At 49.9% G+C, this 141546-nt stretch overlaps 3 long non-coding RNA genes across 4 annotated transcripts; all 3 read left to right on the top strand.

The window, feature by feature from the left end:
• Positions 1 to 64456: 64456 nt before the first annotated feature.
• LOC134517405 (uncharacterized) lies at positions 64457 to 82586 on the top strand. Its single transcript, XR_010071620.1, has 3 exons — positions 64457 to 64666; positions 65763 to 65994; positions 82423 to 82586. It is a non-coding gene; the product is annotated as an uncharacterized LOC134517405 (long non-coding RNA).
• Positions 82587 to 95217: 12631 nt separating this feature from the next.
• Positions 95218 to 114956, top strand: LOC134517406 (uncharacterized). The gene is made up of 3 exons (XR_010071621.1): positions 95218 to 95338; positions 97174 to 97380; positions 114833 to 114956. It is a non-coding gene; the product is annotated as an uncharacterized LOC134517406 (long non-coding RNA).
• Positions 114957 to 116112: 1156 nt separating this feature from the next.
• Positions 116113 to 137613, top strand: LOC134517403 (uncharacterized). Of its 2 annotated transcripts, XR_010071619.1 has the most exons (5): positions 116113 to 116631; positions 117375 to 117428; positions 125444 to 125576; positions 132273 to 132475; positions 136775 to 137613. It is a non-coding gene; the product is annotated as an uncharacterized LOC134517403 (long non-coding RNA). The 2 variants fall into 2 exon arrangements; XR_010071618.1 differs by lacking the exon at positions 136775 to 137613 and having other exon boundaries at positions 132273 to 133142.
• Positions 137614 to 141546: the final 3933 nt, after the last annotated feature.

Below are 141546 nucleotides of genomic sequence, written 5' to 3'. Positions count from 1 at the left end.
ATGAATAATGAATTGTGATTTCTTTTTATTTGCCTTCTGGTTCTGGTTGAACTCTTAAGGCTCTTCAGTTTTTTCTTTGTAAGCATGGGGCCTAGAAACGGATTTTTTTCTGGGTCTGAAACGATGCGTTTCTGTAGCTGAGTTTGCTGAAATGCAGATGTTGGTCCCTCAGCATTTCTTCAAATGTTGGTTTTGGTCCAGTTTGGACCAAAAATGGATTTTTATTTTTTGTTTTTTCCAAACTTTGCTATGAACAGGCAATTCTAGAAACAAACTTTAGCCAAGGTATGATGTTATATTCCTCAAACTCTGCTGCCGCTCTGTGTAACCATCATTTTTGTCAGCCTCATCTGCACTGGTAAAGGGTTTCGTAAGGTTATGGACTGGAGCAGTTTAGGTAGGAAGGGAATCAGGAAGGCTTTAGTCCAACACCTTGCTCAAAGCAGGGTTAGTTTTGAGATCAGAGCAGGGTTTGAAATCCTCCGAGGATGGAGACTGCACAGCCTCTCCGGGCAGCCTGTACCTCCGTTTGACTGTCCTTGTGGGGACTGTCGCTATATAGAATAGTTTTGGTTGGAAGAGACCTTTAAGATCATCAAGTCCATTCTTCACCTGGCACTGCCAGGTTCACCACTAAACCATGTCCCTCAGCTTCATGTCTACCCATCTTTCAAATACCCCCAGGGATGGTGACTCCACCGCTTCACTGGGAAGCCTGTTCCAAAGTTTGACAACCCTATATATCCAGTTGTTTACATCTGGTTGTTTCAGTTGATGCCTGTTGCCTCCCATCTCCATCTTCCTGCTATAATCCTGGCTGCGTCTTCTTGGTAACCCTCAGGCAGGCACTGGAAAGCTGCTGTTAGGACCCCTAAGCCCAGCTCCCTTGGCCTCCACGTGGGGCAAAAATCCATTATTCTGGACCCCTGACCCATGCCTTCTCATAGGAATTCCCCAGCTCAAAGAAGGTCAACCAGGCCAAAATTTCCCAGCTTTCGGCTGCCGATGTGGAGCTGGCAAGTGACTGACACAAACGCAGGGCCACAGCCTGGGAAAACAACCAGTGGGGATTTCTGGGAGCTGAATTTGCACAGGCATCCTTGCTTCAGCTGCTGCAAGTCATTTGACTGTGGGGTGTTTCTGATGAAATGTGTCTGCTTCGATGGGTTATTGCTTTCCAGCAAAATTTGATTTCATCGGAAGACAACTGACCAGCTCCTTTCCTAATAAGCACCACCAAATCATCTGGTGTTATCAGCAAAAGAATGAGAACTGGCAAAAATTTAATTTGAAATGCAGAAATAACTAATATTGGGGGGAAAAAACGAACTTTTCCACCCCACTAGGGACTAGCGCGATGCCAGGGGATTCGCTAAACAGCCCTGTTCATATTTTAAATATTTGCTAAGTGAACGTAGAGGCAATTGTTTGGGGAAGTATTTGTCAAATAAACTCAAACAACAAATGCATTTGAGGAAATTGGATTTGTCCACCTGATATTGCAGAAACAGGAGAAGAGGCTAAATTCATCAGATAAACTGTTCATCTGAACTGTTTGTTCTCCTCTATCCACCCTCCAATCATTATTTTAGAGAGAATACAAGTGTCGTAGGCACTGTGCAGAAAATTTATAGGAAACAGATCTCTCTAGCTGCTGAAGCCCACAGTCTGTGTGATGGACGTGGCAGATAGGGGAAGATTTAGCACTCGGCAGTTCGGGGAAGGAAGAGAGCCTGTCTCGGTCTGGAGTTATGAATTTTAGCCCTGCATCCGTATTAGCCATTCTCCAGGTTCATTTCATTTTAGCCAGCTGTAACATGGTGGTGGCAGCCACCACCTTGGTCACCCTGGTGTGGGTTGAAGCCTGAGCTGAAAGGAGAAACCACTACAGCCAGGAGGGAAGCGTTGGTTTTACGGGAAAATGGCATGCCAGGTCCTTTGGGATGCACAGGGCACTGCTTCCCAGTGGTTTATACAAGCTCCATCTCCTGGCTTCCCCACAGCACCTGCAACAAGGAGGCAATTGCTCCAGGGTCTCCCAGCTGTGGTGATTTAAGTCTGAAGGGCTGGGTCATGGGCAGGTGCTGCCCATCTCCATCGGTTATATATAGGGGGCCTTTGGCCAGGTGCTTAAAGCAAGATGGGTAAACGTGGCTCACTTTGTTTTGTAGGCAGGTGCTACAGAAATCAATTTTATAGGTGCCCTGGCTTCACAGGGTGCCAAGACTCAGATCGCAGAGAGGGTATCCACGGGGTTGACTGCTGGGATTTGAGGATGTTGTGACGGGAGGAGGGGTGGACTCAGCCCCTAAAGCAGCCTGGAATAGTTTTGAGAGAAAGAGGAGAAGACGGAATTTGGTTCCCAGAAGAGCAAAACCAGGGAAATAGCTCAAAGAGAGATTCGGGAAAGCAAATGATGCAAGATTGCTCTTGTCAGAGCACAGACTAGTTCCCAAATGGCTTGGGAAGCTGAGATGGAGACAGGAGGTGACTGTAGTTTGGAGATGCAAGATGCAGGGTCAGGAGCCAAGTCTTTGAGCTGCAGAAGGCAGAAAACTGAATCTGTAGCTTTGGCTTGAAAAGGGGAAATGGAGATGTGATGGAAGAGCATGTGACAGCAAGAGAGGATGGACCTCAGTTGTGGTGGCCGCAGCAGAGCAGGTAGGGCAAGAGATTTGGTGTGCAACATTTGTCCTGTTTACTCTGTAGGGGTCTCAGCTGACATCCTGAGGCCTGTCTGGGTACCAATCTTTTTTTCTCGGAGACCTGAATCTTTACAGTGGGGCTAAAATAATGTGTGTTGGGCTGGCAGTGGACTCCCTTTGCTCTTCCTGCGCACAGAGAATTTCTCTCTAGGGCTGTCGAACTATTGTCTTCCAGTGCAAGAAAAACTCATGCCTAGGGCCTCTCAGGAGAAGCCCTTCATAGCAGAAATGAGTGAGGTATAGAAATTCCTAGTCTGGTTAGATAAAATCCAAAGTGAAAACCTGCGGGTTAGAAAATGCAGGTCTTCCCGCTGTGTTTGTTCCTTGCGTCTTTTGGTAGTTGGCTTTCACCTGGTTGTACCTTGAGGAATTGGGGTACATTCACCTTACATGGTAGTGAACACCATGGGATGGGCTCCCATGGGAGTCCGTGGGATAACACGGGATGGTATCTCCATGACCTACCTGCTAGGCTTGATCTGTGGCCCATGCTTTCAGCTTGGTTTTCAGGCTTGTTGCAGCTTTGCCAAGCTAAACCCGGGTACCATTCAAAACCCTGAGCTCCTGGTGTACATGGAGTGCTAAGGACCATCTCTTCTGTCTGCATGCTCTCCTGCAAGGTCCAGGTGGGTACTAAGACCTCATGTACTTACTCAGGTTAAACCAGACCTGAAATGTCTTGGTTTTGCTTGGCTGACCTCGCTGGGTGTCCCCTTCCGGGTTCATACTAAACTCCCTGGCAGTCCTCTACCCCAGAGTGATGGTGGCTGCATCGCCCGAGGAAACAATAGCTTCTTTGATTGTGGGGGATGTCTGCACTCTAGTTTCAACCCCTCGGCTTCCCTGAGCTCTCTGACCTGCCTTCCTGAGTGGCAGAGCAATTCAGCTGTACCTGTAATAGAGCTTTCATTGGCATCTCCAAAAAAATAACGGCTTTGTGCAATCACGGGCTGGGCATTCGCACTAGAGAGCGGCTTGCATCAGCTTTGTCAGCTAGTGAAGAGATGCACAGAAGGATCGCTTCGGAGCGGGAAGTGCTGGAATGCAGCAGGGTGCCTACGTGACTCTCTCTCCTTGGTTCCTTGAGGCTTGACTGTGGCAGGGGATGGGGATGGTGGGGGATAACTTTCCTCTGTACAGCTAGTCAGACTGGCTCCTTGGTGGTGGTGGCCAAAGCGGGGCAGGCTGTGCTCACCAGTTCTGCAGGATCAGGATATGGCCCAATTAGGGGTGTGGGAAGGATTTGTTTCCCCTGCTCTGAAAATTCAGGTGGGAGGGTTTGGATACTTTTCATAGAATCATAGGGTTGGAAGGGACCTCTGGTGATCATCTAGTCCACCCCCCCTGCCAGAGCAGGGTCACCCAGAGCAGGTTGCACAGGAACACGTCCAGGCGGGTTTGGAATGTCTCCAGAGATAGACTCCACCACCTCTCTGGGCAGCCTGTGCCAGGGCTCTGCCACCCTCAAAGGAAAGAAGTTCCTCCTCATGTTTAGGTTTTCCTCTGTTTCAACCTAGGGATTAAATTTCCAAGGACCTGAACTCTCAGCATTAGCAGCTGAGCTTTGGATTTGGCTAAAAAAAAAAAAAAAATCTTGACCAGAAACCTTGAGCGTGGGCTTCTTGTCCTCCATGCTTATACTCTGTTGTTCCATGAGCAGTACCCCAAGAGGGGCACCCACCCCAGCTCCATCAGCTCTGTGGCCTTAGCTTTCCATGGGAGGGAGGAGGGGGCTCCTTAAGGGGAAATCCCCCCCCCCCAGGCAGTCACTGAGACCCAAACCAAACCCACCTGCAGGGGCTCTGTGCTGCTCTGAATGCAGACCAGATGTATGTTTGGGCAGGTGTGGTGTGGGACGGCTGCCAGCCTCGGCCGCACGCGTTTCCAGGGCAGACAGACCCTCCAAAGATAAGTCTGCAGTTCCAATGAGGGGGTATTAAGTTTTTTTTGCTGCAGGGCAAATGCCGTCCACTTTGTAACGCAGCTGCTGATGAAGTCATGTCCTTGTTCCAGGGAACTCTGGAAAGAGGCGGATCTGGACTTTTTCTGCCCAGTTAAGTACTGGCTTACCTGTTTTCATTCTGGGCTTTGCAGCCTGCATAAGAAACTTGTCTGGGCGATACGTCAGCTGATGGCAAATATCATCTGTGCTGGGAAGTTTTGCTATTTCTCTGTGTTGCAGTCGGTGGAGGTGTGCTCTGTGGCTCTGCAGCAGTTCCCATGAATGGGCTCAGTTGTGTTTCTTGCCTTGTGTGTTTTACCGTCTTCCTAGCTTTCTAGGCTTATCTGAAGTGTGTGTGAACCCCAAACCACTCTAACTAGGGCCATTCTGTGCGTCTAGAGGAACAGATCTGGTGCTTGGGAAGACTCAGTGGGTCCCAAGGAGGCAGGTGCAAGGTGCGACTTACCCTAACAGATGCCACGTGGTCAGGTTGGCAGTGCTGCACCTTCTGTTGTGTAGTCACCCTGTACAAGGGCGACAGGGTCTCATCTGCTCTGTAGGGGCTGTTCAAATTTCTGGCTGTATAATTGCCCTCGTGCAAAAAAAGCCTTAGCAGGACTCTGTGGCGAGCATGGGAGGAGGCCAGGAGCTCCTCTGCAGGATTCTCTGGTCTACACACTGCCCCTGGGTCTGCTGATGGCTTGGGGTCACATCCAAGAGCAGAGGGAGGAGGATGGAGCTTTGCCTCTGCGTTAGAAGCATCTCCTTTGACACCTGCACTTAAATTCTTGGCCAGATGTCTCGTGCCACTTCAGTCCCTGGCCTAGCTATATTAGAAGCAACACTAATCAGCCTTTAAATGCTGGAGACATTAGGAGAATTATCTCCATATTTTATGGCTCTCTCACGAATGTTTTGCTGCGCCACAGATGCTGGGCTGTGGGTATGACTCATGGAGTGGGGACTCTGCTTTACTGCAGGTCGTATCCCGAGGTCTTCCCCGTATTGCTGCATGACGCTGCCCTGGTTCCAGGGTAGGGATGTTGAGTATTCTCCAAGCCCAGATTACTGTGTATAGCCCTTGTTGTATGATACCGCAAACGAGCGCTGGGGCTGCCTGTTGCAATAAAAGGGCAGAGAAATTAACTTGATGGAGCAGGCTGGCGGAGCAGCTTGTTTGCCATCTCCCCGAGGAGGCGCAGCCATTCAGCGCCTTTGTGGAACAGGGTCTGTTACTTGATTCATACGCATCCTGTACATCGCTGATTTATTTAGAACTCATTTTACACTAAACAAAGCGAGAACCAAAAAAAAGGCTTCTCCGACACACCAAAGCCAACCCTCTCTGGACTTAACGGTGGTACATCGAAGCTTCTGGAAACACGTGCTTGGTGATAATCCTTCCACTTGCGCTGTCAGGTTCTTCCTGTGTGTGTTTTCCCCCCATTTCACCCAGTGAATGAAGTCAGGATTTGCTTTCTTGGATCAGCCCCCTCGCAGCAGTGGCTGTGACCTGATCAACAGCCTCCACCGCACCGAGGAGTCTCTACCAGAGCAGGCAACAGCCTGGGGGTTGTAACTTCCCCCCAACTTGCCCCTGGGGACAGTACCTTTATTAAGGAAAATGGTATCTCCCCGAATTGACTCCGCTTTGGTTGACGCCTTGAGGACGGAAGCCAAACCATGGTGTTGCCTAACTCTGTCCCTCAGCCCTGGGAGGAACATGAGGAGCTCTGACCTCCCCATCTTGTCTCCTCCCGAAATGCCACGAGCCTGTTCAGCCTGAGCGCGTCTCCTCCTTGCTCCCATCCGAAGGGCAAGCGCTCAGCGGGATGCTTAGGCAGGGGAGAGGTTTCCATATGTCGCTTGTCTCATTGACTGCGGCGGGGTCTGCTGTGCGCTTGCAGCTTGGAGAGCATTTCAACAACTTCTCCCCCTGCCCCAGCCTCCCCTGCCTGCAGGAGAGAGTGGATTTACCCTTAATGACCTCAGCTGTGGAGGTGGGTGAAAAGAAATTGTGCAGGGCTGTCTTTGTGCTTTCTGCTGGATGTGCCGAGTGATCAGACTGAGAGATTCGGGACACGGGGAAGATGGTGCTGGGTAGAAACCTGCCATCCACCCCCCTCTCCAGCAGCTTCAGCTTTCTCTGTTTTCCATCACATCCTTCTGAAGAATGTTCTACTTGGGAAGGAGGAGGTTAGCCTTTTTCTCATAGTTGAAAAGGAAAACTTTTTTTTTCTTTTGAAACAAAAAGCAAGGAACAGAGAATTGGAATAACTTTCATAACATTTAGGCTTTGTCAAAACCACATTTTCCTTTGAGAAGGGGGAGAGAGGAAGCAAGGCAACACGGAGACAAGGGAAAACATCTAACTCATGCCAGGTGCTTGCATAATTTGTGCAGAATTTCGCTTTGCTTCCTTCTCCTCTTCCTCCTGCCACGCGCCCTCTGGCAGGGCCCCTCTCCTTCTTGTGTTCTTCAAATTGATTTCTCCATAGGACTGGCTGTTTGTTTGTCGTACTCCAGGCTCTGTCTCGCCTGCAGTTGGCCTCTGAACTTCTAGATGGACTCTTGCCACTGCATTTTCTTTTAATACCCTTCTTACCATAATCACTTCTGTTCCTATCCCATGTTCTCTCTAACCAAGTCAGCAGATCCCTCTGCGTTGGCACCTCTTCTTCACCCACCCTGCGTTAAAGCCTCGGGAGCAGTTGCTGTGCCAGGGACTGCTCGTACGGCCAAACCAGGGCGAGCAGACATTGCTCCCGCTCCTCCCCGCCATGCCTCCACCGGCAGAAGTCGTCTTTTGCACGGGGATTTTTTTGGCTTCTCTCTCACGGTTCCTGGCTCCTCCGTTCAAATCCGAAGCGGTGATTTAGCAGAATTTGTTTTGACAGAAGCAGAGGATATTCCCAGCCAATTAAAAATATGGTAATGGAAAGATGGGAAAGAAATGCGGCGCTTCCTCTGCTTGAGGGGTTTGTTGTTAGCTGTCACTGTGCTTAGAGGGATTAAAAGTGCATGCTGGAGGTCCGTGTCAGCTTGAATGTTAAGCTCCCAAGCTACAACCGTGCTCTCGGGAGCAGGGAAACAATAATTCATTACTGATGGGGATGGAAGGATTACTGCAGTAATTTGCTTATTGACTTGTATTCTTTCTCATGCAGGCACATACATGCATGAACGCAAGCACACGCGGTTGCAAAGCTCATTTTACTGGCATCTCATGCTGCAAATTATTGAAATCTAGCATCGTTTAGATATTTTGCCCTTGGGTACAGTGTCCAAGATGCTTTGCAGTGACAAGGACAGGCCAAGAGAGGAAGGCTAGAGGTCTTGGAAGACCTGGACTCCCATCCCTCCTCCCACCTGAGTTTTTGTGCACGTTCCTCTCCAGAGTATGCCTGGCAGCCATGGGGAATAGGTGGCCTGAATTGCTCATCACCCTTTTCCTCTTAGGTACTGCAATGGGTACTCAGTGTTGTGTGAGGATCCCAAGCAGGCAGTCAGAGCTTCTGTGCCTCCGATTGCTGTCTGTGGAAGAGCTCTATGTGCAAATCCTCCCAGGGTCTTGGGTCAATTGGTGACTGAGGTGGCCGAAGCCATGGAATACATGAGAAAGTAAGGATAGGCTTGTTAAAAGTACCTTGTGAAGGTTACTTTCAGCTGTGTACACAGCATCTGTGCCCTGCTTTTCTTGAGTGGGTCAATAGGCACAGCTGACAAGCCATGGACAGTCTTGAGGTGGCACCTCAGGCTGTTTTCAGAGATGCAACTCTGAGCAGAAATCAAGAATATGGAATAGAAGAGGTGGCAAGAAACTGGAGAAACATCCTTCCTCTTACTCCAGGAGAGTGGTGTGCTGGAGAGACAGAGGTCCTTGCCTTCACAGACAGGATCTCTGATCTCTTCCTTTCTCTCTTGGCCTCCTTTGTGCTCCTCATCCACTGCTATTTGGTCATCCTCTTTGGTTTCTCTCTCAGGGGTTAGAAGTCCCTGGATTGGGCTGGAGCTGCCAATTGCGTGGAAACTGTCATGCCCCGCTCACTGGAAATGCGCGTGGTGAAAGGAGTTTGGAGGTGTTGGGCAGTCTTTGTGGTCCCGCTCTCAGCTTTTTTGTGGCTTCAGAGAAGCCCCCAAGCTCCTGTTCCACTCCTACTTGTTCTTTGTGATGGTATGGTAAAGGCATAAGGTGCGGATTTGCCTTAATCCCCGTTTGTGAGATGAGGTCCTGGCACCTCCTCTAGGACAACCTACCTCCCTACCACCTGTCCCCAGGGCACCCTAGCAAAATCTGTGAAGGCTGATGTGCAGAGCGATAGAGGGTTGAGCTCCTTTCTTGCTGGCAGCCGGAGAAACGTGTAAAGGGTTACATCAGGCGGCAAGAAAAGACAGACTCTACAGCACTGCTGGTTTTTAACAGGCAGCCCAGACCTGTAGTATCAGCACTTACTGAATTAATTTGCTACGTAATACCAGTAAAGCTCAAAGTTATTTTGGTGAATTCTAGTTTTGAGAAAAATCAAGAAAGTAATTACTTGGTTCGGTCATTAATTACTCAGTACTGGACATTTTCAAAGGTGTAGTATGAAAAGCCTGAGGCAGCTATTAAGAGTAGCTCTAATGCTATTGATCTATTTATGTTTATCGTGAAATTTCTCTGCTTTTTATGACATTTTATTGAACTGGGGGATACAGGTGTGTGGAGCCAGGGAGCGTGAGCTGCTTTCTCCCATGCTTGGCTGCTGGCGTTGCCCTCTTGGTGGGGCAGTGGTGACTGGCAGGATGTTGGGCAGTGGGGACTCTGACTGTTGCCCATCTGCACAACCCAGGCTGTGCTTGGGCACGATGAGAGATCCCCCATGTTGGACCATGCTGCTGATAAGACAAACCCACCACAGGAGGGGGAGGGAGAAGTGGAGCCAAGCGAAGTGACTCGCCCACAGACGTGCAGAAGGTCAGTGGCAAAAGAGGGAGGGAGCATCATCCAGATCTCCTGGCATCTGGATCTGCACCACTCGTAAATGGGGCAACTGGCTCTTGAATCCATTTCACTGGCACTTTTTTGACTCACTCTGGTTCAGTCCCACTGTGGCCGTTCACTCACGTGAAGCTTTCTTTGGAGCTGGACATTGCCTGGAAAAAAGTTATCTACCAAGGAACTGGGGACCAGGAGGGGCAGGCGGAGCATGCCTAGGCAGTGGCACATGCTGCTTTGCTTCGTTCCTCTACATCCCCTGGGATAATCCTTTCTGATTCCCTCATATGGGAACAGCCTAGCTGCCATCCCTGAACTCTGTGACACGGAGATGAGGTTAATCCTGACGGCCAGTGAGAAAGGTGTAAGGCAACAGCAGCAGGACCGTTTTCTGGTGAGCTGGCATTGCAGCAGGGAATGGCGACAGCTTCTGGAAAAGGGCAGGATTGTCATTTGGTTTCCAGGGGGTTTCTCAAGGTGGACCCAGGGTCTCACAAGGTTGGTGTTGGTTGAGTCAGGATTTGTTCTGGCTTTGTTCCCAGAAGTGAAAGGTACGGTCTTTCCATGTACGAGCTTAGACAGAAAATGCCACCACACCATTATTATTATTTTTTTTCTTTCCCCCCATGCCTCGAAGAACTGGAAAAAGCAACGCATTTGACAGTGCCAAAGGGATGTGGCTGTTCAGCTTGTGCCTCCTGGCCTTTCTCCTTCTCCCATCGTATTTGGTATGCAAAATTGAATCACGCCCTTCTCACCCGCTTCCCACTGGGGGAAAGGTGGCCTTTAAATCATAATATGATTGCAGACGATGTTGCAGAAGGGGAAAATGAGATGAACTTTAAACTCCCCTTTGCTTTACAAATTTGTTCATGTCTTCCCTCGTAGCTGCTTAGTCATGCCTATTAGATTTACCATTTTCTGGGAAGGAAAAGTGGAAGCGAATTTTATTATCTATTCAGTATCTGACTTGGTGCCTTCCTCTCCTCCTTTGTCTGGTTTAATCAGAAGTTTGCAGAGGTTTTTCATTGGACACTTTTGATCAGAGTGCAGAATCCCCCAGGTACGGGCTCGTTAGTTCTCATTAGCAGAAGAAACGTTTTTCCGTGATGGTGCACATCCTTGTACAGCTAATTGAAGAATCATCGCGGTGACTTTATTGCCTTGTTACTTCTCATGGATACCTCAGATGCCTCCAACAACTGACCAGGTTGAAAGGGAGTAGGACAGAAAACAAAGAATGGAGGGGACTGGTTGTTGAATTAATTAGCAACTGCTAAAGGAAACACTTCGCATCTTTCTGTGCAACGCAGTGCTACTGGGTGAAATTAAGAAAATGAAATCAGGAACTTGGCAAGTTTTATAAGGAGGCTGGGTCGGTATTTGCATATCAAAAGTAGCCAGAATTTTTGGAACAGTAGCGCACGTTTTGAAAGGGATTTTGCTCTTTGTGTTTGAAGAGTTAAATCAGTTTTGGGCTATTAAAGACTGCAGAAGGAGACCTGATTTGCATACGTGCTGTCGGTAGGAATCTTATACTTCAGCCTGGCATGTCCCCAAATTGGACACTGGACAAGATGGCCATGGGCCTGCTCCCGCCTGTCAGTCCCCCTGGTCTTGGATTTGTGGTGATGGGGTGGAGGAAATGGAAAGGAACGGGCAGGAGGGGGAATATTTAATAGCAAAGAGGAACATCTCTGCAGCGGGCTGGGAGCCAGCAGGTCTGCATCAGCCGCGCAGGAGCCTGTGCTCGGAGCAGGTCGCAGAGCTGGATCTCAGCCCTGGCACCTCTGCAGCCATTTCAATTAATGTCATCGTTCAAGGCAGAGCTCGGGGATGGAAAATCTGCACTACCGTGAAATGTGATAGTGTTGTGCCCTGGGGTGGTTCTTTGGAAAGTGCTGAAATACACGGGGCTGTTTCCTGAAGTGCAGAAGGTGTGTGAGAAGAACCTGATACCTGAGGGCTCCTTCCCAGGTGGTGCCAGAAGGGGACCCACCCATTCCAGTTGAAGATAAGAGACCTGTGTGGGAGCAAGACACGTTGTTGTCTTATGTATTTCCTCTTTACAGAAAAAGTATCTAGATGCTGGAACTGATAACAAGTAGACGCAATCAGTTCTCCCCTGCTGAAAATCATTCAGGCAGTGTTAGATACCTACATAAAAGAAGTCACTGGTTTCCACGGAGGATGGGACAAATGCCATAATTGCCAGGGATGGGTTAAATGGGCCAGACTGCAACATTAGACCCTCCTGGCCTTAAAATCTAGAGCTGACCTCAGCAGTGCGACCTCCACCACAGGTTTTGTCCCAGATCCTGTTCCAGTCAACACTTCTGACTGGATTTTCAAGTCCCCTATGCGTAGCTGCGTCAGTGGACAGGTCTTGTGGCTGTGCTATGCCAAGTCCTCCAGCATTCTCCTGGAGAAGCTGGCGAATCATGGCATAGACAAGTGTACTCTTCGCTGCGTTAAAAACTGGCTGGATGGCCGTGCCCAGAGAGTTGTGATTAATGGGGTGAAATCCTCTTGGCGGCCGGTCACCAGTGGTGTCCCTCAGGGCTCAGTTTTGGGGCCAGTTTTGTTTAATATCTTTATCAATGATCTGGATGAGGGGATTGAGTGCACCCTCAGTAAGTTTGCAGGCGACACCAAACTAGGTGGGAGTGTTGACCTGCTTGAGGGTAGGAAGGCTCTACAGAGGGACCTGGACAGGCCAGATCGATGGGCCAAGGCCAACTGTATGAGGTTTAATAAGGCCAAGTGCTGGGTCCTGCATTTCGGTCACAACAACCCCAAGCAATGCTACAGGCTTGGGGAAGAGTGGCTGGAAAGCTGCCCAGCAGAAAAGGACCTGGGGGATGCTGGTGGATGGCCAGCTTAACATGAGCCAGCAGTGTGGCCAAGAAGGCCAACAGCATTCTGGCTTGTATCAGGAATAGCGTGGCCAGCAGGAGCAGGGAAATGATCGTGCCTCTGTACTCGGCACTGGTGAGGCCTCACCTCGAGTGCTGTGTTCAGTTCTGGGCCCCTCTGTACAAGAGGGACACTGAAGTGTTGGAGCGTGTCCAGAGCAGAGCTACCAGGCTGGTGAGGGGTCTGGAGACCAGGTCACATGAGGAGAGGCTGAGGGAGCTAGGCATGTTTAGCTTGGAGAAGAGGAAACTGAGGGGAGACCTCATTGCCCTCTACAACTACCTGAAAGGAGGTTGTAGAGAGGTGGGTGTTGGCCCCTTCTCCCAAGTGAATAATGACAGGACCAGAGGAAACGGTCTGAAGCTGTGGCAAGGGAGGTTTAGATTAGATATTAGGAAGAATTACTTTACTGAAAGAGTGGTCCGGCACTGGAACAGCCTGCCCAGGGAGGTGGTTGAGTCACTATCCCTAGAGGCGTTTAAGAAACGTCTAGATGTGGCACTTCAGGGCATGCTCTAGTGGCAGAGATTGTAGGTTGTTTGGTTGGACTTGATCTTAAGGGTCCTTTCCAACCATGAAGATTCTGTGATTCTGTAAAATGTCGGTTGTGACAACTTTGTCCCAACCAGCTTTTCAGTCAAAGGTTCATAACACAGGAGCTGTTCTTCTGGACTGGAGAATAAAATGCTGAAAGACAATGTTTTGTGAAGCTGTTCAATGAAGGAAGGCTTTTCTAGCAGGGCACTAACCCGTCACATCCTCCTACACCTTCCAAACAGATGCCTGAGTACTTTGCCTGATGGATGGGGGGACCAGAATGGCGATACAGCCTTGAAGGACAGCGGTCGTTCCTTTCCATTTCCTCCACCCCATCACCACAAATGAGCTTTGGGGACTTCTGCAAAGACTTTGAAACAGGTTAGAATAAAAACTGTGGCACTGGTTGGCACGACCTATGTTGGTCCTGCCAACCGCAGCTGGCCAAACATGAGCAGCGGGGATGAGTTGTGGTTGTGGGTGAAGCTGTTGCCGTTTCATGCCTTTCCAGGAGGGAAAAATTCTCTATTGGGTCCGCTCCCTTGGAGCTGGTTTGAGGGCTGTGCAGAGAGCCGTGGGATGCACCATACTGTGTCAGACTGGAATCAGTCTTTACTGGTCTGAGAGTCTGCAGAGAGCCTCCGAAGACCCTGTGTCAGCACTGGCCGGTACTGGTGGCTCTGCCATATTAGAAGGGGGCAGTGCAGGATACCCTCCTGGGACAAGGGTCTCAAAAATCCTCTTCCTTCCCTGTAGCCCCGAGCTAGCTGTGGTGGACACCGTCCCTCCTGGGGTTCCTCACTCTCTTGGTGTAGCACTGCATGGTCACTGAAACAGAACTGGGGCCTGAATACCAGGTGTTGGGATCAGAGAGGGATTAGAGTAGCTCATGGAAGGTAGTCAAACACGAGGAGGTGCATGATGCTCTTTCTGTCCTTGCAAATCCCTAAAACACAGCCTGATGGAGGCCATGGGAGACGCTTGCCTAATTTAGTGTTTTTTCTCTGTTCATTTAGGAGGTGAATGGGGCACAGGGTATCCCAGCCTGCAGCCCGGTGTGGTCTGGCCGTTCCTGTCATACTGCTCAGTCTCTGGCCTGGGGATGTGTGATCTGTCTGCAGTGTCAATCACAGGTGGCTTTTGGGAGCAGAAAGGTGCTGAGTAAGCACTCCCTCCTATTTATCATCCCATTTTCTGCGTCTGATGGGGGGCAGTGGCAGAAAAGGGTGTGAAGAAGGAGTGAAAGGTGTTTCTGAGCTGTAGCCGTTTATCACCCTTGCAGAGATACTCCAGCACGGCAGCCAGACAGACACGCACACTCCCCCAGCCTCCTGATCACATTATTATATTACACCTGACATTCCTTTCTTCCACTAATATGTTATTTTTGGTCTGACAGCTTTATGAAGGAGAAAAGAGAAATAGAGAGAGAGACATGCACCCGGACAGACACAGGCAGTATTCATTCCTTATCAGCAAGGAATGGGTCTGACTCAGACACAAGAGATCTGCTGATTGAAACATCTTGCTGTCTCCAGCAGCTCACGCTGACATGGAAGGGAGATTCCCAGAGCCTCCAGAGAGGCGGGGAAGGGGCAGGATCAGGTCTGGAGGATCGGTCCTCCAGGCATCTCTCCTTCCTGGCCTAAGATGCTCCCTGAACTCGACTGGGATGCCTAGTTAGTGGGAGAAATCAAGGTGCTCTCTTGGGATGTTGCTGACATGGCAGCAGGGTGTTTGTCTGGTTGACCACATCCATCACCTTCAGCACCTGGTTCTTGTGTTGGGTAGAGAAGGCTCCACAGGCGGTTATGGCTCGTGGAGAGATGTCCTGCCCAGAGTAAGGGCTGGTGGAAGAGCAATGACCCCGGTGTGTCAGGAGTCCTCCTGAAGCTGGTTTTATTTTGTAGAGAGGAAGAGGGGAAATGAAAAAACATGTGCATGGGGAAATGCCATGTCAGACATGGCCACTGGCCATTGTGTTTCATTCAAAGGCCAGCGGGCAGAAGGAAGTGTATGTGGGAAGTGGGAGAGGCAGGAATGAAACCTAAAAAGTTAACGCTGTGATTGTGAAAGTGGAAAAAGGGAGTGTGAAATGAGCAGGAGTTCATTTGAGCTGGGTGTTTGCTGGCAAAATGTAAAACGGAAAAGAAAAAAAAAAACCAAAAAAAAAAAAACAACCAAAAAGCCAGGAATGAAAATGAGGGTGAAAATGTCCCAACATGACAAAAATGCTGACCTTGTGTCTGCTCTGCATCCCGTGATTCACCAGGTGAGCTGGAAAAAACCCAAGCTGTTCGTCCTCATCGCTGGAGGAGGAGGTCACAGGCCACCCCAGGCTGCTGGCTGGAGAGGGGGTGAGCCTTGGCAGCTAACCCTCTCTGGGGCACACCGATCCCAGGAAGGCAGGTATCATCTGGGAAAAGAAAGGAAAGACCAACCAATATCCTATTCGTCCATATGTTCCTCTGCCTTTGGCCCGTACACTTTCCCCCAGGGTGCCTAGCCTCACTGAACACACACCTCTGTGACAACATTTGCACTGGGCAACTCACGTGCTGGCCCCGAAGCAGCCCCTCTTGCTAACTGCCTACAGGGCTGTGTTCCTCTGCCAGGGAGAAACAGCTTCAACCCTTTCCATTCCCACATTGCAGCGAAAACCGCCTCGTTCTCAAGCATTATGGGAGAAAGGCCGATCAAACAGAGCAATTAATTCAACAAACAATACAATTAAGCCATGATCCCAGTGTAGTTCCACCCAGAAACAGAATAAACAGCCTTCCCAGCATGGATAAATAAACTCACAGATGGAGGCTTTTGTGACTGGTGAAGTTTTCCCTCTGCAGTCTTCTTGTGAGCACATAAAAACTGCGGAGTACATAAATCTCTGGCTCTCCATCCCGGTGGCTCAGGGAGGAAGGAACGGGGCGCCTGCTGTGGGGCAGATGTGCCTTGGCTGGAGAGGGAGGGAAGGGACCTGGGGACAGCGCGGGGGCGTGCGTGGTGAGGCTGCTGGCAAACAAAAGCCACGGCAGCTGCCTCCTCCGCATGTCCCCTGAGGCCAGCTCTCATCACGGCCTTGACACAAAACACATGGTGCGAAAAGCTGTGAAGGAGGAGAGTGACCTGCTTCACACTTGGCTGGACTTGCTTGTTACTTCAGGAACTGATGGAAATCCCCCATTTTTTATTTTATTTTTTTTCTTTTTTTTTTGAACTGGGTTTCAAAACAGTCTGAGCTGGTGGTGGAAAAAGAGGCATCTGCAGGGTCCTTGAGCAGAACCAAGTGAGTCATTTATCCAAGGAACAGGGTGATAAATATTCCCAGGGATGATGCTGGCTGCATGGAGGTGGTGGGATCCAAGCTGGCTGCTCTCAACCTTTCTAAAATCAGCTGGAGACTGTTCTGGGAAAGGCTTTTCCATTACCAGTCAGCGCTGGCCTCCCTCCTGAGCTGTTGGAGTCAGGGAAGTGACTCCAACAAATGACCTCCCTGCAGGGCTGGTTGACAGCAGGGCAGTGTGGGGAAGGAGGGTATGAGTTTGAGCTGGACACGTATGGGAAGAGCAGCTGGAGTGGAGGTGCTCTGCTGGCATGGGGGGTAGAAAGGATGGAAAGGGCAGGCTCAGGGTTATATTGCAGCTTGCGTGATATTTGGGGTCCTTTCTCTTAGAAGGAGCCAAGTTGGAAGCAGGAGGGAACTATGCTGTTTCAAAGAGGTGTGAAAAGCCTGTGTGCTGTGACCCGGTGCCTGCGGTGAGCGGTTCCAGGGCGCAGATGGTCTGGACGGAGAAAGGAAAGGCTTTTGTTTCCCCCAAGGAGAGCCTATATGGTGCTTGCTGTATCACCACCATCCTGCCGGGGAAGGTTGGCTGGAGACCAGAGAAGAGATGGATACTGCCGGTGAGCGTAACCTGGTCCAGTGGGATGTGTCCCTGCCCAGGGCAGGAATTTGGAACTAGATGATCTTTGAGGTCTCTTCCAACCTAAACCGTTCTCTGATTCAGCTCTGCAGAAGATCCTCTGCTCAGCAGCGTGAGCAGGCATGGTAGGCGGGCTGTGGGATGAAGGTGGAAGTCACTCACCCAGCTAAAGTCTCCCCCAAAAGAGATGAAGCTGGGTGTTCTCCTTTCTTCCTGCTAAAGGGTGTTTCTGCTGTTCTTCTTTTTGCTGGATGCATTGCTCAGGACCTTGTTGAACACCCAAATGGCTCGACTTAGCGTTCAGGGTCCCCAAGTAGGGATTTGACGCAGCGAACCTGGCACCAGCTACTGCTGTTTGAGCCTTGAGGCTGCTCTGCTAATGGTGAACTTAGCTGGGAAAACTACTTTCAGCCTGAAATTGGGTAAATCTGAGGAGTGGGAAGAGCTGTGCCCAAGTGGTTCAAGTTTAGGGAATGTCCTGTATGTGACACACAGAGCTCAGTGCCTGCAGGTTAGTGCAAAAGGACGCTGGAGTCAGCGGGCAGCTCCCTAATCCCTGGAAAGTTGTACACTTTTTGTGCATCAGCTCCTATGTTTGCAGCGAGGTCCTTTTGCACCAAAGACCACAGTCTGTTTCTGTGGAACTGCCCTTCCAGTACCAATGATGGACTCTCAAAATAAAAGCCTTCAGACACATCCATTAAACCCAAGTCCTGTGATGAGGGTATTCGTGCTGTTACCTAGCCAGGGGTTTCTCACAGAGATGGTTGCTCGAACTGATCTTGTATTTTCAGGGTCCTACCCTGCTGTGGCTTCACATTTGCTGCTGCCTTTGTGGTGGTGTTGCCTGTTCACCAGTGGTTTTGGTGCTAGCAGAGGAAGCTTTCTGAGCCTGCATGTACCCTGGGTTGGGTTTTGCCTTGGAAGACAAACAGGGAGAACGTTCCTTTCGTCCTGACTGGTGGCTTGTATGGGCTGAGGTCAGAGCCCTTTCACTTCCAAATAGGAAACAGCTGCCATTGCGTTCATTCTCCAAGAGCTCCTAGAACTGGCCATCCTCCAGCTTCCTGCAGAAACACCCTTCTGTGAGCTGGGAGGCTACAGGTGGCCCAGCTGCTGCGACCCTGCCCTGTCCCTGAGCCTGGCTGCCAGTGCCGACACAGCCAGATCCTGGGACGGGGGACAAGATGCTCTGGGTTATCAAGCAAGGGCGTAAACCACAGCTGGCTTGAGAGATGCAGCAAGGGAAAGGCCACGTAAGGTTCTGAAGGCAGATGCGTGCCTGTCCTCTGAGCTGTCTGGAAAAAAAGTCATTGCGGCTGCAGTTCTGTGGTGCTGAGCTAATGAGTTTCACCGAGAGGCAAAATACTTGGCTTGGGCTTGGCCCTGCTCTAGTTTGACTGTGTGACTTTTGGCCATCTCAAAGTGAGCTCACATCTGCTGGTAGAATGTTACATGGCTGTGCTGCGTCCCATGGGAAAGGCCAAGAGGCTCGCTCTTCCTCACCATCAGGCTGCTCATCTTCATCCAACTCAGCACTTCTCATCAGAAATCTCCCTAAACGAGAGCTCATACCTACTTTTCAGGACAAGGGTCTTGCTCAGTAGGGAGGCTCTCATTTTTTTCTTGCCAACTTGCCAGTTTAATAAAATAGAATAGACTATTTCAGCTGGAAGGGACCTACAATGATCATCTCGTCCAACTGACAACCATCATCTAGTCCAGCTCTCCACGCGGAGTGGCTCTCACCGAGTGCCTGCAAAGAGGCACAAACCCCTTTTTCTCACAGAACGTGGTTTACTTCTTGCACTGTGGCAGGAAGCTTGGGATGTGACTGGTGTTGCTGATGCGTGTCTGTCCTACTGGCACTGGAACTAAGGTGGGAACCCATCTTCCAGAAGCTGGCAAAGGCTCTGGCTGAGAAAGGAGCTACTCCAACTGCTCCATGGACTTCAGTTTCACTGGTACTTTTGCAGGCTCTGCCTGGCTCTCTAAGTAAAGAGCAGCAGGCTCTCTAATGTTTTATATATATATTAAAAAATAATATAATATCTATATTTAAATATATAGTATATAACAATAAGATAGCAGCAGGCTCTCTAATATGTCTTAAAAGTTGTACTTGTCCTCAGCAAGGCATTAAGTTGTTGCTAAGTGCTCAGCACTGGTATCCCGGATGGTACCTAGTCAGATGTCCTGCTGGACGATGGAGTGTGGTCTACACTGGTGTGTTGCCTCCTCACCCTAAGGAGGCTTCATCTGTGCAGACATGCTGTATTTCTCCGCAAGGAGCACTTTGCGTTCCCCCGCAGGCTGGAGGCAGAGGAGGGATGTGATGGGAAGATGCTAGTACAGTCTGCAGCAGGGATCTCGGAGCAGAAGCCTGAGCGGTGGTGGTTTGCCCCCGTCTGACAGGTAAGCCGTGGGGGAGCTGCATCTCCCTGACCCTCTGTCCTTGCCGTTACCTTTCTGTTGTCGCTTACAAATTCTGGGGCCCCTTCCAGCAAATGCTGCCACTCCTGGGTGACAAAGTGCGCTTCCCTCATTGGCATCCCTTCTCAGCTATCTGTTGGACAGACGGTTTGTACTCGTTGACGTGAACAAGCACGGCTGGAATGAAATCATTTATAAAAGTCACGGGAGGATTTGGATATTAGCAGTTCATTTCCTGCCACATTCACCGAGCTGCAATTAACGTGGACCTGAAAGATCGCACGGTGCTACTTGTCCTGCCTGTCCTCTTTCATCCCCTCGCTTCCTTTTTTCTTCCTCATTTCCTTCCCTTCTGAGCTGGCCATGTCGTATGTCTCCATTTTCACATTTATTTATTTTTCTCTCTCTTTCTCTGCTCATTTCATTCTCCGTTTCACTTTCTTTCCTTCTCTTTGCGCTTTCTTTTTTGCCTCTTTGCTTCCCTTGTCTCTTGTATTCTTTTATTCCTCGCGCTTTATTCTCCCTCTATATTTAAACCCAGGCAAAAACAAATTATTTATGAAGGGCTGTAATTTATGATGCGTCCTTAATGTCTTGGAAGACACAGATAATTTATTTAATGAGTAAAGACATGATAATTCACAGATGATGATTCCAGTCAGAAAATTAGTTTCATTAATTTGCTGTAAATTCTCTGCTTTGATTTAGTGCAGGAGGAGTTCCTGAAGCCCAATGCAAATCTTCGCCACGGTACTTTTTTGTCACCACCAAACCAGTGTTCACGCCTGCTGGCTTCCCCACCCCTCGCTATCTCTGTTGCGCTCCTGCTTTCTGCTTATGTCCTACCAACAGTAAGACACAGATAGCAGGAAAATTTATTTTTTGCAGTCCGCATGGTTGGGAGGCTGGGGGAAAGCAGGGATGGAGGCGGTATTCCCATTCCAGGAGACGATAGAACAGGCAGCACGGTCCCAAAATGTTTGTTTTGCAAAACCGCATGCCGTTCCCCGAGCTTTTTCATGGGTAAGTTCAGCTCAGAGTGAATAAAAAAGTCAGTTTGCTTTTTTTAATAGAGTATAAAAGGTACTTTTTCAAATAAATTTCAAGGTAGACGATTTTACAGTAGAGTCTTGCTGATAACCGCAGTATATATAAATATTATGGGAAACCTATAGAAGTGATTCACGGTGTACTATTGATCTAATCAGACTTAACTAAGTGTTTGCATCATGCCTTATTAATCACAGATAATAGGGCTCCAAGGACACCTTGCAGAATCAGGGCTTTGTGCTTCACATGGCCGTGTCTTGCTGGGACCACTGCAGTCCACGGAGCTTCCCCAGGGATGAGTGTCCCGTCTGTATTTCACATTTTTTCTACAACGGGTCTATTCGTGGTGCTCTAAGCAGCCTTGTTAGGGACAGTGTTCTGCTCTCTACTTGATGTCAGCGTAGGAAAGTTTTTTTAGTAAAAAAAATTGCAAAATGGATCAGCGTTTCTTCTGTACATCGCGACGCTGGATGGGGGGGCTGTGTGCTGCCACTGGGACTGACCAGTAAAAACCGCAGTAACTCCATGTGCTGCGAGCCCATCCCCTTTTCCCTGTGTGCACAGGCAGATGAGCTGCTCTGCCTCGGAGCACGGAGGACCATCCAAGAGTCTGAGGAGGAGATGCACCTGTGTTCTGCTGTCTCTGGAACGCACAAGCCAACCGAGCATGGCCACTGCTGAGGTCGGTCTGGTACGTGTCTTGTGCCGGGATGAAGGCAGTGTTATGAGGGGTAGGGAGAGGTGGAAGCAGGTTACTGCATGCAGCTGTAAGAGGAACCCCTCCTTGCCCTCTCAGCTGCCTTTATAGAACAGGTATGATGCTCTGGGAACGGTAGGCAAAGGACACAATGAGATAGAAGAGGAGGAATCTATGCAAGTACTCTCACCAAGGTCAGATCGGCCAATCCCCAGCATCAAGAGCTACATTAAGACCAACACCGACAAGAAACAACAGCAAGTTATGGTCAGTTGAATGTCCGTAAGTCCACGTGGATGGATGGGATTCATGCCACAGTACTGAAGGAGACAGTGGATCTTACAGCAGGACCCTTCTCGATCATCTGCCAAAGGTACTGGGAGTCTGGGGAGGTCTCTGCTGGCTGGAAGCTAGCCAACGTTACTCCAGTTTACAAGAAGGGCGTGAGGGAAGACCCAGGAAACTGCAGACCTGTCAGTCTAACCTCAGTGCCTGGGAAAATCGTGGAAGAGATCATACTGGGCACTACTGAAGGGCATTCAAAGTACAGTGCAATCACCAGGCACAATCAACATGGGTTGACATAGGGAAAGTCCTGTCCAGTTATGTTCAGTATTTTATCAGTGATCTGGATGCAGGAGCTGAATGTACCATTAGTAAGTTTGCTGGCGATGCTAATCGGGGAGGTGCTGTTGGCTGTCTTGAGGGAGAAGAGGACTTGCAGTTCGAAGTGTAAATTGGGAGAGGAGTGGCTGGAGAGCAGTCCTGCAGAAAGGCGCCTGTGGCGCGGGTCGGCAGCAGGGTCTGAAGTAGCCAGCAGTGAGCCCTGGCCAGCCAAGAGGGGCCAACTGCATCCTGGGGGGCATCAGACACAGCACGACCTCAAGAGAGGGAATTATCCCGCTGTATTTAGAGTTGGTGCGGCCTCACCTTGAGTTGCATACCTTGAGTATGCCATTCTGGGCCCCATTGTTTAAAAAAGGATGTCCAGGTACTTGAATGTGGGTGGTCGGACACTGGAACAGGCTTCCTAGAGAGGTGGTCGATGTCCCTAAGCCTGTCAGTGTTCAAAAGGCATTTGGACATTGCCCTTAATAACACGTTTTAACTTTTGGTCAGCCCTGAAGTGGTCAGGCAGTTGGACTAGATGATGGTTGTAGGTCCCTTCCAGCTGAAATGTTCAATGGTCGCTTACAGAGGAGTCTGACAAGGACCAGTGTTAGGCTGGAGGATAACGCTACTAACAGATACTATCAGCACTGGTGGTACTGCGTGTAACAGAAAACTGAGCACAGGGTGAGACCCTATTTGCTCCTTACAGGCTGGGAATAGGCTGGTTCTGGGATTCATGTTTTGAGTATCTAATCTCTGTGGACTATAATATGTGATCCCCCAGATAAGTCGCCTCACGCAAGCCTGTTGTTAGCACTCCCTGGCTGCCTAGCTGATTAAAGCTAGTTGCATTTCTCCTTGGTGTTGCCCTGTGCTTTGTGTATTTTGATAACCACAGTTGAGTTGATATAAGCAGGTCTTGGAAAGATGTTTTATGAAGTTACGAATGTGCATCAGCCTGGGAGATTTCCACACACCCCCCCACTTGCTACCTATGAAATCCCATATGGAGGAGGATTGCTCAGGGCTGTGCTGGGCTTGTGGAAGGTGAAAATTTACCCTTCTGCTGGGGTAGTTAGCGTGAAGTGAAAGCCTCCAGGAATTTGGGAAAATGCTTGAAAAGCGGGGAATCAAAAATTTGATTAAATGTCCAAGCCCTTTTGAAAAATAAGTGATGTTGGTGAGATTTGATTGTGGCGACTCTTACAGGGCCCTCTGATCAGCTCAATCAGCAGGGACAGTCAGCAGGAGCTGATGAAGGATTGCAAAGGATGGTTCCTTTCAGTAGAAGGTCCTGGAGGTCTGTCGCCTATTTGGCGCCTGTTCTTGTGCTTCTTGAGCTTGGGATCGCTTTTTTTCTTGCTTATACCATGTGAGCCAGACCCTTGTTCACCATGAGGGTCGTTTCTCATGGGTACTTGCACAATGATAGCAGTCATAACGCTGTCTAGCAGAGGCCCTCCTGGAGCGAGGGGTGTGCAGGTCAAGGACCTGGCTGCCTAGGGCATGTCTGATGGTTGAGCCTTTTTTTGGTGGGAGTCTGAGCCACGATGGTTCCATTTTGGCCTAGGAGAGCCTTGTATAACTTCCAGTTGCTCCTCGGGAGGGCGTGCACCTGTGGCTGACCCCATCTTGCTTCTTGAGATGCTCTGAGAGCAGCCTGGTGTTAGCACAGCGCTGGACATTCAAATAGAACATGGTGTGTCCTTGTCTGTTACCTTTGGAACAGGAGTCTACTTCCTGAAATAAGCTCATACCACCACCTCACAGCTCGAGGTTGTTTTCTAGTGTGCGAGCAGTCTTCATGTCCTCTCCAAAACTGCTTTCTTTGGAAAGAAAGGGGCGCTTCCCTGTGCCAGAGAACCCTTGTGTGGGTGGGTTGTGTGTCCTGGGACCTGCAGGCTGAGCTGCAGAGAGGTATGGGACACAGGACACTAGTCTGCATTCCCATTGCGTGACTCTTGACCCTAAACTCTTCCTGCCCTCTGTGTAAGGGACCTGCACACTGGGTTTGAGATTTGCTTGTGTGAAATTCAGGCCTTACAAGGGCTGGCATGTGGGGGGCTGAAGTGGTGGGAACTTTTTGGGTGCAGCTCAGCATTGCCTAGTGAAGGTTGTGGGTTCAAAGCCTACCCACAGCCTGGGAGAGCATAATTTTACTGTGCTTGGCTCTATTGTTGGCCACGGCTCACTCATCCTTCTTTACTAGCAGTCATCACAATGTGACTTGATTGCATTGTTCTTTACGACGAGGAGAAAGCACTAGATCTTGGCAGCATTTGTCTTCCCTCCCCCACGCGCGGGATGAGGCCTCCCCAGGTGCTGTCTCAAGTGTACACTTGTGTGTTTGAAACCTCTGCTTGGAGCTCGACGGATGAGGAATGAATATCCCCTGCAAAAATGTCCCGCCTCCCCCCACAGCAGTGGTTTAAGCAGCACGTTGGGACCAGCTGTACAAACACGGGAGCACGGCACGGTCATTAACACGTTCCTCGGCAGTCTGCGTCCCCTCCATCTCTGCCTCTGAGTCTCTGGGGTGGTGCCAAGTGTGACCCCAGGTCTTCAGATTGGTGATACGGACTGTGCCCCTGGCCAGGCGTGGGCAGCTGGTGGGACTGTCCCCCCCAGAAGCAGTTGCTGCCCCATCCTGCCACAGAAGCAGCCAGAGGGGCATTATTGACTTCTGTTCAGCCCTCATCCTTCCACATAGCTTTAGAGGACTTGATGTACGACTTGGATATTTTGGGCTTGGTAATAGGCCAGCTACTGTTCTCCAGAGTGGTCAACGGGGGCACCGTATTTGAGTTTTCTGCAGAAAACAGGATTAAATACTTTCCTCGCTGCACCTGCCCGTAACACGGCCTGTTTGCCACATCCGAAAGCAGCGGGCTTTGTCTAATGTCTGCTTAATGGCATGCATCGCTGCTCTTCCCTAGACAAGGTCTCTGTCCTGTTGCTCCCGAGCTGGCCATACGGAGCTGCTTCAGCCTCGCAGGAGAGAGGAGTGCTTGTCCTTCAGCTTGTTTTAGGATGCTCTTTGTCTCCTTCAAGCCCTCAAACAAATGATTGTCTTCCCACCAGCAGCACAGAGCCCAGGCCTGCCGCTTCCCTGATCACCCCTGGGGAGCCTTCCCTTCAGGCTCCCTTTGTCCCCCACCCCTGTGGGCCATGGGGGTGTCTCGGGAGTCCTTCTCTCTGGGCTGTCTGAGGGGCACGGGCTGCCATGGGCTGTCCCTGCAGGGCAACAGCGCTCACTCCTTGTTCTCCTTTCCTTTGCTTTTCCTAGCTGTTTTGAAATCTCTCTTCTCAAGGTGGCACGACGTCGGCTTCGGTGGTGTGCCAGTGTCCTCAGCGGTGTCCTGGGGTTCTTCCAGTTGGAGGAGGCTCCTCTCTTCCCCACGGATCCTGCTCCACCAGCCTCCCTGCAGAGACGTCCCACCCCACCAGTCGGGTACAGTGGCCTTCTTTCTTTTGGGTGGCTATTGCTTTTCTGACTGGCATAGCAGAAACTGCTGAGAAGGCATGGAAATTGCTTTTCCTTCCTTGTAGCTGCCAATAAATAACTCCCAGGAGCTCCTGCCTCGCTGGAGCGTCTCGGCTGGAAGTGGGGTAGGTGGCTTGCAGAGGGTCCCACCACCTCCTGAAGGCGCTGGGCTGCGCTGGGGGTTTGACAGACGAAGCCCTGAGGTTATCGTGGTCCCAAATGGAGCAGACGATCAGACGGGCTCCCTGGGAAAGGTGGTGGCTTGCCTGGATCCCAGGTGGAGAGGAAACAGGGGCCTCGTGGAGTGGCTCGGGCTGCCTGCTAAATGCAAGTTCATGTCCCGAGACCTTTGTTAATGTGTGCAGAGGAATATCTGCCCAGGGACGTCAGTAAGTAGTGAGTCCACAAAGCAATCTGTTTGTGTTAATCTCGTATGGCACAGAATAATAGTGCTCAGCACTAGCTAAGTGCTGGGCAAATATTAGTGACTTTTTTTTCTTTTTTTTTTTTTTTAACTTGTTACAGAAGCTGTATCCGATCACACTCAGTAAGCTACAGTGTCAGCTCCTGTGGGAGAGCTGGCAGGAGCCCTGCTTTCCTCCTGCAGCACCTCTACGGGTCTTGGGACAGGATGCTTCGGAGGGGTAAGTGGAAAAGCCTGCTCTTATTTGCATTTTGTGCTTCTTCCCCATTCCACCTTACTTGACTCCAGTACTAAAGGCTGTCCCGGTTTGATGACCCCCACACCTTCTACCCATAAAGCTCAACACAAGCTGGTAACGTGCGCTGGCAGCCCAGAAACCCCCCCGCAGCCTGGGCTGCATCCCTAGCAGCGTGGGCAGCAGGGCGAGGGGGGGGATTCTGCCCCTCTGCTCCGCTCGGGGGAGACCCCCCTGCAGTGCTGCCTCCAGCTCTGGGGCACCAACAGCAGAAGGACACGGAGCTGTTGGAGTGGGGCCAGAGGAGGCTCCGGAGATGCTGGGAGGGCTGGAGCCCCTCTGCTGGGAGGCCAGGCTGAGAGAGCTGGGGGGGTTCAGCCTGGAGAAGAGAAGGCTCCGGGGAGACCTTCCAGCCCCTTCCAGTCCCTAAAGGGGCTCCAGGAGAGCTGGGGAGGGACTCTGGATCAGGGAGGGGAGCCATGGGATGAGGGGGAATGGTTTTATACTGAAAGAGGGTAGATTTAGATGAGATGTGAGGAAGCAATTCTTGGCTGTGAGGGTGGTGGGACGCTGGCCCAGGTTGCCCAGAGCAGCTGTGGCTGCCCCATCCCTGGAGGGGTTCAAGGCCAGGTTGGACGGGGCTGGGAGCAGCCTGGTCTGGTGGGAGGTGTCCCTGCCCACAGCAGGGGGTGGCACTGGATGATCTTCAAGGTCCATTCCAACTTTCCATGATAAAAATCCCCCTGCAGAGACTCATGGGGGGGTAGCCTCATGCCAGGAGCTACACCAGGGTGCCATGTGCTGTATTTGCATCTGCTCGGGTGTCGGCCGCCCTCTTCCTGCAAGCAGTGGGCTCTGGTGAACGCCAGGCTGTTCATTACCATTGCGCTGCTCCATACGTAATGAGGTAAAATGGAAACAACTCCTTTCGCTGCAGCTATGCCATCTGGGAACTCATAAAGGCTAAAGCGCTTTTAATTATGAGCTTGTTCCGATTATGCCCAGCTTTCTGTTTCCTCCCATGGAGTGGGCCAGCCCTCCGAGGTCAAGATGAACTTCAGTTACAGAACTTCTGGCACATGCACTTAGGAAAACTAGAGAGTTTTTTTCCCCCCTCCTAAAACTAGGCACCTGCAATGCATGATCTATTGTTCCCCAGAGGCCCGTTCTCCTGGCTGTAATGTTGCTGAAAGCAGAACAAACACATTAATTTCTGGACACGAAAGAGCCTTTTTCTTTTCCTCTGGCTCTGCAGTGCGCCAGGACCCCCGTCTTCTCCTCCCAGCTGTGGGATGGCAGGCTCTGGCGAAGCATGGGGCCTCAGCCCCTTGTTCAAACGTCTCTCTCCTGGGCTTGGGGGTGAGATTTCCTAATCTAGGCTCACCCCCTGCACCCTCAGCTTTAGCTGATGTGAAAATGAACTCTGTAGAGGGAACGGAGGCTCTGTAAGCAGAGGTCCAAGCTGCAAGACCCCTTCCTTTCCCCTCTTCTGCTGACTCTGGGTGTAAAAGGACAGGTCAGCCTTCTACAAGGGGTCTCTACCAGCACTGTGAGGGCAAAAAGTTCATTTTATTCTGGCTCTAAGCGGGATTACTGGGGAAACTTCCAATGGTACTGCATCTCTGTCTAAGCACTGTTGCCCTGTGTTTTGCTGGATGCCAGTACAGCTGTAACGGTTATGGCCAATTAATTAGAACCGCTTCCCCTTGTTTTCCCCTTATAAATCACTTCCTCTTTAGTCAGCCCGCAGAGAAAACAAGGGAAGAGTGAAATAAGTCTGAAGTAAAATAGGTACCTCCCTTTTATTCCATATTTCAGACAATAGCAGTCTGCAGGACACGCAGAGAATAGGCTTTCTGAGCCAGTGCTCCGTGAATTCACACTCTCTTTATGAGCCTCCTCAGTGTATAAAGTGAAGTTTTTAATGGCTGTTGCTGTTCCTTTTGAATGGCTGTGAAGTCTGGGTCATCGCAGATGAGAGTAAGTTCCCCTCCTCTTCACCGCCATCAGAATTAGCTTTTTCTGAACTGCAGCGCCTGATGAGGGCGGGTCAGCTTGGAGCTTGTCCATGATGAGGATCTTAATCAGGGCTCCAGCCAGTGTTCTCGCCCTGATTGGGAAGGAAGAACAGGGTGCTTTTTTATCTTTTTTTTTGTGTGTGTTTTGGTCTGCTTAAAGACTTTCAAGAAATTTGCCTTTGGTTGGCTCTCCAGGTAGAATGCTCTGCCACCTACTAGAGGTGGGTCATCTCCATTCTCCATGGAAAATGGACCAGACTCTGTAGCTGGCTGTACTTGGGTGGGATAGGTCTGGGCCTTTGTACTTAGCTGGCTAGAAGGTTTGTGTGATCTTGGCTTGGCCTCTTTGCTGTCCCAGCTGGGGACTCTCATGACGTGGCCTATAAAAGGGCCATGGGTATGAATGTGGTTTGCCTGTAGAGCAGTTGGTGTGAGATGGGTGTTGGTGTCCTGCACCATGGAGGGACGTGATGCACAGCACTCTTTGAATGACTGGGGAATGAAGGGGGAAGAAATAACTCGGCTCTGCTTTCCAAATGTCTGGCAAGGTCCCTCCCCTGGGGGGCACTGAAGGTGGCAGGGTGAGGATGAGCAGTAAGATACTGTTAGCTATAGCTCAAAAACTGGCTGAGAGAAGTGAACGGAATTGCTGGATGATTGCAAAGCTCCGGCCACGTTGAACTCCGCCACTGTCCTTTTGTTCCCTTCATTGTCCTCTCACAGGTTCACCCTTTCACAGAATGGCAGGGGTTGGAAGGGACTTCTGGAGATCATCTCCTCCAACGCCCTGCCAGAGCAGGGTCACCCACAGCAGGTTACACAGGAATGTGTCCAGGTGGGGTTTGAATGTCTCCAGAGATGGAGACTCCACCACCTCTCTGGGCAGCCTGTGCCCGGGCTCTGCCACCCTCACAGGAAAGAAGTTCCTCCTCATGTTTAGGTGGAACTTCCTATGGTCAAGTTTGTGCCCATTACCTCTTGTCCTGTCACTGGGCACCACTGAAAAGAGCCTGGCCCCATCCTCCTGACACCCACCCTTTAAGTATTTACAAGCATTGATATAAGCTTTATCTGTGTTGAGTATGGGAGCGAATGGTCTGGTGCCACGAAGCCCATTACATCTCTTGGGTCTAGAGGAAAGCTGGAAGCTGCAGAAACACGGGTAAGCCTGAAGAATGGGTGCCTCTTTGGTGCTGCACCCAGTGACAAGTTGTGGGTCTTCCTGTATGGAGCCTCCACAGGCTTCGCAGGCAGTAGGCCAGCAGACGTCAATAAATCCCCTCTGGCTGACCTGGTAAGCTGTGCTAGCAGCAGTGCTTCCTGCTATCAGTCCCAGTAGCTCTGGAGGAGGACCAGGGCAGATCTTCAAGAAGGCTATTCTAGTCTAGACTTAGTCCCCCAAGAGGTGGAAGACATATCTGTAACTCGGAGAGCATCCGTCTCCAAGATGGGTCAGGTCAGACAGCCTGGCCATTGGTGTTCTGTGAAGGTTGGGGAGGGACTCTTTATCAGGGAATGTAACGATAGGACATGGGGTAACGGTTTCAAACTGAAAGAGGGTAGATTTAGATTGGATATCAGGAAGCAATTCTTTGCTGTGAGGGTGGTGAGCCCCTGGCCCAGGCTGCCCCGAGAAGCTGTGGCTACCCCATCCCTGGAGGGGTTCAAGGCCAGGTTGGATGGGGCTGGGAGCAGCCTGGGCTGGTGGGAGGTGTCCCTGCCCAGGGCAGGTGAGTGGGACTGGATGATCTTTAAGGTGCCCTTCAACCCAAACCATTCTGGGATTCTATGAAATGATTGCGCAGTCTGCTGATCCCAGCCTATTGAAGTGCCACTCTTGGTTATCACAGGATGCTGCCTTGTTTCCAGACTTTCCAAAGACTGTTTCCAGTCTTTGTTGGCTTCCCAGAAACCTTTGCAAGCATCCTCCAGCTGATGATGATCTGTGTGGCCATACGTTCTTCCTAAAGCTTTCATGGAAGGGGAAGTCTGGGCACTATGTGAACTACATTCAGTTTCTTTTTTTTATCCCAAATTCAGAAAGCTTAAACAAAATACCCCCTTGGCATTGTTCCTAGGAAACCACTCGCCAGGCAGTTGGAAATAATCATACAGATAATTTACCTGAACGCTGCTGATATGCACATTTTGGTCTTCTCTTTCTATTTCAAAAGAAATTGGAAAGTGGGGCAGTGTTACTGTCTTTTCAGAAGTAATAGAGGCAGGGGGTTACGCAGGCAGCGATTCTTTAATTTCTTTTGTGGCATTAAGGGAAAACAAAAAAAAACAAACCCCACCAAACAACAAACTGCCCAACCTGCAAGTAGCAATAAGTAAGTAAATTATATTCTTTTTTAATATAGAACAAAGTTAATTGATATTTTTTTTCTTCTGTAAAAGTACCCAAAGGCTATTTGGAGTTCTAATGAGATATCTGATTAGGCTCTTGTTCTAAAGAGGGATTAACAAAGAAGTTTGGGAGGGAAGAAGATTTTGGCTGACATGGTTTTATTGTTGTAGTCTTCCCCCCCCACTCCCCCCTTCCTAAGTTTTCATCTTCCAAAACTACAGTTTTTAATTAAAAAAATAAAGGGGGAAAAAATCTCGGCCTTTCAGCTCTGCAGCACATACAGACAAATAAATTAAAAAGTGGGAGAAGTGGAACTAACCCAATAATCCGTGAAAACCTAATTTCCCTCACAAGCGTCGCTGACGCAAGCGTCTCCCCTCTCCCTTCCCCTTCTCCAGTTCAGGGGCAGTGATTGGAGAAATTGGCTAACAAGATCAGAAAATTTAATTACCGTTCTGCCTCCCCTTCCCAAGAAATTGGATGTCACACTTCCTTGTAGCCTGTTTTTAAGATGTGCTGTAGCCAGTTTTCACATGACTTGAACCTGACTCCCTGCCCTCTCCCTCCACCTTCTTCCCCCTATTCCCCATGGAAATATCCATCCGATCCAGCTAAACCTTGGACCGGGAGCTGAGATGCGAGGGAGACCGTGGCTGTATTGAAAGCCACAGTGAAACTCTGCCTGGCCTAAATGGAACCAGTTTTAGTTCCTGGTGTTGGAAGGAGCGTCAAAGGGGAGAGAGGTTGGGATGCACCATGGAGCATCATCTCTGGGTGCTCCCCATCTCTCCTGTTTCATGGTGGAACAGGCAGAAGGAGAGGGCGGGTTTGGAGAGGGCTTTGGACTTGCGTCACTCTTGCTCCTCTGGTTTTATGCCTGGGCCACAGACAGCACAAATAAGAGTTTTCCTGTCTATTCAAGCTGCAGGTCGCAGACCTAAGCTCCTTCCTTTTTCCTCCTTGCTCTCAGGCTGAAGCTTTTGTGGGGGCCCTGTGGGTACCCAAGAGCAGAGGCTGTTTCTGCTTGGCTGTGGCGAGGGTCCAGGCAGGGCAGAGATGAATGCGGTGCAGAAGAGAGGAAACATGGCTCGCTTTGTAATGTCACTTCTGTCATCGGAAGGGATCTCAGATGTGTAATTAACTAAAAAGGAGGCTGTTCTGCATAACACAAGCCTGTTGTATCCAGCTCAGCAGGCCGGGTGACCCAGGCTTTGGTCTCCTGGCTGGCGATGTCACCAGCGTCCCCTGGTATCGGAGCAGCCTCACTGGAGACAGCTGCTCTATTTATTTTTCGATTTGTATTCCCAGCATGTCCTGTTCTCTGCTAACTGTAAGCCAGGCTTAGAAATTCAGTGCAAGCACCTTATCAGATAATGAATAATGATTTATTGAACATAGGGGTAAACAGCATAGATAAGATATAAATACACTTCGGAAATGCAGTTGCATTTGTAAGAATGTATACCAAAGCGGCTCCGTGGCTTTCGGCTCCGTTTGCAGCTGCCACAAAGGCATCTTCTGCATGGGCTGCCGCACGTCCCTGCAGGTCCCTGCCTACGTGCACGTGCCCGGAGGAGAAAATTAAGGACAAGGTGCGAGCGGCAAAGTCGTCTGCCAAGAGAAACTCCCAGGGACACGGGCGTTTATTTGCTGGGGGGCTGGTGCTGGCTTACGGAGAATGGGTTCATGTCGTTGAACCCTTTCACAGGTATAAACCAGCTTGCGGGGTTGTTTGCCACGTGCTGCCGTGTGGTGCACAGCTCACAAAGAGCAAGGTTTGCGCTGGGAGCATGGCACGTGGGTACCTGGTTTTTGCAGGTAGCGCTGTGTGGCTGCCTGCGGAGGAAGATGGAAGGCAGGATTCAGCTGTGAAACACAGAGTTAGGAATACGAACGTGGTGACTAGCGCCATTTGCAATGCCTTATCTTGCTTTTCCTTTTGAAGTAGCTCATCCTCGGCAAATACCAGCTTGCTTGGCCTTGCTCGACTGTCCGTGTGCCGCCTGTTGAGCCAGCCACCTCTTCACTGCTGAGTTTGCAGCGACTGTTGGTGGGAAAACCCACTGGGGATCCACCATGCCCTTGCTATTTTAAGAGTTGTCCAAGAGTGCTCCGGCCCCTGCCACCCTCAGGTGTCCGCTCATCCTCCTCTGTGCATCTTCTCCTACCTGGTACCAGCTGCCTAAAGACATCTCTCCCTCTGCACTCCTACCTGCTGAGATGCCTACGGTCAGCCTGGCCTCCTTATTTATCCTCCCTGCTGCCCCTGATAGCTGCTCCTTTGCTTTTTGGCCAGGGGCCCTGCCGTCAATGAGCTGCTATTATTTGCACACACACACACCCCCAACCCCCCAAGGTCACAGACAAATGATAGCCGCGCTTTTCCCCCCTCTGCTTTAATCATCGGTCACCAAAGGCGGTGACGTTCGAATCCTTTAAACGAGACGGAAGTCAAACATCGCCGAATGGGTTGTTAGGAGTCTGAGCCACAGACGTGGCAGGGTTGTAAAAGACCTGGCTAATGGGGAGATGTTTTAGTTCGGAGCCTGGCATTTTGATTGTTGTGATACCAGCTTTTGGGGTTGGGGGAAGCTGACTGAGGTGATGCTGGCTTCTTTTTCAAGCTAACACATGATAATCCTTTAAGATGCAGAGGGGACATGGTTCAAGAGTCCTCCGGGATCATCTTTTGCGTACAGGAGGGTGGTGCGCTGGATGAGTGTGGGAATACAGCTAGTTTGGGTTTTCCTGCTTTGGCCCCACCACCTGCGAGTGGAAAAATGGTTTGTTTTGGGGGGTTTTGTTTGGGTTTTTTTTGTTGTTGTTGCTGCTTTTTGTTGTTGTTATGCTCTCTACAATAGCGGCTGTGGTGTTGCTTTCCCTGAGGCTTTTGTGGAGACTTGGGGTTTCACTTTTGGTTTTTTTTAACCTTAAGATTTTTCAGTGTCTCACTGCGTGAATGCCTTCCTCTCGCTTCCCTTCCGCTTGTGCTCATCATCCCCTTGTTTTTCCCCAGCAGGCCCCGGTTCACCATCGTGTGACTTCTGGGCTAAAAGGTAAATTACAAAAGCCCGGAGCCCGAGAGCTTGATAAAGCTTTGCGATCCAATCTCTTGGTGAATACAGCTGCAGAGAGAATTCGATTTGCATATATTTCCTACCCGGAATTCCTCTGGTGCTATTAGGAGTCACCATAGCTAACACAATCTCTGAACTGTGGGGCTTACACGCAGGCAGAAATACACCTATTTGCTTTCTTGGAAAGAGATTTACTGAAGCGTTTTTCATGTTATTGTCCACCCCCCCACCACCACCCCCGCCTCCCTTTTCTTCCCCATCAGAGGATTTTGTGTTGCTGTAGAGACTCTTTGATCTGAGTTAATTCTTTGATGAAGCTTTACAAGACAATAGAGATACTGAGCGCTGCTCTGGGGAGAATCCTGCTCAAAAAAAAAAAAAGAGTGGGGATCACGCTTGCTTGGTGAGGTTGCTGCTCTCAGGGTGTTGTTTCACTGGCAGACACCAAGCTGGGAGTACCGCTCTGGGCAGGGGCAAGATGTGGGAAAGGCTGGTTGCCTGAGGGTTGTTTGTATCAGCGGGGGTCGGGGCGGGGGGCGAGAAATGAGGGCGAGTGATGATCAAAGCCGCGGCGGGGAGCCGCCTGGGTGAAGGGATGCAGGCCACGTGCGCTCTCCTTGCAGAGATTCTCGAGGAAGGGGTTTAGAGACCACAGCAGCCTGAGCGGGTGGGAGGACAATCCCGTGGCCTCCACCGGTGTTGGGTGAGACCCCTTCCATTTCAGCTGGAACCAGGGGCTGCCGTTAAGAGGCACGTCTGGAAGTTTTAAACCCGAGCTCTTCTTTTCCAAGGTCTCTTGCCTTTCACATACAAATCGGAGTGGATGTAGCCATGGATTCGGGTCCTGCCACGCCAGCCTCCTCTCGCCGATCTTCACCTTGGTGAAGCCTCCGCCAAATGCAGCTATGTGCCGGGGGCTCCGCGGGATCAGCTCCCGTGGGAAAGTTAGCGAGCTGCGTCTCCTTGGCCTTGGTCTTCCCTCCTTCCCCTTCTTCCCGCCCCGTTAATTGATTGCTCCACTGTTCAGCTGTTGCTTCTGGAGCTGAATGCCTTGAGTTAAACCGCGAGAGCAGAGAAAGGGAACAGCAATTCCGAGTGCCAGGCTCGCATCTGAAAGATTACGGCACAATCTAATGAGCTCATTAATTTCATTTCATTAACCAAACAGTGCTTGTGGAGAATGGCAAATATTTAAAGAAGCGCAGCGGGGTCAGAAACACATTTAATTAATGTTGTCACATGATAGTGAGAACAGGAGGGGGAAATAAATCCTGATGCTATATATTAACATCCATGGTGACTTCTCTTTTATATTTAATGCGCTTCTTGGGTGAAAGTCCTCTCGCTCTTGCGTGTCTGCCTGGCTCCTATTGTTGCAGTGCCTGAGCAGCTCCCCGACTTGTGTCTGTTTTCCCCTTCCTCCCAGGGTCCATGGAAGCCGGGCAGTGCCGTTATCCCATTTAGAGGGGACCACTGGAGGCAAGAGGAGACGGCTCCATCCCAATTGTGCAATGGCTCCGTGGCAGATGATGCTGGTTTCCCTGTGGCTCATCTCTTTGGTAGGCCATGCCTACTGTGATCATCACAGTAAATTAGCGATAGTCCAAGCTTGTCAGCTTCTTGTTCATCCAGCTGGGCGCCCTGGATGTCACAGCATGAGCAAAATTGGAAACAGGCACAAATGATAGGGAAGAGAGAGGGTCAAATCCTTTCTCAAACCCTTTGAAGTCTGGTGCACTTGGCTATTTGTAGAGACTGGTGTGAGTCACCGCACTTATAAAACAGGTTCTCATCCCATTCTCCCCCATGTCTAAGGGAATTTGGATCTGGGGATTTTGGCATGAACCAGCTGCGTATTTATTAATCTGTGCTGTTGAGGTGGGCTTTGCTAACAGCTCGTTTTGATTTGGGGGAGGATATCTCATTTGTGGTTCTGCGCTTAGGTCTGCTGTGAGGCATTTGATGAAAACTACATATTGCTTTTCTGATTGTCCTGGTACACTCTGCTTCTTCGGCAAAATTGAATTAGGATGGATACCCAGAATGCACCTGAAGATCTGGGTTTCTCACTGGCAAATTATTTCTGTGGTTTCCGGTTCAAGCATCCCACTTAAAACAATCTCAGAGGGGGTGGAACTGTATTTTTACCCCACAGTCTGCTGGTGTTCCTGTGTTTGTGCATGTACTGCTTTGCGACATTGGGATGCTTTTAGCTCTGCTAAAGAGCCCTGCTTTTGAGAGAGGCAGGAGGTGACTCTGATTTATGGTACGTGGTCAACAGAGCTTGCCTGGGATGTGGATAGGGCCAAGGCTGCAATACTGTGAAAATCAAGGAATTGTAAAACCAAGTCGGCTTTGCTGTTAACGGTTAATTCGACAGAGTGCTCGAAAGAAGCCGTGCCCTCCTGAACTGCCAATACTGCTTCGTTTAAATCGATGGGTCACCCACTGCCAGGCAGCCAGGTGTGAATTGTTTTTAGTGAAGAGTCTGAGCGCGATGGCTGCAAATGCCTTCCTGAGGCCCTGGCACCCTCGGCACACCTCCTCATCCTGCCAGCGAACCCCAGGGTTTCACCCATCCCATTGCAAGCCCCCCCTTGCAGCCGGAGGTCCAGGGGGGATGCCTCTGTGCAGGCAGGACCACTTTTTCCTTGCTGTAAAAGCAAATGCGCTCTACTTGGCAATATTCCTTAGTGGTGATTATACCAACATTAAAGAAGTGTCTGCCGTTAATGCAGTATTGATAACGTGAGGAGTTCAAAGGAGTGGCGCTTTCTGGCTGGCCAGGTGGAGAGCAGGCAGGGCCAGGGTGCGCAGGGGGGCTGCCGTCATTAATTGCCGCAGCCGGGCTGAAAGGCCGAGCATAAATTGCGAAGCACCTATGAATTAGTCCTTCGGTGACAGCTTCGTCCGACAGCTTTCTCAGCATCATCTGGCACTTCCACAGGCAGCCGCAGGCGGCTGGGGAGCGGAGGAAGGCAAAGAGCAGGAGGAGAGGGTCTCCTCTCGCTCTGCTCGATGGCAGCTCGCCCGTTACCCCATCGCTCACCCCTCGGCTTGTCATTACTTGATTCTTCTTTATTGCAATAAAATGAAGCCGTGCTTCGGGCTGGTGAGTTCATCCTCCATCGCAGAGCACTAGCCCCTGTGGCTGGGGGCCAGGCGCTATCTGATGTGCTCAGCCATAGGCCTTGTTTTCCAGCAACACCTTCTGCTGCGGAGACGCTGGGATGGATGGAGCACCTGGCTGGTGCTGGGGGTCTCGGAGTTGCTCTGGAAGTGCTGACCGCCCTGGCGTGAGCCTGTGCCCACAGGATGGGGGATTTGTCCTCTTTCGCTAGGGACTTAGCAGTGCTGGTGGCACAGGTGAAGTCCCTTGGGGCATTCCAAGGGGTTGGTTGCTGTTACTGAGAGAGGACACAGTGCCCATAGAATCCTGGAATCGTCTCGGTTGGAAGGGACCTTTCAGGTCATCTGGTTCAACCGTCAACTGAACTCTGACAAAAAACATTTCAATACCATTTCTCTAAGCGCTATGTCTACCTGTCTGTTAAATACCTCCAGGGATGGCAACTCCACCACTGCCCTGGGCAGCCTGTTCCAATGCTTGACAACCCTTTCCGAGAAGAAATTTTTCCTAATACCCATCCTAAACCTCCCCTGGCGCAACTTGAGGCCGTTTCCTCTTGTCCTGTCACCTGTTCCTTGGGAGAAGAGACCGACCCCCCCGGCTACCCGCTCCTTTCAGGGGGCTGTAGAGAGTGAGAAGGTCTCCCCTCAGCCCCCTTTTCTCCAGGCTGAACACCCCCAGCTCCCGCAGCCGCTCTTCACAAGACTTGTGCTCCAGACCCCTCACCAGCTCTGTTGCCCCTCTCTGGACCCACTCCAGCACCTCAGTCTCCTTTTTGTGGTGAGGGGCCTAAAACTGAACACAGTATTTGAGGTCATTGCATTAAGACTAGATTGCAGCAGAGACATCTGCTGATGTGAATTCCTGCTGGTTATTTGGTTGCAACCTTTCTGTTCACCTAGAGGGAAAGTCTCTGCAATGAAGCAATGGAGCCTGTGTCCTTGGCCAGCAGATGTTGTCTGCACGGAGCCCTGGGGCTTGTACCGGATGAGCATGTGATTAGTACCCGGGAGGCAGATCGTAACGATTTCCACGGTGAGTTGGTTGGACTGTCCTTCCCGTTTGTGACATATGGGCCTCGGGCAGGTCCAGCTTGTGCCTCGTGCTTGGGTGGATGTCCCGATGTCCAGCCCAGCATGGGAAGAGGCAAAATCCCTCCCCGCTACAGCGCCTGCTGTGAAGACCTTGCTTTCCCTCAGGAAAAACAATAGCACGGTTTGACCTGGGGAAAGGTCTCTCCAGGTCCAGCACAGCCCTAGGACGAGAGGGTCCTTGCCTGGGCGAAAGTCGTGGCCCAGAGCAGGAGGTGCGAGCCGCAGGGGACCTTGGCAGGGCTGAGCCGGGTTTGGGCCATCTTGCCAAGCGCTTGCGGTGCTGGGAGGCCGACGGCGTTTCTGTGGTCTCGGTGACATGTGTTGCCCTTTCTCAGGAGGATCTGGTTTTTGTCCTCTCTTCGGAGCTGGCGAGCAAGCGTGGCTTTCTCTCCTGCCCTGCGGAGCAGCCACCCACCGCATCCTGCTCAACTGCTTCTCCTGCCTGGCAAAAAGAAAACCCTGTCCTCCTGCATGAGATGAACGGGGACAAAAAACTCCAGTGGCCGAGGAGGCAGCTGTGCCTTTCAGTCGCTGCCTGGAGGGTGGCAGTTTGCTGTGTTGCTCTTTGCACGTATTGAAGCAGCGCTTTCCCAGCGCTTCCTGGCTCCCTGAAAAGCCAGGTCGCACCAGGGATGTGACAGATTGGCCGGTGACCTGGAAGGACATCAAATGGAAGGATTTAGCTCCTGGAGGGGGCTTGTCCGGGAAACTCGTGGGTGGAGAAACAAAAAGCTTTCCAAATAGCAATGCTGTCTGTTCTGCTGCTTCTCGGAGGGAGAAACTGGAGTGAAAGAGCACCTGACAGCAAAATGCTCCCTGAACTCAGCTATTTCACACGATTCCCATTCCCGGCCTCTTTGAATAAGGGTTTGACCATCTTTGAAGGTGTTATCTAGTTCACCAGTGTCATTCGTGAACAGATTTTTCTTGCCCTACTCTCTGAAATTTGAACCATGACCAGAAGTGTGCTTACCCCTTCTATACTCACAATGCTTGAATCCCTGTCAGTTGGCTTCTGGAAGCAGAACAAACTTTTCTTTTATACCTTTCCAGCCCTATTTCAAAATTAGAATATTTACGGGATCAGGAAAGACCAGCTTTGCCAGTGGAAAACTGAAAGGTAGAACATAAAACCAAAATTGTGGATTTCAACAGAACAGAAAATAATAGTGTTATTTTTTTTTTTTTTTGTCTTTCCAGGGAGAGAGATATTCCTTGCTCGTGAGCTGAAAGGCAAAGATTTTTTTCCCAGCTCTAATAGTGGCACCTTATGCTGCCAGAATTGATGGCTTAGATTCTCAACGTACTTCAGGCTTCAATAGTTATGCTCCCTTAATTGAGGTATTACAGATACTATGGATTTTTTTTTTTTAGCGCATCCTTTACTTTTTGTTGTTTTCCATGGTTCGATGGCTGCCTCCGTGGGTGAACTTGAAGCTCTATCCAGAAGGTAAACAGAAAACCTTAAAAAAAAAAAAAAAAAAAAGGCAAGTCTAAATATAAATTTGTCAAAATCGGACTCTTTTCTGCAACAGCATTAAAGGAAACCAATTGATTGCCGGTATCTGTGTCCGAAGACCTGAGCGAGGAAACCAGGGGGAAGATCCTCCTGGTGGCTGTTGCCGTTGGACCTGGCAGCCGTGGTGCAAGGTGTCCATCCTGGACGTGGAGACACATCGATGAACGGTGAAGAGAAACTGCATAAGTGAAGTCTTGGCTCTGCTGAAGTCTGGGGCAAAAATCCCACAGGCTTCTGTGGATTTCACCCTTGGAAAAAGAAATGTTTTTGTACTCCAAGTTTGACCCGAGCCCTTCCAACTCATCTTCCAACTCCAGTTATTGGTTGTCAGCAGTTTTCAGAAGACGCCGAGTACCCACCTCCAGAAAATCCAGCTTCTTTACTCGTAGGAGATGTGCGCCCAAAGGCACGGATGACTTTTGAAATACTTGACCTTGCAGAAATCCACAGAAACTGGTTTCCCAACCAGCATTTTGCATAATTTTTGGTAGCCTGGCACTCAGTCCGTAAACCGCTGTGCTTCCCTGCTCTGGCTCTTCCATCACAGCTCTCCTTTGGCCCTCTGGCAGTCATTTTAATTCACCGTATGTTGGGCTGTGCCTGAAGTATTTTGTTTTCCTTTTTTTTTTTTTTTTTCTTTTACCAGTGAAGAAAAAGAAAAAAAAAATTATTTTTGTTTCTTCTGGAAAAGTTTAGACAAAAAATGGTTTTCATTAGAAATTCCCAGGGGGAAGGAATAGGAGACGAAATCTTGTTCTCTGACTAACTCTTGTTTCAAATACTGAGGCAGAGTGAATCTTTTATAAGCCCTTTTAGAGGAGGGATTGTAAACAGAATTGTCCATGAAAATGGAAAACATCTTGCACATCCTAAAAAGCGGCGGGCCATTGTTGTGTAGGGGTCGCTACCGCTCCACCTCTTCTCATTAAATACTAACACACTGCATTTAAGCAAAGCCTTCAGGCAAGCTTTCCATATTCATAAGAGAATGGCTTTATCAGGAAAGGAGGCATTTTGGGGAAATGTCAATATGAATATTACAGTCTCTTTGCTCTTTGTATTGTCCCCTAAATCGTCCAAGTGAAGGTGTAGGAGATAATGTGCAATTACGCTGTCACTAAAGTTTGTGGAGCCATTTGCGGGAGCTTTTGAGAGATATCCTTCTAGCCACGCAGGGGCTGCGCGTTCCCGTCTCTCTATCCTGCTTCGGAATGGACTGAAAACCGCATTTTGCTGCGTGTGTGTGAGACTGACTGGTGTTTGGGAGAGAGACATTCTCCCTGTCCTCTTCAGCACTGAATGCATGACAGATGTTGCGATGGGGGCTTCCAGAGGACCAAGAAGAGGAGATCCTGATAAACTCACATGTCAGCTTTCAGGAACGTCCTCAGGTCTCCTGGCCTTCCTAGCAAGTCACAGCCGCCGTGACTCAAAGGCATCCAGTGCCATCCTAAGGACACAGCAGCAAAGCTGCTGCTCCTCAACCCTCATGGGTTGACTTCACGTGGGTGGAGGGCTGGGGGTCCCATCTTGCCTGGCTCCTCCTTGCACGGGGACCAGAGCCGGAGGGCAGTCTTGGGCGAGAGGAGTTTTTGGGCTCAGGACCAAGGGGTTTGGGGACCTCTCCATGGTTGCGGAGAGAAAACTCTTCTCTCGTCACACACTGTGTTTCTGATTTTAATCGCTGACAAGTTCTGTGGAGAACTCTGTGGCAGCATAGTGGATGTGAGGTTGGTACTTTGCTTGCCGTGGCACCTCGTTTGACTTTTGGGAGTGATGTCCTCATTTAGGGATAGATGATACTTTTTGTTCTATTTTTATTTCCTCCATTTAATATTTAAATGCCCTCACTCTTTAAATCGCATGCTTTGTACTGTCTGGGGCTGGGAAAGCTGGCGAGCCAGAGGCAGCATCAATAAAACAAGCCCGGCTGGAGGGTGTGGGAGAGCGGGAGGGGGAATGGGGTTATCTCCCCTGTTTCTGCTGGGATGGGTTAACGTCTTCGTTGCTGCTGGGGTATGCCGGAGTCTGTCCTGATGGCTGTTCCAGCCGGAACGAGGAAGGTGCTGAGCGTCTGGAGCAGCAGTCTGGGGTGGCGTTTAGTTACCATCCATATGGGCTTCCACAAGGTGTCACTTGCTGCAGCCAGGACCTGGGATTGCTGACCCGGGAGGTCTCTCCCACCGCTTCATTTTCCCCTCTCAAGGCAAAAAATCCACTTAACTGCTTGACAGACCCATTTGTACAGCAGCGTGGAGCCAGGCTAATGCCTAGCAGGGATCCTCTGGGTTTGGGATGAAGCCTTGTCCTGGCTGTGTGGTGCCAGGGGGTTGGAGGCACCTTGCAGCCAGGGGTTCCTCCTGCCCCACGAAATGCGTGGAAGAAGCTCCTGGCTGGGCTGCTGGGGCTGCGTCAAACCTCGTCCTCCCCTTCTCCCAGGGTGGAAGGGTGATCTGCTCACATACCTGATGCTGGGAGCAACAGCTGGGCTCCCAGCGCTGGCTCCTGGTAGCCAAGATGAAGCTGCTGGGCAGGGGCGAGAGAAGGTGAAGGAGCCCAGAAGAGCGGTGGGTAAGAAAAGCCTTCTGTTGCCAAGTGGAGTAGTTTTATTGCAAGTCTTAACCGTATTTACTGTGTTTTCCTAGAGCCCCAGAGCCAGATTTCATGTAGTTCAGCTATCACTAAAAAGCAAATGTACATTTCTAGCCCTCCCAGCCTTATTGACGTCCTGGAAAATGAGATTCCTGAGCGTGAAGAGCCAGCAGGCAAATACCCACTCCACAAAGTGTGCCATCTTCAGATCCTGGAGCACAACCTGGTGCTTTGGGAGGCCGTGCTTGGGTTCATGGGTACTGAACACCTGCCCAAATTCTCCCTGGCTTGTTCAGGACATCTCCAAAACCCACAAGGCCTTGGCCTGAAAATGTGTTATTCGATGGCATTGATCTTGGTGGCAGCGAGCTGTTTTATTTAATTGTTTTCTCTTTGTTTCCTTGGGTGTTTTCATTCGTTCTTTGGCGTGCAAGCCTCTCCTTGCTGGTTGAGCCTGACCGACAGCATCCCTGCCGACGGGGTCCCCCTTGCCGGCGCGGCTGGGGAGCATCCCTGTGAAGGGGCTGGGCAGGGAAGCATCGTGCCGCGGGCAGCGTGGAGCTGAGCGGCGCTGCACGGGCCAGGCTTTCTGCTGGTGGGGGGCGAATCGCAGGACCGTGGGGATGGGGCTGTTTCCCAAGAGGTGGGCAGCAGGGGGGCATCCAGGGCAGCAGGCAGTGAGACTGCTGCTGGGTGTCGGGAGAAGCCTTTGACTGAGAAAACAGTGCCTGCTCTCCCTCCTGCCTTCTCTGTTTGGTTTTTCTCCCCCCTCCATCCACCCCCCGTTCCCATTAAGATAATTAAATGAGAGGTTATGATTGAGGGTGGGAGCAGAAGTGTCAGACAGCCCTCCCCGGGGTGGGGTCCTTGTACCTTCCTTCCTCCCACAAACACCATCTCTGAGCCAGCGTCCAGTCTCATCCCCCACCCCCCCCCTTTCTTTTTTTTGTGCGTTTGTTTTATTTATGAATAAATAATTGCTGCGGCAGAGAATAAATCAAACGGCTCTTGCTGCGCTGATGCCTTCAGCCGTCTTGTTGCTCTGCCTTCATCCAGCTCCGAGCGGTGCCTGGCAAAGTTTGCAGCTTTCGCCTCCCTCTTTCCCCCCACCCACGGATGGCTATTGTCTGCCTGCAGACCTGCCCCCCCCCCCCCCTGCAGTTTAACTCCCTGGTGGGTGATGCTGTCCCGGGCCACACAAGGGAAAGCATTTCCAAGGCTGAACAAGCTTTCCCGAGGGGGAAACAGCACAGGGGAGATGTTTATTCTTTACAGGCTCAGAAGCTTGTGCTGTTTGTGGGGGGGCGGATTTTGCTCTGGGGTGGGTTTGTGGTTTTCCCTCCCGTACATTGAATAGATTGAAAGATGCTGGGTGCGCAAGGTGGGAGTGCATGTGCGTTGGGGGAAGCTCTGTAGTGTATGGCAGGACTTGGCTAAAAGCAAGTGTAGGTTTCCTTTCCTTGTTCCCTGTAAGCTAGTGGGTATTTGCAGGGAAAGATTTCCTATTCAATATCAGTTAAAAATAAAATTAGAGGCCGCGGCCGTTGCCCTGGGAATATACCAGTATGGAGATGCTGTTTTCAATGTAAACATGCCTTCTGCTGCCTTTTGCCCAAACAGCAAGGAGCAAATCTTTTTCCTGACCTGACTTGCACCTACACAGAGGCGAGAGGATGGACCTGAGGATGTCGGGAACGGGCTGAGACACCGGGGACTCAGGCAGGGATTTGGTGTATTTCTCAGCCTGCCTGTTGATCTCAGGTTTGCTCCAAGCAGAGCTTTTCAGCGCCCAGCAGCCCCCCAGCACACGCCGCCCTGCGAAAAGAAGGGATTCTCCTGAGGCCCCTCGGATGCGGCTGTTCAGGGCAGGTGCCTCTGTGATTTCTTGGATGCATTTGACACATCGGTCTGAAAGCAGGACGGGTTGTGAGGGTGTCCCTTAGGCAGAGGAGGCTGTTGGCATCTCGTCTGTTTGCACAGTCAGCGATTCCCCACCATGGATGCTATGCTGGTGCCGGTCTCTCTGGCACAAGTTCGTGCCATGCTGCTGTTTGTTGCTTGTGCTGTAAATGTTTTGCCGTAGCTGTCGGATGGGAACAAGAGTGGGAGAGAGGGACGACCCCCCTGCCAGGCAGGTAGCAGCGGGAAATGGGTATTTGTGTGACTGTAGCCTCTGTTTTGGTGCGGGGTATTACTGTTAACTGTAGAATCCCAGAATGGTTTGGGTTGGAAGGGACCTTAGAGACCACCCAGTGCCACCCCCTGCCCTGGGCAGGGACACCTCCCACCAGACCAGGCTGCTCCCAGCCCCGTCCAACCTGGCCTTGAACCCCTCCAGGCATGGGGCAGCCACAGCTTCTCTGGGCATCCCTGTGATGTCCTCTGAGAGCAGAGAGGTTATTCCAGAATCACAGAAACATTGATTCTAACGCTGGGGCAATACGTAGTATTGCTGTAGCATCAAATGCATGGAAGAAATAAATAAGGCTGTGTGATTTGAGCGCTGAGAAGGGATTGTGTAACGCCACGTCTTGCCAAACCAGGTGTGTGCTGCTGGGTGTTCTTCTAGGGGCCAGCAAGGCCCCGGTGTAGCATCCGTTAATGGGCTAGTGACTGCGCAAGCGGGTGCAGGGTGTGTGGAGTAAGAGCCAAGAGAAGAGCACTGGGACAGAGGACAGGGTGTGTGGAGACCCTTGTATCGGCTGATACCGGTGCACCTCAGATGCAGGGATATTTAGCTTTTTGTGGCAGGAGAGGTCACAACAGCAAAAAATCGCGTCGGTCTGTAAACCTCTGTTCATGGGTACTCAGTAGCCAAAGCAAAGAAGGAACAGGTCTCTCCGAAACCTGGGCAAGCTCCTGGAGCTGTGAGACAGCCGCCTGCCAGGCTGGAACGGCAAGTTGTGGATCACGTGTGGCTTGGTCCGACACTGGGTTTGTGGGTCAAGCCAAATTTGGACCTTAACATGCTTACGTGCACCTTTCCCAGGAGGAGGAGCAAGATACCCGTCTCTAATTTCTACTCCTGCTCAAGGGGTTTGGATATAGTTTTTCAGTTCTGTATAAACTTTGTTATTGCTGGATAACAAGTTCTCTGGGAGTTGCATCTAAGTCTAGAAACACTCTGCACTTTCTTTTTTTTTTTTTTGAACGCTGCTCCCATCAGTTTTGGGTTAAGTTCTGGGCTGCTTTAATCTTCAGCTTCAGGAACCACGAGAAGCACATGATGTCATCAGTTGTGCGCTATCGCATGCTTTTAAAATGCCGTCAGACTTGCTAAATATTCAGTGTATATTTTCTGTCTCAGCAGACTGTGTTGGCTGAAACTGCTTATGCAAATGAAAAGCTGTACCTCTTCAATAGGTTATTATGAGCTGATCCTGAATAATTGGTGTTGAACTGAGCAGTAGGTGGGAGAAGTCAGCAGAGGCAATAATTAATCAAGTGGCTTCGTGTCTAGCCTGGATGCGGATCCCAGAACACCCTCTCTGAAGGCAGGACGGGCTCCTCGGAGCCCTGCGTTTGTGCCTAACTGTGGCAAACTCCCTGCAAGCACGCCTCTCCCATGCGCAGCTCAAGTGATGCAAAACCCGTGTTTAGGTTTTGCCCAGTGACTCCCAAGGGAAGCCTGTTAGAAAGTCTTTCTGCGCTGAGCCTCTTAGCGTGTATTTCTAAACTCCAGCTTATATTAATTTGCAGCTGCTTTGTTCTCATTTGTTCTTTGACTGAAATAGCTCTTTTTCACCCTTGTTTCCTCCCTCCCTTTTTTCCCCCTCCAGTTCTCCGTGTATTTCTAGACCGCAGCCACGTCCCTTCTTGGCTTTTGTTTTGCTAGACTAAGCGAGCTGAGCTCTTTTCATCTCCTCTCAAAAGGCAAAGCTCTCTGTTTCTTAGATCGCCCTTTATTTTTGCAGCTCTTTTTGATCTGAAGTGGACCCAGCCTCCTAAATCACAGCTAGGAAAGATGACAGGGAGCCCTTTCCGTGGAGCCTGGGCTGGGCTGGTGGCTGTGAGAGCAAGGAGCCCGCGTTCTGGCCACCATGAGCAAGCCCCAGAGGGAAGCAGCAGCGCTGCCAAAAAGGAGGAGCTGATTTTGCACCCAGGCAAGTCCCCGATAAAGGGAGAATTTTTTTCCTGTGGTAAAACCCGACATACCCACAGAAATGTAGAATTGATTTATCTCAGTGGCTTGTTAAGAGTTAATTGATAAAATAACGGGTGCCACCTTATTACGAGAAACTAGCTGATCAGAAACTTGATTAATGGGATGATTTTTCATGACTATAATTAAAGCATTGCATGGCTTCTCATATAATTGTTATTTAATGCTTACATGGGAATCTGCTTCTCTATAAGAAACCAATTTTTTTTTTTTTTCTAATTTTTCACCCGTGGGTTGGGCAGAGGAGAGGCCAAGTGGCTGAGCAGGCAGTGGGGAAGGAGGGAGAAGAGGATGAGATGCAACTGCTCAGGACCAGAAAGCAACCTTTTCGTTACTAGAGAAATTGAAGAAGACTAAGGTTTTGTAGCCTTGCGTGGGCTAAGACAGCGGGATCGGGGCCTATAGGCAGGGAGAGAGAGAACAGAGGTCTCTTAGTCTAAGCTGCAAAGACCCATTAGAAAACTCAACACAGAAACAAGAGCCTGAATTCAATCAGAGGGTGATAGGGGAGCAGGGAATCATCCAGCCAGTACCCTCTCTTTGACGCTAGGAAGCAGCATGCAGTAGCAGGTACTTAGTGAAAAGTTAGAGGAAACACGGTGAAAGGGCAGTGGTGCTTCTCCTAGTGTCCTCTCCCAGCTCTGGCATTGGTGTCAGGGAGGCTTCCTCAGCCAGAGGTGGTACATTGGTGGTTAATTGTCCTGGAGGAGCTGTCTTGATGGGCTTTGTAAAGTTTTTGGACCATTTCCTGAGAGAGGCAGTGGAGTCTCCACAAGGTGGGATGCTTTTTCTGAAAGATTTCTTCCAGCCCCATCAGCCTGATGGGGGGAAGAACTACCTAGCTTGTGTTCCCAGGGTGTCAGAGTCCATAATTTCAGTGGCCTTCCCTGGCCTTGAGGTCCATTAACTCTTCAGCTAAAACGAACGCGTTGAATCGCAGTCCCTTTGCCTCGCAGATACTTTGGCGGCGCTCACGGCTGCTGTGATAAAGGCCTGGTCCAAAACCTGTGCCTGGTTCTGTGCCAACTTTAGTGATTTTGGGGCTAGTGTGAAGGACGTGAAGACATGTGATGGAGAAAGAGCTGTGCCAAGTGTTCACATGCAAGTTTTTACACTGTAGCTCATATAGTGCTACGTGATCTTAATTAGATTACTGGGACACGCTGTTTGCATTTTCTCCACCGAAGAGTAGATGTTCGGTCCTAACCGCCATGCTCTTTCTCCCTTTTAATTAGCAGCATTAATCCAGATTTTCTTGCCTAACAGAGAGCTGTAACCCTCACTTACAGGGGAAACTAAGCGACCACGCTGGTGTAGGAGCACAAGGCTCGCTCTACTGTCAAAACAAGACTCTAAATCTGCACACATCCCGAGTTTTGTCTCTGTGCTGGCCAGCATGGGCAGCAGCTGTGATGGGAGATGGGGGCTGGGCTGGGGGGAAGCAGCGAGGCTGCGGGCGGCCGTCCAGCCCTCCGACTGGCATCACCCATACGGGGAGGTCACAGTCGGCCCTGTCCCCCGTTGAGGGCTCTGCTCTTCTCTCCTGCATCAATCTGTCCATCGCTGTCAGGATGGCGGCTTCCTTGGGGTGTGCGTATGTGCAATGAATGTCACGCCACCCCAGGGGGAATCTGCAAATCTAATAACAATCAAAACCATCGCTGATGCATTATTAAAATTTTGTTTTGCTTTTCTTTCCTGCGAGCGAGAAGCAGGGTATTTGGAGGTGGGTAGATGGTGCTAAATTGTGTTTATTGCACGTCTGTTGAATATATAACACGTCTGTGTGACCTCCCTGAAGAGTTAGACAAGCCTTTGCACAACATAATAATTCTCAAACACTTAGAAATGCATACAGATCCTCTGGTGCAACAAGAGGAATTTCAGACCTCACATGCTGGGTGACGGATGCTGCTGGGGGGTCCAGCAGCTGCCCAGATCCGCAGGAGAAGACCTCTCTTTTTTTGGCCAGGGGCAAAATGTTAATGCATTCTTCTGGAACGGCAGAGGATTCAGCGGTAGGTTTTAAAGCCGATAGCCCCGACTGCTTTTGAGAGGGATGCTCTGGAAATCCTTGAAGGTGCGAGCCAGTCTGCAGTCTCTTTTGCCTTGTAGTCAGCCAAACAGCAAAAAATCTCCAGCACAGAAAGTTTTCTTGTTATTTTAATTTTAAGTAACACAATGGAATGTGTGGGGGATGCCAAATCTGCTTTGTTAGGATGCCATTAAATGCTCTTTTTTTTTTTTTCTTGTTTTCGATTTTTTTGGAAGCTGAGAGCGCATACAAATCTTTATTTTTTTTTTTTTTTACTAATTTTAAAACATAAATGTTTTTACTCTGGCTTCAGATGACATTCTTTAAAAAGTAAACCCCACCAAGCAAACATTTTTATCCTGAAGTGTTGTCCCAGAGTGCTGATTTCTTATTTCAGTGGAAAATATTTTATTGTCTCACTGCACGTTAGGAGATGGCAGAATTTTTCAGGGTTGTGGTGTTCGATACAGAAAGGAGGCTCGTTCCAAAATGTGTGTTTCTGGGAAGGGATGGAGCCTGGGGGAGTTTTTTGGTTTTTTTTTTTTTCTTCTCCCAGTAGCTCGTGTAGCTCTTTCCATGGGCCAACTGGGGAGTGAAGCTTGTAATTGTATATAGCATGTAGTTAGCCCTGATGTAAACATCCCTAGAAGACCCCACGGAGAGTTAGACCCGCTGGACTGCCATCAGGACTTACGTAGGAGTTAGTGATACGACTTTTGGCAAATTGAGTCCGCATATTCTGACGGCTATTTGGTTACGTTCACCATCGCTCCCCGGCTGGCATCGCTACAAGAGCCTGCTTTTACTGGCGTTGGCTGACTTGAGGGATCCCTTTCTGTATCACAGAGTTTGCTCCTTGGCCAATCTTATTTGGATAGCTGGCAGGGAGATAGGCAGTAGGTTGTCATTGCCTCTGTTTGCTTTGCTAATATCACAACGGTTTCAGTATTACTCTGGGGTTTGTGTTTTGACAAGATGAGACTGCAGCTTGCCTTTGAAACGGGTCAGAATCCCACGTTTACCAAAGTTTGGCTCGGGAAGGCTGTTTCACAAAAGAAGTACTTGGCTGAAATAGCCACGAATGTAACGAATGTAACGAATGTAAAGGGCAGGGGTTACATTCGTGGCTATTTCAGCCAAGTTTTCAGCCATATCAACGTGTCACCTCTAAAGGAGTCTGACAGCGCATGTGCTGTGCATGCAGTTGCCAAGAGCTATGGGTATACGTCTCTCTCCTCTGGCGTTGGCGTGTGTCAGTGCTGAAGGAGCTGAGCTCTGCACGGAGAAACCCTTGCTACGCAAAGCTTCACTGGTACGAGCCTTCTGCCAGCTGTCAATTAATTACCAATGAGAAACAGGTTCAGAGGTCTCCCTGAAACACCAACCATGGGCTTGTATCTCCCACAGAAACCTGGGATGTTGCAGGTGGACTGTACCTCACCAGAAGCTGGGTGAGTAGGCTGAACTGGTTGTCTAGGCTTCTGGTGCTCATATTTATTGATGTGGTCTCCTTGAGAATGTGCTTGCTGTTGGGAGAAAGGGAGTCGTTAAAGTCTCTTGAAGGAGAGCAGGAGGAACTAGGGAGCTTACAAAGCTGGCCTCAAAATATCTGTCTCCAAGATGTGGTTTGTAATTCTTGCAGTGAGCTCCTCTGTGTCTATTGCTTACCTAGAGCATATTTTTCCCCTCCTTTTTGGGTTCAGTCCTGTGGAAAGAGACCTGGGAGTCCTGGTGGCCAACTGGATGACTGTGAGCCAGCAATGCGGCCTTTAGGCCAAGAAGGTCAATGGCATCCTGGGCTGCATCAAGAAGAGTATGGCCAGCAGGTGGAGGGAGGTCATCCTCCCCCTTTGCTCTGCCCTGGTGAGGCCACATCTGGAGCACTGTGTCCAGTTCTGGGCTCCCCAGTTCAAGAAGGGCAGGGAACTGCTGGAGAGGGGACAGCAAAGGGCTACCAAGGTGCTGAGGGGACTGGAACATCTCTCTTAAGAAGAAAGGCTGAAGGATTTGTGTCTTGTCAGTCTGGAAAAAAGACGACTGAGGGGGGGATCTTATCAACGCTTATAAATACCTAAAAGGTGGGTGTCAGGAGGATGGGGCCAGGCTCTTTTCAGTGGTGCCCAGAGACAGGACAAGAGGTAACGGGCACACACTTGACCATAGGAAGTTCCACCTAAACTTGAGGAGGAACTTCTTTCCTGTGAGGATGGCAGAGCACTGGAACAGACTGCCTAGAGAGGTGATGGAGTCTCCAACTCTGGAGACATTCCAAACCCACCTGGACGCGTTCCTGTGTAACCTGCTCTGGCTGACCCTGCTCTGGCTGGGAGTTGGAGGAGATGATCTCCAGAGGTCCCTTCCAGCCCCTATCACTCTGTGATTCCGTGACACGATCCAAAATTCAACGCCAAAGAGCAAGTCTCCCACCCTGATGGCACCCAGAGGGCGAATCCAGGTACTTGAGGCCTGTGCTGCAACAAATTGCCATGAACCAACCCTCTGCACCCCCTCGTAGTTCCGTGGCGAGTGGGATGTTGTTTCATCTTCGTTGGCTTGCACGTGGTTCTGGCCAGCTCAGAACACTTTGGGCATGTATCTCAGTTGTGCTGCTGGGAGCAGTGACAGTCGGAGGCGTGTGGCCGGGAGGGGGCAGCCCGCCTGGCTCTGCTCCTCCAGCACAGCCACCATCACTCGGGCTTTGGCAAGGGGAAAGAAATTTCTTGATGATCACAAAAGGGCAGAAGGGAAGAAGAAGAAATTAATTTAAAAGATTAAAAAAAAAAAAAAAAGAAAAAAGTCCAGCTACTTTTAATTTTCCAAAGTGCCTATTTTCTTAACTGTTCCTCCAAATTATCATCTCATTAGATTTATTCTCTTTCCATGATGTTGTTGTTATTCTGTTTATCCCACGTCACTCTGCAAATGTCTCCCGTCTCCTTCCAGCCAACTTGCACAATACATTACAATTACATAATTATGCCATTGTAATCAAATAATTAAGTTGCACATTAAACACGCATTAGAGCTCACAAAGGAAGGAGCTTCAGACATGAGCATGGAATAGGAGGGAGTGAGCCAGTCAGTGTTGGCGCTAATTGCATCTTGCTTTTAATGACTCGGGGACTCCAGGTTTTTGGTCTCAAGTGGCAAAAAGGGAGTGGGCTGAGGCTGCTGAGTTTTAAATAAGCATGCCGGTTTAGTGAGCAGACTCCCCTGCCGAGAGAAACAAGGCTCAGTGACCAAACACACACAGCAAGAAAAAGGGAATTATTGTGACGCCTGTTGGCTTCAAGTCTATTGAAATCTGCTTTAATTGAAGCTCCGAATCGGCTCTCCCAGGAGAAAGAGGACACCTGTCCGTTACCATGGCGGGGCCCAGCCGGGCGAGCAGGAGAAGGTTGTGGTGTCTTTGGGATGTCATTATTTTAACATTTAGTAGGGGAGGAGTGAATGCAAGTTGTGGGTAAGTCATGTCTGTGGGGTTTTTCCCCTTTTTGTGTTGTTTGATTTCAGTAAAATGACACCAAGCAGATCCAGATTGGTATTTTGGCCTCATCCTGACTCTTAATTTGCAAACCGCTCGGAGACGTGTGGCAGGGGGTGGCGGGGATTCAGGGTAGGTCCTGTGGGGCTGCTACTCCTAATTCAAACCCTGCAGGATGAGGTCTAGGGCAAAAGATGGCCCCAATCTAGTCATGCCGGGACCGGAAAGCAGAAATCTGCTTTTATAGAATTTTGGGTGATTCTTTCAAAGGCTCCTGTGTGAGTATTGGACAAAGCACCTCTGAACCCTGTATCTCATAGGTGATGTCTGCCCTAGATGGGGAGCGGGATGGCAGAGGGAGCTGAGGTCACACGGCTGCTTTCCACCAGGGTGGAGAACAACGTGCAGCCCTCACCTACGTGGTAGGCGCACCCGTAGCTACGATCTAGGGAAACTTGAGATCAAATTCAAACGGAAATTGCAGGCGTGGAGGAAGGACTTTCTGGAGAATGAGAGCAAATCTGTGTCCAGTTCGATATGCCAAGTTGAAAGGGTCTGTGCGGTAGGTCTTTGCAAGTAGGATCATGGTCGCCTCCTAAAACCTTTGGTTAATAAGTCTCTAAGAATTTCTTTTTTATTTGTAATGGAATCTTTTCTCTTGCAATTAAAAGCCAAATCTTGTGGTCAAAAATTGCACAGAGGAGAAAAGGGATGTTCTCTGATGCATGAATAAGCATAAAAAGGAGGAAAATATTTATAAATCAGGAAACAGCGAGTTGCAGCAGCCTGCAAGGCACCCTCCTCTCCAGTGACCTAAAGGACAGTGCGTCAGTCTTTGGCCTCTTGGGAAATCAAAGCAGACGAGCACAGCAGAAGCCAATTGAGAACTGAGGAGCACCGAAACACTCCTGAGTGGTCCATCATGCCGCTTGCCATTGCTCCAGTACCGTACCAATTGTGCTGCACAAGCTGTTCAGGTACTGGAGGACTTGCGGAGCTCTTCTGGGTTTCTCACCATGCCACTGTCGTGTCTTATAAGCCTGTTCTGGAGATCCCTGCTGAGCTACGGTCCCTCTTCCTGCTGAGAACTGACCACGTGTCATCACACAAACCATGTCTATCCCAGGCAGTCTGCTACCTGAGCAAGGAAAAAGGTCTCAGCAGCGTCTCCGCCCCATGGGTTGGGAAGTGGAGAAGACAACGTGGTGGCAGAAAGACAGAAACTCCACCCCAGCCACAGTTTAGCATCACATTTCCCCCTAAATCTTGAGAAGAAAGCAGGATCCCAAACAATTTTCATAAATCTGTGCTTTGAGCATACATACACATGCTTGAAGGAAAAAGTGCTGAGCTTTAGATAAGAGCTCTTTGCTGTATTAAATCTGATTTACCGGATTCTTGTACCACACATAGACTTCACAAAATGCAAATGGTGCAGATTAGATAAGATGGTGTTTAAAAGGGAAAAAAAAAAATCTGACTGCCAAAAGAAGAGGCAATTCGATTAGCAGATCCAAGGCTGTAAGTGGAAATTGAATGGGCTATAAACAATTTAAGGCTTGGGAGAAGGCCAGCGCTAGCTGGGTGTTCATTTGTAGTCCAGTGTGCTGTCTCTCTGGTCCTCTAGGAGGAAGCAAGGAAGAACGGGAAAAAATTTTTGGGTAGAGTCATCTTTCACATTAAGAGCTCATCATGTCGTCTTCAAAGATTTCTGAGCATCTCCATATCTAATACTGTATGTATACTTAAAAGAAAAATAATACAAATACCAGAGCCCTCCTACTGCCACTGGCCATTCGCGTGCATCTCTCTTGTTCCAATCTTGTTCTTTCTCTTGTGTCCACATCCAGACGAATTGCAGGAGATACCTGAGCGAACTATCGATGCACCTCATGGTGTCACAGTTTAAGTGTGGCTTTAAAAACAGCGCTTCCAATCAGCTGCTGATTGACCCGCTCCTGCAGCGTTTGGGGTTTTTGCATGTGGTTACAGAGGCTGCGTAAGAATTTTTGAGGATTTTTCTGGGCGCGGAAAACACGCTGCTTGGCTCCTTTGTGCTCCCTGTGCTGCTGACGGGAGAGGGATGCTGTGCGGGCTCTTACGAGAATTAATAGTTTCTTACGGCACCAGTTCTGGGAATGGAGTGTTTATGTAACTTGGGTTAAAGGAAAAAGGGCTGCTAAAGCAGAGGAAAAATAAATAAATAAATAAATAAAAAGCCTGGGAGGTGAAAGTTGGATGTACTCTGAGGCTATGAACCAGAGCAGCCGCCCATGCCCAGGCTTTTTGGATACTGAGCAATGGGACCGGACTCCTACAGGGTGACTCACCAAGGGGTAACTGTGGGGACATCCACGGGGGCACATCTTCAGGTCTCCGTTGTCTACAGCGTCCACAAGCTTCTGACTTTATGGAAGTTTCCCTTTCAGGCACAAAAACCCCCCAGCACATAGTTAATAATGGTCTGACATATGGAACCATGGGCAGCCACTTGCTTCTGGGGACAGTTCTGGGTTTTGTTTAACAGCGCCTGCACATATGAAATACCAAAAGCCTTCACAGAGCAGAATTTCTGGTTGCTTGAATGATTTTGATCCCCTCTGTAAATCTATCTGGACAGACATTTTTCTTTGCTGTTCTTTATTTTCTACCCTGATTTCTAACCTGTCTCCTAATTTGTTTTATGTTCTTGGCCTTCCCTGGTGATGGCAACACCTCCTAATTTAGCGTGGGCTGCCAATTCTATTATTTGCTCTTTCCTTCTTTTTCCAGCTCGTTAATGAAGAGGTGACGACAGACGGGTCTAACAGTGATCTCTGCCGAACTCCACCAGGCCCATCTCCCCATCCTGACAAGTTGCTGTTTATCATTTTGCCTGGTTTATGATTCCTTACTTGCTTTCTGAAGCACACCACATCTCTCATGTCCAAGCCAATTTGAATGGAGCATCGGAGTGATCTTTCATGGGGTGCCGGATCGAATATATTTCTGAAGTTGAAATACAGTTTTCTGCTTCAGTTGGATGGAGGGACAGAGGATGTTGACTAGGCAGGGGCTGAAAAATCAGTATTCTTACTATTTCAGGCCATCTTTGCTCTTGTGTAACCTGCTGAGGACCTGCTCAGCCTTGGGAAGCTTTTATGGCATGTGTCCCCATCCTGGTGGTCTCGGTAGCCTCAGGAAGTGGCACTGTCTACAGCCCTGTGTCTTGATCATGTAAACCTGCTCCTCCCCGGCCACGTTCTTCTATCGAAGGAAGGTTTGGTGAGGTTTGGTGGGGTAAGCGGCGCTGCTCTGCAGTGTCCCAATCACAGGGCTGTCTGGGTGCAGCGGTATGTAGGGACCCTCTGTGTCCTACTGACATGAGATGTGATATGAAGCAATTTAAAGCCTTTGAACGAACAGAGTTAAGAGAAAAGGTTATTACATGGTGCCAGCCACCGATCGTATCCCAGCTGAGAGCTTCATTTCTTGAGGGAACTGAGTTGTGACCATCCCGTGCCTTTACAGGCCCCGTTGGGGTGTGGTTGCCATCAAGGAGGTGAGAGTAAGGCAATAAATTTTGTATGACAGGCTTAAAAAAGAAGTGTGCTTTGACTTTCCTGCCCTTCCTTGACTGGGACAAGGCTTGGGCACCAGGAAGAAGCCTTTGCCTGTCCCACCTCAGACCCAGCAGGAAGTCCCAGAGTGACCGTGCTCCAGAATGGCCTCTGCTGATGCGCTGGCAGAGCTGGGATTTACCTTATGGCATCTGATTATTTTTCCCTCCTCCCTAGTTGGTTCCGTTAATTTATTACGGACAGGAGCTTGTTCTGCCAAGTGCTAATTGCAAAAGTTATTGTTTCTGCCCTTTTCAGAGCACAGCAGGAAAACCTTCGATTCCATCACATGGAAAACAAGCCAAAAAAAGCCCAAAGTTTTTGGCCTGGCTGTAAGCCCATCATCCCATGCGGTGTTTGTGCCACAGAACACGCGCTGCTCTGCCACTGCCTTCCCATTACAGAAGGAAGCCTCCTGTCCCTGGGACGCGGGCTTGGGATCCTCGTCCTTGTCTCTGCAGTGGAGCACCATCAGGACGAAACATGCCTTTGAGCATAGGTGTCCTCTGAGTTGTTCAGCTCTGGATTTTGGCGGTAAGATGGGTGCGTTTCAAAGGCTGGAAGCTGGCAAAGTGATGCCGTCCCCTGTGTGGCTGTCCTTCCTGTCCCTGGGCACATCTATCAGCGTCTTTCTAAGGAACAAGCCTGGGGCCACACAAAGTAGCGTCAGCTTGTCCTCAGTTATGGTTTTTTATGGTGTTTGACCCTGCCTTGTCCACTCTGTCTGATGGACAAGTTGCTCTCAAGTTAGCTGAGCTGGCCGTAGCCCACCATTTCCCTGGTGAAGGGAGCCAGACACACTTTACTTTGGAAGAGTTTCCTCAGCTGGAGAAGTTGGGTACCTTGGGTGAAGTGGGATTTCTCCAAAGCCAGGCTTTGGAGAGGAGAGGAGGAATGGTTACTTCTTGGCTGGCTTTTCACTGGAGCTGCCGTTTGCTGACGGGGCTTCAGCATCTGCCTGGATTAACCTGGATTTTGTGGTGGGTACCAGCCATTTAGCCCAAGTGCCTGGCCTTGTAGTTCTCTTGTATTTTGAAGATGAAAAGCCCAGAGTCTTTCAAGGGGGTTGCTGCCATGCTGTAAAGTTCATCTTGGTTCTCAGCACTGCTGGAAAACCTGGTGGAGCTCTTCCTCCTTGGCTTGGCCATAGGTGTTTGTGCCATGCGGGAGAGTGTGCTTTCCTCGTGTTTTCCCTGGTATCTGTCCCCTGGGGCTCTGTATTTGCTATCCCAGGCTTTGTTCCCACTACAGTGTTTACTCTGGCTTGTTTCCTGTTTATCACATATCATGGCTGGAGTTTGTTTTTGTTCAGCGGCTCAGAAGCTTTTGGAAGTGAATGTTTATAAACAGAGGGATGCTCGGGACTGCGGTTGGATCCGTGAGTCAATCAGCAGACTCCAGTGGTGTTTTATACTGGTGACGGGTATGATTTGGTGCTATTTCTTCTCTGCCCTGCCCACTGTCCCAATATCCTTCTCATTCATGCTTTTTCAGAATGCACAAACTTTCCCCCTCCCCTTCAGCGTTCTCTTGTCTCACTCCCAGCAGCTACCCAAGGCCGACCACCCCTCACTGGGCAGATACGCTCAGAGTACCAGGTTAATGAAACACTTTCCATTCCTTTCCGTTCCTTTCCGTTCCTTTCCATTCCGACGTGATAAATATGTGGGCAGTATTTAGTTTCCTCCATAGAAGAAGTCTGGATGCTGTCCATGAGCAGCACTTCCATGCGAAGGAAGCCCAGTTAAAATCTAGATTTCGGTGAAGAAGTGTATATATTGTATTTAAAGGCGCTTTTGAGCTTAAGATACAGAGGAGAATTGTATTTTATATTGTAACTTAAATAGCTAAGGAGCTGTATCTCAAATTGCTTTACAGAGCAGTGAGGTAGGCAGTGGCAGTTGAGGCAATATGTAGGAAAATGTGCCAGCCATATGTGGAGCCATATCTCACATGCAGCCTTGGAAGTCGTTTATTTGTATTGAAGGGATGAATTTGCCAGGATGTCAAGGCTGTCTTCTGCACTTTTGAAGAAGTGCCATGCTGTCTTTAATCTACAAAGGCTGGTGACAGGAGGGGAGTGAGCGCTGCCTCACAAGGTATCTCCTGCTCCTTTCCCCCCACTGTTGGTGTTGGTGAATGGAGGCTGGGCTCAACTTCAGCACGGGGCCTTTTCCCTCCATAATGCAGACTCAGTTTTTTCCTGCGCGTCAGGCTTCTTTTCTTCTGTCTTCATCTTCATGCTCTCCATCTGTCCTTCTGCCTAACTGTCCTTCCTCACAAATTCGCATATTCCTTCCCAAATTTTGGCTGGGTCTCCCTGTCTCCCGCGATATGCGCTTTCCTAAAGCCTCGTGCTAACACCTGGCCAGGGCGAAAGCTCAGCCATGTTGCGGCTGCCTGCGAGAACCAAACCATGCAGCGATTTTAACACGTCTGCCGGAAGACAAAACACCACGCGTGTGTGTGTCGTCCAGATGTCCCAGGGCTCCCCCGAGGGCTCTCTGAAAGCCGGTTGTCAGCGAAAGGCAGCTCCACGTGGTGTATTATTAAATGTGGGTTGTTTCACGTGCCTCAAATCGAGCAAAAATGTTGGCAGTGAAAAAAATATCACAAAGAAATCTTTCTTAGTTATCCAATTTGTGCAATATCTTATTATAGGGGGAAAAACAACTGTTATCTGCCTTGTAAAGGTTAATATAATAATAAGCAGAGACTGACTTCTATTGAGATGAACATGATGATTTATTGACCCAAGAGGTAAATATTCAGTGAAGCAAAGCCAGGGTCAATACTTACCACGAGGAGAATAAATTCTTATATTTTCTGTGATGGGGAGACCATACAGACCAGTCACCACTAAATGTCAGCTGCTTTGGTGGTGGCTGTTGCCATTTGCAGTGAGACAGCTGAGCATGGTAGACTACCAACAGGTACTTCACCTTGCTTTTTTAGAGAAAAAAGTCGGTTTAGAAGCATTTCCCTTGGGTATTTTTGTTCTTCAGAATACTTTATTAAGTATTTAAAAGTACTTTCCTAAGAAACAAACAAACAAAAAAGTGACTCCCAGGGGTTACGGTAGTTTTGAATTGCTAGGTGTATTTCTTGAATAACTGTTGTAATTTTATTGTGTTTTATTTTACTTTATTAGAGAAACACTCAGCTTCCAATTTCTGAGCCTGGTGACTTGAAACCCAATTGGAGCTTTTTTCTGCACACGTATTCGTTTTGATTGCAAAGCCGTTTTTCATTTAAGAAATGCTTCAACACAAAATGTCAAGCATCACTTGTAGTTACCATGGATAAAGACAGGCTCTGAACATTGGCACCTGCTGCAGTGGGTGGCATCTCCCGCTGGTGCTGCTGGGATGGACCGTGCTGGGGCTGGCTGGGTTTTCAGGAAGAGGGAGATGCGGCGGGTCTGTGCGTCCGGAGAACTTGGGTTTGTCTGGGCTGCGGTGGGTAGCACACTTCTCCAAGAAGTGTCGATAGGTGTGTTCTCTGCTCTGCCAGGCAACGTGCTGGGGATCACAGCTCTTCTCGCGCTGGAAGCACCCAAAACGTGCTCCTGCGAGATGCTGTCTGTCAGCTGCTCTCGCCTGGGTGAGAAATGTAAATTCCTGTCTTGTAGCATGTCCAGGGATTGTTTCACTGGTGATGGGGATGGTAGGAACCGTAAATACGCTCCGTGCGGGGGGTAGGGAGAGGAATTGCACTATGTATTATCCAACTTGAGCAAAGTGACATGAACAAGGATATTATTTTAGAAAGTTTATCTCTTTTGTATCTATGGTGACAAGATCCTTATCGGAGTAAGACAGACTCGCAGGCTGTCTGCTCCTTGTTATCTCAGTGTAGGATGACAGTATAAGTATCACGGCTAGAAATGTTATCTAGCCTTTATTATTTCACTTGTGAGGGGCTAACAAGAGTGTTATCAGGGTGTTTACAATCAAAACACGTGCAGCTCAAGTGATAAAAGGGAGAACAGAAATCTGATCTCCACGGATATGAAGACAATGCAGCCTTGAGCAGAAGGAGATGGATCTTATTATTGAAAATGGTTTGGCAGGCTGGGAATGGACAAACAAGCCCGGGCGACTGTTCAGATCATAAGCTTGAGAGATGGGTTGGGAGGAGAGGCGCGCACGCCCGCTCACATACTCTTGCAGAAAATGAAAAGGCGATCATATCAACAGCACTCTCAGCTAAAAGAGAAATATTTTCCAATAAATTTTTTATGATTTTTTTTTTCTTTTCTGTACTCTCTTCTTGCTTGGAGTGGTGATGTGGCAAGCTGTCAAGACCAGCGAGTGGAGGAGAGATGCTTCAAGTCAATCAGAATCTGAGAAAGCTTACCCGGGCTTGGAGGGAGAAGAGGCAGCTGCCAAGGTTACTTATCAGGGATTTTTACTTATCATTTTGATTAATTCCTTATCTTGCTTGGGTCAGTGCTGTGTTAATTTAGGGAGTGCACAGACACAGAGTTAGCGGTGACCATAAACCTTATCCGAGATCTTCTTAGGGCCGGAGAGGCTAAATCCCTAAAGGACTTGGAAATCTGATCCTGGGATGCTTTCTATTGCTGGTAATTGAGAAGAGTTCAAAGACGTCCCAGACATCAGATTCTCATTAATCTACAACTTGAGCAAACCAGGTGCAAGACGGTGTCAAATTCTGATCATCTTGTCTGGCGTAAATTATCCCCATTTGTTAAAGATGGGGTTGTGTGACACTCCGTCTAAATCCAAGTCTTACTCCTGGAGGAGGTTGTGTTCCTGGCTGGAGGCCATTGGCTGGTTTTCTCTTCCGTTGCAGAGGTTATGGCAGGAGGCAATTCATGTCTTGATTCCACTCTTGATATCAAAGTTCTCTTAAGTTCTCTAGAAGCTTTGTGGCTTCTGTCGCACAAAAGAATATGTTTTTCTACCATCTTTCCTCACTTGTTTGTCTGTCCCATGACATGATGGGACACAGAAACTTATGCCCTTGGATGGAGAGGAATCAACAGGGAGGGAATGGAAGTGAACTTCTTATACGCAGCATTATTTGGCATTAGCCTGTCTGCTAAGCTCCATATTCATCTTGCTTTGGGTATCACATAAAGCCAACTACTTCCAAGCTGTCTAAATGACTCTCACATCACTCTAATGGCTGTCAACTACTGGTAACCCTTCTTCACCCGTGGGAACTGGCAGCAACACCTCTGCCTTGCTTATGAGAAATAATCTCTGGTTGTGATACATGGTGGGTTTTTTTGTTTTTGTTTTTTTTTTTTTGAACCCCTAGCTTTGGAGGGCCAGTGGGGCCATTTTGTATGGTAATATATGACCCATCGCTCCTCTCCTGCCCTTCATCGCTCACACCTTTAATTGCACTTGTGTTTCTGAAGCATATGGAATTCATTATTCAGCAAACAATGTCCTTTGCAATATCAGCCTTAATTAACTGCTCCCCTCTGTATTTTCTTGCTCTTATCCTCTCCAAATCTACATGCCGAGACAAGCTGACGGCCCCCCACATGCATCAGTGCCAGCCAGTGAGCCATGACCAGATAAGAAGAAATGGAATTCCTTATCTCTTTTTTTATAAATACATGCACATACACACACAAACACGCAAACCTGGAAAAGGTCAAGGTTACTGGGAAGGGAAGAAGGCCCTTCAAGACAACAAAACCCCCTTCTTTTTTTAAGTCTCCATAGCAACTAGATGGAGCATCATGGGATGTCAGGATGAGAGAGGACTATTCTTTCCCTACAAGACTCTTTCCACTTCATTAGACTCTTTATCAAGTATCTCCGCATTGGGCTGAGTATACTTTTTTGTGTCGGGGAGCAGTGCAGATGACTCAAAAGCATGCTGACCTTTTCAGTGGGACTTTGGGAGTTCCATGTGGGAGTTGCATCCTCTTCCCTGGCCTTCCTCCCCCACAGCCCCCTTGTCTCCAGTTCACATGACCTTCTAATCAAAACCTTGTGGCTGGTGAGGTATGAAGGGTTTCTTTAAAAAGAGAAAGGCGGGGGAGGGGGAAATAAAGAGAAGGGTATGAGAATGTCCTTCACTGGCACTGGAGGTGTCAAGACCCTAGCTGTCAGAGCTGTGCATCTGTGGGGAAGATTAATGACTCTGCTTAGGGGAAATCCAAATAAAATAGAAGAGAATAAATACCAAGTTGACTGTGTGGGTGATGAGGGGAAGGGTGAGGAAGGAGCAAGGGAGCGTGACGGGGCAGGAGTAGGTATTCCTCAGGCTCAGAATTGTTTTAACTTCCCCATGGAGGAGCAAGTTAGCATAGGAAAGCTCTGTAGATTTAGTCCTGTGGTTTGAAGGGATGCGGCTGTGTGTGTTGATCTGTGAGCGTGCTTATAAAGTGCTAGTTGTATTGACACTGTGTATTATTATCTTGCCTTCCCTGGGAAAGCATCTACCATAGTGAAGCCTTTTATTTTCAGCTTCTCGCCGCACAGCCAGCTTCATCCTCAAGGTGCCTTGAATAGCTTTGCAAATCGATGCGCTGATTGTTCTTGGGAAACTCCGGTGCCTGGCTTATGTCAGGCAGTGGCACGTAACGCAGCTCGGAGGCAGGTTCTGCGGTGGGTGTGGAGTGATTTAAACCTTGCTGTGGGTGCTGGGATCGCACTCACTTGCACCACGAGTGAAGTTGGACCTGGCCTTCCCGAGAGAACCAGGGCATTGTTGCTGACTTCAGCTTTTAAGATGGTCCTGTGGATTTTTGCTTTTCCCAGGGAGTCATTACGTGACAGTTTGCGGCTTAATTTGAGCAGGCTTCGCACCACGAGTACCCAGCTGAGCATCTTGCCACCACAGCTCACGGTGTGAAATGCTGTATGTTTGAAACCGTATGAACTGGGGAAGGAGAGGGGCTCGTTGGCATGGATGACTGACGAGGCCAAAGTCATTTAAATAAGCGTTTGTCAAGACCTTTGAACCTGGGCATGGTTCGACTGTGCGCTCCTAAGCTAGAAGACTTACACGGGTGTGTTTAGGGGGGAAAACCATTTTAAAAAAAAATAAAATGCTCTGCACTCACCATAGGAGTTAGGCTTATGAATATCCCAGTCCAGCTGCTTCAACCCTCACAGGAGTAATTTTGAAGTGGGAAATCCCATTAAATCATAATGGGGCTCTTAAGTAGTTCCCTCTGATGAATTTGTGGCACTCTGCAAGTCCCATAATTCCCAATATACAGATGAGGAAACTGAGGTTAAGTGACTTAGCCAAGGTCAGGTAGCAAATCAATAACCACTCCAGCCTGCGCAGGCGGCCCCTCTCTCATGGACTTCACTTGGCTCTGGCTTCGGCGAGCACGCTGTCAGCGCTCGCCAAATGGGAATAATCATCCCCACCGCAGCCCCAGTCCTGGCAATGGGAACCCAGGGTCTGAAACATTGAATTATGTTGCTGAAGAGGCACACCTGTGTTCAGGCATAGCTGGGCTGTGGGAGCAGCCATGGGGGTTCTTCCTTGGGAGCAGTCATGGGGTTTCTTCCTCCCGGCTTGCACCCCCAGCTCCCTCCATGGAGGCTCCTGCCACTTCCTGCTGCTGCTGCCCCCAGCCGGGCTCATGGCAGCAGGACGGCTGGCAGAGACCCCCACATCATAGAATCACAGAATGGTTTATGTTGGAAGGGACCTTAAATACCACCCAGTATCACCCCCTGCCCTGGGCAGGGACACCTCCCACCAGACCAGGCTGCTCCCAGCCCCGTCCAACCTGGCCTTGAACCCCTCCAGGGATGGGGCAGCCACAGCTTCTCTGGGAAAAGTCACATCTTGCTCCTCTGCATGGGTGAGAAGGTTTTTGGGTGGGTGCATCTTATGATGAGGTGTCACAGCACTGCTGCCTTCATGCCTTTGACAAAGGTCCCATCTCAGGTGATGTTTGGCCACAAAGGCTGCATCAAGAAGAGTGTGGCCAGCATGTGGAGGGAGGTCATCCTCCCCCTCTGCTCTGCCCTGGTGAGGCCACATCTGGAGTGCTGTGTCCAGTTCTGGGCTCCCCAGTTCAAGAAGGACAGGGAGCTGCTGGAGAGGGGACAGCAAGGGGCTACCAAGTTGCTGAGGGGACTGGAACATCTCTCTTATGAAGAAAGGCTGAGGGATTTGGGTCTTTTCAGTCTGGAAAAAAGACGACTGAGGGGGGGATCTTATCAACACTTATAAATACTTAAAGGGTGGGTGTCAGGAGGATGGGGCCAGGCTCTTTTCAGTGGTGCCCAGTGACAGGACAAGGGGTAACGGGAACAAACTTGACCATAGGAAGTTCCACCTAAACATGAGGAGGAACTTCTTTCCTGTGAGGGTGGCAGAGCCCTGGTACAGGCTGCCCAGAGAGGTGGTGGAGTCTCCTTCTCTAGAGACATTCCAAACCCGCCTGGACGCGTTCCTGTGCCACCTGCTCTGGGTGACCCTGCTCTGGCAGGGTGGTTGGACTGGATGATCTCCAGACGTCCCTTCCAACCCCCACCATTCTGTGATTCTGTTTGGTGGCCTCCCACTCGAACCAGAGGAACGCTGCTTACCTCTCCCTGATAGACAGATCTCGTCTTGTGCTCAGGATCCTCAAATGCAGAGATCAGCAATCTCCTGGTCCCCCCGCTGTCCCAGTTTATCCCAGTGCCCTCTGCCATCTGTCACCGCAGCGTTGCTTTCCTGTGGCACGACAGGCAGCAGTCTGAGTCCCATGCGCTCCATCTGTGCAAGGAGCTCTGGTTGCGCTCCTCAGCGTGTGTCTTGTCAGCTGCGGCTTACGCCTGGAAATGCAGCGGGAGCGTCTCTCTCGCAGGTGCCGCGATGTTGGGGCAGGGGCATCTTCCCCGTGGTGGAAGGAAATTGCCGCACGTGAGACCTGTCGGCTGTGACGAGGGTGAGAGCCTCTGCCAGCATCTGTGGGGGACTTGTCAACCTCTTCTCCTTCCTCCCTTCCCGCTGCTCGACTCTTACCGCCTGTGTTTCAGCTTCCTCTACTCATTTCTTTTGTCTTAGGCTTATGGAGGGGAACGTACTAGTAGTTTGGGAGTGTTTCAGGAATGGGGATTTGTGTGTTCAGTCTAAACTTTCTTCCCAGGGCAGGGCTGGTCCCAAGAAAAAGGGCTGTTTTTCCCAGGATCAGGCAGGGACTGGGACTCTGAGGTTGCTTATCCCAGTAACGCTGATGTTCACCTCTGTGCGCTTTTATTTCTTGTTTCTCTTCCCAGTGCCGCGTGTTGGGGTCACGCAGGAGTGAGAGATGCTGGATGTAGACATCTTGCATCACCCAAGCAGGAGCATTTCTCCATCTGGCAGTACCTTGCTTCCCTGCTCTTTTTCTGCAGCTTTTCTTCAGCTAATCCATAGTTCTTCAAATTCCTGATTCCGCTCTTGCCGTTGCTACAGCCCGGTGTTAATGATCTGGCTCCTTTTCCTTTCCCAGGTAAATGGTACAAGAGCACGGGGAGTAAACCGGAGCCTGCTGTCTGAAGGAGTGCGTGTTGGGATTAACCTGCTGCCAAATGGCTTCACCGTGTCTTCTGCAGGGCCTCCTGCAGCCCTGTCGGACGGCTCTCCCCAAAGCTGAAGAGGAAAGGTTAACGCTGAGGTGGTGTTCTCCCCGCCAGGCTCCTTCCCGCTTTGCTGTAAGGTCCCTCAAGGATGGCATGTATTTCATGTACGTCTCTCTCTGCTTTCTGATCAGCATTTCTGCATGCCAGACCTCTGATATCCCTACTGCTGTCCAACTCAACCTGTGGAAAAGGGGCTCTTGGGAATGCTGCAGGTAGAGTCAGGGGCAGGAGGAAGACCGGCAGCCCCTGGCACTATCTGCCATAGCTTTGTGACACTCCTGGCTCTCCAGATACTCCAGAAAGGCCCTGAGCTAATCCACAGAGCCCCCCTATAGCACGTCTCTGGTGCTGCGCCTGCATTGCCGGCACAGGGGTCGGTGCTCAGCCTTTCCCCGTGTCCCAGCAGCTGCCGAGGCAGCAGTGAAACAGCTCCGGTGTCTGCCCATACTGGTGGGACGAGGGATGGGACCTCCTGCGGAGGAAAACTTGGTCTTGCCTAGCTCCTGGAGGCTATCCAAGCCCTGGCTTTGAAGTCGGCAAAGTGGCTAGCTTGCTTTTGATGCTTTTCATGTCTTGGGGCAGGTTTCTGAACTTATTTTGGGGTGAAGACGGCGGCACCCAGAGCTGGGAGAGAAGCACCCCCAAAGACAGCCCATGTTTGGGATTGAGTGGGAGGCACGGGAGATATTTTGGACAGCAAACTGTGGCTTTTAAAAAGAAACACTCAGCAGTGGTTTGAGGTTTCCTTCCTGAAGCCTTGCTGACTTTGAATATATATTGCATCTCTTTCTGTATGCAGGCTCTACAGCAAGGCAGACGTGTTCCAGGGATTATTGTGACCGCAGGTATCAGCTGTTCCTTTTGTATGAGGGGTGACTTAGGCCCCTGTTCCCTGCCATCCTGCAGTTTGATTCCACCGTCGTTCACATCATGGCATTTCTGAAAAAAGCTGCTTGTTTTATAGAGCAGCTGTGTTGTCTTAATGCAGCTGTAACGCGTGTTTGTCCAGGCATTGCCTTTGGGGGACAGTGGGACTAGGAAGATGTTTTATTAGATCATTCACAAGTCCTAATAATCTCTGAGTCTCTCTAATATCTCTGGATGTCAGCTGTGCTGCTCTGGCGTCGTGGGATAGGGTTGTAACCTGAAGATGGGAAATCGCTCGTGTATGATCCTCTCTCTCTTTCATCACGGTTTTAGCTCTCCCCTCCTGGCCGTTCCCAGCAGTCGGAGAGGAGTTCATCCTTCTATGCCAGATCTTAAACCATGTGTGGGGAGTTCAAATGTATCGCCTAGCAGCATCCGAGAGAATCCTAACCGCTCAGAGCGTTGTTTCTGCACCTTGCTGGTGGCACTGGAGGTCTTCCCCTGCAGACCGGATCCCAGGGAGCGTTCCCGTCCTGCACCTCTGGCTGTCAGTGTCAAGATGATGGTAAGGCTGCTGCTTCCCTGGCTCCAAAAGTGCGTGTTTTGTGTGTGTTCTGCTTCCGGAACTGGAGTTTGCTGGATCATTTTGCTTTTGCCAAAGGAATTGATGTTTCCTCAGTCACTTGTATTTGGATGTGAGTTCTCCGGTCGGTGAATTTGCTCGGTGGTGTTCTGGTTTGAGGACAGGTGGCATGCCAATGTTTTATTTTTGCGATAGACTCCATTGCCTTGCACCTTATCCAGTGATGGGGACATTTCTGGATCAGAAATGTCCGTTGCACTCATAATGGTTTTCTTTTTACGCGGTGCATTCTTGCTATATGTTGCGATCGAGGGATACGGCTACATTGCTCTCCTCTCACCTGGTTGTGGTTGTAGCATGCTTGAGAGCCATCCCGTTCCTTCAAACCCCATTTGATGTTTTCTCTCGCAGAGATGATGTTGGGATTGCAGAAGTCACTCCCTCTTCCAGTTTCTTGTTGCATGTGTGTCTGCTGTGTATTCATTTCCTGCAGCTTCTGCATGGCAGCTTCATGGCTGAAGTTGTATTTTAGGCTCAGGTAGCAGCTTCTGCACTGACTGCACTGCTTACTATTTCAGTCTCCGTAGTTTCCTTGGCATTTAGCTTATGATCCGCACTGTCTTCATGGCCTCGTGATTGGTAGCATCGTTTTAATTTGGCTGTATTTTGTTACACCTTTATTTCCTTCCTCCCAGAGCGTCGGGGTGGTCTTTGCCGTCCAGTGTATTCCTCGATGTTATATTTCACCATCTCTTGGTTTGTGAACCACTGGTTTTGTAAAACTCAGCCTGGGAAGGCAGGCAAACCGTATCCTTGGTCTGTTCCAGTCCATGTTCATAGCAAGCATGTGCAATACCGCGTTGTCCAAGAAGCTTCTTGCCTCTTTATTTGGCTGCTATTTGTAATGTTTGGTGTAATGCATAGAGATTTTATTTACGGAATCACAGAATGGTTGGGGTTGGAAGGGATCTTCAGAGATCCTCTAGTCCAACCCCCTGCCAAAGCAGGGTCACCCAGAGCGGGTTGGACAGGAATGTGTCCAGGTGGGTTTTGGATGTCTCCAGAGAAGGAGACTCCACCACCTCTCCGGGCAGCCTGTGCCAGGGCTTTTATTCCTCACTTATTTCATACAAGCCTCCGTTCAAGGAATTTTCTGCTGCTTTTAACTTAATTGTGTTTATTTCAGTTGTCCTCAAAGGCCACCCAAAAGTTGGACACCACGGAGCTGAACACGCACCAGGATAGGGAATGGACATGATCCAAGCAGGTGTGACTTCCAAAAGGGGGAAAGTCCCCGTTACAACTCTGACTCAGCCTTTGAGATGTCTGAAGGCTCAGGAGGAGGGAGATCTGTCCTTCTAGATCCAGGCATCATCAGGGGCAAACCGGGCAAACAGCAACTTCACATTGAGCCCAGAGAGCTGGTCATTGCATGGCTCAGAGCAGCAGCCTGCACCTCACCTCTCCCTCTGCGCTGGGCTGGGTCTTTGCTGTCACACAAGACCCTTGTGTGCTTTCCCTGCGCTGTTGTCTCAGTCAGCTTCATCTGCCGCAGGCCCGTGCAGATCAGATCATGCGTCTTGCTGGCATTTTCTGGGTCTCCCCTTTGGGCTTTTGCATCTTTTTACCTACTATACACGAAGCAAAGGGCACCTCTTTTGAGTTTTTTTTTTTCCTGTGGTGGGCTTGTTAGGCTGTTTATAGAATTACAGAATCATCGAATGGTTTAGGTTGGAAGGGACCTTAAAGAACATCTAGTTCTAACCCCCTGCCCTGGGCAGGGACACCTCCTACCAGACCAGGTTGCTCCAAGCCCCATCCAATCTGGCCTTGAACCTCTCCAGGGATGGGGCAGCCACAGCTTCTCTGGGCAACCTGGGCCAGCGTCCCACCACCCTCACAGCAAAGAATTGCTTCCTCAGATCTCATCTAAATCTACCCTCTTCCAGTTTGAAACCAGCACCCCTTGTTCTATTGCTCCCCTCCCTGATCCAGAGTCCCTCCCCAGCTCTCCTGGAGCCCCTTTAGGGACTGGAAGGGGCTGGAAGGTCTCCCCGGAGCCTTCTCTTCTCCAGGCTGAACCCCCCCAGCTCTCTCAGCCTGTCCTCCCAGCAGAGGGGCTCCAGCCCTCCCAGCATCTCCGGGGCCCTAGCAGCATGAAGGCACAATTAGCATCAGGTCTACAAGGGCTGAGATGGCACTTCTTGCATTGGAAGCTTATGTGGGTCAAAAATGACTTCGTGGAGCCTACCCAGGGTTTTGTGTGATTATTTTTTTTCTCAGCTTGCTGCTGACATGCCCACAGCCTCTTGCAACCCAAAGCAGCGTTTCCCCACTGCACCTTAGCAGCGACTTTGCTGTCGCTTCATCTTCGCCATTATCCAGCCCCTCTTGTAATTCCCCAGTTTTCCCATAGTGAGCTAAAGCCTGTCCTGTTGCTCAGCGCAACCCCTTTCAAGGCCACCCGCTCAGTGACGGGGTCTGGGGCTACTGCCCTACGAGCAGTTTCCCCTGTTTGTTTGGGTTTTCCTCCCTGCCACGTTCACACCTCTCTGCTTTCATCTACCTGCAGGAGCCGACTCACTTCTGACACCGAATTCAGTCTCCAAACATAAAAGAAGAGAAAGTCAGGACAGAAAGACATTTAGGCTTTCTTCTTCCTCCACACCTGCTGTTCTTGCTCGTCAGGCACTTCCTAAGGGTAGAGTTCTCCAAGTTCCTAGTCATTACCCTTTATATAAGCATAATATAGTGCTGTAAAACTCCCTACGGGGAAGCTATCTATTGTAGCAATCTGTAAAACAAAAGCTGGATTGATCCTTCTCCCATTGCTCCCCCCCAAAAAAGCTGCATGCTGTTCCTCAAATAGGAAGTCTGAAAGCCTTCATCAGAGGGTAGTTCATTTTTACACGGCGTTTTTACACTCAAGCAAAACTGAAAGCAGGGCATAATTTGCAACAGCTAAGCTAGCCGTTAGAGCAGAACCGCACAAATAAAATGCCCGGGATGATGTAGCTGAATACGTTGCAGTTAGAAAAATGACAGTGTAGAAGGAACAAGGAAAACGAGGCCGATGAATATCAATTAGGAAGGAGCAGACTTTCAAGACAGAAAAATCAAATTGAGAGCATAGACCATTATATTCAAAGGAACCAGGTAAGAGGTACACTAAATTGTACCTTAAACAACAAAACAAGTGCCTCCCCCTCCAGGCAGAGTAGGCAGAGCAGTGGCTTGGGCCCCAGGGGATCTGCCTCCCAGTTGTGTCCTTGCCACCGGGCTTCGTGACCTTGCTCCAATCACTCTGCGTCCTTGTGCCTGATGTAAAAGATGCTTTTTAAGATCTGCAGATGTGAGTAGCTCCAAAAGACCCAGCTGAAGGTCCTTTCTGTATGGACTGTCTTGGCAGGGATATCACTGATATTTACTGTGTCCAGCTCTGGAGCCCTCAACACAAGAAGGACATGGACCTGTTGGAACGGGGCCAGAGGAGGCCACGAGGATGATCAGAGGGCTGGAGCACCTCTCCTACAAAGACAGGCTGAGAGAGTTGGGGGTGTTCAGCCTGGAGAAGAGAAGGCTCCGGGGAGACCTTATAGCGGCCTTCCAGTCCCTGAAGGGGCTCCAGGAAAGCTGGGGAGGGGCTGTTAGCAAGGGCATGTAGCGATGGGACGAGGGGCAATGGTTTTAAACTAGAGCAGGGCAGGTTTAGATTAGACATTAGGATGAAGTTCTTTACACTGAGGGTGGTGAGACACTGGCCCAGGTTGCCCAGAGAGGTGGTGGAGGCCCCATCCCTGGAGACATTCAAGGCCAGGCTTGATGAGGCTCTGAGCAACCTGATCTAGTTGAAGATGTCCCTGCTGACTGCAGGGGGGTTGGACTAGATGGCCTTTAGAGGTCCCTTCCAACCCAACACATTCTATGATTCTGTGATGTCTATTATATGGAGCTGGTTCTTTGCTTATTTTTTTTGCACAAGGCAAAGGGCTGTACAAGGTGTGAAACGGTTTTGATAAAGTTGGATTTTAAATAAAATGAACTGTGCATGATTATACCCAAGAAACTGAGGCAGAAGAAATATATATACTTCGCATACAGGGGCTCTTTGCAGTTGTGAGAAAATGGTGCATGGTTTTGGACATGCCTAGTAAAATCTGAGCTGGAGGAATTTGTGTGTTTTTAAAATCAAGGCCATATTTTTTTTGGACAATCTTGCAGGTCACTCTAGCTCAGAACTTAAGGTCACGCTTCTTGAGGTGATTATGAAATGCCCCAGGTGCTCAGCATGATAGTCTAGACAAGGCAGCTGAGGGAGAGATGCGGAAGGACATTCCTCTGATTGGTATGGACAAGAAAAGCCCTTCAGATGGACAGCTTCCAGGCAGAGCTTCCCTTCCATGCTTCTACCTTCCCACCCCTGCAGAGAAGAGACTGATCCCAGCTGAGTCCTACCTAAGGATCAAACTCATGGTCACAGGTGAACCGTCCCCTTCAAATCCCGTCCGGCTGATTCCTCTGGCCCCACATCCGAGGCTGAAATTTCACTAGTTCTGGCAGAGAGATATTCACTGACTGATAAGGAAAAGCCCTCCAGCAGTAGCTGAGATGCAGCACCCCTTGCTGGGAGTATAAACCAACGTACGCTTTACAAAAGATCTGATCATTCCTGTAAGAACCATATTGTAATTCTCACGTTAGTGATAGAGAATTGAAGGAAATGCATTATCTGTTATCCCAGGTTTAGGCACATGAAGAAGTCACTGAGCAGCAACTGATCTGGGCATGACAATTGTGAGGTACGTCCTTTTAATCAACTTACGTCACATTTATTGTTGGCTGGCAGTAAGCACGTGGGTGGTTTCCATGCAGCAGCTTGCACACCGTAAGCTGTTGCATGGGTGAAACATCCTCTCACGTTGGCACTTGGCTTCACTAGTATACCTGCACACAAAATTTGCAGATGGGAAAAATAGTCAGTGAATTGTCCCACAACTTTGGTCTCCTACGCGGCCGTCCCAGCTCCTGGTGCTCTGTGCAGTAGACTTGTAGCCAGGCCCCCAGTTGTGTTTTTCCAGCTGCCTGTTAGGTGATGGATCTCACATTTGCTACTTGCCGAATGCTACTAATGCTTCGTGTTCTCCAGACAACTTTATTTTTTGAATGCGTTTTAAATCCGCTTGGGTCTGCGTGGATTCCTGCTGTCCCAACAATACTTAGAGGGGGGGAAAAAACACCTCACCCTCTAGCGCAGTCAGTTGGGTCTTCTTTCTTGCACTAACTTGCGACACCACTTGGTTTTCCCACAGGTAATTAGTGATAGAACAAGAGGGAATGGGTTCAGGCTGCAGCAGGGTAGGTTTAGGCTGGACATTAGGAAAAAATTCTTCACGGAAAGAGCGGTTAGACACTGGAATAGGCTGCCCAGGGAGGTGGTGGAGTCACCATCCCTGAATGTGTTTAAGACTCGTTTAGATGTGGTATTAAGGGATATGGTGTAAGGGAGAACTTTGTAGAGTGGAGTTGATGGTTGGACTCGATGATCCCAAGGGTCTTTTCCAACCTCAATGATGCTATGATTCTGTCAGTCTTCTCCCCTTCATTCTTTAAGAAATATTCTGGTTTTCATCACAGGCTTTATCATTGAAGATGTTCAGCGTGTCCAGGGACTTCCACTTCACTTAGCAGCCGCACAGATTTAAATTTGCTGTTGCGCCCATCACAACTTGTTTGCCATGGAAGGCGTTCCAGGGCCTGCTTGGTTGGCAAGTCTGCAATGTGGCTCCATAGAGCAGCTCTTAAGAAAACCTTTGCACATCGTTTTCTTTAGGTTTTTTTGGTTTGTTTTTTTTTTTTTTTTTTTAATGGGTGCTCTGGCTGCTGTAAATGTTAGTTAAAATCTTATCGAATGGCTAGTGACCCTGCTCTGGCAGCGGGGTTGGACTAGATGATCTCCAGAGGTCCCTTCCAACCATACCATTCTGTGATTCTGTGATCATCTCTCTCAGCAGTTTTTTGGTCTCCAGTGATGTTTGTAGATGTATTCCCTCTTGTCTCTGCTAGCTGTATTTGGTCATTTGCTTTATGACAGTTTGCTGCTGGTTTTTGGAAGAGCTTTTCAGTGAATTAACTTGGGAGTTAATACTGACCTGCTTCCTTGGCTTCAGCAGCTGCTCGTGCCCTGGCGCATCCCGCTCTGGACGCTAATGCTGTAATGAATTTTCTGTCAGCACTTTGCAGTCAATTTTTTTTGGCTGTTGCTGTGTGTCATTCCTCTCTGGCGTAAGCTCCCCTGTGATGTTCTGAGTGTGAGATGAAACATGCATCCGCAGGAGGTCTGGGTCCTCTTGGGGAGGTTCCTGAGGGGTGGAGAAAACCTCAGCCCAAGGGGCTTGCCCGGGACAGTGCCAGCTACAAAACCATGTTCTCTAATTTTTGAGCTGTCCTAGGAGACTACTTCACCTTTTGCAGGATGATTTAGGAGGATGTGCTGTTCAGGATTCCCGTTCGAGTGTTATTTATTAGTTTTGTAGTATCGCCTGGGCTGCTTTCTTCAGTGTCGTGTTGATTCTCTGGGGACAAAGGAAACAAAGGCAGGAAAACGCTCGCAGGAGTGATAAAACAAGAGTATGACTAACATCTTCTCTCTCTCTCTCCGCAGTGTTTTTTCACAGATCAAAAATCAATTAAGGGCGAATTTCACTGGGTACTCTTTAAACAATGTAATATTTCATTAGAGATTATTGCAGGCTCTTTCACATTTGCAGCCCAGGTGTGAATTACAAAATTAGCTTGATTCTTTTAATAATTTCCTCAGAGGTGACATTATTCCGAGCACCCTGTGTTTAGTGCAAGCTGTGCAGCTGCTGTTGGAAAAGGTGTATTTGTTGTCTCCCCCCGCATCCTGGTGGAGACCCAAGACCGAAGGAATGGGCTTCTTAGTGCGACGGAAGCCTGGTTGGGCCCAGGGTTATGGACTGGGAGGAGATGGTAACTGGAGAAAATAAGAGTCTGATGTTACGGAAGAGCTAGATGAGGACTTTGAGATCAGTGGATTTGTGTTTTTTCCAATCCCTTTTTGAGCTGTCTGCTATTAGCACAAGACTCTACCTTTGTGAAACGTCCCTGTTTCCACCACTCGCCGTCTCCTTCCGTGGTTGCTGGATCTGTCCCTCCTGCTGTCTAAACCCCATAACACTGCGATAGGAGGACTCTGGTAGTGCCAGTGCATTTTCACTGGCAGCTGGGTCCCTAACTGCGTTGGGTCCTCTGGGCTTGTCCCTCCTTCCAAAACGTTCCCTTCCCGAAGGCATGAAGAGCTGAGCGGCGAGGCTTCCTCTGCTCTGCTGCAAACTTCCCCTTTCCATCATTAGTCCTCCCTAGGACTTGCCCTTTTCAGTATCCATTTGCTACGTGGTACATCTTTCCTTATTCACAACCTCGTTATTGATTCTTATTTGGGTGTCATCTGTCTTACTGAGACTCTGAGACTCGGGGAGGCAAGAGTTGGAGGGAGGGGCAGCATCTGCTGTTAGTTCAAATGGGATGTAGGTGGGTGGGGAGGAAATAGGTGAGTTTTGGGATGCACAAGACCCACTTGACATATCTTCACAGGCTCAATATAGGGTGTTTGTGTATTTAGAAGACTGCTTTCCCCACCTGAGCAGATGCCTTATTTGAAGATGTTACCTTTCCCTGTAGTCTTCACCTTCCTCTTCTCCTAACACCATCGCAGAAGCTCAGCCCTCTACAGAGCTAGGGGAGCTCAGCCCTCTCCTCCTGATACTCTCCTCCCTCTCACTTGAAGTCAGTAAGACCTGGATTAGAGTTGCAAGAGCAACCTTTGCAACCATATACATCTGCATTTGTCTCGCTCTACCTCCCTTTCTTTCATTTTTTGTCCCCTGACATCCGTTGGTTTCTCTGCATTTTTTTCTTCCTGCATAGCTCTCCCCTTCTACAGGAGAGCGTTGAGGATGAGCTTGGTCAGGTAGATACCTGTCAGTGCAGGGAGGACCCAGTAAAGGCAGTCACTAAAAACCCACCAGCCATAATTGCTTTCCTAGAGAACAGTAAGAAGAGGCAACCAGTTATGATGGTTTCCTTGAGTAATCTCTTGGGCTCTAATTATTTTCAGCTCAGGCTGATAAAGACTCATCTGTCTTGAGATCAATCCTTGCTGGATCTCCCTTCTAAGTACTTGCCCAGCCTTGCCTTGAACCCCTGTAAACTCTCCGCACCCACAGATTCTTCCAACCATCTACTGCCACATACATGACGAACCATCTCCTTTCGTTTGCTGTGGCCCCGTTTGATGGCTTTCCTCTGATGCTGCTGGTTCTTGGGTTGGACAAGACGGTTTAACCAATAACCCCCACCCACCCCTCCAGTGCACTCAAGATTTTGTAGACCTCTGTTAAATCCCCCTCACCTGCCTCTTGTCTAGGCTGAAGTGCCCCAACTCATTGGGCTGTTTTTCATGAAGGAGCCGTTCCAGACCTTGTGCCGTACTGCTTGTCCTTCTGTGAACCTTTCCCTGCTGCATTCCTTCTGCTTTGCACCGTTGGAGCTACGCGGTGACACTACCCGTGTAGTTTAACTGGCTGCTAAAGAGAGTTTTGGGGCACTTTGTGTGGCTGGAGTGACCGGAATTAGCCGCGTGTTTTGGAGAAGCTGGCCCTTATTTGCAAAGGCTTTTATTACACAAACCTTTTCATCGAAACAGCAATTATTATGAATCCTGAAAGAGGAGAGTCTGCAGCTTCCAATTACAATTCTGTCTGCATCTGATTTGAATGTCATTTGCTATTTAGGGAACATTTGAAAATACATTTTGGGAGGTGTCTTTCATTTCATTTATGGTGGCTAACATTATTTCTAATGCTAAAGGAAATTAAAAAGTGCTTCCTGCTTAGAATCAATTAGTTTTAATGAAAAAGAAATAGGTTGCTGTATGCTGGCCGCATGGCAGCTTCACTGTAGAGAGGGGAAACCAAAGTGTCTGGGTGCCCGGGTGGTGTCCCCGTGCTGCTTCGTAAGTCCAGCTGCACCCGCAGTAGTGTAGCTTCAGTGTAGCTTCGTTGGCCTTTGAAACGAGAGATGCGCGTGATGAAGCTGCAAACTGAGCTGGGTCTGGCTGCTCCGAGGAAATGTCCTAAAAATGCTCCATCCATCTGATGCGTACACAGGTAATTCAGTTCAGATGGGGCCATTAGGTCATGTGCCATTTATTCTCTTTACCTGGTGGAAGTTCAGCCAAGTGCAAGGGGTAAAAGCTTATGAAGATTTGGGCTGGGGAGCTGTGGTTTCAGGATCTGGAAACTTCTGGTTAACCCACTCATGTGCTTTTGATTCAGATCAAATTCTGGATTTGATTCAGATGTTGTTTCACCTCTGTTGAATTATCCAGATCTCATGACGCAGGGTTTACGTTGGCCGAGGAAAAGGAGTCGACCTGGTGTAAAGCCTGCCGTGGCATGGCCCGGGCAGGTTTGAGCCACCAGCGAGAGCCTGAACTGGGTCACAACCTTGTCTACCATACAAGGGGCACTAGAACAGGATTCACGCTACCGTCAAATGATGCCTGCGACTGCTTTCTTGCGCTTGTGTTTGTATTTACACCTTCCTGCTTGGAAACGTGCACAAGTAGATAAAAAAAAGCAGGCAGTCTAGTGGATTCCAGCATTAAGTCAAGTGACTATTGGGCTTTTTCAAGGGCTCGCCCAACTCTACCTAAAAGGGGGTTGTCACATGTTAGTCTGGAGCCCTTTTGTTCAGCCTCAGATGTTTTTAATCCCTTTATGGTATTTACTGAAAGAACAAGAAGAAAATAACTCAAGGTGGCATCGTGCGAAAATCACATGTTCAGAACGAGAGTGCTACATTTTGGCTTTTCCTCAAACGTGAGTGTGATACCTTGCCCCCTTTTCAGTCAAGTATCAGTTTAGAAGAAAAGAACCTAAGATAATAAGCCCCCTAAATCAAAATCCCACTGAAAGAAAACACTATATTGCACAATTTTCTTCCTCTGTTTGTGTGGAGGGGTGGTAAGGCGAGGTCGGGATGGGAGGATGCGAGAGAAGGAACCACGCATGACAGATGTTGGTCATGTCGTTTGACACTCAAACTCACGCACTCACGTGGCATCAGTGAGGATGAGGAGAGGTAGAAACATTGACAGAACTTTAAATAATTAACTGTAATTGAACATAGTTATCTAATCCAGTTTTACCTGTTTACGCAGCAGCAGTTCTTTTATTTTTTTTTCTTCTTCCTTTTTTTTGTTTTTTTTTTTTTTTTGTTTTGTTTTGTTTTAAGATGCATATTGTTAAGCAGTCCAGTAACGCATTTTATTGAATCTCTGGGAAGTATTCCTAACTTGGTTTGTAATTCGGAATCCCAAAAGCTGCTTGGCTGGGAAACTCCAGAAACACTTGAGTTTATTTGAACTGTATGTCCTGGAGCCTTGCCTTGATTTGGATGATGTATTTAAGTTGAGGGGAGGCTGGATAAGAGAGCCCGGCCATGTGTTTTGTACAATGGATTCTCCAGGCAGAGAGTTAATAAGGGAGATTGATTATGTTTTATTCAATGGTACTGTTATCCACATGCTGCTTTTCAAAGCCTGCATGCTTCCGGAAAACATTTCAGTGTACTCGTAGGCTTGTCTTGTATTTTGATTTTTACTTGAAAATGGAGGGCAGAGTTAACGTTATTTATGATATTTGACTCTGACCATAGCGTCTGATTTGTTGTCTTGACTTGTTCACGGTTTTTCAGTGCCACCTCGTTACTGAATCTTCCGTTTTTCTAGATGAGAATGTACTGCTTTTTTTAAGGATGTCTTGTAGACAGCTAAAGGTACCTATAAAGCATTCATCTGGGCATATGAGGAAGCAATTCTTTGCTGTGAGGGTGGTGAGCCCCTGGCCCAGGTTGCCCAGGGGAGTTGTGGCTGCCCCATCCCTGGAGGGGTTCAAGGCCAGGTTGGACGGGGCTTGGAGCGACCTGGTCTGGTGGGAGGTGTCCCTGCCCAGGGCTGGGGGGTTGGAACTAGATGATCTTTAAGGTCCCTTCCAGCCCACACCATTCTATGATTCTGTCATATGCGCGTGAACCAAAACTGTGCTCTTTTTCACCCCAAACGGAGTGACCCCTAAGTTAAAGCTTTCGCAAGAGCAGCTGTCTGTGGCTAAAACAAGCTGAAATCTAGAGCTTGTGGAGGTGATTAAAAAGATTTGATCAGATACTGCATTAGGCTACATCGTCCTAGTCCTGAGATCTGAACTTGAGAGAGCCCTTGGGCTGGGCTGCCCAGCCGTCGTGTCTCCCGTGATGGGCTGAGCAACGGGGTGTGCGGCAACCGCCGGCATCCAGGAGCTGGAACGCCCTGCTCAGCCCTGAGGGATGCCGTTTGTTTCTCTGTTCAGGCCTGCCTTCCCTCTCGCTTGTTTAAACGCTGATAATCTCTTTGGTACAGTGGGTATTTGTTGTTGGACTTAGCTGTAAAGCTCCTGCAAAGCTCAGGGTGAAGGCAGGGAGCAGCTGGCAAGACGTTCCTCTAATGGATTCAGTTAGCCCCCCCCACCTCATGTGCTTGTCCCCACTCACCTCTTTATTTTGCTTCCTTTCTCTTCACTGCCATCTCTTTGCTCTCTTTATTCCACTTCCTTCTCACTTCTCTGCTGCTGGCACCTGCCACCCAGATTCAGGATTCACATCTGCCCGCGCACTTGACCCTGATGGGACACGTCCCTGCCCAGAAGCTGGGGAGGCTTGTACCGGGTAGGAGAGATGCAACCAGCAAAATGCAGGTCATTTTTTATTTCAGTCTTCTGATAGTCAAAATGGATGAAAAAATTCCATTTCTGCTCCTCCTTCCCTTCCTTTAAGCGAAGGGGAAGCATGAGGCTCTGGAGGACCAGTCTCAGCTTGTCTGGACTCTGTGCCATACTTCATCCATGGCCATCGTAGGGAGGTCCTCAGAGAAATCCCATAAAAGCACGTGGCTGGTGCGAGTCCTGCCTTCTGTTGCAAATTCATGGCCCCTCGTGGCGCGTCCCCCTCTCTGAGCGGGACCCGAGTGACACAAGCCAACAAGGGAAGAGCCGGAGGAGAAGCCTGCCGGGATGCTGCATATTCACATTGACTCAAGTCAAGATACTTGCCACCTTTCCCAGCTCCACTCATGTGCCAACGTTAAATATGACCACAGGCAGCTATCTAAAAGACTTAAGCACATCAAGCTTTTGCCAGCCATGCAGGTGAATGAAATCTTCCCTCCCTCTCCAGCTCTCCATAGAGACCAGCTCCCTGCTGCCTGGGTTGCCAGCCAGCCACACGCTAATTGGGGCTGTCATCAAAAGAAATGAGTTTCCAGGCGAGCTGAGTTCAAGCAGGTCTGGATCTGAAGTGTGCAGCTGCCCATTCCCTTTTGTCCCCCTTCCCCTTCTGCCTTTGCTTTTTCTTCTCTCGCCTGTTTCTTTTCCCTCTTTTTTTATATTTCCCCCCCTCCCCCACAGTTTTATTTTGAGGTTATGAATGTAAATGTGCTCCCCTGAACAGGAGGGGTGAAGCTCAGTATCCAAGTAACTTTGGAGAGGCACCGAGGCCGTGCAGGGCTCTGCTGTTTGAGGGGAGGGAGGGATGTGGGTAGGGGGATAGGTTTCTTGGCATGGAGCATCTCCTGTCTGCAGACAGCCCTCTGGAATAGGCTGGGAAGGAGAGGAAGCCTGATGCGGTTAACGTCCCTTTCAGTTCTGTGCCTCAGCATCCCTCCGGATAATCTCTGACCGCTCGCTTGAAGACAGTCTCTAATGCCATGCCCCAAGCAGAGCGGCTTGCTTCTGTTTGGCCACTGCTCTTCGTCCCCAGAGCCATCGGACCTGCGTGTTGATCATTTGTACCATCGCGGTACTTCTTCAGCACTTCATCTCAACGTTGTTGGGCTTTAAAGGCTGGTGCCCTGCCATGGCCGGGGCTGATCATTCCTCTTTCAGGCTCCCTTCTCGATGCAGAACAGATGTAATTTTGCCCTCAGAGCATCATCGGTTTTAACAGCACTCTTACCACCCCCTGTGTCTCGTTCTTCCAGGGTTGTAGTAATGGTTGAAGCGTGATGGGGCATTCTGTGCCATGCCTGTAAGAAATTCCATTTTCATCACGTGGAAAGAGGCAGCGATCCCTTTCCAAGTGCCCGTGTCCTCTAGGTTTGTCTGGGACATGGAAAATATCTGTGCGCTGATGGTCTTGAGAGGTTGAACCTGGGCAAAGACTCATCAGAGGCTGCAGATTTGGGCTACATCTCCAGTATCTCTGCTGAGATACCCTCCACACCCTTTGGGTACCAAAGCTATCAAGGGGTTGGATGGTTGGACTAGATGACCTGAAAGGTCTCTTCCAAACCAGGCAATTCTGTGATTCTAAGTGTTGTTTACCTAGATCTTCGGAACGTACCACGCAGCCCCGTCAGTGCTGTCGGCACTGGCGTGGGTCACCAGATAATACAGCTCCAGCTCTTAAAGGAGCTAAGTTGTCCCCTATTCCTAATGTCACCTGGCACTTTGCTCCCCAGGCCTCCTGCAGACCAAAGGTGGTTGCCCGTGCTTCTAGTCTGGCACAAAAGGTCGAGGGAGGGAGCGGGGAGAGGCATGATGGAGAAGCTACTCTGCGCTGCGAGAGAGCCAGCAATTACTTATCGATTAGCTCAGAAGGTGTTGCTCCAGCTCTTGCAAGCGGCGTTTTGTCCAGGGCAGATGCTGAGTGAGCACCTGCGTCAGGGGGATGGGATCATCTTGAAGGGTGAGGAAGACAAGCATAGATCCCCACCCCCCCCACCCTCCGCCTCCCAGTTCCAGGCTTTGCTGTCTCAGAGGAAAAATGCGAGGAGTTTCACTTATCCTGGTGCTGACAGCCGTGTTATTAATTGAGTGAGAGGAGGCGAAGCGAAGCCTGGGCTCTCCCCCTCGCCCCCGCCTCGGTGCAAAGGCCAAGCCGTCGGCGGTGAGGAACGTCACCAGCACCTCAGGGCCATAAGCCTTTTCTTATTCTCCTGAGCACTTTACCACGCACATCCCATTGAGGGCTGGACTGGGGCAAACCAGGGCAGCGCTGCCCACCGTTGGAAACCATCTCCCCCCCAGACCCACTTCCACAGGGAAGCGGAGCCGGGCTTCTCCCACCGTGGGGGGTGTTTCTTCTTGCTGGCAAAATTTGTGGTTTGGGAGGTCATGGAGCCAGATGCCACCAATGGGTTCCATAAAGGGCTGGGTGATTTTATGGCCAATAATAACATTTGTAGTTATACATGCTACAGTAAGATAAGGCTAATCAATTCTCATGCTTCAGGTCAGCAGCTGATTACTTGCAGGGGTCAGGAAGGAATTATTTCCTCGCCATTTACAGCTTTATTTAATTGGCCAGATGCATTAAGTGACTTTTAATTTTTTTTATTTTTTTTTTCCCTCTTTAGTCCTCTGAAGCATTTCCAGAGACAGCGCTCTGCACTGGTAGGGCACCACCGCTCGTGTCTGGCAGGGCAAATCTCGCCTGCATTAACGAACCCTTTTAAAGCTGGGATTTTTGATGGAAGTTAGCAGGGTGGGTTTTGTTTTTTTGGGGGGTTTTTTGTTTGTTGGTTTGGTTTTTTTGTTGTTTTTTTTTTTTTTTTTTTTTATTCCAGAAGAGGATATTTCATTAGTGCTTCCTGATAACTTGGAGGAAAATTCATTTGGCTCTGTGAGCAGGACCTGCTCTCTTGTTTGGGAGCTGGATGGGAATTTTCTGCTGCAGTGGAAATGCCCCCACATGGGCATAGCACTTTCTGTAGTTCTTGATTTCTATCTTACACTTAAAAAAAGAAAAAAAAAAAAAAAAAAAAAAGCAACCGAGGCAAATCCAAATTGGATTGGAGGGCTTTGTTTTGAGTTTCTTTGCTTTAAATGAACCAAAGGCTGCAGTCAGGACTGCAGTGGAGATGCTCTGATCCTCGGCATGGGCTCTCCCCTTTGGGGTGAGCTCGTCTTCACTGCGCTCTGGTGTCCGGAGGAAAGGAGCATCCTGGAAAATGTAGCCTGATAACCCTCCACACCAGCTCAGGAGTTGTCCAGAAGCACCCTTCTGTTTCATCACGAAGGACGACCAATACCACCCATCTGAACAAAAAAATTTAATGCCTTTTCCTCTTCAGAGCAAGCCTGCGAAGGAATTCTTCATTTCAGAAGCTTTTTGCTGAAAACCTTCTTTTTCCCGGCAGCATTTTTAAAAATTAATTTTCTCATTTGGTTAAAAAAAGAAGCAAATCTGGCATGTTTGAAATATTCTCTTTAAATTAAAAGCTCCAATTGTTGTGTGGGACTTTCAGAGGAGCTGAAGTCGACCGGTTTCAGATGGGAGTGCCACAATCCTTGGATCAAATTTCTTCCCTGTTATTTTTTTCCTCGTTTAGGCAAATTTTAGAAATCGCTGGCATTTTGTCTGGCTTGGGGGAGAGAAATGCATCAACCACCCCCCCTGCTCTTGCAGAACAGTGACAGTATGCCCTTCCCTACTCTATTTTGACATATTTATTTTAGTAAGTATGGTCAGGAAACCTCTGACAGGGAAGCTCCAGGCAAAGCCTGGCACTGCCACATGTGTCCGACAAGCTTGCTGCATCATTTTCTCCATTCCCCCTGATTTTTAGCCACTTTCCTCTTCTTTTTCTGCCTTTTAAGAAGCTCTTTTTGCGCAGCAGCATCTCCAGAAGGGCTGTCCACCTCCTGCCCCAGGGTGGTGGGCTTGATGGTGAGACGGGCTGCGTTGCCTCTCCTGCTCTGTGCTCGGGAAGAGCTCCTGCTGGAGTAAATGTGAGGTGCCTAACGAGGCGATTAGAATAACAAGGCAGCGATATGAACCCCTGTGTTACCCACCCTGGGACTTCAGCCGAGGTGACCACGCAGGAGAGTAGAGCAAGGTAGGGAAGAGGAGGGTGGGAGCGAGGATGAGGAGCTGCAGCCCGGGCTGTGATGCCGAGGAAGGTCGTAACTGATCTGGGGTTGGGCTCCTCTTGAGGCAGTCTCCGACTTGTGCAAGTCATCGTTTTCATCCTGGCTGCAGTGAAAGAAACTCAATGTATTCTCGCTCCTTAAAATCGCTGTGGTGCCCCAGGATTGAGGGACCAGGATCTTGTGGGGTGTTGTGGGGAGTCAGGCCCTTCCCACAGGCTGGCCCGGGTGAGGGTTCTCCATCTCAATTCTGCCACAAATGTTTCCTGAAAAATTTCATTCAGCCCATCCATGGAGAGATAGAGAGGTCCAGTGAACCCTACGAAAAAACTCCATCTTGAGGGCAAAATCTGTATTATTTATTTTTCTTACGAGGATTTCTGCCGTTGGGATTTGATTTTGTGAAATTTTCCAACCCCGTTTTCAGGATGGAAAGGCTTGCGGGCAGCTCGAAGCGTGCAAGGTTTGGAGAAGCGGGAGAGCGTTCCAAGGGCATTCTCCTAGCTGAAGGCGAGACCCCGCTGGGCTGCTATGCTCCAACGCCTCGCAGGGGAGACGTGTCCGTCTGTCCCGGCTTCTGTCCCCCCAGCCCCGGTGCCCGAGCACATCAGGACTGTAAGTGCATTTATTGCTGGGGAATATCTCTGTGGGGTGGGGGCGGGGCTGGCCCCTTCCTTCCCCCGCGCTCCCAGAAGGGATTCGGGATGCAGAAGTGGGACAGCGGTGACATTCGCAAGCCCAAGCCGTCACCATGAGGTTGTTGGAGCTGCCGTGTCTCGATCTGCTGCAGTCACGCCTCTCCTTTTAACCTATTGAGAGACGGCAGTAAATTAATTGAGGATTATTAATTAGATTAATTGCAAAATTTAGACAAATCACCGCCCTTGTTTTCCCGGTCTATAATCACTTGCCTTCCACGATCCTTTAGGCAGTGCCAGTCAATATTTTAGCCTTTTTCAATACCCAGGCGGCAGTACTATGGTTTGTGCATTGGGCTGGAATAGTACAGATCAAGAAATCATTATTGTCATGGCTTTAATATAGACTGGGAAGAGCGGGGTTCACCTGCTACGACTCGAACTTAGGGAAAACGCACCAAGAAAATGGCAAATTAATTCTTTCGGTTGTGCTTTGCTGAGCAGAGGGGGGTGAAGGGGCGCATTTATTTGCTCTCTTGGTCAAATCCTCCTGCAAAAAAAGCTTGGCTGGGTCTAGGGGTGGGGAGATCCTGGCGGGGTTTCAATGAACATAGCGTCAGTTTTGCCCCGGTTTTGAATCTAATGTTCAAATTCCAGCTGAGCTCCCTCTCCGCAGAGCTGGCTAAACGGGGAAGAAGAGAGGGAGATTCACACCTGTTCTCCCAGTTGGAAAAAAAATCTGCTATTACTGATGAAATGTAGCGACTTTAAAAATGCAAGTCAGTTCTTAATTTTGATACTGCATAAGTGACTGTACGGATGGGAGAAGCAATATGACTAGTAATTGCAGGCAAATTCTCTTCTCCTTTAATTGTTTCCGTAACTTGATTTACTTTTGAAATACTCTGTGGATGCTTTGCCTATTTACTGTCTCTTCGTATTGCTATCACTTTTCCTGCCTTGACTGATGAAGCACATTCATCATTTCTTTTCATTTGGTATGGACAGATAGAGTTGCTCTTACAGGAGCTTGCTTAGAAAAGGAGCTTCTGGCGAAATGGTTAATATCAATTTAAAACAGAATAAGTGATTTATAGGGAAGAGGCAGGAGGAGTGTGAAACTGAAGAAAACAACCTATGAACGTCATTTCGAGAGCACTAAGGAAAATCTAAGCAGGATTAAGTAAGTTTGAAGACAGGGAAAGGAAAAGGCCAGGCCCATAGGTGTAGCTGAGGAAATCAGAGAAGCTGTTGGGAACACTAAGACTACGTCTTCCCTTGGTCCTCAGACCCTCAGGGCTCCAGTGAAATATGTCCAGAAGGATTGAGGACTTCACTTGGTCATTCAGGCTTCATTAGAAGGTGGCACTTGGGGTACAGCCACAGTGTCTGTGTAATCCCCAGCTTAAAAGACACAGGCACACGCGTTTATCTGGGTATGTGTCGGGATGGCAGCGGAATACGGCTCAATTTCCATGGCCTCATGACAGGATGCTGCTAACCTGGCCCTCTTCAGCATCCCTTTTGCTTCCCTTCCACATTGTCACCTTTCTGCTCATCTCGGGCATGTGGCGAGCTGACTCTTTATGCCTGGGAGATGCTACTCCTGCCTCCCCCTCCAGGAGCTAGCCAAAAATACTCCCGAGCTTCCTCCGTTGCAGCCAGGGGTCCAGGCAGGTGTGTTTCTTGCTCAGCTACGCACCTGGTTCTCCTTTCTCACCTATTGCAATCGCATCTCTGTCTCCCTCGGAGCTGTCGGACACCTGTGCTCGGCTACAGCCCCCAGCTACTGCCCTCCGCCCACGCTCCTAGAAAAGGAGGCTGGAACAGCTGTTTTAATTTCCTCAGGTCTGGCTTCAGCTTCCATCCTCTCAGTTCCAAGGGCTCAACTCTTTCCTAAATCTAAACTAACCAGTTTTTGGCCAAGACTCCAGACCTATTCTCTACCTTGTTTCCCACGTGCTCTTTGTGATGGTTTGTCTCCGGACAATTTTTGCTTTTAATTTTACAGTGAAAAGAACCTGAACTGGCTGACAGTATTGTTTCAACCACGACTTCTTGATTGTAAGCCAAAGCTGGGGGCTGCCTTATATAGATGTTTCCTGAGCATTTTCTTCAGGAGTAATCAGCCCAAAAGCCGGTCTCGGGGGAGGGTCGCGGATGAGAATTATTAACAGAGGTTTTTACGAGGTTTTTGCATTCAAATTTCAATTCAGATAAAACATGCCAATTGAAGTGTATCTTCCCCTTGTCACTTCTGCAGAGAGAGATTTTATTAACACCGATTGCATGGAAACAGGGGTCGGCCGCAGTGCCCCCGTGTAGATAAAAAGACATTAATGCACTTAGGCTGTGACAGCCAAGAGCAGCTGGTTTTATTTTATGTTCCTTTTGACTCCAGTGGGAGTTTTGCATGAGCAATGCAGGACTTTGGGGCTGAGTTCAATGATGGATCCCTCTAGTTGAAAATAATCTGATGGAAAGGCTGGGGAGGAGCAGCCCATGGTGTGTAATGTCAGTGGCAGGATCTCGAGTGACCCCAGCTATACGGTAGCAGGGGTGAGTTGGGAAGACCTCGGGATCGCTGGAAATGGATGAGGGATGCAGGGTCTCCAGATGCACAGACGGTCACCAAGCTGCGGTGGCTGGAGATGGGCATACCTTGTGTCTGGGAGTGTGCGTGGGGTTATTCTTTGTAGAGAGGTGGGCGTTGGCCTCTTCTTTCAGGTGAATAATGACAGGACCGGAGGAAATGGTCTGAAGTTGCCGAAGGGGAGGTTTAGATTAGATATTAGGAAGAATTACTTTACTGAAAGAGTGGTCAGGCACTGGAACAGCCTGCCTAGGGAGGTGGTTGAGTCACCATCCCTAGAGATGTTTAAGAAACGTCTAGATGTGGCACTTCAGGGCATGCTCTGAAGGGCAGAGATTGTAGGTTGTTGTTTTTTGGGGTTTTTCTTTGTGTGTGTGTATGGTTGGACTCAATGATCTCAAAGGTCCTTTCCAACCATGAAGATTCCATGATTCTCACAGCTCCAGCCATGGTCATGGTTATGGTTTGTGTATTCTGGTCTTCTCTTCCCAACGAATTCATTTTTCACTGTCTCAAATTACTGTCAGAGCTGCAGATGAGCTTTCTCCTGGCCCAAGCCATGGATATAGAAAGCTTTGGGGAAGGACTGGGCTTAATGTGGGGGACATGCGTCTGAATCCCAGTCCAGGGTCCTGCATCCATTGCAGTTTCTCCCACAGGGTCCCCAAGCAGGAGAAGGACCATCGCTCTTGCACAGAAAAGCACATTTTCCAGCACTGCAATCCTCTCCTCGACGCGGTGTGGTGCTGCTTAGGCTTCCTTCCTTGCCAGCTCAATCACAAGCCTCATCTCACGTCATGGGACAAGGCTGTTAAAAAGGCCGAGGTTTTAAAGCTCTGTTGCACGCGTTGCTCCTGCCTGGCGTAGCCAGCTGTGATGATGGATGTGTCTCTCAGTCCTCGGCAGGAATTGTACAACACCTCATGACTGCGCTGCCCGATCGATTAGTACATCTCCTTCAATCAAGCAGACTATTTTGCGCGAGGCTGAAGCTGGCTTCCCGAGATGAGGGCTCCAACCTGCCCGCTCCTTTTGCGGCACGTGGACCACCTCCCTGCTGAAAGGGGTGGGAGCTGCTTCTGGGAAAGCTTTCTCCTTCTAGGTCATCTAATTTGAAGCTTTCTAATAAATAGGCTGCTCGACATTTTTTGATATAAAGGTCAACATCTTCTGCTAGACTCAAGGATTTTAAGATAAGTGGAGGAAATGGCATTGGTAGGCTGATTTTGATAATGATACTAATCTCGTATCTGATCTTTGATAATGATACCAACTCCATCAGCTCATATCTCTGAAAACCTGGCTGGTATCTTTTTTGGCAGAACCAATGCCTATTAGCACAGAGTGGCTCTGCGGGAGACTTTAACTTGCGTATCAGATGCCATACAAAATGCTGAAAAGGAAGCTTGAATTTTTTTGTTTTTAGGAAATGTTTTTGGCTGAATATGGTCGCAACCTTCGGAGGCAGCTTTCCCAAACTTGTTACCTGCGCGCTAATTAATTATTGTAGTGATGAGTACAAGTTTGACATAGCAGCCAAAAGGCATTTATGGGTGGAGACTCTTGGTTTGGAGAACATCTCTAAACATTAGAAATCCTTTTATTGAGGCAGAGAAGGACAGGGACGAGGACCACTGATTGGTGGTACTGAGGAAGCCACGAGTTTTGGGAAGCCCTGTGCTTTGGGGAGTGTGGGAAGGGGTTCAGCACAGGGCTGCACCGCATCCTTCCAGGCTGTGGGCAACAGGTTTTGAAGCACCTTTCATGCTGCAGGTGTTGGGGAAGGTTTCTGGCCACAGTGGAGTTTTTTTTTTTTCGGAAATGCTTAAGGGAGAGCAGAAGGAAATATGTTAGGACCAGGGAGGTTTATCTGTCTTTCACTCCTGATGGTTAACAGTGCCGGGGATGTGGGTTGAGACCTTCTTAGGCTCAACGCCACTGGGATCATGGTCTCCAAGGCTGGATGCTTGCCGCTAAAGGCCAGGCTGTGGCATGGGAGTGAACGAAAGCGGCTGACTTTCCTCCCGGCAGCTGCTCGCTCCGGTCTGGCTGTGGTTGTGTTTCTGTGGAGGTGAGCGTGGTCCCCGCTGTCCCCATCTCAGAGTCACGCTGCAGGGCTTGGCTGACCTGGGAAGGGGTCTGCTCCTGGGGACAACTGGGAGCCTAAATGTTGGAAACCTTTTTGTCTTGGGCGTATCTCCTCTGCACATCATTAAAGCGAAGGTCTGCTCTCATTGACCGCGGTACAAAGCAAAGGTGTCTCGGACTTCCAGCAGTACAACAGATATGGACTGTGGTCCATAGTATGGAGCTGGGGACTGCACCACAATTCCTGCAGCTTCCTGAGCCTGGTGTAGGACGAAGGTCTACCTCTGTAGAGCCCAACAGCAGCCATGTACCCCAACAGTAGTGTGGTTGCATAGCCTACACGGGGCCGATGTCCAGAGGGAAATGCCCAGGTCACACAATAGGCTTGTAATTCCCTAGAGAACACTCCCAGAAGAGCTCTGAAGAACCTCAGGATTTCTGGGGACATCAGAGCTAGGGAAGTCTGGTTTCCAGCCTATTTGTGCCCTCCCTGCTTTGCTCTCTCTTGTGAACGCTACTTGAAATTTTCTCAAGTTAGGGTGATACATGGGTTCTCTAAATGGTCCTCTGGTTTCTAACGTGATATATAGGGTGAATTTTTAGGTAGTCTTAGAGCCAGGTAACTTGCACTTTGCTCGTCCTCTCTCTAAACGCCTGGGTTTTTTCCTCAAGAGCTCCATGTGTGGTGTTCTTGGAACATGGCCCACGTGGGTCTACTTTCTCCCCTGCACAGTTCGTGTCTCTGGATTGTTACATGCCTCCCACGGTCCGAACAGCCTTTGTTCTCTTGGCCTGTGATGTACCGCAGGCGTGCACTGAAAGCTGATTAACATCTCTCGTCAGGTGGATCGGGTTATTGCTCTGTATCTGGCTCAAGCCTGTAGATGTTGGATTTCTTTGCTAAGGTGCCAAAGTGACATTCTGATATCTGAGCCCAAGCACCGAGTCAATGCTTTTCCTGTCTCCCACCATGGTAGACTAACAAATCCCAGTAGAAGCAACTTATTTCTATGACTTGGGTGCTTGCTTCCGCGAATTATCTGCCCTGGCAGAAGATAGTTTGCTTTCTTTGTCTTTGTTAGGCTCTTGCTATTGCTTGCTCCCTGTAGAAAGAAGTATAAAACTCCTTCCAGGTGACATTTGCAGAAAAAAATCAATTGCTTATCAACATCCCGGCAATCAATAAATGCAGTGATAGGTGCAACTGTCTCTATTGGAGCTCAACCTCCATTGCGAAGTAGCCAGCTTTTTTGCTGTAGCCACCTGTGGCTGAAGCTTGTCTGTTTCTGTGGGTCCAAAGTATGGAGTTGGTCTCAGAGGGCAGGTCCTCAGAGGAGCAGAGAGTTGCCTTGTGCTGTCCTGAGCCCTTACCTTCCCACAGGACGGTGGTGCTTATTGCTCTGTGCTTATTCTCTCTGATCTGTTGGCCTCCACTGTCTGCTTGAGGGAGCTCGAGAGATGCCTGTGCACACACGGACAGTTAGCAGCCAGGAAGGTGTCTGGTCTCTGGGTATTTCTACACCAAGCCACAGTTTCACAGAGAAGAGGACAAGAGACTCCCCCCAGAGGAATTCACCCTCTATTTTGAAGTCTTAAGTGAAGAAGTAGTGTCTGCGAAGTCCCTAGACTCCTTCTTTTTTCTGAAGCACCCCAATGCCTGTACTGTATTTCCCTCCCTGATTCTCTTGTCATCCCGGGCTTGGCGCTGGAGAAGATGGGCATGGAGGAGGACCTCTTACAAAGCTCGTGTGTTCCTTCTATGGGTGATGGTAGGCATCCCCAGACATCCGTCACCTTCTTCCTTCTGTGTTACCTCTACCCAGCTGGTGCTGCCCTTTGTCTGGAACACCTGCAGGCTTTAACTCCTGCTTGAAGCTGTTACTTGGTATTTCATTAAATGAGGGAATTTAAAGATGGCCCTATTCATGCAGGGTTCCTGAGCCTGAGCTTTCCCATCTAACCAACTTTGAGGTTTCCTGGTGATGGCCATGTGGCCAAGATACCCCTCACAGAAAACTGCGGCTAGGAATGGAAGAGTTAACATCAGCAGCTCAGAGACACGCTGGAGAGTTACATCATGTTGCTGTGGAAACTAACTTTCTGAAACCACAGTGATGTATGGGAAAGCTTTGGGTCAGCGGGTAATAAATTCTGTTTAAAAAGTGATTTTTTCCCCATCTGCTGATGTAAACATCATTAAGAGAAATGACGGCTGAGAGATGGATTTCTTTTTATATCAATTTTCAGACAAAGAAAATAATTTTTTTTTATAATAAAAAAAGTTGCTGGAAATCAGGGAGTGCTATAAATAATGAAATAAAGAAAAAGCACCGGTGATGGAACAGAAATTTTCCCTGGTGATTGGTTTACAGCTTTCTGTGATTTAATGGAAACTTGCAGTTGCCTGTGGGAAGCTGCAGCAAAGCCCTGGCCGGGCTCTGTAAGCTGACGCTTTGCAAATTACAGCCTGAATCTCAGGCTTGGAGGACTTCAGAGCATCGTTGTCCTACACATCCTCTGTCATCTGCATTTCCTTGTCCTGCCCGTTGCCATCGAGGGGGCACGTTTCCAACCTGCCTGCGCTAGGGCAGGGCCTGCTGTGCTGCCGTTGGAACACTAGCTAACCGGGGTCGGGGGAGGGATTTGGGGTTGTTTTTTCACCCTCTGGGTCCCAGAAGGGGCTGGAGTGAGGCAGCAAAACTCTCCGTTTACGCAAAGCAGTGTGACAGTCCCAGCTAACTGCAAGCGGGGCTACTGGGAATGCAGAAGAAGGTGTCACTGTGATTAATGGCGTAATTAATAAGCAATTAATGTGCTTTAGAGCATGGCTTTACTTTTTATCCCAGCCATCCGCTCAGCGCTGAGACACCTTCTCTGACGGCCGGGGTTCAGAGCGGCTTGGGCTGATGGAGATGATGCTTCCAGATCTCCTCCTTGATGCCACTAGGATGCAACTCTGCAATGGCACAGCAGGGAGTCTGCTGTGGAGGGAAGGAAGGAAATTAGGGGTTTTTTTCCCTAACTGATTTCACTAAATGATTCAGTGGATTGCCCTTAGACTGAGTGCTCCAAAATATCCCTCTTTGGCAGCTTCTCCGTTCACATCCCCAAACTCTCCGAGAGCTGGCCCACGTGCAGGTGTCTTGCCTGGCATCACAAATTCAGGTGTCCCTGAGCTAGAGCCTTGCTCGCAGCTCGTCCTTCTGCCGTTTTGCTCTCCCAGCTCAGCCGGCATTTTCATGTGCCCTCCAGCAGCCCCTGTTAGCCCGGTTCTCCATCGCACCCAGGTGGGTTCTCTCTGTTATATTAAAGCCCATCAAGGTGTTACGCTGACGTCTAGAGTTGAGCAAGAAGTGCATTTTCTGTTCCATGGCAAAATTCTGGAGTTTAATTTAGAAGTATTTTTTGTTCCGAAATGTCCCTGTGAGACCATTAAGAAATTGTTTACATATTTTAAGTCAATTTTGGCATTTAAAAGCAATTGGAATATCAGAGAAACTTCTAAGTGCGAAGCTGTTTTAGAATGAAAATCAAAGTATTCTATGCCCTCAAAATAATGAAACATGATGTTTTGATGTTATCAAAACACTGGGGTCATTTTTTTGTTTGGAAACAAGAACGCGTAGGTATTGACATGCCCAGGTGAGTTGGGGTTTGGATTTTTTTTGTTGTTTTTTTTTCAATAAATCAACCTTTTCCTGATGGAAAATCCCCCAGCAGCTCTGGTAAGAGCAGCCAAACCTTGCCCACTCGTGTAACGCCATCCTTTTCACTCCTCAGCCTCAAGGCTGGTGCTCTACGAGCAATCCCAAAGGCCGATAATTAATTGGTGTAGCTTCTTCATGGACAGCGAGGGAATATGGTTGCAAAAAAATAGTAGTGCTTCAACGTTTGTGAGCGATGGGGTAGCCACAGAGGGCAATCAGGGTTCGCTGAAGCACCCGAGTATCTTAGAGGATATGAATGTTATAATGAAGTGTAATAAAAAAAGAAATTAATGTGATAAAAAATGTTGACCAGGTCAACAAGAGGTGGAAGGTATCACAGCTCTGACACAGCGGAGATGGGAAATCTTGCACTTTGCCGTAGACTAATGGGAACATCAGCAGGAATGAAAGTTCACTGGTTGCTTTTAAAAAGCAGAGGAGAGGAAAAACGGGTGTGCGAGATTGCAAGAAACCTCATTGCCCCAAGGCCAACACATGTGTGTCGTTTGAGCTCGGCGTTTCGCAATCTTAAGTGATTTAAGTTGCCTCCATTGATGAAGACCAGGTGCGTTGCTGTGCGCCGCTCCGACGACAACTCCTCGGCTGTCCCCGTCCTGCCGTGGGAGAGATGCTCGCTCAGGACAACACTTCTCCCGAGCCCTTGGCTGAATGCACTGCAGGTTGGATGTGGTCGCAGGTGTGGAGACCAGGTGGACCCAGGACCTCAGTGCCGGTCTTGCAGGGTATCGGAGGGGCTCCTACCCCATCCCATCCTTGGTTGCACCTCCAGGAACGGGGTTGTCCCCTTGCTCCAGGAGCCTCTCCTCAAACTGCCTGCACTTCTAAGTGCACCCATAGTCTTCTGCTTCTCAGGCCCAGCCTGGCGTGTGGGTATTTTAAAGGCCACTTTTAGCCTGCCTGTCTGCCAACACGGTTTGCCTACTGTAACCAGCCCCCTTCATGTAATCATTTACTGCTCCTCCAATATTTGTGTCAACTGTGATCTTTACTGGCAGCAAGCTTGTGTTTTCCCTTCCAGATCGCAGAGAAAGATCCCCAGCATCCCTGGGCTGAGAGCAGAGCTTTCCCGGAGCCGTGCCTGAGTTCCGGGTCCCCTCCAGAGCAAGGCACCGCTGGTCTCCTGCACTTCGGGAGGGGTCAAGATTTCAAGTCAAGGCCTCCCGATTCTTTTACCTCCTTTTTGTCCACCCAGCAGAATCACAGGACGTGCTCTGGGGGAATTGTTTGAGCTGTGGTCTTAGCTTGACAGCAGTGACGAGAGGGCGAATGATCTTTCTGTCAATGCAGGGAAAGCCATTGCGTGCTATCGATTTTTTTTTTTTTTTTTTTTTTTTTTTAAGCAGAACACTCCATTCAAAGCAGTGCAAAACACTGCTTTAAATATTAACGTTTTTCCCCTGCCGCCTTCCCTCTCTGCCCCCGTCTCCTCCTGTTCTGTCGCGGGTCCCCCAGACTGCCGGGCAGCTGGAGGATGTTCCCACCGAATGATTAGCAGGTCGAGGATGGTGCATAAAACACTCAGCAGTGCCCCTCTAATGTGGAAGCAACTTGACTTTTATTGCCAGTGCTGAAAGCATCTACAAACGTAGATTTAGCATCAGCCTCCAGGCTTAAGATACAGCTGTTATATTTTTCTTTCTTCCTTTAATTCTTTTTCCTCTCTCTCCTTCGCACTAATGTAATGCTTATTTAGGAACCGCAGCCATCTGTGTCTGCTATGGATGGCAGTGTTAAATTTGCTATTGCTTTCTTTCCCCTGGTTTGATGAGACTCCCAGTGCATAGAAAATTTCCCAGGACAGCAGAGGCTTTCTTTGATTGCTTTTTTGATTCACTCTGAAAGAGATTGTTCACACAGTGCTCTTTCTCGGCTGGAGAAAGGTGGTCAGCCAAAGAGATGAGGATCCTGCCTTACGTTGGGTTCGCCAGGTGACTTCACGAAGAGCTGGCCAGAAAAGAAGTGGATGAAATTAGAGGTGGTGGCTTTATCGGCAAATGAAAAGGGAGGGAAGGAGGAAGGGCTGGGACTGGAGCCCTTCCCGTTCTTCCGAGCAGCTTGCGGTTGACGGTGAGATGGTTCACGTGGGAATTGGGACAGTTGCAGTACTCCGGGGAGTTTTTTTAGTGTTTTTCAAGTGGAATAATTCTGCCTCGACAGATGGACGGGGACCTATCCCAAGTCGGCAATCTGGCGAGCAGCGCGCGCAGCGGGAGGCTGCGGCACGGCTCCCTTCCAGCCAGGCGGAGCAAGGACGGGTGCGCGCCTTCGCCAGCAGGCACTATGGCTATTTTTGTCAGGCGAGGCAGAAGTTGATTTCTTCCTGTTTTGTCGCCGACTTGCTTGCAAATGGCTCGTGTTCACCCTTGTGAAGAAAAGGTAAATCTTAAAAATATCTGTGAAGAGAGGAAAAAAATATCACTTGTTTGGCAAAGCCCTGGAAAGAGAGCTGCTCTAGGCAGAGCCCCCAGTCCTACAAGTTATTTACCGTTTAATACCCTTCTCTTTGATGTCGTTTCCTGTTTTCTCTGTCATCTGCTCCTTTAAACACTCCTCCATGAGAACCGTAGCTCCTCTTTGCACCTCTCCCCTGCTGATTGCCCTCTTAATGGGAAGGTTAGTAATGAGTTTCTCCGAGAATACTTTTCCATCTTACAGAAGTGTTATATTATATTATAGGCCCTGGGCATTAGGTGGTGGAGGTGCTGCTTTATGGTTTGTATGGGCTGAGGAGTTGGGTCCTGTCTGACCAGAAACCCTTTGGCCGCATCTGTTTGGGTGCCCAGGACCATTCCGTGTCCCCTGCCCATAGTCTTCCTCCTCCTCCAAAGCCGGCTGGCTGTCGTCAACCTGCCTGTTTGAAATGGCCTTGCCATCCTCCAGGGTGGGAGGAGGTGTTGTTAGAAATGGTGATAACTGGCTCGGTTTGAGACCACAACAGGGACTGCCGCACTCATGAGATGGTGGAGTTGGTCGAGTTCCAGACGTCAGGAAAGCCGGGTTAGTTTTCTAGGATGCCTGAAGTGTGCCTGAGGTCAGGGACTCACTGGAAGCTCGTTAGCTGCTACCAAGGCTTTTAGGGATGCCTCTCCACCCTTCAAATCCAGGCAGTCAAGAGCACATGCTGGTGCCTTGCATGCTCAGAAGCAGTCCCTGGGGATGTGTGTCCCGCGGAGCCCATGGATTCGTACCTGCAGTGCCAAAGGTGGCCACTCACGCGCCCCCCACTAACACTTGAGGGCCTCGCAATATGGGTTTGCAGCTGTCAGCATGATGAATGGATGTTATGTTTTATTTCCTGCTTTATCAAATACTAATTATGTATATGATAATTCTGAGCATCATGGTTACTTTTGGCTCATTTGTTTTTCACTCTCTAGAGACATAATGGGGTATTTCTATTCTTCCCCTCCGCTCCCCCCATTCTTGAAATTTTGTTTTAATTCCTTCTCTTTGGCTCTTGCTTAAGGTTCCCTACTCCGAGTGGGTCAGCGTATTGATCCTGCACTTTGATAAGGTCAGCGGAGATCAGCTGTGACATTTCGAAGAGATTTGCTCCTCCCCTAATGGGCTTAGTCATCAAAGAGTTTGCCAGGGGACAGGGCAGGGGCGAGACTGAATTTAAACTCTTACATATGTTTATTTAGGTAGTCCTGCAAGGCCCTGAACGGCGATAGCACTTGAGAGACCAGAGTGTCCAAGGTACGGGTTGTGAACTCCGCAGGTGATACCAACCAGCGTAACAAGACTTCTTTGAACATCCATGTCTCTAGAATCATAGAATGTGTTGGGTTGGAAGGGATCTTTAAAGGTCATCTAGTCCAACCCCCCTGCAGTGAGCAGCGACAGCTTTGACAGGATCAGAACTATGACTATGACCCACATTACAGCAGATGAAGTCCAGGAAACTGGGTGAGGTGGCACCAACTGGTCCCAGAGGATGCAGGAAAAGGCGACCCCCACTTTTGGCACATCTGCAAAGCCTGGGCTGTGCCTTTGGCGTGGTGTCTCCAGCCACAGCTGATCTCCGATGATTCAAAGGAAGGTGAGAAAGAAAAAAACAACAACAACAAAAAAGAGAAATAGCAAGCAACATCTGTCTGGCCAAATGAGCCTGGAGGAGTAAAATAAATAAATGAATTCCTTCCTTATGTCTGCAGGCAACCAGCTGAGGTCTAGGGGAATGAGATTGGACTGCAGCTACCGGCTTAATGAGGATCTCCGAGGCTGAGCAACAGATAACGCAGAATTTCCTGTTCTTGTCATGGCTGAGGGGAGGACGGGAGCCGGGGCACGGAGGTATGCCCTGCGCCATCCCACCCCGTTCCCTTTGAGCCTGGGCTTTGGATGTCCTCCCAGGAGCTGGATTAAAGCCTAGCTGTTCAAAAGTTATCTACTGCTAGGCTAACGATGTCACACGAGGAGGATCCACACCCTTGCCAGGTCCTCCAGCGTTCGGCTTCCCTCCCTGCTGGGAAATGGCACTGTATTTTGGGATTTATCTGACCTGAACTTCCAGGCATTGAATCTTGCCACGTCTTTGTCAAAGCCTGGGAAGTCCTCTGCAACCCAGGATATCTCCACGTTTAAGATGCCTAGACATCTTGTGATCTCTTAAGCAACTCTTAGCTAAACTGCCCGAGCTGAGCCGAGTTATGAGTTTTTCCAGCTCTCAGCCACGTGTCTGGCCTCCATTACAATGCTCCCTCGTGTCTCCCCTCCTTGCGGGGACACCAAGGCTTGGGGCACCGTCTCTGGGGGAACAGGCGATGAGAGAAGGCTGGTTGCACGCGGTCGAATCTTCAGCAGCTTTCTCGTCATCCCTGAGTCCTGCTTGGCCAGTCCCCAAAGCAGTGCTTCTGACGGATCGAGCAATTGGTGTTGAGCCCAAACCTACAGCATCCTACATTAACTGCCCGTGGTCCAGCAGGCGCGCTTACCCCACAGCTCTCCTGGAAGGGTCGTGTTGGTGCCCGCTGCCTCTTGAGTGGCTCATGGGGTTGCTGAAGAAGGGAGAGTTGTTTTTTCTGCCCGAGATGTCCCCACATCTCCTGGAAGAGCTCTGTAAATGCAGACTTTGGAATGCTCTGCACCAGAGCTCTCTGAGCCTCTATTTAAAATGTTGGGGGGGGGTGTTTTTTTCATATGGAGTCATGTAAATGTGGCTAAAAGAGGGGCAGAATGGTGGGTAGGAGAAGGAGCAAATGCAAATGGCCAGGGAAAGCCCGATTCCTGCTCCTGCTTGGATAAATATTCACTTCCTCCGTGGAAAGCGTCTTCAGTCCTCGCTGCAGTCGGTGCTTTCTGAGGTAATCTCTCATGCTGTAAGTGGTTGTAATTTGCATTCCTGGTCCCCAGAGGTGTTATCTTGCATTTGGTTGCGTCAGAATGCCTTTTTGCGCGGTAATGTACCTTGGTAGAGTAGATCAGGGGTGAGCAGCTTGTGGCCGCGGGACCACGTGTGGCTGAGCAGAGCAGCCCGTGTGTTCTGCCATTCCCTTCACCCACGTACGAGTGCTTATCCTCTTGGATCAGTGCTCAGCCATATGGATCAAGGGGCCCTCGATCGGGGTAGACTCTGTTGACACCTGATAGGCCAGGGTGACAAAAATATAGTTAGTGGCTCCATAATGGGCTGTGAATCCTGCCCCTTGTATCTGATCTCATTTAGCCTGCTCTGTAACCTGCCCTGTTCTCATCATTACTTACTGCGTGACCTCTCTTTCTGCTGTCTATAAATGCTCCCAGCAAAGAGTATCACTCCAGCAAATGGTGGATAAAACACCTGAATGATGTGGACAGAGAGCAGAGCATTGGCATTGATCTAAACTGCCCGGAGGTCCCTGCCCATCTGTGAGCAAAAGCTTTTTGTTGACGTTTTCAGACTAAGAAGTGAGGCCATAAAGTTTTCAGGATATCCCAGGCGATGGCAGAGCAATTCAGTCAGGCTCTCTTATCAGATTCTCTTTGTCTCGCTTATCTTTCCCTCCTCTCCTCCTTCTCCTTTAGGGTGGGAATTGCCTTCTCTAAAGGGTTGGTTACGCATTGCTACGATGGGCAGCTGCAGCCTTTAGCAGAGTAAGCAGATAGGAAGCTTAAAAATTCAGCTTCTTAATGAAACATCTGGCCTCCAGGTCCTCCCCAGCGCCAGGCCTGCGTGCCCTAGTGCCTTGGGGCCCACCGTCAGACTCCTCAGGATGGGAGAGACGTGTTTCTTGCCTGTCCTACGCACACAGCTGCCTTCTCCATGGAGGATTTCCAAGGTACCAGCCTCTGAAACGCTGCAGGCTGCTGCACCAGGCAGACGTCCATCACCTTGAGCCCACAGAGGGAGGTTAAGGGTAGGTCACTTCTTAAAAAGCCACTTTAACTAACTTTTTCTCAGCTGTGTGTGTGTTACCCCGAGGAACAGAATAGCTTTGGGTGCTCTGGCTGCAGTCCGGCCCTAGCCCTGCGAATCCCGTGCAGGTCAGTTAAGGTTAGTTAAGGTCAGGTCAGTTAAGGGCAGTGTGAGAGAGCAGAATCAAGCAGAAGGTCCCCTGCGAGCTGGGATGTCACCGGAGCGTGCAGGGTTTTGCACCATACTCAGGTTAATGCTTTGCAAATGCTATTGCCAGACAAACTCCAGTAATGTTTAAATTGGTTTAGACGGGGCGTGAGATCCTTAGGCCTTAGGAGCGGATGGAGCAGGATAGTGGAGTGCTCAGAAGATACATAGCTGCCTTGTTTCTGCTTCCCTCTGGGGTATTGTGTGAGTTAGAGTAGTCAGAGGGCTCCAACGGTTCGGAGTTTGAGGTACCTCGGTATCACCAAGCTGCAGGGTGCTGCGTGGGCTGCGACGGTACTCTGTGTCCTCCTGCAGACCTTCCCGCAGGCTCCCGGGTGCTGTGGCATGGCGCGGGCTGTGTCGGTGGTGCAGCTGCAGTGAGCAAGGTGTAGGACAGGGCTTGAAATGCCTTGGGAAGCTGGTCTGCCAAATGTGGCTTGGGTCTGAACGTCAATGGGGCTGTTGATGTCTCCCTGCCAAGAAGCATCAGTGGGAATGCAGCAGAGATCTCCCTCTTTTCCCTTCCATTTCTTCCACTCTGCTGCTCCTGTTAAGCTCTCTTCGCTGCGCTCATCCTAATGGTCCCTCTCTTGGTTTATGTCCTTCAAACTCTTCCCTTTAAACACTTAGTCATCACTTAGCTAAACTACTACATACAAATATAGCTCTTTTGATCTTCCTACATAAATCAATACCTCCTGCCCTTTAATCTTTGTAGTGGCTTTCTCTGAGCTCTCTCCAATTTACTATCTGTCTTTGAAAGCAAGTTGTCTTTTGGGCCTGATTCTCCGGAATTTCTGATCTCCCGAAGCCCCCAGTACCTGCCCACAGCAGGAATATGTGGTGGCTCCTTGCCACCTCCATTTATCTTCAGGTGATACAACGAGTGACCTACAGAGCATCTCTTGTCTCCTTGGACTCAGGTGGCTCTTCACAAGCAGCCTGTGCTGGAAGCGACCCGTGATGCAGCCCAAGCTCCTGTTCCCCAGGCAGGTCTTACAGGACACGCAAAGCCAAGGCACAAGCCAGCCTCAATGCCACTGTCCCATTTTTGGGGTGCAGGGCAGTTGTCCCCCTTGGGTTGTGGAAACGAATTTCTGCTGTAATTGGTGGCTGTAGGGATGAATCCCACGTTTCTGTGACAACGCAGCCAGTATGTGACATGGGCACCAGCAAGCCCAAGACAGGTGAAGGGAAATGAGGTGCAGGGAGCAGTTATTTGTCCCTTCAGCATGGGTAATGTGGGCACCCCCTCCTGGGCGAGACAGCTAACCCTGCCTGGCTGCCTCTGGGGCGTCTTCATCTGTGGTTGGTGGGTGGGAAGCTGGACGTGGGACACCCGTCCAAGGCACACGTGGGGCGAGAGGCACTTGTCATTGCCGCGGCGGGGAAGGATTGCCTCTTGTCAGCTGCTTGGCTGGAGCCGTGGGAGCACCAGGAGCGTCCTGCTGGTGTGCAGCGGGAGGGAGCCTTGATTTAACGCAGGTGTCAGACACTGAGCCCAGCGCACGCTTCATCCCAGGTGTTTGGCCTGTTGGTTACCTTACATTTGGTAAATAAAACTGTCAGTGAAATGGTCTTGAGCCACGTGACCATGGCTTTAGGGCAAGAATTAAGGCTCTCCATAGGGCTTGAAGAGGCCATTGTGCAATCCCACCTCCTCTCCTTGCCCCGACTGTCACCTCCAGTTACCCTGGAACCTTTCCACCCCTGGACTGGGAATGCTGGGAAAGTAATTTAAAGCCATTACAGTAAAAAGTCTTTCCCCACCCCCTTTCAAATTAAAGGTTTATAATAGCAATAAACCCCTTATTTTAGCATCTCGTTATGGGTCAAATAAAAGCTGGTCAGAGGATGAGACAGAGGATCTCACCCCTCTGCTCATGCCCACTGGATAAATGTAGTAGTGCCGCCATGGGCCGTAGAGCTTAATTAGTCACTATCCTCTGCTGCTCCTAAAAGGGGAAAAAAAAAAAAAAAAAAGAGAAAAAAACCTTTGCAAAGCCTAGGCAGGCTGTCTGTGTCATATTTCCTGTGTTCTTAGAGGTGTTAATGAATTCATTAATCACTTAATGGCAAGGAGGGTCTTTAGGGACCGGCATCACAATTTACTGCTCCCAGGAGGCAGGCGCTCTCTGTCACTGATCTAAAGTTTCAGCTCCGCTAATTTGTGCCAGCGGAGCCGCTGAGCTGCTGCCTGCCGTCCTCAGAGCGCTGGCGGACCTCCGAGCCTCGCGGCGCCGGGGAGCACGGCAGCGACACGCCGAGCGATGGGGTAAGGTCTCGCGATGAGTAATTGAAGCGTTCGGAGGCTGAACAGGGCGAAGGAAACATCTCCACACCGTCGCGGTTGCGTTGCTTTCATTTTAATTTTTTTTTTTTTTTTTTTTCCCCACTAGGACAGGCTTCCTGGAGAAACTACTGCAAAAGCTCCTCCTTGCCATAGACATGGGAGCGCGTCCTAAGCCTCGGAGGTTTCTTGCTGACTTATAGGAAATATAAGCTATGGCGGCGGGGCTGTATAATCTGGGCCTGGGACTGCGGGCTATGCCGTGAAATGAGTCTGTGAATCTTTTCTAATTGAAGAACGTCAGGGTGATGTATTTTGACTGAAACTGTCAGCTGAGACGTGAATTTGAATGTTTGCATCTCTGTTCCGCAGAAAATGTTGATTATTTCAGTCTCTCGCCCTTGTTGCGGGAGAGCGGCTGATGCCAAAGTTCCCTACAAAATGGCTCTTTTGGCTTATTTCTAATCACACGGCAGTTCAGGGAGAGGAAGACGTGAACAGAGCCCTCCTCTCTGCTAATTCCCTTCCACCAGCCTGTCATCACTTTGCAATTGCACCTTTTTAAAGGGTTTTTTGGTTTTTTTTTTTTTTCTCCCTGTTTTTCTGTTCTCCCATTTGACTTCTGCTCTGATTTCTCTTCCCATCTTTCCTCTCAGTCTGTTACTTTCCCAGATTGAGAGCCGCGGGAAGCAAAGTACGTAAGACGAGAGGTGGCGGGGCGGGCAGAGCCCATGGACCATGGCTGTCTGTATGCAGGTGGTTGTCCCCCATCCCTAGTACCCTCCTGGTGTTCCTTCCTCGCAGTCATGGTCTTTGCTCAACAGTTATCGCAGGGACGTGCAAGATGGAAGGCAGGGGAGAAGCTACACCTCAGCCTGAGAGAGAGGGAAAGAAAGCAGGAACATAAAACCACTTTGTCGTAGAAAACACAAAGGGAGGCAATTTCAATAAATGCCAGATGGTCAAAATTAACCAGAGACATGGAGAGCCCTACATGCCCAACTGTTTGCTTTGGCAGGGATCCTTCAGCTTTTTAAATGAGAGTCTCCCAGGCGCCCTCTTCTTCTCCTTGGCTTTCCTCATCCCCTTCACTCATCCTCTGGACCCCTCTTCTTACTCCACCCTTCTTCTTCTTCTTCTTCTCCCTTGGGTCTCTTTCCTGGCTTCCCATCTCCTACTGCTGCCCACGATCCACATTGCACCTCAGATGCTGCCTTATGCAAGAGCGCAGGTTGACCCACGCGTGGGAACCATCCTCCTTCCACCACGAAGAGGTGTCCCCATTCGATAGCAGCCCTGTTGAAGGTGGGACCTTGCTGCACGGCTGGGCAGAGGGCATGCATCCTGCTGGGGCATCGGGACGGTACCTGCACGGGCTGGCTGCAGGCGCAGGAAGACCACTGCAAGACAACCCCACAGAAACATTGGAGCACCCCAGTCCTGAGGTTGTCCTTCCCACGAGCAGTAGCTTCTTCCTCCCCTCCCTGGGCTCTTGGGTCAGCCTTTATTGTTTTGTTTTGGCTGGAAAGCCAGCAGGATCCCTTGCAAACAGAGGGCCCAGCACATGGCGCTCACCCCGGCGGAGCTGGGGGGGACCTGGCGTTGTTAAATCGGAGCCCCACCACATGACATGTCCCTCCAGACAATGCAATCAGGAGGGCCCTTGTACGCCGCAGGCGGAGAGATCCAGCTAACGACGGGCTCTTTTGTGCGTGCGTGTGCTCTCTGCATTTGAAACATTTATTATTCTAAATTGCCTTCTGCACATTTTACAATAATTACGACTAGTGTTTGCCTTGTTATCTCCACAGTTACTAACAAGAATGCCATCATTATTCCAGTCATTAGCAAAATGGATGTTGTTGTCCGGAGTTGCCGGCTGTGGGACTGCTTTCAGGAGGAGGCTCGTGCTCTCCAACCTTGCTCGCTCTGTCTTTCTTACAGAGGGATATTGTTGTTCTCAGTAGGGTTTAACCTGAGGGGGTGAAGGGGGAACAGAGATAGGTGGAGAAGAATTCATTTGAGGGAGTGCTGGTGGGTGTCGAGATTAGCAGCGGTGAGCTCTGGGAAGCTGCTAATGGCAGCATCAGTAGAAATTAGAGAAAAAGCAGCCATTTTGCCATGCTCCTTCTGCGTTTGGTGTTTCTTAGGTTTAGTTCTGGCACTACAGTCCGATACCTCTCCCTTTAAGGCCGTGTTGCTTGGATGTGAAGGGATGCTTTTGCTCTGACGATGGAGATGTGTGGATGAAGGGGTAAAGGCTGGAATTAAGCTGACAGCGCTCAGCTGCTGTAAGGTGAGTCCAGCGACATGCCGTCCCGTTTCCTGCCTGGCGGCACCCATTCTCATCAGCAGTTGGAAGCCCCAGCAAAGATTGTGGACGCCCTGGGTCTCCCATTGCCTGCCCGGTGGTACCCATCTCATCAGCAGCTGGAAGCCCCAGCAGAGATTCTGAACCCCCTGGGTCTCCCTTGATAAAGAAAGAAAAAAGACAGGTTGTGTAGGTTGTTTTTTTCAATAAGAGGGTTGTTTTTTTCCTCCTGTGGTCTCCCTCCCAAAATTTCACAACCCTGAAACATTTGGAAATCCGTTTAGATTTCCCTCATTTCAGGGGGAGGGGTACGGGAGGGAAATTGTACCCCCAAAAGATCCTGTTTTACCTCGAAGCCTTCTGTTTCACGTCCTAATGAAAACGGACTTTGTGTTTCATCTCGCACATACGTTTTTCTGCAAATCTTACAAAACTGTTTGCAGACGTGACCAAATGAAGCATTTTGTTTAAGTTGAGCAACAGGTTTCATTCAAACCTGAATGATTGTTTTTCTCATTTTAGCAAAAAAGGAATTAAAAAAAAAGTCATTTCTTAATTTTCCTTCAGTTTTTGAAATCTTGGGGGAACCAGAACTGTTAAATATCTGTCTCACCATGAGACTCCAGAGGGAAGGTCTTATTGGCTCGGAGTGTAAAGAGAATATGCACAAACAGAGAGGTGAATAACAAGTAAAATTTGTTTGTTTGTTTGTTTGTTTTTGTTTCCCCCAAATATCGATCTTTTGCACCACCGTGCGAGAATTGCCGCGTTCTCCCGTGATTCATTCTCACAAGGCTTGGTTTCTCAGTGTTTCAAACATCTTTGCAGGACAAACCGCATCCTTGGTACTTTTTAACTACAGAATCACATTGGTTATCCTTGTTTTTTATAGGAAGCTAAGGAAAAATTATTTATGGGCATATTTTCCTCCTTTCTAAATGCAAATTATTAATTCAAGGGAGGATGTGTAATTGTTTCCTGATACTAGGTATTTTTAGGTGTGCTCACATCTGAATGCTAGCAAGCAGGCCTTTTTCCACTACACTTTGGAAAGAAAAACAAATTTCAGTGGGATTGTATTTGTTGAATACTGATTAAAGTAACTAAACAGAGTTTAGAGTTTACACGGAAAATAAGGTATAAAATCTGACTTACTGAGTTAAGCTATTTCCTCTGTCTTAGAAGACTGTCTCCAGATTAAAGCGTAACTATGATAAAATACAACTCATAACCCAGATGATAAAATAATGTTCCTTATAATGAAAAAGGAATTTTTCATGTTCTACCAAACTTGGAATACAGTAGAAAAAGTAATATACACGTATAATGAATGACCCAAATCTGCTACAAAACAAGTCATCTGTGTGTATATCAAATTACCCCAATGCACAATATTTAAAAGTTATTAAGGGTCTCCTTCAAGTCTTGAGTAAAGTCAAAAGAGAAGCTGATCTGTGAGTTCTGTGGAAGTCGGCTTGCCCCTGGAGATGATTCCACAGAGAATAAATTAGGACAGTCTGGGTGATCCCATAGGCCAGATTCACAAAGGTGCCTAGTTCTTGGTCCAGACCTTCAAGTTCTTCTGGTTTGTGACATTTAGAGGGGAAGATCTTGTTCCTCGGGAGTTGTGGTTCCATCAAGAAAACCTGTCCTGCCTTGTTCCTCCTCTCCACCTTTCAATGTGTGTAACCTGAAGTGGGTTACCAAGCCTCATGGCTTGTTTTCAGCATGCTGTTGATACACAGCCCTCTGTGATTAACTCGTACCACCCCGATCCCACGGATCCCACAAGCACAGTGCCTAGACATCGGGCATCTGTTGGTGGCTGAAACTGAGATGAAGATGGTGACAATGTTGGGAGGTGGGGAGAAGAGGGAAACTGTGAGTTACATCTGCAGCTTTGAGGGCTAAGTGGTTGATGGGCTGCACCACAGAAAGGAGGATTGGTCAGAGTGAAGGCAGACAAAATGGAGTTTTGTGACCAAAAATATGCCTTTTCTTGTGCGCCTGAGCAGCCTTTTCTTCTGAGAAAGACCTTGCTGTTGCCCTGACTTTATTCTATTTTCTTTGGGCCATTTTAGTTCACTGGTACCTGGAGGCCACTGGAGAAGTGGACCTTGAGCAATATCCTCACAGAGGAGCAGGTTTACACTGACACCTTGCAATGTTGCATCTCTGTGAGACAAACTGAGGTACCTGTGTTGACTTTAAACCACCCATCTCCGTGCTTTTACCTTGCGGAGCTGTGATCTCCCACCGCAGCGTAGGGTTTGGAGTGAATCCTGATGCTAGTGAAGAGCAGGCAGGGAGCTGTGAGGATAAGGGAGGGCTGGTGGTCAGTTTATCATCATCTTAAGATGGTCAGCTGTTGCTGAGGGAAGCGTGCAGAGCTTCAGCCTTATCAAAAAGTCCTTCACCGCTTGGCCATTGGAGAAGAGGGCAACGGTTTGAGCTGTCGTAGGCTCAGGGCTGCTACAAGATGAGCTGCAATGCTCTAATGACGCATTTCAGTCTTCAGAAAGCTCTAATTGATCTTCAATCAATTGATCTTTGATGCAGTAAACCCAACCCCTGCATAGGAAAAATCTATCTATAAATCTGATAATCTGCCTTGGTTGATTACTTGAAAGGAGACGAAGCTACTGTTTGTTGGCAGCATTTATCTGTGCTAGGGGGCCTCCGCCGCTGTCCTGCATGTCCTCTGGCATGCAGTGTGTGGCCTGTGGCCTGGGGACATCTGAGCAGACTCTCTGGAGGAGGTTGACTTGGTGACTTCAGTGTCCTGTGCCAACCCAGGACCTTACTGCTCCCACTAAAGCACTGGTAATAGCGTTGCCGGTACCAGAGGCCGAGGTCCTGTCACACTGGACTCTCCATCCACCTCTGGTCAGGGACGATGCTAAGGAATTATGCTTAATTAAACAAGATAAAGAGGGCAAGAGAAGCAGAGGGATTAAAACCAGGGCTGAGTAGCAGGGAGTTGCCGTTGCTCTTGTTTATGCTGAGTCTCTCTGTGGGGGATGTTCTTCAGTTTGTCTCAGCACGCCGAGAGTCCTTTAAGTGAGAGGCTGTGGTTTACAGAGTCAACAGATTTAAGCAGGCTACGAATATTAATTATTAATTACTCTTGGAGAGTGCTATACATTAGATTGGTGAAGTAGTTAACAGCTCTGCCTCCTCCTCCCCGCAGACATGCTCTTGCTGTCAGAGCTCTCTCCCCAGCTAAGACCCCAGTGCTAGAATTAGGCCAGAAACTATTTTCCAGTCGAGTGGCTTTTAATGGGCTCTCCAGACTTGTTCTTTGCATCCTGTGAGTGACTAGATATGTAGAGAGGAGAGACAGTGGGATTGGTTCATACTCTAAGAAGTGTTAGGGTTTTAACTAAGCGGGGCTTGGTGCTGCTGGAGGTTGTCTCTCGTTCTCCAGAAGTGCCCACTAATTATCCACAACACAGGGCAGGGCTCTGCTCTGGAGAAGCCCATCTGCAGGACCCCTGAAGGAAGTTGTATTTCCAATGCGAGGCACAGTGGTGGTCTTTTTTGGATCATCTCTTGTTGAGAGAGCGTCTTACCAGCGGCCCAGCACGTTTCTGGGAGTCCCTTGTCTGCCTCAGCTATGGCAGAATGAATGAAGTGGTGTTTTGTGTAATGAGCGTGATGGTTTGTAGACGGTGGCACATCCCGGCTCTCTGCAGGTGTTGAGAAGGTGTTTGAGTGTCACTGATGGCTTTTAAAGCCATTGAGGTACTGCTTCCTTCCCGAGATGTTCCTCTCTGTGTGACGCAGCGTGTCTTGGTAGGGGGACGTGCTCCGTTGCGGTCATCCACACCTTCTTGTGATCTGAAGTTTTGCCCACATGGAGGGACTTGCCATGGGAGAGGAGTGCCACGAGGGAAGGCACTTTGGGGTGACGTTGGTGGGGTCTTCTGCTGAGCAAAGCCAGCTATAGAGGTAAGTCTTGAGTCGGAGCTGGTGTCTTACAGCAAGACACTCAAAAAAAAAAAAAAAAAAAACCACTCCAAAATTAGAAGTAAGCCAACAGCAAGCTTCGAGTCCTCCCTGGTGGCCTGCTGGCGTGCTCCATAGCCACATGAGGAGCTCAGCCCTGCTTTCCAGCCGGTTCTCCCTCCCTTCCTGCACCCCCGCTTCAGCCAGGCATTGCAGAGCTGTGGCCCGGCCACGGAGCTGGAGACTGAGCAAAGCTCTGCCGGTGGGACCCAAGCAAAGGAGTTCCCTGAGCAAAGGATGAGCCGCGAGCTGCCCATTGACTCCAGCTCTCGAACCGGCCGGGCTCCTGGGATGAGTCTCATGGAATGGTAATTTGGGATAAAGCACAGTCCTAATTATGGGAATCACTCAAGCAGCAACATAAAGGGCAGCAGAGAGGAGGCTTGGGAGCTCCTTCTGCAAGAGGAAGGAATATTGTGATCTGTTAGCAGCTGACTTGTTTCCAAACACCTAGCACGCTCTGTGCGTGCGCTGTATTAAATAGCCTGCGGAATTTAATTCCTCTGGGAAAAAACCCAAAACAAAACAACCTCCCCACCCCCAAAAGGGCAGCGATGTTGTAATTGGGCTGTGACAAAGCTGGATGCCTCCCCATTGGGGAAGGGTTGTTTGTAATTCTGCGTTGTGAGAGAGGGATGCGGTGCAGTCCTCCGTCTCGGCAGACAGTTTGGCAGGGAAAGTCACAGCTGGGTGATTCCAGCTCCCCCAAGCCGGGGCTTTTAGAGTGAAAATGCTGACAGATCTGCAGCAATCGCGGGCAGGACTCTCATAATTTATTTTTAATGCCGTGCTGTCTTTAACTGTGCAATTTCCTCCAGGGTGTTTGCTTTGAGATTGCGAGATAATTACATCTCAGAAACCAGGCTAATTACAGTTAACAGCCTGAAAAAGTGAAGGCCCCCATTTCCCTCCTTGCCCCCCACCCAGGTTTTTCCACCAGCATTCCTCGCGGCCGCCCCTTCCCATCGCGGCAGCCCCGGCGAGGAAGTCAGTTTGGCAGGGCGCTGGGACGTTCCCTTCCCGTCCTCGCCCCGCGGAGGTGACGCCCCATTGATTTGTGTTGGGTGGGGACGTGGCAGCCCCTGCCAGGGCTGCGATGGAGAGCTCGATAGCGGGAAGGTCACCGCTGGTGTGGAGGGGAGGAGAAGAGGGTGCTGGTGGGTGGGGAGAGCGGGTAGAGGTTGGTGCCTGGTCAGTCCGTCAGTGCCCTCTGTTGGGTGGACCAGCCTGCTCAGCCACGGGCATCCCTGAAGAAGGACGCTTCCTTGAGCCAAGTGGGGAAAAATCCTGAATTTTCCAAGCCTCACCATACCAGATCTAGGCGCATCACCGCACGTATAAGCAGTTAGCTGGGGAGCACGTTGTCTCCCTCCAGCCATCATACCTTATTCCATCTATTCCCATTATCACCTTCCATTACTCCTAGGTGCACCGGGCATGAGCTGGGTGTTGGGATGCCCTTGGGCTGGGATTGAGGTGGGGATCTCACAGCCAGGTCTGCCACTGCCTCCCCCTGGACCACACGGAAAAATGCTTCTCCCTCCTGCCCCTACGCTATTTTTTCTCTGTATAACATAGTCATTTATTTTGGGGCGGGGTTGTAATTGCAGTGAACTGTGGCTTTTGCAGGATAGTTAATACTTTTATTAGTCCAAATGGGAAAAGGAAAAAAAAAAGAAAAAATTCAACCCAAAGCTGACAAGCGTGTGGGCTTGGAGTCTCGTGAGACAAGAGCAGACTTTGCATCCAAGACGTGTCCTTGTTTCTGTCTCTATCAGCTGGTCTAATAAAAGCTCCTAATGTTTCCTACAGGCCTTGCTGCCTTTAATTTCTGAGTTTGGTATGGGACCGGGGGCCCACTCGGCTGTCAGAAACATGAAGGGGTGGGAGGGATGCTAATTTTGATGGGAACGCAGTGAGGCAGAGCAGTCAGGGCTCCCTAGGGAATAGGGATGTGCTTTTCCCAGAAGCCCAGAGGTGGGCCAGGTCCTCATGGTGTTTCTGCAGGGCTTGGCTCTCCTGGCTGCAGTACGGCTCCAGCGCACGAACTGCAACGCTCGCCGCAGCCCATGCTCCTTTGGAAATAACCCCGAAAGCTTAAAAGGCTCCTCCCGCCTTGAGCGTCGCCTCGCTCTATCACAATGTGGTTGCCAGGCTCCGCAGAGAATGACAGCAAAGAGCTTCAAAGCGATGCAAAACTCCCCCTCATCCTCCGGCAGCCTCGGATGCTGCCTGGCAGCGTACGCGTACTCTTGCTCTTCATGTTTTTACACGATCTGGAAGGTTGGCCCCTAATTCTTGCAGTCTTGAAAAAGAATTCATTTTCTCTTCTGGGATTCCAGTTCGGGGATTAATTTAATGATTTTTTTTTTCCTTTCCCATTGTTTGTTTTTAATGATTAAGGTGATAGTTATAAATTGTTAACAAGTTCTGGTGGAAATGTGATCCCTGGGAACTTTTTTTTTTTATGCTGAATAAAATAACAGTGAGATTGATTTAGCAAAGCCGGTTGGGTTGCTGTGTCTTCAAAGATTATCTTGGTTCTGCATGAAGGGCCAGATTTTCAAGAAGTATTTAGGCCTAACCGAAATCAGGTGCTTAAGCACCTTCAAAATAAGAGAAGCTTCTGTGTAGGGAGTGATAATATTGTGTGTTAAATCAGGCAGTGTATTAGACCTTACTTTTTTGTCTGGGTAATTTTTTTCAGGCGGATCGTTTCCTGTGGCAAACCGCTGAGCTGGCACAGAGCGATTATTTTGCGGGAAAAAAACCCAAACCAAACCAAAACAAAAAACCCCCAGACCCCAACACGTTTGTCTGCTGGAAATGGCCCGTTTTCCTAGAGGTCACCAGGGCTTGCAAGGGCTGATGGTGACATCTCGGCCGGTGACATCTCCGTGGGGCGCGTGGTGGCGCGGTATTTCAGTATGACCCGGTATAGGGCCCATGACTTGGGGCAGAGCTTGGCGGGGGAGGGGCGGTTGCCGTGGCTCGTTTTGCTTCGTTCTCCTTCTTCTGCTTCGTGTTTGCCGAGCTACAAAGCATTTACTCCCAGCAATTATTCTGATGAGGCAGGGGGTTATTTGAAAGCTGCCAGCGGAGGTTTCTGGGGAAATGTCTTCAAAGGATGATCTTCTTCCGATGGAGGGTGTAATTGTTTAATGATTTTCTGTATGGATTTCCGCGTGGGCTGCTGCAGGACAGCCAGAGCTGGTCCGTCGGCAGAGAGCTTCTGCTCGTGCTTCGCCTTCTCCTCTCCCGGCGGCCCATGGCTGGTCAGCTGCCTTTTATGCATTATCGTAGTCTTTCAGTTTTTATTTTGCTTGGTTTTTACGGCTCTATGTCTAATTAAATCAGTTGATCGCGCACAACTGTGTTGTGTCTCCCAACGCACCTTGCCAACACACCCCCTTGGTTTCCACAGCTGCAGTAACAGCAGAAACAAGGTTGGGGAAGGACCTCCGAGCCACCAAGTCCCCTTCCCTGCTACTGCAGATGATGGAGCACCTCGTCCCTGTCCTAGGCTGGAGAAAAAACCCTGCGTATTGCCTCCCCTAATTGTTTGGACAGCCAGAAGCCTTATTCTAGTTTCTCACCTAAATTTATTCATGGGTGGTTTATGACCTTTTGCTGATGTTGTCCTTTCACCTTAAATAGCACTTTCTTTTCCTTCATGTTAAACCTCCTGATACACGGAGAGAGAACAATTTTATCACCTCTCCACCTTCATTTTGTTAGACTAACGAGTCAGGCTCTCCTAGCAGCTCTCTTGTAAAAAGGCCACCTTGGCTGTGATGGTCCGGAGAGCTTTCCTCTGAGCCAGTTCCATCCTTGGCCCCAGTTTTGGGTGACAAGGATTGCGCAGGGCTTCGCACAGGGTCTCACCAGCCTGTGTACTCTTTGCCCACCTGAAGCATGTGCAGATGTTTAGGAAGCCTCAGTGTTTACGCGGAGTTCCTGCAATGTGCAAGGCCACTGCGCTTGAGGAATGGGATTTTAAAAGGTTTGATCCCTTTCTCAATGAAGTCACAGCTGAAATTCCCATCGATTGCTAAGGTGTGTGTACAGGACTTAATAAGTCTCTCCGCTCAGTGACAGAAGTGGAGAACTCCTCTTGACATGATAAACCACGTGCCAAAGGCGTTGCTGTGACTGATGGAGAGCTGAGGGGTGTGGGAGCTCAAAGCAGGTGGTGGCAGTGTGGGGCCAGGGATGGGTCCCCTCCTTCTGCCCCCTTTGCTTTGCTCAAGGAGTGAGTAGCACTTAAATATTCTTAAATCATTTTTTTTTTAAAAAAATAAGAAAAATTGTACCCTTGGCTCCCTGATGGATGGTAGCAGAGCTTGTGCAAGGCTGAGAAGGACTCCAGAGGCCTGGATCCTGAGCAAGCTGAGAGATTTTGGACACACTGTGGTCTGTGTCTGACATTTTTGGGTCCTTTTACGCGTGTGGGAAGGCAGGGGGCGGGTAATAAGGAGAGGCACAGGAGGATGCTCCTTCCCAGCCATGGCACGTGGTGTTGGGAACAGTGGTTGCGTCCCGAGGCTGGCCAGAGATCAACCAGAGATCCTGTCTGATGGAAACCAAATCCTTCTGTTTCCTGCTCTAAGCCCCGTAACACAAAGCAGATGTAAAGGTCCAGCTGAGACCAGGAAGTCTTTTGTGTGCGAGGTGGAGGCAAAAGTCCTCTGCGTGTTGCCAGCTGGAGGAGCCCGTGCGAGGGGAAAATCACAGAATCACAGGATGGTCGGGGTTGGAAGGGACCTCTCGAGACCATCCCGTCCAACCCCCTGCCAGAGCAGGGTCACCCAGAGCAGGTTGCACAGGAGCGTGTCCAGGCAGGTTTGGAATATCATAGAATCATAGAATGTGTTGGGTTGGAAGGGACCTCTAAAGGCCATCTAGTCCAACCCCCCTGCAGTCAGCAGGGACATCTTCAACTAGATCAGGTTGCTCAGAGCCTCATCAAGCCTGGCCTTGAATGTCTTCAGGGATGGGGCCTCCACCACCTCTCTGGGCAACCTGGGCCAGTGTCTCACCACCCTCAGTGTAAAGAACTTCATCCTAATGTCTCATCTAAACCTGCCCTCCTCTAGTTTAAAACCATTGCCCCTTATCCTATCGCTACATGCCCTTGCAAACAACCCCTCCCCAGCTTTCCTGGAGCCCCTTCAGAGACTGGAAGGCTGCTATAAGGTCTCCCCGGAGCCTTCTCTTCTCTAGGCTGAATCCCTCCAACTCTCTCAGCCTGTCTTTGTAGGAGAGGCGCTCCAGCCCGTGGATCATCTTCGTGGCCCCCATATCTCCATAAGAGACTCCACCACCTCTCTGGGCATCCTGTGCCAAGGCTCTGCCACCCTCAAAGTAAAGTTTTATCTCGTGTTGAGACAGAATTTCCCCTGTTCCGGTTTGTGCCCATCACCCCTTGTCCCATCACTGGGCACCACTGAGAAGAGCCTGGCCCCAAACCAGGTACCTCTGGGGCAGGAGGGACCTGGCTCTGCGGGGGAAGGGGCAACCGCGCCTGCTGTAATGTATGACCTGACTTTCTGGAGTGCTCCCAGGTTCAGTAATGCCTGTGGCATCACCCACGTCCTCCACAGGGTGAGGGGGATGCCGTGCCTGGTTCTGCCATGCCTCCGGCCCCGCGCCGCAGAGGTCCCTTCTGCCGGCAGCTGCCTCCTGTGCCGCGGCGCTGCGAGTTGCTAAACAAAGCAAGGGAAAATCAGGCGCAAGCTGTGCAATTTGCAGACGATCTGTGTACCTGCTAGCTCGTAACAGATGTTTTCCTTCGCGTGACCGTTTGTGAGCTGCTTCCTTGTCACAGTCTGTAGTAGCTGTAACACTCGGGAGTGAGTGATACCTTACACCTGCACCCAGCAGCCTTCCTGCCTGTAAACCTGCTCTGCAACTCCAGACATCTCCCGTTGCACAGAGTTTTACATCCAGGCCGTCAAAAAAATAAGTCTGCGTAATATTTTTGATGTTGATATTTTATTTTTGCTCCAGGCTTTTAGGAAAAAAATCGAGATGAAAAATAGAAGAGGGGGAATTGCAGGCGCTGGCTGGGATCTGCGTAACTCCCTGTCCTCTCCGAGGGGTGGCCAGGAGTGGGTGTCGCGAAGGGAGGTGCGACAGAAGGCAGATCTGCCCCGTGTTAGCCCGGCTCCTCGTCTCCGGTGGCTGGAGGTTGCCTGCAATATTAATATCGCTTTCAGCAGAGATGTTGGTATTTAGCTGTTGTAACTCCAGCTATTCTTGTTAGCCGCGTACGTGCCTGCTTCCTCTCTGAAATGTCACAAATTCTTGGCCACGGCAACTTCCCGTGGAAGTTGGCTCCAGGGTTTAACGATGCATTGTGCGGACCCCGCGTTTCCTTCGGCAGGGCTGTGCCAGGGGTCTGGGACCGCGACAAGAGGGTGGCTTCTGAGCAGCTGAACATCAGCACAGTGTAACCTAGCGCTGGCTCGGCTTGTGCTTGGCTTTTCAGACAGGTCCCTAACGGATAAAAGGAGTGCAATTCCTTATCTCCCGGTCAAGTTGGCAGATGTGTGGGAATGGGATATTTTCGTTTGGGTTACCTCCAAGGGGAAAAGCCGGGGCGGGGGGGGTCTGCCTCAGAAAGGCTGTTGACCTTTCCTGACTCCTTGTGAGGACCACCAGGCTGGTACTGCAGATAAATGGGCAGCAAAGCTTGAAATGAGCCAGGAAGACTCTTTGCGAATTTTGCAGAGAACCTTTGCCCTGGTATATGTCACTTTCCTGGATAACCAAGGTCTTTCAGGAGCTCAGGACTTGAGCGCCCGGGGACGGAGGGGTGGGTGCACCTTTGCGATGGGAAAAGGATGCTCTGGCTGGGAAACCAGCGCTGGGATGCCGTAACTGTGTCAGCATGTGCCCAGAAACGCCTTCTTCCTCCACTCCAGAGGTTGGATAATGCTAAACCGCAGGAATGACTCTTGGAAATTGGCTCCTGCACTCGTTTTTGCACCAAATTCCCACGTGGGAATCCTCTGCGGGAGCCGGGATTCCCCAGGGGCGCTGCCGGAGCGCGCTGCAGTCTGTCGGGAACGGCTGCTTGCCATCTGCCGCGGAGATGGGCAGCAGGGAGCAGGGGAGCGTGGCGGGTTTTAGTGAGGTACCTTCAGGCACAGCATCCTCCGGTATAGCTCTGTCCAGACCAGCAGGATCGGGCCTCTTGCAGCAGCTGAGCTGAGAAGAGAATATAAATTTCTTTGCTACATACAATGGAGGAGAAACCTCTGTTGTGTGGCCAAGGTTTGTCATGTTGCCTGCCAGCCCCTGGGCTCAGTGGGGGCTCTTGGAAAGAAGTTGGGCAAAATGGGAAACGTGGGTATGGGCAGTTGGGTGCATCCTTGTGTACCCTGTGCTTCGCCTCAGGGTGTGAACCCATCCGCTGCCATGGGAAACGCAGGGAGAGTTTCTTGGGGAGGGGAAGGGGTGGGTGACGACGTGGGTTTGGAGGTGACGGTTGGGCCAGGGTGAGGAGCCATGCTGACGGTGGGGATGCGTGGGGTGGCAGGAGCTGCAGGGGGTCTCGCTTAAGGCGTCCATGCTTTGGAGATAACCGGCTTTCAAGGCAGGACAAAGGAGGAGGGGGAATGGGCAGGCAAAGAGTATCCCATGTCATGGATGAGAGGCAAACAGGCATTTTTCCGCGTGTAGCTTCAAAAACCTGGGGCGAAATAGAAGGCAAAAAATTTCCTCTAAACAAGGGGATTGTCCCATTCTGCTCAGATCTATTCTTACTTGAAGGGACCCAAAGTAACAAGCGCTCGTTAAATTTGAAATCTGGGACAAGGTCAGAAAAAAGGTGGGGGGGTGCTTGGCCTTGGGATGCTAGCTCTTCCAGCGTGATCCCCTTGTGACCCACTTCTGCTCTGTGTGCAGGGGGAAATTTTTCTTCCCTTCCCACTCCTGTTGTCAGATTCATGCCCGGCTAACCGACAAATCCATCTCTTCAGAGATCAATTACAGTGTCTGGCTGCGAAGCCTGGAAATCCAATTAACTCCCAATTTTTTATTTTTTTTTCTGGTTTAAAAAAAAAAAAAGTGAGCAGGGGGGGAGAGAGAGAGAGAGAGAGACAAAGAGAGAGAAACACATTGAAGTGGGAGCATAAATCACCTCGAAAACATTCCAAACATTAAAATAAACAAGGATGAATTTCAACTTCATTTGTCTCTTTTTGAGACTCTGTCACTGACATATTTTATTGCTCTGTCTGAGCCTCATTTTTTGTCTTTGCGGGTGTTTGGAGTCAGTCGCTCTCTCGGGAGCGGAGCCCCAGGGCCGGACGCCTCCTGCAGCGATGCCAGGATGCGCTGCCCACGCAGGGCATCCTTGCTTCTGCGGGGCTGTGGTCCGCTCACCTGAGGCTGCGAGGGGTTAAAACTGTCTCCATCCCATAGGGCATTTAGGGACTGATGAAAAGGGATGCTCAGCTCTGCCTGGGTCTGAATGGGCTGGTGGTTTGGGTGAGGAGCGTGACCTGCTGGACTTCCTAGGAGGAAATAACTCTGCTTCTCAGTCAGAGACTTCTGACTTTTTGCAGCCACCCAGAAACGGCTGTTCAAATTGCACCTCTCCATCTCAACCTCGTGTCCTTGATCTTTTAGGGGACTTATTCCGTTTGACCAACTCCGCCATGTCCTCAGGCCTCCTGATGGCTTAAAGGAGACTCTTCTCCACTAGGGATGGTGCCTGTGCGGAAACACACGGAGTCCGTTGAAGTGCCTGAAGGTGAGCAGGGCCCAGGTGTGTCTCAGGCTGATATCACAGAGATATTAAGAGAAGGACGGGGAAATATTGCAAGAAATTAAAGGGAAAGAAAAAGGGACTGACATATTTGTGATGCTTTTGGCTTTGGGAACTGGCCAACCAAGGTCTAGCAAGCCATCAGTGACACAACCCCTTATCAAAACAAGGGGGTTTGAATAGTACTGGAGTCAGAAGAAACCTGAGTAAGAGTTTTTTCTGTCTCTCAAATGCCCGCTATTTGGCTGAAGACATTTTAGGGTGGGAATGCAGGCACCTAAGGGTGGTGGGTACCAGTGACACCTGAGCACCTGTACGGCGGCTGCAGATGTGACATAGCATCCTTGAGGGGCTGGTGCCCATCTGGAGTGGCAGCAAGTGGGGGAGCTACCCTGGGATGTCCCAAACAGGGAGGTCTTGGCCCTGGTTTCTGGGGCTGGGTAACCTCTGTCTCCCTCAGGCAACTGGGATTTGAACCTGAAGCGTCTGTGCTGCTGTCTGGAGTCCCTGTCCCCCTCCTTCAAGAAGCTTTAATTTTCATTCCGGTGGAGGGTGAATAATCCTTGGGGGTTGTTGTGAAGAGGAATTGTCACCCTTCCTTCAGCTCTACCAGAAACTCTTCAAGAGGCAGTTAACAAATAACCTTCCCTTGGGATAAATTAGCTCCCAATCCCAATTCAATAGCTGCTCATTTTAAGGTGTCCTTGTTACCTTGTGCGAGTGTCTGATCTTCCTTTGAATCCTGCTGTGTTTTCAGACCCCGTGATTGCTGCAAGCAATCATGAGTTCCACATTAACAGCTCATGCACTGATTGCACCGAGCAGTCCCAACACAACCTTTTGTGAAAAGTTTGGGAAAGTTGGGCTCCGCGCTACGCTGTCAGAAAGCTACACAGATCTCACTCCGTCACATGTTAGGGTGGCTGAATCTTCAAATGAGGACTGGTTTGCAGGAGCTGGCATGCAGGGGAGATCTGTGCTTCAGAGTCTGGCTTTAGAAAGAAAATCTTGTAGGCAGCGTCAAGGAAACTTGGTGATGGTGCGGAGTTGTCCAACAGCCTCCAGGCAGCCTGGAGCAAAGGCTCTGAGATGTGCAAATAGTAACCCAAATGGATTTATTTATTTTTCTCTCCAGCCCGACATTGTTGCAGAGTAGGAGAATGGCATCGGGATAGCTGCTAAAAAAAACAAAAAAAAAAAAAGAAAAGAACTGCATCAGAAAGAAAAACCTCCTGCCATTTCATCTTGCCCACACCTTCCAGTGAGACAGCTTTTCCCAACTCTGCTGAGGATAATTTCTGCTGTACCAAAAACATTGCCACGGTTTGCAAAGACGAAGTCATCCTTATTAACAAGCCTTTCCAAGAACAGCAAACTGAAACACGCAATCTTGCACGGATGCTCCAATATGTATCTTTGGCTTTCGGGACAGTTGTGAGATTTTTATTTCCTCTCACACCAATGGCAGCGGTAGCGTTGAGGTATCTTGCGTCAATTAAAAATCTCTTTAATCAAATACTGGCAGGGGAAGGGTTCAAAATACTTGAAGAATGACTCCTGAAAGCTTTCACTTGACTGTGAGTGAATTCATCAAGAGACTGGCCCGCAACACAAAATCTTCTCTCACCTTTAATTCCAAAGCTGCCGACGAACTGCAGCGGTGGGTGTCAAGAGAAATCTGTGTCCGATAGGATGGAGGAGGCTATGGCCAGTGTTTCTGACCCAAGAAACCGTTGTTATAGATAAACCCCATTACTCAATTTATCAATCCCTAGTTACCCTTCAAATTCCTATATCCCAAATCCCTGGCATAGATTAGATAGTTTAATTTGAAATGGGAAAGTAGGCTGGAAATCATTGCTGTGCAAATTGTGTAGAGGGATTGTTTTTTTCGCTTCCATGGCTGAACTGGACTTCAAAAGAATGAACAAAATCCATTCTGGTAGCTCCCAGTGAGGAGTATACTACTATGGAGAAAGGGAAAAAAACAACAAACCTCCCAATATTTTTTTCAACCCGGAGTGAAGCATTTCGATTTGGGGGAATTCAGCTAATGTTCTTACTCCTCAAAATAGGTCAACTTTGAAACAGAAAATGTTAACGCTGAAACAGGAAGTTGAATAGAAATGTTTAGAAAATGTAAGATTATATATACATATATTTGGAAGTTTAACAAGCTTGTGAATGGAAAGAAAGCATCCAGGCTATTTATAATTCAATTAGGCTTAGATTTAGGACTAGGTTTCACTCTCCATAAACTGCATTTCTTTTTCATTTAGAACAATCTCCTTCCTCTGTCAAAGCCCCTTCTCCTCGCTATAGCTGGAAATATATAGCTATAATATAGTTGGAATGACTATAGCTGTACTGTGTCAGCTAACTGCTGTATTTTTCTTTCCCAAGGCTCTCCAGGCATCCGGGCATGTTCATGGGGGAGCACTGGCATTGGGGACCCAGGTATGGAAAACCACAGGGAGCGTGCTGCTGGCACTGTTATCAAGGAAATTTAACCATAGAATGGTTTGGGTTGGAAGGGACCTTAGAAACCACCCAGTGCCACCCCCTGCCCTGGGCAGGGACACCTCCCACCAGACCAGGCTGCTCCCAGCCCCGTCCAACCTGGCCTTGAACCCCTCCAGGGATGGGGCAGCCACAGCTTCTCTGGACAACCTGGGCCAGCGTCCCACCACCCTCACAGCAAAGAATTGCTTCCTCACATCTCACCTAAATCTCCCCTCTTTCAGTGTAAAACTGTCCCCCCTCGTCCCATGGCTCCCCTCCCTGATCCTGAGTCCCTCCCCAGCTCTCCTGGAGCCCCTTTAGGGACTGGAAGGGGCTGGAAGGTGTCCCCAGAGCCTTCTCTTCTCCAGGCTGAACCCCCCCAGCTCTCTCAGCCTGTCCTCCCAGCAGAGGGGCTCCAGCCCTCCCAGCATCTCCGGGGCCTCCTCTGGCCCCGCTCCAACAGCTCCGTGTCCTTCTGCTCTTGGTGCCCCAGAGCTGGAGGCAGCACTGCAGGGGGGTCTCCCCCGAGCGGAGCAGAGGGGCAGAATGCCCCCCCTCGCCCTGCTGCCCATGCTTTCACCTCAGTCCCTTCGGTCCAGCAGCCCTCTCCTGCAGGACTTCTCAAGACTTTGTCTCTTTTCCCCCATTCCCCTGCAAATGTCCTATACCACATTTTACTTTCCTTACCAAAAAAAAAAAATTTAAAAAAATCTTAGCTAATACTGTTCTCTCCTTTTTTTTTTTTTGGTAGCTTTTCAGAGCTCTTGCACCGTCTCTTTGCGGCACTGGTTATGTATGTGTAAATAGTAAGTTAGTTTCTCTTCTCACTCTGAGGGGTTGGCTTCCAAACTGTTTATTGAGTAATAAAAAAAGAAAATTACAGGCTATTGCCCAGGGATAATGTGCTAATAATTTTATGACTGGACAAACGGTTGGGGCAGCCCACAAATGGTGGTAAGCAGGAAACCTGGTATCTATTGCCCACAGAGCCACCCCCGAGGAGATAAAACCTCACTGCTAGCAATGCAAGTTGATGCAACAACTGTGAGCTATTGAAAATTACTTTGGGGATGGGTGGTGGGATGTTCATTATTACTTCCAGAGTAAAAGTGGCAGATAAGTTTTTTGGAAGGTGTTCAGAAGTTAGTCCTACAAGGAGCAGACATTACCACCATGTCTGCTTGTGCTCAGGTCCGCACAGCCCACAGCTGCTGGGTGAGAGGCTGTGAATTCCTGGAAAAACAAAGATTAAAGGGTGTTAGTGCTTTCAAGCAAACAGGAATCATCCCAGAGATAACAAAGGCGTTAGGTCTAATTGTGTGGCACTCGAGTCCAGTCAGCAGTGTCCCAGCGTTGGTGCTGCAGAGCATGGAGACAGAACCTGCTGCTGCAGGGTGACAGTGGTGTTGCCCCCAGCCAGGTGATAATACGCCCCGTCCCTCTCGCCCCGAAGCCTGTGGGTTTAATTGCTTCTATTTTTAAGCCCATAGCTGTAGCTGGTTTCGTTCTCATCCAGTAAATCATCCAGCTCCTTTGGGACTCCTGGTGAGCCCCAGGCACCTGTGATGCTGTGGGTACAACAGCAGCTATGGGCTAATTGTAAAGTGTGCCTCTGACCACCGAACGTGGTCAACTGGTGCCATTTAAACGTGTCCATTCAACTTCCAAAGACTTAGCCGTAAACAGCACTGCTCAGCTTGCTTGTCCTAAACCATTCTGAGAAGATGCGCCCCATTCGTCATCTCGAGGAGGATTTCCTGACCTTTCTTGGGGCCAGAACATCGTATATCACCTGTTTGCAAGGGCATGTAGCGATAGGACGAGGGGCAATGGTTTTAAACTAGAGCAGGGCAGGTTTAGATGAGACATTCGGAAGAAGTTCTTTACACTGAGGGTGGTGAGACATTGGCCCAGGTTGCCCAGAGAGGTGGTGGAGGCCCCATCCCTGGAGACATTCAAGGCCAGGCTTGATGAGGCTCTGAGCAACCTGATCTAGTTGAAGATGTCCCTGCTGACTGCAGGGGGGTTGGACTAGATGGCCTTTAGACGTCCCTTTCCACCCAACACATTCTGTGAGTCTATGCTTTGCACTGTCTTCTTTCCACTGATGTGAAGTTCAACAGAGGATTGGGTGAGAAGGGCCCTTGAGAGGTCTCACTCTCTGCCCATTTCCCACATTGCGGGATGAGCTGTACCTCTTCCAAACCAGCAGCAGATCCAGTCCTCAACGTGGGCAGGAAGCTATGCAACTGGGCGTAGCTGTTGGCAGCTGCCAAGACCTCACATTTGTATGTTAGTGTTGCAGATAGGATCTCATAAACCAGTCTCCCTCCTGCTTTACTGCTGATTTAATGATCGGAGGAAGAACTTGACTGTTTATTAAAAGATTAGACAGTAAACTTTAACAATAGACAGTAAAGGGTTTTGTTTTTCCATCCTTCTGATCGTTAAAGCAACAACACATTGGGCTGCAGAGGGATCTGCTCCCAACCTCCAAATCCAGAACGATGGTACGGGGGGCTGTGATGTGACTGGGCAGCACGCCCTCCATCAGGCAGGATGGAGAAGTTGGCATTGCCGCTTCCGTGGTCTGGCAAATCCAATATCTGAAGAAGGGCAGGGCCTCACCCCTGACTGGGCTATCTCACGAGGCTGGCTTGCTAATGGCAGAGAGGATGGAGCAGCACAGCTGTCTCTGAAGCCCTCCGTTGCTGCTAATCAGCAGCACTAACTCTGCCAAGCTTGCCAAAGGTATTTGCTTCATCACCCCTTCTCCTTCCTCCCTGGCAGAAGGCATCTCTGCTGAGAGGCCCTGGTGGGAGCCAAGATCTCCAGCGTGTTTGCCTGGCTCTGGAGGATGAACAATCTCTGCCAACTCTCTGTCCTCATAGCAGCCCAAGGTGGTTCAGGCCCAGAGCCCATGTGATGGCTGGTTGTAAAAATGTGTTCAGGCATCCATCCGTCAGTTGACACCTGGTTCTGAACAGTGAAAGTGGCTCCTTAGAGTGTGTTGTTGGGTTGTTTTTTCTCAGTTTCTATGGGCCGTGGGCTTCTCTCCTAACATCACCTCTTCAGCCTGGTTCCTGTGCTGAGCTGGTTGGCCTGGCTTCTCCTGGGGTTAGTGGAGAAAGACTGGACTTCCTTGGATCACTCATCCTGTCTAAGGAGAGTTCAGTCAGTGTCCAGAAAGACTGACCTCTCTCCACAGATTGTAGTGGAACTCTAGATGAACTTTTTTGGACACCTGACATGTAGACGTGCTAATGGCTGCAGAAGCAAATCTTGCTTTAGGCCCTAAAACACTTTAATAAATGTGTCCGTCAGCATCCCCCTCCTCCTTTGGAGGCTTCTTTGGAGAACCCTGACTGCAAGCACAGCGGTCCTGCTGAGGGGAGGTGGGCTTCCTGCACCTTACTTACTTTGAGTCCTGGGCAAGCCCAAAACAAGTTGCCTTCTAGCTCAAGTCCCAGTCCTGATAAAGGCTCCCATCCAGTGGGTGTCTGGTGGATCACACAGGAGGAGGGTCAGTGGTTCAGATGTAGGAGAAGCTTCTGCCTTCCTCTCATCCTGCAGTGGGGTCTGAAATCCACATGCTGCTGGAAGCCAGCCTGGTGGGTGAGGAGCTGGTTCATGAGGGAGCTTTGTCCGATGGACCAGACCTCGCACATGAGAGCAAGGTAAGATGTGCCTTTGCTAGGCTTGAAGGAGGAAGAGGGACAGAAAGCAAGTGCGCACGCGCACCAAGATGAAAAGGAGGATGTTGATTATAGAATCATAGCGGCGTAGAATGGTTTGGGTTGGAAGGGACCTTAAAGATCATCTAGTTCCAACCCCACTGCCATGGGCAGGGACACCTCCCACTAGACCAGGTTGCTCAAAGCCCCATCCAGACTGGTCTTTGCTTGTGGTCCTGAAATAAAGCAGTATTTGCACAAGCTCAGTACATTTTGGGCTCTGGGCTTCTTTTCCAAGTCACAGAGTCACAGAATTGTAGGGGTTGGAAGGCACCTATGGAGATCATCTAGTCCAACCCCTCCTGACAAAGCAGGTTCACTTAGACCTCTCCAAAAAAGGCTTTCAAAAACATAGTTGCCATGGGATAGGAGTGGAGGTGCTGTCGTGTACCAACAGCCTTCTCCAACAGTGTCTGAGAAACAGCAATCCCCTTGCATGGCAGGCAGAGATTACACGTGAAGTCCTCCAGGGATTTGTGGTAGGGCTTGTGCTGGCCTATCCACAAACGATCTGCAAAGGGGAGCAGACAGACACCAAAATTTGCAAGGAAGCAGGAATTATTCAGGGCAGTACCAACAAAAGATGACTGCAAAAAAGTGCAGAAGGGTGGCTGCTTACCGATGACTGCATGATGACATGGCGGAGGAGGTTTGGTGTTGGTAGCTGCACAAGGAGAAAGATCAACAGTAGATCAACAAAGATCATACAGCAGTGTGGTCGAAGTGAGCTCTTACCACCCTGGAAGGAGACTGTAGAGGCATTGCAGGCTGTTTCTGGAAATGTCAGCAGTGACTACAAAGGCAAGGGCAACGTGAGGAGTCACAGCGGAAGAAATGGTGGGTAAAACGGAGCCTGTCATTATGCGACTGGATACATGCACGGTGCACCCCTGTCTTGTATGCTGTGTGTAGTTCTGGTGTCCATGTCTCAGGGGGTGACGCGCAAGGAAAGATGGGAAAGGAAACCAGAGCTACCCATTGTAGCAGCAGGACTTCTGGTGACCAGGATACCTTGATCTGAGGAGGACTGAAGGGGCAAATGAGAGGAAACAAGTCATGGGTGGCTTAGAGGAGGTAGATGTGGAGCTGGATGGACCTCAGCTCTGGCTGGGGCTGATGCTGTATAGAGACCCCAACCTTGGCTCTCTGTATTTGACAGCTGGGAATAGGAACTATGCCAGCACCCAAAAACCAGCTCAACGGGGGGACATCAGTAAGGAGTGGCACACCTGACCAGACCCCTCTTGCCATTGGCCTGTAGGACAGCAAGCCCCATGTTGACCCCTCTCCTTCTCCTGGCCGTTCCCTGTCGGCCCCCCGTCCTCAGTGGGGTTGCAAGCCAAGCAGCTGGGAAGTCCCGTTTGTGCATCACACTGTCACCTGGGCTGCACCAGGTGACAGATTTCAGCCCTAAAAGACTTAAATGGACTCGCCCTGATGGCTCAGCCCTGGAAAATCTCTGCGTGTCCGAGGATTAAATCCTGGCCCCAGTGGAAACAACTGAGCGTTGTCTGGTGGAGTCTGGTGGGCCAGAATTTAATACCCGGTTTTAAGGGCTCTTTAAAATCAGCTGTGATATATAACCAGTCTTCTCAGCCTCTAAATACCTCAACAAGGTTGGCAGGGCATTGGGCGTGGCGGGGGGGCCCGTGGGCAGGATTAGTGGCAAATCCATCGGTCAGGAGAGAAACCGGGGAGCCCGGCCGGGGCAGAGTGGAGCTGCAGAGCTGGAATTGCTTCTGGTTGTGTCTGCGGCATGCAGAAAAAAAAGCTGGGTACCAGGTGAAATCCTTTGCTTTTTAAACACTGCGAAATCCGTTGATAGATTCCTGTCGCTGCATAGGCCGCGCGGAGTGCGTTTGTGCATATGTATTTATGTATGTACACACTTACCTCCCCGCGAAGTGCAGGCACCAAAATACGTGGATTTCCTCAGCCTGCACCTTTCTGCAAATTGCAAAAATACAGACAAAAGAATGAAATTAAGTCCCTTATCATTGCTAAGTCATTGGAAACTAATATTGCATCTACCGGGCATTTTTTTTCCTGAACCGTCCTCACTTCAAGATCCTAATTTAGTGATTCTTTCTGCAGCTCTTTACATTCTATTATTTATAAGAAACAATATTCAGCCCTCCCTTGACAGTATTTGCAGGGCTGCAGAAAGCAGTGCGGCAGAAAGGTGGTAGAACAATTTTGGTTATGTTTCCATAGCTACCTAGCTGCTAAATGTGGTTTATTCCATTTTAAAGTCAACCAACACATGCACACGCGCACACGTACGTCCCCTCTCACACGCAGGCACTCACAAATCACCAAATGAAGTATATTCAGGCTAATCCCTGGTCTGCCTATTCCAGCCTAATGTTCCTGCGATTTGTATATTTAAAGGGGTACTTGCTGCATAAATAAATGGCAGGGCAGCGCTCTCGCTGGGTACGGCAGGATGATAAACATATTGTTTCTTTCTCGCTCTCCTCTCCGACGTGTGTGTTCCAGTCGGTCCCTGTAATATTATAATGGATTATTTTTACCCGGCCGTTGCGCGCCGAGGACGTCGGAGGTGGGATGGTGTCCTCTCGTGGCAAACGGCATCTTTGCAGCAGCCGAGCACCCCCGCTAACGGGCACCCACGGAAAGGGAAGGGGTGCCCTAGAACCGCATGGGCGTTTTAGGGGCGAACCTCTCTGGCCGGAGCATCCTGCTGCTGCGCCCGCGCGCGTGAAGCCGGCTCGGCACCCTCCCTCCGTCACCCTGACACGCGCCGAGGGAGAAACACAGCCCCGTGCTTGCTGCGTGCCCCGCTCAGCGTGGCAGACTGGAGGCCACTGGTTGCGCGCGGCTTTCCCAGCCCGTCCCAGCTGATTTAAGGAAGGTGAAAGAGGAGGAAAATGAGGCGTGGGGAAGGGAGCGAGGAGAGCTTGTCCCCGAAAGGCGCCGTGTGTCTAGAGAGCTGTGTTTGGTCAGAGGGCATCCCAGCCCTTGGCGGTGGTGGGCAGCGGCGCTGATTTCCACCCGTTGGAGGGGAGGGAAGGGGTGAGGAGGCAGCGTCCATCCCTGCCGGAGCTGAGCCGCCTGTGCAAATTCTCCCCAGCCCTGCCGAGGAAGGAGACCCCCACAGCTTGGGCACGTCTGATCGCTCCGGAGAGACTTTGCCGGCTTAAGCCAGCCATGCTGCAGAATACACGGGGCTTAACCCTCTCACAGCCAGGCAGCATTCTTCTCACAGCCTTGGCGTCACTCCCTCCCAGCTACACGTCCCCCGGTGCCTCACCGGTGGAGCTCCTCTCTGTCCCTGCAAGCCGGGAAAGGGAAGAGCTGAAACCAGCACAAGAAATAGCTACAGACAGGGATGACGGGTAGAGAAAGTAATAGGAGAAAAGAGAGAAAGAAAATAAGGGAAGGGTAAAGATGTACCCAGCGGGAATTTCCTGCCTTAAGGATTATCTGAATGTAAATAAGACATATCAGAGGAGGGTAAATAGGATGTAAATATGTATAGAAGGAGGGTTGTATTTAGCTCTTGTCCATCCATCCTGGGCTGAGCATCCAGCCCCTGTTCCCTCCCACGCCTCTGCTGCATTAGCCCTCCATCACACCATGACTCCTGCAGACGGCAGGTGACACGTGGCCTCGGGGATGGCGTGTGTCCCTGGCTCACGGCGAGGAGCGGTGTCAGTGGGTGTTAGAGCAGCTCCGGCTTTTACTGGGAGACAGCATGGTCAGTGGGATTCATCCCTCTGCTCTGGGCCGCGCCAGCCCCTCTGGGGGGATGCTCTGCAGCACATCTGTGCCAGAGCTCTCCCTGGGCACATTGCCCTGCAATTAGGCTCCGTGGCATCGTCCAGTCAGCGGTATTTTCTGTCCCCTGATACCTCTTTACTCCCTGTTACCGTAGGCAGTGTGGTCCTGGCAATGGTACCTTCCTCTCCCAAGCAGCAGTCCTGTTCAGGTACATGAAGTCACTTCTAGATCTCAACAAAACTGGCTTTTTGCCATGCCAGGGATAGGGAAGTCTCTCCTGAAGCGGGGCATTTTTGTCACAACTTTTTTTTGTTTTTTTTTTTTTTTTTTTTTCTGCCTAGAAAAAAAACAGGAGAGTGAAAAATGCTGCTGAAAACCATGTTTTATTAGCATTTGTAACCAGGTGCAAAACAAACAAATCATCATTGTAAAGCAATAAAAAACCCCCCTCTGACCGTCTCTCACTTGCTCGTGCTTGTTGTTGTTTTGCAGATTCCCTCTGCTCCAGAAGGTTGCCTGGGGTCTGCCAAGGTGCCAGGCACGGTTACTCGCAAATTCATCCTTCTGGGCTGCCTATGCTGAATGAAGAAGCTGGAGTGGCGGAGAGCGAGCAGATGCCTTTCAGGTGGGTCGCTGGGATTCAGCTCAGCCCGGGGCGGCTGTGCCAGCACGGGAGCAGGGCGGCTGTATGTTTGTGGAGCTCGCATCTGGGATAACCTGTCTGTACGTTCGTGGAGCTCGCATCTGGGATAACCTGGTTAAAAGCTCAGGCAGGTTTTGTTGTCCCAGCTCTCGTCCTTCCCAAGCACAGACCCTCCTCTTGTACCAGACCCAAGCTGCCATTTGCTCCAGCACCCTGGTTCTCCCTGGCTTTGTGGGGAAGATGCTCTCACCTTTATTTGTGAGCCCTTTCCATGGGGATAAGTGGTTAATGATGCTCAGTCCAGGGCCAGCCCATTCTGCCATGTGAAACTGGATCCCTTTTGCTTCCCAAGGTTGCTCCAGCCTTCAGCGGCTGCGGTACCGGCCACCCTTTGCTCCAGCTGTCCTCCGGGCAGTCGCACCCTTCCACAGGCCTGGTTTTCCACCTACAATTGCCATATTTTTTTTCGCACCTTTCTATGCCAGGAGAGCGCAGAACCACAGGGATGGTTTGGGCCAGGCCGGTGAGCATGGGCATGAGCTGCTCGCACGCTCATTGCCCAGGTCTTGGTTGTGCACCACGGTGTGCAACAGTGTACACGTGACAATGAAAACCCGAAACCTTATAAATAAGCACGGTCAGCACAGCCACGGCAGCCCGTAACTATGTTATTTTCCTCCATGATGTGAGATTCAGTAGTGGGCCAAGAGACACCGTCATTAATAGGGGTGTCCAGTTTGTGACCAAGGTGTGAACACGCTCATCGTTGACTTGCCTCAGCAATAAGGGACTTTTGTTGTTGTTTTCTGCCGGACCAGGACGGACCGGCGACAAATCGATTCCCTATGGCCACGCTGCTCTCCTGTGCCATCATTAAGTGTGATTAGAAGCAATAGCGATAATCATCATGTCACTGGTTGCGAGGCAGGCTTTGCCGTCTTTGTCTTGGCACTCTTTCACCTCCAGCCCCACAGCAGGCAGGTGCTGGAGGCCGGGGTGTTTCGCTGGCACTGTAGTGACAGGTAATAATCCGAAGGCTACAATATTGCCCAGGGATTGCACTCCAGGCCCATCTCCAGCAACAAGCAAGTAGCACAGACACATTTCTTCCTGCCTTTTCTGCCCCTTTAGCCATCGGCATCGGGCAGGGGACTTGTGGGACCTGGCAGGACCCAGCTTTGGCTTTCCCGCTGTGGGAAAGGGGCAGGTCCCCTTCCCATCATCCCAGGAAACGGCAGAGTTGATAGAGGGAGCCGTGAAGACAAACATTCATCCAGCCCTCTTCTCCGGATTAAGGGAGGCTCTTTTTTTTTTATTTATTTATTTATTTCTTTTTTTAATCAGTTCAATGTTTTACAGCTCAAATTCAAATAGGAGCTTAAGAGCTTAAACAATGAAACCAAAGGATGTGTTGGCATGGATGGGCCGTCTTTCCTCTCCCTGCCTGCTGGGGTCTTGGGGAAGAAAAACACCTGCGCTTCACCATCACAAGCTGATGGCTGGCTCGCTGGGGAGGGCAGACACGCGGGCAGACCCTCCGCCGATCCATCAGGGCTCATCCTAAGGGGGTCATGCCATCTTTCACCCGCTGAACCCATCTGCCCATGGTTTCTCCCTTTCCTCTGATGCCTGTGGCTTTGTGGGTGCCGGGTGCTGGGGGTGCCCAGTGCTTTTTGGGAGGTTGCTACTGCTCGGAGATAGGGGGGAAATAGCAAGCAGGGTTTGGGCTCTCCTGAAAAAGCGTCTGTGCGGGGTGAGGCGGCATGGGGGTCTCCAAAGAGCCCCCCCCCGCCCCAGGCGCTGCCATTCCCAACCTCGTTCCAGATGGACGGCGCTGCCTGAAAATAATTGCAGGTAGCTGCCTAGTGCTCGGGGAAGCTTGTTGCTATTCAGCATCAGCGGTCAGACGCCGTCTGCTCCTTCGCTTGGGCGCCTCTGAATCCCAATGAAGCCTCGCCATCCCCCGCCTCCGGCTTGGCCTCCCTTGGTCGGTGTCCTCCACTCCTGGCTGCCTCTCGCCCTCCACTGCTGGCCCCAGAGGCTCTCCCTCGCTCGCTCTCTCTCTCTCTGCACGCCCAGCCCGTATCACAGAGCAACTTTCCAAAGCAAGAACTTCACCTCCCACCTTGTAGTTACCATGTGAAGCAGCAGTTGTCCCAGAAGCCAAAGGAAGAGACAGATCACACCAGAAAAGGTGGGGGTTTCTGCCCAGCGTGATGTGTCCTATGGAAACGCAACTGCCCCCAGGTTATTGTGTTATCAGGGCAGAGAACAGAGTGTGTCTACAGCCTGGATGAAAAAAAAAAAAAAAAGAAGGCGGCAGAAGAAAGGATGCTGCTCCATTTGGGGAAGGGAGACTCCTCCCAGGCTTCTGGACCAGATTCCCAGCTGGCGTAAATAAAAAAAGCGCTAGACTGGTTTACTCTAGCTGCAGCTGCTGTAAAATACTTTTTCCAAAGCATTTTCCTGCCCGGGTTTTCTACCTTCCTCCAACTTAAAATGTCATCGCTAAAATCCAGACGTGCAGCCTGGCCCACTGTGTCCCTCGCAGCCCGGTCGGGAAGCAGCAGCCAGCAGGATGGGTGAGAAACATCAGAGCAGGGGCGAATTCAGACAGAAATCATAGGATAACAGAAGGGTTTGGGTTGGAAGGGACCTTAGAAACCACCCAGTGCCACCCCCTGCCCTGGGCAGGGACACCTCCACCAGACCAGGCTGCTCCCAGCCCCATCCAACCTGGCCTTGAACACCTCCAGGAATGGGGCAGCCACAGCTTCTCTGGGCAACCTGGGCCAGGGGCTCACCACCCTCACAGCAAAGAATTGCTTCCTCAGATCTCATCCTGAATCTGCCCTCTTTCAGTTTGAAGCCATTAGCCCTAGTGCTATCACTACATGCCCTTGTAAAAAGCCCATCCAGCTTTCTTGTAGGAGCCCTTCAGATACTGGAAAGCTGCTCGAAGGTCTCCCTGGAGCCTTCTCCAGACTGAACCCCCCCAGCTCTCTCAGCCTGCCCTCACAGCAGAGGGGCTCCAGCCCTCCCAGCATCTCCGGGGCCTCCTCTGGCCCCGCTCCAACAGCTCCGTGTCCTTCTGCTGTTGGTGCCCCAGAGCTGGAGGCAGCACTGCAGGGGGGTCTCCCCCGAGCGGAGCAGAGGGGCAGAATCCCCCCCCTCGCCCTGCCACCCACGCTGCTGGGGACGCAGCCCAAATGCTGCATGACCCTTCCCGTGAATAAGGCCAACCAGTTGCCTTCACCAGCACTCCCACTACACCTCCTCCAGAGCAGGCAGCAAGCATCCCTCAAAGGCACGGGGCTGCTGGACCCGGAAGCTGGTGGATGTGCCAGACCTAGCTGGAAGGAGGAACATCATCTTAAAGGACGGCTCTACAGCTAAGCCCTCGGTGCAGCGCTGAGGTGAGGACGGCCACACCAGCTGCAGGGCACGGGCCTGGGCTGAAGGGCTGTCCTCAAACACCTCTGTTGCTGCCCAGTCGGTGAGCGTGTGTTTAAAGATGTCTTCCCCAAAGTTAGCCACTGGTGCCGGTTTTGCTCTGAATGACAAACACTTAAGGTTCACCTGCTTTCTTTAATCTCCTCGAGCTCGTATTCATCTGACCCGTGCATTGTATTAATTACATCCCTTTTATTCTTGTCCATGCCAACACAGGGGTATCGTTATTGCCGTTGCTTTCTCTTCTTACTATTTCTATGCTCTCAGTCACCAGACCGTAATATTCTGCACCACAAGAGTACACTTTCCTGATCACCTTCCTTCATTAAGAAAACTTAATTTTAGTGCTGAGGGGAAATGAATTGGATTAGAGAAAATAAACCACCCTAAAACAACCATAAGGTTTCTTGTTGGATTAAATATTAAAATTAATAATCCAGTGCTGCATTCAGCCCTGTATTTATGTTAATATTTAATTCAATAAAAGCCCGTGTTTTAGAACATTTTCCCATTTGTTTAAAGCTACGGATGCAATTGCAATTTCTGCATAAAGTAGAACAATAGGTAGCTAACTGTTTTATGATAATGAGGAGGAATGGCGGCTCAAAAATCCTCTACCTGGCAGGGAGGGGAGGTTTTAGCAGGGGGAAAGGCAGCGGATGGCAAGGTGGCGGAGGAATGCAAATCCTGCTCGCTGGAGGAAAGCTTGACAGCTAGGAAAGGGGCTGTAGGCTCTAAGACGACAGCCAGTGCTCTATGTGTGGCAACTTCTTGGCTTCGAAACGCCCCTGTCGTATAGGGTTGTATCTCTGTAGCATCGGAGAGCTTGAGGGTGTTTGCCCCTGGGAAGGATGGGACCGCCAGTGGAGACCCAGGTCCTGGGCTGGGGGTGCATCCTCCAGGGACATGTTCACCGCTGCTCGTGTTTGGGATGTTTTCTCTAGCAGAAAAAGTGGTCCGGCGGTGGTGTTGCTACACGAAGCCTGAGATTTAGATGTGAGCTGGGAGCAGACGAGGATGGGGGAGGGTCTGGTGTGAGGCTGGACCCAGGCTGAGCTCTCCCCTCCCTGGCTCCTGTCGGGAGTACCAGGCAAGATGTGCTACATAACGAGCTTTACTTCGTTGTCTTCTCCAGTGCTGACTCAAGCCTGGCTGAAGTACAGCTCAAACCACTGCTGCGGTCCTGGGGTTCAGCCTCAGCATCCCCACGGCAAGAACTGAGTCTGGGAGCAGAATCCTTTGCCCAGGAGCTTTCATGTTTCAGTGCTGAAAATCAGCAGGGAAGGACTTTAAAAGTCCTGCTCAGTCGTCGTCATTTTCCAAGGGATGGAAAAAGGGATGTTCTCATTTCCCAAGGGTGGACCGAGCCCCTTGCAGAGGCTGGTGCTGGGCTTTTACCCACTGGGAGATATTACAGAAGCCCTTCACTTTCCTAGGAGAGCTGTGATCTTGAAAGCCAGAACAGTTATATTGTCTGATGTCACGTGGAGGAAGTGGAGCACGTAGCAGTGATCAGTAAAACTTAAATGCTTTGGAGGTGGAGTTAGAAGCGAGTTTTCTGAAGTTTGGATACGTACCCAAACTTCCTTGAACCTTTTGGGGTCTAATTAAATTTGAGGGGATTTATAAAAAACCTGCATGGAAGATAATACTCTTTTCTATTAAGAAACTGCTTAATAAAACAGATTATGTGTAAAATAGAAATATGGGCCTTGCGAAGGAAGAGTGAAAAGACACTAATGAGCAGTGTCTGAGTGTTAATGAATCATATTAGCATGCCATTACCTGCAAATATTATAAATAGACCAACCAGTATTAGGTTCCCTTTTCTCCAAAGAATCTTGCATGATTTCTGAAGGTGGCTTGATGCGGTATAGTCCTATTTTGTCCAAGGGGAAACCGAAGGGGAAGCGCATCATTTGCATTCACCCCTCAAGCCTATGGTGGAGGTGGAGATGAGAACATTGGGTTTTTATTTTTATATGGTGTGCTTTGGCCTGTGGGCATTCAAAACCCACCAAGCACCATCCTGACCTCTTCATGGAGCACCTTTTCCATCTACCCAGAAATAGTGTTGAGAAACTCGGCTCCAGCAAGTACCTCCCTACCTGGATCCTGAGTCTTTTGTTCCTCTCTGGACCTCGTGTGGACATTGCCATCTGGGTCTGCTCCAGGAAATAGCCCGCGTGGGTGATGGGGATGGGTCCTGGAGGCACTTGGCAGGTGGTGAGTGCCAGGGCTTTGCCCACATCAGAGCACGTCCCTTCTGCGTGGCTGGTGGATGTGTCCCACCGACTGGGCACCCTCGGTTAGGGGACCAGAGCTCGCTTTCCTGTGGTGTCTATGGTTTGTTGATCCCTGTTTTAAAAGATAGTCAAGCATCTCCCTCCTCCATCACCGCGTCATCCTCAGCCTGTTCAGTGAAAGCCAGGAGTGATTTAATTTTTGTTTTCTTGCTCTTTTGAGCTCTGCTGGGAGCTGGCATTGACATCTGTGATTGAGAAGGTTCCCGCTTAGAGCCGGATAGGACTAGGAAAGATGGGCTGGTTTAATGATAATATCAGTAAATATATGTTCACGGATGCCTTTGTCACCTCAGGCTGTTGCTGTGGAGCAGGGGATTACTGCGTTTCGTTTGGGCTCAGCCTACAGAGGCTGACTTTGGGGAGGAAGGTGTAAAAAAGAGACAAAACGCCTGCGTGCCAGGGAAGGGCGAGCAGGGCTCGGAGGCTACGCCGGTTCACAAAGGAGCACTCCTTCCTTGTTATTATTTACAGCAAAACTCCCCATTGCAGTGATGGACATGTTCAATAATATTCTGAATAGAGAAGCTGGGAGGAGGCGCTACTAATAATTGCGAAGGATGTCAAGAAGGAAGAACTAATGTGTTTAAACATATGGGCTGGGATTCCTCTCACCTCACCAGTCATGTAAAAATTAGGTGCATGCTCATTTTAGCTCTCTCTGTAGTCCATGCAGAAGCAAGTTTCTTCCAGAAGGCAATTTGTCCTGTCCCAAAGGGGTGTCCATGATAGACGGGTTCAGTAGTTCTCTGGAGGTTTCTCCTCCTGTTGACAATAGCGAGAGTATAGACAACTTTTAGACTAAATACGTGACTTTTAGTTGGTGCTGTTAGCAGAGACAAGCCCTCTTCCTTCCTGGAAAAAGCACAAATAACTGTAATTTCACAAAATTTCTGACAGTGAGTCTTCATTTTTTAAACAGCCCTAGCTGTCAGGAAGAGCTGATGCTTTTGAAGAAGATGGGTGGTGGTTGTGAAAGTGGAGTGAAGAAGCGACATGTAACTGCTGCTTTCTGGCTGACAACGTGACTGCATTTTCTGAGGTCCCTCCTTGGCTTCAGCATCGATGTCCAGACCTTTGGTGCGCGCCAGGAGTTGCCCTGCCCAGCGTTGCAGACCTAGGGGAGTGAGTATCCTTCCTTCCATTTGTGAGGAAGAGCTGTAGTCTTACCAAAAGCCACAGGGACTTTGTCTCCTACGTCCCCAAATAATGTAGGCATAGAGATTCACGAGCCATGCATGGGTGGGTTGAAAAATGTAGCTATCGCACCACCAAAGTGGAGGGCAGGTTATCCTGCGTAAGGTTGGAGTAGAAAATAGGATATATCCTCATTTCTAGGATATGCTTATAGAATCATAGAATCACAGAATGGTTTGTGTTGGAAGGGACCTTAAAGATCATCCAGTGCCACCCCCTGCCATGGGCCGGGACACCTCCCACCAGACCAGGCTGCTCCCAGCCCCGTCCAACCTGGCCTTGAACCCCTCCAGGGATGAGGCAGCCACAGCTTCTCTGGGCAGCCTGGGCCAGCGTCCCACCACCCTCACAGCAAAGAATTTCTTCCCGATACCTAATCTATATCTCCCCTCTTTCAGTTTGAGGCCATTACCTCGTGTTCTATCATTACACTCCCAGATCCAGAGTCCCTCCCCATCCTTCCTGTTGGCCCTCTTTAGGGACTGGAAGGGGCTCTAAGCTCTCCCCGGAGCCTTCTCTTCTCCAGGCTGAACCCCCCCAAGCTCTCTCAGCCTGTCCTCACAGCAGAGGTGCTCCAGCCCGCTGATCATCTTCGTGGCCCTCCGCTGGCCTTGCTCCAACAGGTCCGTGTCCTTCTTGTGTTGAGGACTCCAGAGCTGGACACAATACTCCAGATGGAGTCTCACCAGAGACTCACCAACACCTCCAAGTCCTTCTCCTCAGAGCTGCTCTCAGTCCATTCTCTGCCCAGCCTGGGTTTGTGCCTGGGATTGCCATGACCCAGGTGCAGGACCCTGCACTTGGCCTGGTTGAACTTCATGAGGTTCGCACAGTTCCACCTCTCCAGCCTGTCCAGGTCCCTCTGGATGGCATCCCTTCCCTCCAGCGTGTCGACTGCACCACACAGCTTGGTGTCGTCATTTCTAGGATATATTTTCCTATTTTCTCTGTCCATTTGCCTGATCAGTTCCTGCTGCTTTGCACCACTGCCTGTCTTGTTTTCCTTCTTTTTTGGAGGAGTGTGAATGTGTTCTACATCCGCTCTGGAGGCACCTAGATTAACAGCGGCTTGCAGAGCCTGGGGGTTGGTGGGATGCAGGAGCAGGCATGGATTCAGGCTGGACTCACGCTCTGCTCCCACCATGGTGCTCCCACTCGGCAGGGTCAGAAGGAAATCATCGGTTCATCGGGAGGTGCATCTTCTTCCAGGTTGGGGATCCCAGCACGCCCTTGCAGAGGAGAGGCTCTCGGTTGGCTGTCTTGCTATTTTTCCCCTCTATTTGTGAGCAGATGAGGGGGAAAAAAAGGCAGAGTTTACAATGTTTTGCCTTCTTTTACTGCTGGAAGCAAGGATGAGCAGCTTTGTTTTACCAGACGTGTCTCTGCAGGCTCCTGGCAGGTTGTCCATGGACCACAGTTCGTGATGGCTGTCCTGGGTAGCGGGAAGGCTGTGGCTCTACGTGCTGGGGGGAAAAGGCTCATCATCCTCTTTTTATTTCATACGCGGCTTTGGAAAGTTTCCCCTCTAATCGTAGCCCTCGCCCTGCTCCCAGGCATTGCTGCAAGGGCAGCCAGCAAAGCCGAGGTCCCTGCAAGGAACTGAAGGTGGAACGAGCTGAGGTGCTTGGGGCTCTGTAGCTTCTCCCAGCTCATCTTGCCGCATTTATAAATGGGTTTTAGTTTGGATTTCCGAGCCCCAGCTTCTGAGATCTGATCTCCTGTGCCAGGGCACACAGGATACCTGCGTATGGACACCCCTGGTTGCAGGGAGGTTGCCTGTCCCCAAGTGAGTACCAGCCTGGGCAGCGGTGCTTGCGTTTCACCTGCCACTGCGCGGGGACAGCATCTGTATCCTGAAACACCCATAACGCCCTAAAACCACCCACAAAGTCCTAAAAACCCCCTCTGATTTCCAGCATGCATCTTCCTCCCTCCCGCAGAGAGAGATGTGGCAGAACTGCAAATGTCCAAGCCTACCAGGATTTCGCTACGCGTTCAGCAGCCCTGCATAGGTTTGTTGGTTGCTTTTTTTTTTCCCCCACCTTAGGGGTTTAGACTGCACAGCAAGTCCAGTAATGAACTGTTACTCTGGAAAATAAGGCTTTCATTAGGTTAGGATTCTGCCAGGGTATTTGCGTTCCTTTATAATGAACCGTGATATTGTGCAAAGCCCCGGCGTGGAGCGGCGCGCTGCTTATCTCGCTGCTATCATTTACCCACTTATCAGGAGCAGATCCCCTCGCCTCCACCGGGCACTACGGCTAGAGGAAGGGAGGGGAGCGGTGCAGGGCTGCGACAAGGTTTCTGTCTCACCGAGAAGCTTTTTTGGGGGTTTCAATCCGAGCACGGGTCAAACACTGGTTGTGACTGTTGATCATAACCCTGGCTTCTCCTTACCGATGTCTTCCAAGCAAATGCTGATATTTTGTGTATTTTTTTTTCAGGTGTTCATTATTCATCACTAGCAGGTACTGAAATTGCAATGCGCGTCTCTTCTGGTGTGAAAACATTAATAACTGCTTTGGCTAAGCATGGAAAGATCATTTATTTTACAAATACACAGAAAATGCAGGCCGGCTGGGATTAAAGCACAGCGTTTCTTTGCAGGCAAGGGTTTTGACCGGGAGAAAGAATTAGTTTTATGCAGGTCTGCACTTCCACAAGCAGAGGCGGCTGAGCTGCTCACCCTCCAGCCCGCAACCTGAAGCCGCGGGGCTGGCAGAGAGCAACACCTTTAGGGGTTGGGGGCTATTTCTGCCCTATCTGAGGGTCTCGATCGCAGTCCGTGGTACGGGTGACGCTTCCTTCCTGTGTCTCCCGTCTCCTGCGCACCTCAGGCTGGGGCAGGTCGGATCTTGCCGTGCCCAGGGGGGCTCGGGACCATGGTGCTGCCTCCCCCATCCCCCCGCCAGCCTTGGGACGTTCTCCGCGCACCTCACCTCCATCAAGGACAAGGAGCAGTAAATCCCGGCAGCCTCCTAAAAAACATTTTAATTAAAAAAAAACAAACCTGACATAACAGGAGCTTTAAAGGACATGAAAGAAAACAGCTGTGGAGCTCCCCTCTGCCCTCCCCTCTCCGCCATTGCCTCCCCTCCTTCCACAGTGCAATTTTCATTTAAAGCTTTTTTGATTTCATCAGCTCAGAGCTGGGGGTGGGGGGGTGTGCACAGGTCTTTTTGGCAGCCTGGCAGGGACGTGGTTTGGCTGGGAGCAGTGACGGTCCCTTGCTGCCAGCCCGGCAGCCTGGGGGGAGACAGGAGGAGGAGGGCCTGAAGGTCCTTTGCCGTCTGGACCGACTCAGATAAGTTTGGAGTTATAGCCCAGACCAGTGGCACTTGGGCAGTTGGCACCACAGAGAGGTATCCTGGTGGCCAGCTAGAGATGTGACAGGTCCTGCAGGGCAGGGGGTCTCCTTTGGAGATGTCCCACACATCCAAACCGAACTCAAGATGGTTGTCCTTGGCTGGTCCATCCAACCTCGGGCCAATTTCTGGTGTATCGAAGCCTGGTTTTGCTGCTAGCTGGAGGGCTCCCTGAGCTGGCAGTCCTCTCATCTGGCACTGCTGGCGAAACAGCCACCAAACCACAGAGGCTGTGGTGGCTCTAAACATGATTCCACCTAAACATGAGGAGGAACTTCTCTACTTTGAGGGTGGCAGAGCCCTGGCACAGGCTGCCCGGAGAGGTGGTGGAGTCTCCAACTCTGGAGACATTCCAAACCCACCTGGACGCGTTCCTGTGCCACCTGCTCTGGATGACCCTGCTCTGGCAGGGGGGTTGGACTAGCTGATCTCCAGAGGTCCCTTCCAACCCTATGATTCTATGATTCTATGATCTGCCTACCTTGGTACAGAAACGCACTGCGTAGGTACACAAACACACTGCGTTGGCAGAAGGTGCCGCCATGGCTGCTCCATCAAGGCCGAGCTGCTGAAGGGTGCAATCTGCGGCGAGTGAGGGGTTTTTTTACCCTCTTTTACCTAAAATACATTTTGTGAGACCAGCACTCATGGCATCAATCCAGAGCTGGGGGATGTCCAACCCTCTCGCCTTTCCAGGGATCAGCACATCCGAAGGTATCCTCAGGCCCACCGAGCTCGGCTGGACTCAGCCAAAGGCGTTTCCAAGCTGCCTTGCTAATACTAACACACGCTTTGAGGTAAGACATGATGTGGGATTAGCAATTAAAGTGGACGGGACTGATTTTTTTTTTTTTTTTTTTAGGAAATCCGATGAGAAGGAGGAGCCCTACATCTCCGGCGTCTCCGGCTTAAAATCAGCAGGCAAGCCGAGCCTGTGGAAATGAGAGCAGGGCCAAACTGCTCCCACCGGGACTGTTCACGCTTTGCATTTTGCAAACATAACGTCCTCGCCGGTTCAGGGCTTCCACTTAGAGCCGGACAAATGAAAAACTTCTCAGCTCACTGCCCGATCCTCCACCCAAAAAAACCCAAAAAAATTCAAATAAGAAATGGTTGGGATCAATGCAAAGTACAGACCCTTTAATTTATTTTTTTTTTTCCCCTACCAAAATAAACCCTTCTCCTCCCCACTCCGATTAATTTTAGATCAAATGAAATGTTTTATTCAATTGCAGACTGAAATGTCATTTCAGAACGTTAACTAGAATAATATTCCTTTTTAAAAAGTAGCAGAGCAAAAAAAAAAAAAAAAGTTCAATTTTTAAAACTTCCTTTTCTTCCCGCATGCGTGTAGGGGCAAATTTGGTTTTTGATGAAAAAAAAAAAACCAACCCACGTGTTTCTGGTGAACCTTTTTGGTGAGCAGCCCGTGGCAGTGTGAGCCCCCGGGAGAAGGGGGGAGACCCAGTCGGGGTGGGGGGGGCCGACGTGGGCAGAGCTGTGCGGCACACGTTGGCCAAAATCATCTTCATTCCCCAAGAGCTTCCTCCTGCTTCTCTGCTGACTGTTCTTTAATCAACTATTTAAAACCCGGCTTGGAGACTTTCATCACTTCCCAAATCCCTAGGACTTAAAAAAAAATAAATAACTTCAATAAAACAGGAGAAGACACCGCATCGGTGGCCGCTGACTGGTCTGAGCCTGATCCATCGAAGTCGGCCGTGATGCTCCTGCACGGGGAGGTGGGTCTGGGGCAGGAGGACGAGGGAGGGTTTGGGGGAATTGGGAAATAAATTGATTTTCCCAGAGTCATGAGTCCAGGCTCCCATTTTCAGCGTGGCTACAGCGTGCAGCGCAGGCGGATCTGGAGGCAGGGCTCCAAAGGGATTAGTAAAGATTTATTTTTCGTTTTCTGGAGTGAGATGAAAGGGGGGAGGGGGAGGGAGAGACGAGCGAGGAGTCCTACAGAAAGGAACTCATTATTTTTTATCTTTTCCAATGACCTTGTTTGTTTTATTCCTGCTTGAAAGCAGTTTCTTTCCTTGTGAAAGTTTGGAGATATCTGGAGACTGGGGCCGGTGAGAAAGGGAAAAAAGGTGAAAAAAAAAAAAAAGGAGCAGGGCGAAGAGCAGAGCAGAGTCATCTTCTGTGTGACTCCCCTGGTCCTTACTCCAATCCCATCTGCGCATCTCCTAAAGGAATTTCTTCAGAGCCATTACGAGAAGGGTTTTATTTTATTTTTTTCCCTCCTCTCTAATTCTGTGGACTTTGATTCTGGCTGGGAAGCAACGAAAGCTCACTAACCCACGTCTGCTTCCCTTCTCAGCCTGCATGGACGGCGTGAAAGGGGGAGGTTGCCGCCAGGGATTCACGTTGCTAAGGGTGAAGTTTGCCGTGCAGCACCCCCCCATTAATTTAACCCTGGCTTTTATTTTTTTTTCCTTTAGCACCCTGTTTTCCAATTAGTCTCTGTGCTGGGAGCGGGTGGGCTGTGGAAGAATGCAGCTGCATCACGGAGGTGACCATCTGGGAGCCACGAGGTCCAAGGGACCACCTGTAGATGTTGTGAGTGACCCAAAACCAAGGGTCAGCTCTGCCCCGACCGATTGCTGCCTTTGCAGGGTGAGAAGAGCTCCCCAAACCCCCATGACGGGCAACCCATTACCCCCGTAACCCCCTGCGGTCCCCATCACCTCCACAGTCCCTGGGCCAGGAAGGTGCATGTGTCCATGGCCACCTTTGCCAGCAGGTCTGCAGCTGAGCGTTGCCCTTGAATTGCGAAGACACAACGGCACGTTCTTCCATGCTGTCTCCACAGCCCCCTTAACCTCTTCCTTCACATTAAATTGGTGGCATTTAACCTCTAACCCCTCGCGTTAAAAAATAAAACCTAAACAGCATATCTCCCCAAGGTGCAAGGACAGCCGTTAGCCTGGAAAAAAGCCCTCTCGCCAACAGGCGGGGTGGCCAGTTTTGGATAAAAGCCAACCCTTGCTGTCAACTGGTGGCTCGGGTCGATCTTCTCGTGGTTACTCATAAATACTTACGAAAATGTTTCGAGTGCTCAATTTGCATGGCTATAAAGTCTCATAAATAATTCTAGGTACTGGTATTTAATTATGTGACCTATATTGTGGAGGCATTTGTACCTCATTTGTGGAGATCGGAGTCCTTCGGAATGGAGACCAGGGTATTTAGTGGCCATTGAGCTGCTGTCAGAGCAGCTGTAGAGAAGAAAGAGATGGGGACCCAGCCCAAAAGCCCACCTGCAGCTTCTCAGCAATACTAGCACTAATCAAGGGTAGTTTTAACTTAAATACATCTCTTATGCCTGCTATTGGGAGCTGCATTTTGACTACCAGGAGTCCCAGAGCAGCCTGTTTAGGAATATGGGGATATTTCCCAGTAGGGTTGAGGCACGTGGTGGCCCTTCGTATGTGCAGAAGACTCTGCTCTGAGAACGGGAGGACCTCTTGAGGACGCCAGCCCTTACCCAGTGCAAACGCCAGCCAGCCGTGCCTGGGTAAACTGAGGGGTTTCAGGCCGGCTCTGATAAGCGTTGAATTCAGTGGGAAGTCGCCTTCTCTAGATTTAGTCCTCGGACTTCAAAGGGAATAAATGGTCTGATGCAGGCGGACTCCTGTCCGCAGCAACCCCGGTCCTTGATGCAGGCGGATCCCTGCCCGTGGCATCCCCAGTCCTAGATGCAGGCGGACCCCCGGCCCACGGCATCCCCGGTCCTTGACGCAGGCAGACCCCTGCCCGCAGTATCCCCGGTCCTAGGTGCAGGCAGACCCCTGCCCATGGCATCCCCGGTCCTAGGTGCAGGCAGACCCCTGCCCGTGGCATCCCTGGTCCTTGATGCAGGCAGACCCCTTCTCGTGGCATCCCCGGTCCTTGATGCAGGCAGACCCCTGCCCGCAGCATCCCCGGTCCTAGGTGCAGGCAGACCCCCGCCCATGGCATCCCCCGTCCCCTCCCAGGGGGCTGTTCGCTGCCAGCATCCAGCATCACAAGCCGTGCCTGTCTGCCAGCACGAGGCAGCGAGGGTATGATAAATAATTTATTCTCTGGCCAAGGGGAGGTGGGGGGTGGTAGGTGGTAGGAAGAGAGAGTGAGCTTTTAATTAAAATGGTATCTCGCAGATCAAATAAATATGAATAAGATGCCAAAAACAACTGTATAAATCCCAAACATTCTCTTGTGTTTTAATTATTTGTGTTGATAAAACAAGAGCGAAGGCATTTTACTCCGCTCAGAGGGCGAGGAGGCAAAAGGTTATGCTGGCATTTTTTATGTTCTTTTCAAGGAACAAATGTTTCAGAAGCACAGATCTGACAAACTATAATTCATATCAGGAATTAAATTGGAATTTAGAGAACAATTGTTAATATTTCAAAGTAATTGTTTAAGAAATTATCATTTTGGTATCTGCCTCAAAAATAATTACCCACCACTAATTTTTCTTTTTCAAAGGCTGCTATTTGTTGGAATAGTGGAAAGATGAGTTTTTGCTGTGGGCTATTTATGTAGTTCAAATGAGGAGATAAATAGGAAGGGACTTTCATGTTCCTAGGCAAATGAGTCTGACTAATGTACGGCTTCAAGCTCAAAAGTGGGCCCTGGATTTACTTGAAAATTCAGGGAATCTTTTTATGGATGGGATTCGCAAGTCACAGCAGGCACGCGAAGCGTCAAAACCCCTTCACGTTAATTAGAAACGGGGACCCAGAGAACACCCCCCCCCCACCTCCACCCCCGGCATAGAGAAACGCTGGGGTACCGGCATGGTGACTCTTCCCCCCCGGGGTTGGGGGGGAAGAATCCCTCCGAATCACGCAGCTCCAGCCAGGGCATCTTTCCTTTGCCTACGTCAAAGGGGATAAGGTGGTGTATTTGCAGGTCATACGAGTGCTTTTACTGCTGGTCTTTCCCACATCGCCAGTACAGCATCCCGGACAGCCGAAGGAGACGTGATGTTGTCCACTGCGCAACCCTACTGCACAGCCCTCAGCGTTTTGGGGGTGGGAGAGGAGGAGTATTCACAGAATTGCAGGATGGTGGGGGTTGGAAGGGACCTCTAGAGATCATCCCGTCCAACCCCCTGCCAGAGCAGGGTCACCCAGAGCAGGTGGCACAGGAACGCATCCAGATGGGTTTGGAATGTCTCCAGAAAAGAGACTCCACCACCTCTCCGGGCAGCCTGTGCCAGGGCTCTGCCACCCTCACAGGAAAGAAGTTCCTCCTCATGTCGAGATGGAACTTCCCGTGTTCCAGCTTGTGCCCGTTGCCCCTTGTCATGGAATCATAGAATGACAGAATGTGTTGGGTTGGAAGGCCATCTAGTCCAACCCCCCTGCAGTAAGCAGGGACATCTTCTTGTCCTGCTGCTATTCCTACTTCTGCTCTCCATCTAGGCCATCCGTAAATTGGGACATCTGTGGCCTCCTGGAAAGGGGGCTGGGTACTTGAATATTTAGAGCTCCATGGGGACAAAAATAGGGTAGAAGGGATCTTGAACAGCATCTGCATCCCGCAGCCCCAGGGTGGGGTTACCCAGACCCTGTAGCATCCTGCCCCGACCCTCTGCTGTGCTGCGGCTGCTGGAAAGCGTGTCCTCCTCCCTTTCCTCAA

Source organism: Chroicocephalus ridibundus, chromosome 6 (assembly GCF_963924245.1).
Source record: "Chroicocephalus ridibundus chromosome 6, bChrRid1.1, whole genome shotgun sequence".
Taxonomy (NCBI): Eukaryota; Metazoa; Chordata; class Aves; order Charadriiformes; family Laridae; genus Chroicocephalus; species Chroicocephalus ridibundus.
This window is presented reverse-complemented; position numbering and strand designations above follow the sequence as displayed.